The sequence below is a fragment of the Brachyistius frenatus genome, unplaced genomic scaffold (assembly GCF_029030835.1).
Source record: "Brachyistius frenatus isolate BFR_SWC_R1_liver_20210118 unplaced genomic scaffold, ASM2903083v1 Contig_187, whole genome shotgun sequence".
Classification (NCBI taxonomy): Eukaryota; Metazoa; Chordata; class Actinopteri; family Embiotocidae; genus Brachyistius; species Brachyistius frenatus.
In genome coordinates, this window is record NW_027210786.1 from 447,236 (window position 1) to 548,266 (window position 101,031).

Below are 101,031 nucleotides of genomic sequence, written 5' to 3' on the forward strand. Positions count from 1 at the left end.
AATAAGCTCAGTTCGCTTAAACTTCCTGAAAATCCCCCTCAGACAGATTCTAAAGATTCAGAAAGCGTCATGAATCGTGATCAGAGATCTTTGAAGAATGTGACACATTTAGAGTCTTGTTTGTTCTCGGGAGAGAAAATCTGGACTGTAATTGTCCCATCTCGCCAGGAAGAGATGCTGTTCGGACAGCTGTCACTCTCTCCTCTTTCTCTGCTCCAACTTTCCAAAGACTGAGACATGCGGGGACTTAAGTGGACTAAATTAATGTCACCGGGTCCTAATGCCATTAGGTGCTGTTCTAATTCACTGAAACTGATTATATTAGAGAGAAGACATGATGCTCTCACGATGTCCCATGAACAAAGCCTGCCTTCAGGCCACGGCTACTCCTGTGGCGAATAGAAAATCATGAAGACAGCAACAGAGGAATAGCAGAGGACACTGAATACAAATGTGACTTAACAAAGCAGAAAGCTTGTGTATGATAGCACTGGCGGGTAATTCATCAAAAGCTCAGTTTCAAAAGCTCAATTTGCATTTAATTGTGCAAATTGACAGGATTTATGAAAAATACAAAGCTTCACTGGATATAGCAAATATCAGTGTCTGCAAAAGAAAAAGAAGACATGAATATTTTTTTTTTTACTAATTCTGAGGAGGTGGTTTGTTCATTAGGATGTGAATGTATTACAAACTTCTAAAGGGCCAGTAGCCCGCTCTCCCTGGGTACATCCTTAAGAAAAAGCAGAAAGAAAGAGGACATAAGATTTCAATAAGTATATATGTCTATATTTATTCATGAAATTGTTTTCCCCCAAAATGTGACCACAGACACTCAAATTACATCATCTGCTGGTTTCCTGTTCAAAGCAGAACACAAACTCGCTGCTGTGTGTTTCCGTCAGGTTTGTGCATCTCATCTTGTTTTTGTCCACTGTTTCTCTCTTCATCTGTAGTTTGGTAAGTATTAAATATTTATCGTCCATCTAACGAAGGCCAGACTGAATCCCAGGGTGAAAAGGATAAAGAGTGGGGTTCACCAGTGTACTCTTTCAAGTGCCCCCTTGAGTGACGAGGAGCTCAGTTTGAAGGAGATTATTATAATTTTTTTGGGTTCTATTTTTAGCATGAAGCCACCTGGTAATTCTTCTGCTGTATGTGTGTGTCTTCAGATAAGTTGGTGTGGGGAAAGAAGCAGGAAGATGAGGAAGTACTAAGAGATGTAGAGGCATGGAGAAGAAAGGAGCATTTCACGGGAGAAACCTGAACTGAAGTCTGGGGTTATGTCGTTCCTCTTAGCATTTTCAACTGGGAAAAAATGTACAAAATGGGCAACACACTGTCACACATAACCTTCATGAATGAAATCAAGTCACTTTGAGGCACAAATAACCTTCAATCTGCAATTAGTTATTTTTGCAAGTGCAAAACTGCCTTTATCACTGTCCGACAGACACGTGAGGACGCATCAAATTAGTGTAATGATCATCTTAATGATCATCTTAATAACCATAAGGTGAAGCACAACTGCAATAGGCACCATTAGAGCTTTAGCAGTAGCACAAGCAAACATGTAGGCCGGCATATCTGCTTGAAATAGGAAAATGAACTGCGGCGTCCTCACAGCTTCCTGCAGGTTGATTGGTTGATTGATTGCTTGATTGATTGCTTGATTGATTGATTGCTTGCGCCTGACTAACTTAAATCTGACGGTAACGAATGGAAACAGGAGTTGGGGTCAGAAAAGACAAAATTAGAAGAAGCAGCGGGATCGTGATTGTGCGTCACTTGCAGGTTGCTTTAAAAGTGTTGATTGTAAGCTGCTGAATTTCCTTGGACCATTTATTCATCTATAACACGGATGGTAGGGAACATCTAGAGCCAGCTGTAGCTCATTTGCATAAACCAGAATGATCATGCAGAAAGCAGGATGCACACTTTAAAGTACAGGACTAAATTGATGAAACCCTCTGGACCACATGACAACATGATTGGTCCGCATGGCAACAGCAGGGCCAGCCTTATAGATGTCAGACTGTGACACCGCCAGTGGTATAAGTTACACATTTGGTCGGCAGACTGCCACAACTCTCAGTATTTGCGTCGAGTTAAAACCCTCCTTTTAAATTAGAAGCCCTCTTGTGTTTCACATATGGTCCAGCTACATACCAGCTTTAGACCTGGGCTTGCTTATAAGGTAAATTGTGAAATCAGGTCATAACGACCATTGGTTAGTTATTTAAAAGACAATTGAAGTGTTGTTTTCTAGATTTCAATGCTTTTTAAATTGATCAATCGTGGATTATAATGTTTTGTTTAGATAGGGAAAATTAAGGTTAGTTGCATTTCAATTGCCATGAATGTAAATGTAAAACAAAGTCTTGCTAATCATGTCAGTTTTGAATAACAATTATCGTACCTAATTGCTTGATAGATATATTTATACTGACATTTGTTCCTTTAAACCCTATTTCCTAACGGGTGGTTATTTTCGAGCATTTTGAAAACATTTAATTCTGCATGTATCTGCAATAATAATTTTCTTGTATTTCTAATTGAATGCAGGGCAAGTGCTGAAATTGGAGCATGGAGGAACCAACAGGAAGATATTGACCATCAACCATAGACCTGGGAACAGTCCCCAGCCCTGACAAACAACCTTCAACCAGCAGTTCAGGTAAACGCATGAACAGCACACAACCAGCAGTTCTGCAGTTGCAGCAACTGCAAATATTCAGCTCATTTTATTGAAGATTTTATTGTGCATTTGCACATATTTGTGCATGTGAGTTGTTTAGTCTGTCCTACAGTTAGTTCTGTAGTGTCGTCGTTTTACAGTGCACACAAAGTGCCAAATTCATGCTGAATAACATAACAAGGGGTAAACTGACTAATTATCACTATTTTCCCAAACTGCTCATAAATTCCCTGGATTGTGTCCTAACACTTTGCAGGCTGTGCTTTGCCACCCTTCCTTTTCCTTTGCCCTTTTCGGCTGCTCCGCCATCTTCTTCAGTGCCTGCTGCAGGCTCCATCCCTGGATTACAAGCTCCTGCAATAGTGCTGCGGAATTATATACTGTTGTTATTATAAAGTTCTGGTTTCCTTATTAGTAACATCGATGATTTCAGTTCATTTCTTCGGGTTTAAAGAAGATTGCACCTCTAAATATTTGTGCTTTTATTTCCCCGTCCATTGAACCCCCCCCCCCCCCGCCTCTTTCTCCCCTTCCAATCACGTAAAACAATCTGCAGTGGTGTTTGATTTTTAATGTGAGCTGCCATCCAGCAGACGTGGAGCAACATTAACATTCATTTGTCGTTGTGCTCCTGGCCTTTTGCTCTCAATTTACCTTTGATTTGAGTCCCGGAACCTGTCTAGGGAAATACTTGGCTCTTTATTAGCTGAATGTTTCCCTATGTTCACCAGCTAGTCTGTAACGAAGTCTGTCTGCTGTTTGGCTCTGAGTAGGTAGTGTACGGTGCGTTTGCAGAGGTTTTTCACTGAAAACAGCTGCCTGCTGTTGCCAGTTGCTTCGGTAGATGAGGAGAGAGGACCAAAACAAATCAACAAGCCGATCATAAAGTTCAGCAGAGTGTTTGTTATTACAAGGGACACCTTTCACATTAAACTGTCATTTGATTCATTATTAAAATAAAACAGTTGATTAGAACAAAATGGCTTTAATCAATAACAGTGTATGAATTAACGGTGTGTAACGTGAGAAGAGCTCGTTTGCAGTGACGCATCTACAAAGAATTGTTGTCGAGAGTTTGCGTTATAACGAGTTGCAGCTCGTTGTTTAGCTGTCCGGCCTGTAGCCTCACTGTTTCCCTCTCGCTGCTCTAATAGGGCTGCTTTCAGTTACATCGCCAGTCGTACATTAACCCCCTTGTACGCTACCTGCTCGGCCCCAAACAGCAGTTTGATGCTGCACTTACATCCACCAGCTGGCCAGAAGCACCACTTCGAATGAAACACAATGTGTTAGTGACCACTGGAACGTGTTCAGTCTGTAATGTTCACATGTTTTAGCGGTAATAAGATAATGCATGCCGAAATGGATCCTCCCGAGAGCTCATCAGGTTTTGTGCCATGTTATTATTACGTGGAGAGAGGACATGCTTGCAGATGGAGTCGCACTCTAAAAAGAGAAACCAAAGCGCCGTTACCTCAGTTAATTTGGACTTGATAATGGATGCGAGCAACTTTTGGATTCCTTCTCTGCAAACATCATTCATACCTGCGCCGTGTCCATGAGGGCGGTTTGACAGAGATGTATTTAGTTTCAATGCGCCCACATACACGAAGCTTCATGGAGCCTTTTAATGGCAGATCACGTGGATGATCTCAATGTGCGAGTATGCTCAGTCTTTCATCAACTTACACTTGACTGTTGAAATTCAGTGGCCCATAGCAAAGGGCAGTCTTATGCTTTCAGGTGTGTATATATATATATATATACATATATATATATAAATGATTAATTAATTCAAGACAAGGTTTAGAATTTTTCTGAGTTACTGAGAAACAATAAATTGTTGGCAATAGAACTAGATTCTAGTAAGTTCCTAAAGTGAGTGCAGAGTATTGAAATCCAAATGTACAAAATCACATTTTTAGAGCAACAGATGTCGGATATAATCACAAAGAAAATGTTACTTTTAATCTTATTTACATTTATAATGTAAAAAAATTAAACAGTTGTTGCCAAAAGCTTGGCCAGAGTTTCCACACACCTTGAACCAGAGATTGATGAAGGAAAGAAAACCCAGACCAGCTGGATATCCTACTTGATTTATGCACACTTTTTGTATAGAAGCTTGTGGAAAAAATACACATTTTGATGTGTTTTTGTTAAATAAATGAGGACAGTATCGTCGCCCAGACGGCAACAGTTTGAGAGATGAAGCAAGAGGTTGTCTCTCGTCCCCCAAAATGTTGTTTGCCTTATTAACAATAAGTGTCTGTAGATCCGTCCCACACTTGTTAACGGGAATCCTTGCAGCTTACTGACTGTGGATACCGATTTTCTGACCAACGTTTTTGTAACAGTTTATCATCAAGCATCTGAAGAGTATTATCACTTAGCAAATCCTTTTTAAGTTACCAATCATAACTAGTGACGCAAAGGAAATATGATATGATTAATATCATATTAACAAAGCGGCTTCCCGTTATGGTCACATAGCAGCGACGCGTCAAACATCCTAAATCTGTTATGATGACACCACAGACGACTATCCAGTGTTTACGCTGCCTATTAGAGACTTAAAAACACATTAACGTCCACCTAAATGGAAGCTGAAATGTAAATTAAGCTTTTCCATTACAGCCATTAACCTACAATAGTGTGTGTGTGTGTGTGTGTGTGTGTGTGTGTGTGTGTGTGTGTGTGTGTGTGTGTGTGTGTGTGTGTGTGTGGCAGTGAGTGGATGTGCTTATAGAGCCATTAAACCATCGATACTGAAGTGATCACTTTAAACAACAGCTTTGTTTTAATCACTATCTCCTAAACACCATCAAAACACACACACACACACACACACACACACACACACACACACACACACACACACACACACACACACACACACACACACACACACACACACACACACACACACACACACACACACACACACACACACACACACACACACACACACACACACACACACACACACACACACACACACACAGGCACTTTCAGTAGAGAGATATTGATCATGCGAGTAGGGGCAGGATGTGCAGAATGATCATACTTTAGGAGTTGACCCAGGTAATGATCCAACCGGGCCCTGAGGCGTGTGTGTGTGTGTGTGTGTGTGTGTGTGTGTGTGTGTGTGTGTGTGTGTGTGTGTGTGTGTGTGTGTGTGTGTGTGTGTGTGTGTGTGTGTGTGTGTGTGTGTGTGTGTGTGTGTGTGTGTGTGTGTGTGTGTGTGTGTGGTCACTTAGGCAGGAATCCAAAGCATCGAGTTGACAGAGCAAAGAGGGCTCATTCTTGCTTTTATTCTGGCCCCAACCTCCTCCATGATCAGACCCGTTAGGTTTTATTTAATCAGTTTGCCTCCACAGCAATAAAATGGATGTGAATGAATATTTGTCATAGCTTTGAAAAAAAATTATATTTAAAATGTCCTCTTCCAGAATCCCATCTCATTTTCTCTGTTTTCTCACGTAGCACCAGTTTAAAAAATATTGACCTGTCAACTGCACGGACACTTAAAGTGAAAAGACCGTCTTTGCCCTGGTGAAACAGGTCTTCAATTACACCTTAATAATGGACTCCTTTAAAACGTGGAACTACTCTTTATCTGAAATGATTTATTGGAATCTTTATCTATTTGTTGTGCACAAACAAACAAACAAACATCATGTCCCTGGTTCTTTGAGCAGCTGTGGATTACACACACACACACACACACACACACACACACACACACACACACACACACACACACACACACACACACACACACACACACACACACACACACACACACACACACACACACACACACACACACACACACACACACACAGAGCTGCTGCTTTCGAGCTCAGCTGCTGCAGGCATCTCATGCTGGTGCGACAGTGGGGAAATCTAATATTTAACTTTTATTTAACACTCATGTAGTTTAATGTGATTTGTTATAAAAAAAAAAAAAAAAGTGACCTGTTCTCAGCTGGGATCATCTCATACCAATCAGGCTGATGTATTTTATTCTGTACTCAAATGTTTTCAACAGACGATAGAGCAGTTGGGTGCTTTTCTTCCCCTGCTGTTTTGCCTCACTTTGAGTCGCTCGCATCAAGCTGGCAGGTCAAGGCACATTAGTTCTGGTGATTTTAGTGCATGTGTAGTGCTGTGTTGAAATTCCATATGTGCAGATATCCATGACATTCCTGTCTCTGCAGGGGCCACATCACTTCCACATGGGTTCACAGGTTTTCTCTGAAATACTCCTCACGTCAGTCAGAGCAGGTCAAATTTGGAGCCACGTGTTGGATTATATGTTGTGGATGAAAAGGTGGAATACTGTCGCTGAATATAAAAGTCTGTACCATTATAGGAAAATGTAAACAAACCAGAGATGTGGTGATATCGTCAGGAATATCTGCCAATGCGCTGTTTCTTCTCCGCTCACCAACCTCGTTGATGTGTAAACAAGTCGATGTATTTTTAATTATTTGTCACATAATATTTTATGTGCTATTTTTCCCACTTGCAGTTTTGCACCTCCAGGTGTATGATGAGAGAAATTTCTCCACTGAGGTCTCTTTTTTTTTTTTTTTTTTTCTATTTTGCCATTTAGATGTCATAATCGGCGGTTGGTCAGTTGATCAGGCAGCCGGTCCACCACTCTGCTCCAGACTGAAATAATCTCAACACCTCTAAATTGGATTGTCATGAATTTTTATAACGACGGTCTTCAAAGGGTGAATCCGAATGAATTCGGTGATCCTCTCCAGGGTTGGAAAATAACCTGATGGATAAATGTTCTGTAAATCATTTTTTTTGGGGTCTAAAATCTACTGGCCACTTTGATTTTTTTTATTTTTTATTTTATATCAGCAGTTGGCTGGAGGCGCTAATTTCCCACCCTGATGATTCATCTTCTTGCACCATCAGCTGGTCAGAGTTTTCTCAGATTTAGGGAAACATTTAAACATCTACTCGGTGGATTGGTACCACATTTTGTGCAGATATGTTTGGTATCTGGAGAATGAACCCCTGTTGCTTGAGTGATCCTCTGAACTTTCTTCTGGTGACATTAAGATCAAAATTACATTTTTCCAATACTTTGGTTTTTGATTATGTACCTGCTTTCAATTAGCATTGAGTAGCAGCGCTCTGCCAAAGTACAGATTTACACAGCTGCTGGCATGGCTGTAGACTCATCTTGTTTCATATTAGACAGAATATTTTAGATTCATTTTTTGAGTCCTTAAAATCGTTCTTGTACGTCTTTGATTTTATTCCCTTCTAACCTGGGATCTACTTTTTAGAGAGCTCGAGCTCCTTGCTGTTTGTCTTTAAAACCCACAGGGATTGGATATCAGTCAATAGACATACATTTACTTTAACAGACAAAGATAAGGTCAAGAGGAGGAAATGAAACGGTGACAAATTAATGGCTGTCATTGGTCAAAATGATGTCCAAGTATTTTTGGCTGGAGTTCCTCTCAGCAGGAGTGTCTCTGTATCACTTTCACATTTCTCTTTCTGATGATTTTGCCAGAAACAAAGACATCATAAATTATATGTGAACACGTGATGATCCCCAGACTCTGCATTTTGAGGAGCTTAGGGGGTATTGCACCACGCCTACATATCATTACCTACAGTATATCGTCATGTCAGCGATAACACCAGCTGTGACATTACTGTCACGCCAATGCATGAAATACAGCCCCAGATACTCTGTTAATAACTCCCTCTGAGCACAGATTCACTTTTCAAAGAAGCTTCACGAGAGTCTTTGTTTCCTCTTGGACCTTATCCACTTTTCCCTGCCTATACCTCCCGACATGAAGCTGAAACACAGCAGCTCATAGCCTCCCCATGCTGCCTGGTTTTAGAGTTTGTCCTGTCAGATTAAGCATCTACTGCAGAGGCAATATATATATTTTTGGGGATTTAAGGTGAAGCACATGCTGTAAATGAGGATCCAGAGTGACAATGGAAATTGAATACAGGCCTGATGTTGTTGATCTTTCAGATTTTTCCTCAAATCTGCTGCACGTGTTCAGCACATGGAGAACACCCTGAGAAAATAATTTTTGTTCACCTCTTTTTACGCTGCTGCTCAGATTTGTTGTGGAATTTCACCATTTCCTCCTGAGTCCGGTTTTTGAGCCTCCCAGTATGGTCTTTCAACCTGGAATCATTTTATTTCCGGGAGTACTTTTGCAGTAGCCAAGTTATAAATGCATTATAAAGCAGAACAAGTCAAAATGATGAAATAATTATATAGGAAAATATGGTTAGAGAAATAAGAAGAAATAGAAATAAGTGAATATGTCCCCACTTGTTTGCTATATGTCGGCTCTGTGAGAGAACTGAAACAAACAGGTTAAAAAAAATGCTCTTTGAAGGAACTTTTTTTTTGTTTTTGCATCACTGTTTTACATTTTTAATCACCGATTCTTTGTTTATTGTTACTCGTGGTAATTGTTAACACTCGCTGCCCGCGGCTGTTCTTGAGAAACCATTGATTTGGAATTCTGGAAAAATGCACAAACATTTGGGGATTAAGGCAAATAATCAACCTTCAAGTCTTCTGTTGCTGTGAAACTGAAATGAGGGAAAATGAGATTGAGGGTAAACAGAAAAGCAACAACAGATGAGCAGCTTTTGCTTTGGCGGAAAAGACCAGACCATCAAATCTATACAGTTTACATCATGGATGCACATGATGATGATAAAATGTAAAAGAGGAAGGCAGATGCTTCCTCAAGCTACCTGTGTAAGCTCTAACATGTGCTTGTTATACACAAGTATGTGAAGACTGATCCCAAATGTGAACAAAATGTGAAAAACAGTATTGTCTGCCTCCTGTCCCCAGCATCTGCTCTTCGGTAAAAGCATAAACAGACCACATAAAATACAATAGTTCAGCTGAACGCTCAAAACAAAACAAAACAAACGATTCACACGCTTCTGTCCTGTAGGACATGATTTATGGGTCACACGCAACTAATTTAAATTCGGGGGGACAAATTAATCCGACATGAGTTGAGGGAAGCTCAGTCCATGTGATTAAATGCAAACCTCTCTCTCTCTCTCTCTCTCTCTCTCTCTCTCTCTCTCTCTCTCTCTCTCTCTCTCTCTCTCTCTCTCTCTCTCTCTCTCTCTCTCTCTCTCTCTCTATATATATATATATATCTCAGATCTGTGATGTCTCGTATTTATTTAGTTTTTATTGAAATGTTGTTGTTTTTTTTTTAACTTAAAATTAGTTTTGCAAATTGTTTTTGTGCGTAATTAAGATGCAGCATCCGACTGCGTGTCACTCCTGAACACCGATCAATAATTTAACGATTGTTTTTAATAAATCAATAATGACCTGTATTTCTTTAATCCTGCAATGTCATTGTGCAAATAGTTAATTATATATATATATATATATATATATATATATATATATATATATATATATATATATATATATATATGTTATATATATATGTATATATATATAATAAAGTCATTGTACAACCCACTGAACATCCCAATCGTATACAACTGCACAAGTCGATAACCACCGACAGAGACAATCAAGGCAAAAAACAGTATTTTATCTTTGTATTAATATTATTTAATACTGTATATAAATAAAGCTGCTACTGGTTTTATTTTTATAAATATATATATATATTCAATAAGATCTAACCAACTTAGCATAGTAGCTGCTCTGTTGGTCTCGCTGCAGTTTGCACACACACACACACACACACACACACACACACACACACACACACACACACACACACACACACACACACACACACACACACACACACACACACACACACACACACACACACACACACACACACACACACACACACACACACACACACAGAGTAGAGATTATGTTGACTCAGGAGAATCAGCTGCAGCAGCGATGCCTTTGATCACTTAAATCTGATTTTTAAAATTTTTTTATTTGCTGCTTCTTTGTTCAAACACCAAATCCTGGAGAAGAGTGAGAGGTTGGTGAGGTGAAGGACGGACAGGTTCACTTCCTCAACCTGCAGTCAGTGCCGTCATTTCATTCCTTTTACCTCTGCACTCTGTTTAGTGGATAGAAAACAGACAGTCAACATGTCTGAAGTAGTTCCGCTGCACTTACGGTGGGACTCTATTCAATAAATGCACAACAAATAAGGAACACCTGGTCATTTTGCTGACTGTTCATTTGTTTTGTTTTTTGCCAAGAGTTAAATATCACGATTGATACCATCTTAAACATTAAGCCACACACAGAAGTTTAGGTTTGGTTTAGTTAAGCTGAAGTTACTTTAAGCCCCCCCTTTAAACTACCTCAAACTAAATTTTAGATTTTGCCCTTTGTACAAAGAATAATCTTTTTAAACATTTCAATTAAAAGGTTTTTAGGGTGCTTATTTGTGATATTATTACCATTAGGCAACTGCTTCCCTTTCTTTTCAATCCTTGTGCTAAGCTTAGCTGACCAGCTGCAGCGTCATAGCTGTTTACTGCTCAGACAAGATGATTTAAGTCTGAGCAAAAAAAAAAAATACTTTTGTGTATTTTCCAAATTAAGAAACTATTTCTTTTTAACTGACTGACTGAAGAAACACAAAAGTCTCACTGAAGAATTCAAGTGAGTTCATGTTTCCTGCTCGACTCAATAAACTGCTTTATGTTTAATTTGAGAATTACAGCCTGCAGTGACGTTTTTCACGGACAGGCTCGGCTGTTGTTACGTGTTTATGAACTTGATGTTAGTTTAAACAACAGTGGCCTAATTGATGACATATTTTAGCCTCTCAGCTGTTTGTTTTCAGTCGTTAAAACACATTGGGTGTCTGCAGCTGTAGCACTGCTAATACATCATCAGCGTCCCCTGTGAAGAAACATTAGCCTCACATGCAACCCTCTGAGACATTTTTTCTGACGTTTTTACAGTTCATGTTTGGGATATTAATGATGCACACATTTTGTGGGCAAAGTGTTTTTACTTAGAAGTCTGTTTTGTATCACATTATGACATTGCTACTAAACACACTGCAGCCTGTCTCCAAGCATATTTGTTTTGTATTTTTTTGTTCACTCTCTCTGCTTAACATTCTCTTAAAAACAAAGACGAGTCAAAGTGGTTACTGGAAAAAGGCAACTAATTCACACGAAACCACAGTCTCCATGTTTCCCTCGTTGGGTTGTTTTATTAGATTGTTCAGGACTAAACAAAGAAAGGATCAAGGGCGTTTTTCACTCTTGGACCAAGGTTTGAACAAGGTTCTGTTTGGTTTCACATTTCAACTTTTCATGACATACTTGCATCCCTATAATTAACACGGATTGGTTTGTAGTTGGTGTGTGTCTGACGTCGGCGTTAAACACAGCTGCCCATATGCAAGGTCGACCTGTGGGAAATAATGACAGTAGTTGTTGAGAAATGTCAGTGCGGGAGTGATGGACTGACCATCATTACCATCCGATGCTAGTCACATGGCATTAAATTTATATATATTCATATTTTTCATTTGCCATAAGTACCCGTCTTTATAACACTGCTTCTTATTTAATACATTATAGATCCTGCCTCTGCAGTAGGAAAGTATTTTGCCTTGCATTGTACAGCCAGAGCCACACAGATGTGGTTAAAGGAAGCACAATGAAGCGCCTGCATGGCTTTTTATTGATGTTTTAATGGAGTTGTTTGTTGCAAATGGCAGAGGCTCTTAACAGGTCAGCAACCTTATTTGACCTGTCTTTAATTATGTCAATTATGTTGAAAACTGACCCTGAACAACAGTGTGTTATTGATCATGGGGTACATTAACAGTTGGTGAGGAGGAGGAGGTCATCAGCCAAACAAAAGAGAAAAAAACCTCCCATATAAGCAGAGCAGTAAGTACTTATTTTCCCGGCCCCTTGCCATTGAACCGTAGATAAGACCCATGGTGAGGTTTTGTTGCTGCACCTTGTCTGGCATGATTTATTCATCTGCTGCATCTTCAGAGCACAAAGCATGTCCAGACGTATAAACCTTCCTATTAAGTTACTTATACACACACACATCCGTACGCATTTTATTTTGTTTTTTTGTCAAAGCCAAAAGTGTTCGAAATAGTCAACATTTGTTGAGACGTCCAGTTTCTGCACAATAGCTGCCATTTCAACAGCATTTCACCGCCTTGTTGTCTTCAATTCGAACAGCAGAGAAAACTCTATGTTGAATTAAACCTGCCTTCAACAGCTTTCAAATAATGTTACAGAAGCTGAATACCTCTGGGCTGAAGATCGTCTGTGGGTTTCATTTGTCCCAGCATTTATAAATGATTATTTCAAATAAAGTAAAAAAAAAAATAGCCATCAAACTGAGAGCAAAAGCCAACTCAATCTCGCCCGGGGTTTTTTTTTTTTTTTATTGACAGAGAGGTGACTTTGTTAGGCCGTAAACAGCAGTTTTACAAAGCAGTAACTCACTGCTTCTCAAACTCCTGTTTTGTCCTCTTTTGACTTATTTTAATGGGCATAACAGCTTAATTATCTGGTGGTGATGGTGGGAAAGATCTATGAATTATGAAAAACAAACATTTTTCACAGCAGAGTGAAAGACGTAAACGCATTCCTTACGCCCCGTAACGGCACCTTTAGCAGATCATACCGAAACAAAACTCTATAAGTTGAAAGCTTTAAATATAATCTTTTTCATTGCTTATTGCTACGTGATAGCGACGAGTTACAACTTTTGAAATCGGCACAGCTCAAAATGGAATCAATGTAGTGGTACATTTTGGTAAGTTCTCTGTCACAGATGATGGAAACTACTCTTCCTCCATTACACAGGAGACTCACAGATGAGTCCTTCAGGGAGTAACAAAACACTGAAGTTACGCAGCCGTCAGCAGTGTGTCTGCGTCACTCGGTCTCATTATTTCTCAGCTCCTTCGTTATCTCTCTGTCGTCTGCCAGCCTGCAGTCTGCTTTATGTGAGGCACGCTGTCTTCAATTGGGCCGGAGTTTGAGGTGAAGCTGGGCCCGGGATCAGTGAAGCTGCTGGTTTTCGCCGTTGCCAAAGTGCGTATGTCGCTGTCAGGGCCTCTTAGACGCGTAAGACGCGGAAACTCCGTCTGAGCAATTGGATCTCGCGTATCTCCTGCTGCTGGTGAGCGTCGGCAACGAACATGGAACAATGATCTTATACAGTCGGTCTGACACGATCACGCAGAAACAGAAAATGTTACTATTTAGCATCCTCTACGATCGAATATTTGTGTGACTCTCAGATTTTGGCACGGTGTTGACATATCATTCATAACAAGAGGAATGTTCATAAAGTAAAAAAAATAAAATGGTGAAAGGAAGCCTTGTTGTCAAAAATGGAGCCAGGATTTTTTTTTTTTTCCAGCATGCAAGTGCCAAAACAGTGTTTGTTATACTTGATTAAATCCTTCTGCTCAAATATAAGAACATTTTGATTTTTGGATGGACCTCTGGGACTCTTGCATTCATAATGTTATTATAAACACCCATCACACCTGGAACAGGCTAGAACCTGGTAGTGTTTGACAAACAACAGCCAATTAATTAACATTTCTTTTCAGCTTTAACCTAAAAACAGAAATTGAATTGCATCAGTGCCTTTTTAGCCCTGATTCCTTTGTTAGGTGTTACTTTGACTGTTCAATGCTTCAGTGCTCTTGGCTCCCATTGAGGAGAAGAAGCATAAACATGTGGATTTTACTTACTAAAAGACTGTATTTCACTGTTCATAGATACACTTGTATAGGTACCTATTAGATATTTTACAATCTGAGAGGTAGAAAGGTGATGGAGAATGTGATTATTATAATAATAAATGCAAAAGTCTAAGTATCAGTGACACACAACCTTGTAAATTTGACTGTTTTAGCATTTATTTACTTGTGATTAGATCTGGAGATTAAGGAAGTACATTTTATTATGAATTTTTAGACTAACTTCCACATTAATGTCACATTTTTAATCAATTATCTGTTAAGTTTTTTTGACACTCTTTCTGTGGACTTTTGAAATGAATTGCATTTGCCTATTTTTGTTTACTGTTCTACAGCTGACTGTGAAGCAGAGTGCCCTGCTGACAATGAAAATTCAAATGAAATTGACTTTTTTTTCATTTTTTTTTTTTTTTTAAACCATTATCTCAACAGACCTGCAAAACCACTCAAGTAAACAGACGCAGTAACCACACCAGTGTGTTTAATATGTTGTGGATGGAGAGTATCTGATGGAAAGATAAGCACATAATAACATAATAAGGGCGGCACGGTGGTGCAGTGGTTAGCATTGTCGCCTCACAGCAAAAAGGTTCCAGGTTCGAATCCGGTCCTGGGCCTTGCTGTGCGGAGTTTGCATGTTCTCCCTGTGCTTGCGTGGGTTCTCTCCGGGTTCTCCGGCTTCCTCCCATCATCCAAAAACATGCACCTCAGGTCAGGTTACCTGGCGCCGCGCTAGTGGCAGCCTGCTGCAGCATCTCCTCCCTGAGAGCCCCCCTGCTGTAGCAAAGAAATTTCCCCTCGGGGATTAATAAAGTGAAAATTAAATTTAAATTAAATTAACACACAAAGCACATGTGGGTATATTGTGTGTTATTATGTGGATTTCTACAGAGGAGGTCACAGTACAGGTCATAACAAAGCCACTCTTATGCTTTATATGCACTCCCTCATGCCTAGTGATAGATTACTTTACACAGCTCTCATCTGTGCCAAGACCTCCTCAGGTAATATCTAATAACAGTGGAGATATGAGCTGATATTAACGTTTGACAGGACAGCAGATGGGAACGTCCTCAAAATCAGGTGCTGCATCTGTCTTTGCCAATAAACAAACAGTGGATATGTCTTTTATCCGATCCACAAAAGAAGACCATTAGTTTCGCTCTGACAGGTGTATCATGATGTTTTCCTTCTACGGAAACTACATTTCTCACATTATTTGTTTTTTTTAACCAATCAGTCTTGTGGAAAAACTTGAGAAAATATTCCTCGCTGAGGTCAAATATCTCGATCTCATTCCTCAAGAGGCTGCGATTAGTGCGATTAGCAGCGCGGCGAGCAAGCAGCCAGAAGTAACATTAACAGAGATCTGATCGCTGTCTCGGACTTGGCCGTGAATAAACACTTACAACACGCCCTCAAACCATTTTCTGTCCATCTGGTTCATCCCAGCTCTCCTCAAAGAGAAGCTCATTTAAAGGAATACTTTAACTTAACGCGGAGTCTGCTTTCCTGCTGGGAATAAGATGAAAAGATCAATTACAAAAGTTGGTTAGCGAAGCTGAAGACTGTGGGGAAAGGGTAAGCATGGCTCCCTCCAAAAGTTTAAAAACATCCACCCACTGCCTGCTGGTTAAAGTGGCGTGATCTGATATGAAAACCTCAAATGACACTAATCACGGCTACTCCAAAGGAGAGTCATTTGAACAAATGCATTATAATGTGGTTGTTTTACTTCAAAGTTGGATGTAGCACAATTGCTATTAACTCCACTACTCCCATATGATGTGTGAAAGTCTGAAGCTAAGCTAACTAAGTGCTGCCTCTGGCTTCGTATTTAACACGGATATTAACACGATATCAAAGTCATACTGTATCTAACTCCCAGAAAGAAAAAAAAAAGGGAATAAGCATATTTCCCAAAATGTCTATTCTCCTTCAGGGCAAACTTCACAGAAACTTAAAAGGGCCAGCGGGCTTTCTGTCACTTTGATGCCTTCCCATCATTTCTCTGCTCAGACTGAACTCTCAGCTCTCTCTGAAAATGTCTCCAGGCTCCACACAAAATCTCTTTGTTTCTCTGCGCTCTCTTATCATCTCTAGATTTCCTTCCAGATGTCACCTCTTTTTCGATGGTATTTGGGTTTCCCCTTCTTTGTTCCGCTAATATTATCACAGTACAGCCCTTATGTATGTTTCAGTATAATATGCGCTTTCTGTATTTTAGAGTCAAGTTGAGGACAGTACTATTATTCTTTTAAAACCCTTTTCCTCATCACTTCTCTTCAACGGTTATTCCTCCTGTATTATCTTTCCTCCTACCTGCTCAGGAATTTTCCATTTGTGAGAGCATCACCTCACTTTGTTCTACACTAAAGCATTTGACATTGCCTCCAACAATCTAAAGTTTTTTTCCTCAAGAGTTTATTTTTTTGTTGTTGTTGTTGCCAGAAGCAAAGATTTAAAATCCAATCAGAGATTTTACCTCATGCTAAGACATCCTGCACAGTTTCATGTCTGATTTTTACTTAAAAATAAAAATAAATAAACTTCCTCAAAAACTTCCTCTCATCCTCTGTCTCTTTCTTACTCTCTCTCTCTCTCTCTCACACACACACACACACACACACACACACACACACACACACACACACACACACACACACACACACACACACACACACACACACACACACACACACACAGAGCAACAGAGAGAGAATTCAAATCAGTTTTTTTTTTACTTCTTGTGTGGTTACTGGATGATCATATATAAGGTGAATTTTGTTTTATAAACCGTTGTGTGAAATTTCTGCAAATGGCTATGTTGTTTGTTTACAGTAAAAAGGACACATAAAATGGGGAGACGCTTCCTGATTGGCTCTCATAAGACTGTCTTATATACACCAACCGACTAAAGATGGGGGAAAGGCATCCTGACAGACCCAGACAGCTTTGTATTTCACTTATATTAGATTAGACATCAAGAGCAAGTCGTTTCCTGCCAACCGTACGGGTAAACAACGAGTTCACCACTGCATGACAACATCTGTCAATACATCTGTCTCTTGGCTAAATCAAGTTATGGCGTGATGGATGCAGGGAGGCTTAACATACGGTAAACTTTTAATAGGATTGTGTGGAGAACACATGCATCAATAAATTGCAATTTACTGCAGTATTAAAAGTCATTCTGCTTAGTTTCACCCTCCAGATTGTGTCCCAAATTGTTTTATATTTATATATAAATATACTTCAAAGGAAATTCCAATCCCAGCCTCATAAAATTGACCAGATGGAGCAACAATTTATTTGGTCTGCTTTCAGCAGAGGATTGAGAGGTTGAAATTATTACACATGCCAGCATCCACTGTGTCTTAAATATCCTGGAACCAGACATTTCATCCCCCCATCAGCTCCACCAAAGGTGCAATTGACCCCCAGCTCTGACCTCCCTGCAGTGGATGGAAATTAAAATGAGGTCACACATCTCGAACAAGTTATTCGCATGTGGATTATTATACCTGTAACAATTCCAAAACAATCAACATCAGAACGTAAAGTCCTGTTTCTGGAAGTATGTTTCTTTCTTGGCAAGTGACGGCGTCCTTCAAATGATCACGAGGATTCAAAAATTTTTGCCCAGACAGTGTTTAATGGAAATAAAAACACAAATCCCTGGTCTTCGGGGCCAATCCCCTCTCACTCACACGAATGTTGGAAACCACATGCACGGAAGTGATGCTACTTTTGTCTCAAACAGACCCAGACACAAAATAACTGGGACTGTTTATACTGCAGTCTAATTCAGGAAGCTATACCTGTCAAAAAAAAGTTTAATCCACGCATCTTTTGGTCTCATCAAAGTTGAGTATAAGAAGCTTCAACAACATGATTTAAAGACAAAAACCTTTTAAAATTTCAGTTTTTGAATGATTAATGGAACACTTGGTGACGGCCAGATGAATCATACTGCTCTAATAAGAGGAAATATTTGAGGGCTTGATTTCTCAAAATGAAAACCCACGCCTTTTTACTTGTCTCTGCATTTTGTCCTCCATCACCCATCCGGCTGCCAGCAGAAAAGACTCGGACAAAAAGTTCATGGAAAAATAAATATCGAGCTCAGACACAAAGCCTTACTTCTGCAGCCGATTCAAAGTAATGAGGTTCTTTTAATTCAATTACTTGATTAGATTTGAGATCATACTGAGAGTTAGTATCCATAGTCAAACAAAGGTCAGGGGAATGTGGTGAGACAGAGACGACAGCTAGGTGCCTTAATGGAGGACGACTTTAGCTCGGTGCAGGACTGGCTGTGTAATGTTGGAAAAATATACTGTGAAATTCGAACAGCGCAGGCATAAAAGAACTAATACTAGTCGTCTGAGAGCCAAAACCCCAGAAGAGCCTCAGACTTGTAATGAATCCTGGAAAAAGATCTTAAGCACTCTGACGTACATAAAAAGTTCAAGACAATCATGCAATATGCCAAAAAGGTGATAGGAGATCCCAAAGAAACACTCCAGGATGTTGAAGGCAAGCTCTGGAAACATCTTAAACCTACAATAACTGATTCAGGCAGAGGGACTGAGATGAGTCACTGTAGAAGGTTTGTTGCTTTAGAGCTCGGGTTGTTTTGTTTTCTTGACTATCAGCATTACTTCAAGCTATAATGTTAGACTATATAGACACTACTTGACATATAAATGAATGTCCATTACGTTCATCCTGTTTGCAAATGAGTTCAAAAAAATGTTGATTACGTTTATCACCACCAGATAAATTTGTCTTTATTTCGCAGTATACAGAGTTTTTAAATCTGCTGTGCACACACGCGCACACACACACACACGCACGCACGCACGCACGCACGCACGCACGCACGCACGCACACACACACACACACACACACACACACACACACATATTCTAGTTTGTTGATAATATATGGTTGGGGGAAAAAAACAAGTAAATCAGGGAAGAAGCTTCTGCTCTTTGGTTGTGTCATGCTGCAGTCAGATTTAGGATGCAGTTTTAGTGGACAAATTCTGTCATCATTTAGGCTGCCAAAGAGGCTCTCCTGGACATATGGTGAGCTCTTCTCTCTCTATTCCAGGTTACAATGGAAATATGGGACATATGAACCATTATAACAAGTCAGTGTATTTTCAATTACAAAACAGCATGAAAGTGTAATCTGTAAATCTCAGAGGTTTTAAGGATGGTGGCCAGGGAACAGAGCTGGCTACAGCAATGAATTCACTTTTGTGGAATGTAGTTTGACATTCATATTTTTATTATTATAATTCTTATTAGCTGTCAACAACAGAGGTCAAGCCTAAATTCTGAGCTTGTACTCATATTTCTGTGTGCCATCATCTGTGTATCCCTTTAGAACAAATCTATATATATTTTAAAGAATGGTCCAAAACAGGATGAATGTTGAGGATAAAAATACTTGTGTATTGGTCATTTATTGACGTAAAGAGCCCTGGGCTCACAGTATCATCCAGAGGTTGCTGTTGCATTGTACGTACAGTATGATTACGACATGACTTCACTTCACATCAGAATGACCAAGCTGAATCATCTCTGAAAGGTGGACTTTCAGATTAATGCTGTAGATGAAATTCCTCTGTTTATGGTGACCATCCGTTAGATCCATCCCTTTAACAAAAACAGATGTCTGCAAACTATGAGCAAATGTCAACAACTTGGCAAATAGCCTGTCAAAGTGAGAGAGCTAAATGAAGGGATTACGATCAGGCACTTTGTTTTTAACTGGAGCTGTAACTGCTTCAGCATTTGGCTGAAAGTATTGTACATCAAATGTATTTTTCCTCTGTTGTGTCTTTTAAAACGGGGAGCTTTTGTGTTGCATGTATAGCTGTCATTGCTGCCTAATTAACAGCCTAAATCTTTTCCCATCTTTTTTTTTTTTTTTTTGTACCTGAAAATCTCAGCATCCTCTGTAGTTATAACTTGTTTACAAAGCAGGATTGCAGTGCCAGTAATGGCGAGTCTTTCTCCCCACTGAAAAACAGCTGTGAAATGGCATTTTAACAGCTGCAGAAACCACGTACTGGCCAAGACAGGCGTGCACAACCTATACAGTATGTGATTTTCCATGATTATACCATACTGACAAGCTCAGGGTGGCATCTTTTGTGTCTTTAGACTGTTTTTACTTGTTGAAATACTGTTGGAAAAATTACTCAGGGGCTTGGTTCAGAATCAAACATATCGGACATTTATTCTTGCAAGAAGGAGCAAATACATGCACCCTCAAAGAGAGGCGTGCAGCAGTGCTCCCAGATCTCCTCCGTAGGGCAGCTTTTATACAGTGTGACAAACAATTGACAGTCACCCCCAATTCCTTTGTATCTGCTTTCATATGGTAATACTGAGTTGGTTGTTGGTCACAAGATAAGGACACAGGGGAGTCGTCAATTAGATGCGGAAAGTAAAACAAAAGGAATCACTTGCAAATAAGACAGACAACAAAAGAGACTTTTCGGAGCCTGCTTGACAAAGAAACTTTCCGGAGCCACAATGCAAACAAGAGGAAGAGACAAATCTTTTTTTTTTCCTCATCAAATACAGTTCTATAAAAAAAAAACATAAAAAAAATAAACACTGTGCAGCCATGGCAAGACAACATGTCCAGTGGTGTTTACAATGAAAGAAGCCTTTAAGATAAAAAGATGTCTTGACACTGAATGCTGAAAGGCAGCCATGGCTTGTCTAATATTTATTTAATATACATGCTGTTGCAGAGGGGTGATTTGAGATGATTCATCGGTCAGGTTTTGGCTGAGGCTTTGACATCTGGTTCAATAGAAACCCCTCTGGTGAAGATGAAATGGACGTTTGCAATCAGTGGTTTGCACTGAATGAGCTCTTTGGAAACCACTGGGTGACTTAGCCATAGTGGTTTCCAAAGAGCCTTTTTCTTCCCAGCGAAGTAAAGATTACAGAAGGATCCCACAGAGCGTATGAGGGACTTGTTTACAATATGTATAATACCGTTTTATGCAGACTTATGGTGGAAACGAGACGCTTCCTACATTGTCCTTATGGAATTTCTTCCGACACGTAAGCCTTGAAATTGACTATGAACTTTATTCGTAGTCGTGTATCACAATGCGACGAGAGAGAGGAAAGATGCTGGTAATTTATCAGCTCCTTATGTTTGTCAGCCGAGTATGTAGAGCAAAGAGGAACGCCTTGGCAGTATGTCAGTTTGTTTGCGCAACACACAATACATCTATTTCCAGGGACTCCCAAAACAACATTATAGATCTGCCTGAAAGGACGAACACATCATTTGACAAAACAAATAACATAAATATATAACCAAGTACAAGTGACAGGCCATTGGTTACAATAAACACGTGGTTGAAGATGTGAAAGATCATGGTTTACAATGAAGTATGTAAGTTACGCTCAACTGGCAACTAACAGTGACGTCACCCACTGGTTTGTCACTATTGTGTTTTTTTGGAATCATAAATGACCATACTATGATGAGTTCGGGAGGAACTCCGCTTCTCAGTATTATGCTGGTGAAATGTTTGTGCCAACGCTGATAGCTGCTGCAGTTCACTCAGTCACTCTAACCTGCTCGTTCTGGCTCTGCTTTTGGCGTTGTTGGTTTCACTAAGATTTAATGTTATGTATGGTTAATAGGTGAGGCTTACTGTAGATTCTTTAGTAGAATCCTCGCTGCATCTCAGATACTTTAAGAGCTCCCGAGATAACTGTTGTCGTCGTTGTTGTTGTTGTTGTTGAAAGGATGCTGTTGATCTCCTCAACTTGTTTGCTACCTCTAATTCTGCGAAAAATACTGAATTTTTAAGCAATCTTTTAATCATGTTTCGCTGCATGCATGGGGCAGCTTACGAAGAAGAAACAAAGGCGAGGTGGGAGAGTGAAAATCATAGAACAAAGGTCTGTCAGTTCGAAACTCGGGTTGACTGCGGTCCCTGAAAGGAAGCAATCAGAGTTCAGCTTGGACTGGAGTGAGTCAATCTTTACAAAAGTGCCCTCTAAAGCCTTTTCATTCGCATAACGCCTAGCATTATTGTGGGCACTCTCTGCATTTCCTATGTTTCTTCCTATCTGTAGTTCAACAATACATTTCTGCAGTACGTCACCAGTTATTATTAGTTTTGTTATTATTCTCCTGCGTTTCGCTGTCCTCGAGCTATTTTTCCTATCTCTCCAGAACACCATTCACTTTTGCTTTTATAGCAAATGCCAAGTACTCTGAAAAGTGACAAACATTTTCCTCAGATTCCCGCTGATTCACAGCTTTATTGATGCACATAAAGGTACTCTTCAAAGGGTAGACGGAGTGAGCCTCGCATGACTGAGGCACCGCAGTCTGTTTGAAGAACCACCAGATTTAACTGTCTTCGCATTAAGTGAAACATACGAACGTTAAACACAGATAATTGCAATTCCTAGCACTTCCACATCGGCTTCACTTTTCAGAAGCTACGTCCACTTTTATGTAGTCTATGGCTATGACACACAAACTGCTCTCCAATTATAGTGGTAAGATAATCCATTAATCTAAAAGGAGCCTTGTAAATTAGATATTGTTTTCAATTTGATACGTATGTGCAATTTTACTTGTACTCTTTCCACAATATTTGAAAACACAAAATAATAATAATAATTGTAATAAAATACGTGAAACACACTAATAATTCTCTGTGTCCAGCAGCTGAGGCGCAGAGATAAAACTTTTTTTTATTTTTTTATTTTATTTTTTATACAGCCAAAAACTTTCGATAAAAGCTCATCTTGTTTTTACAGGGAAACCTGACAAAAACGAACCTCTGAAGGACTCAAGAGCCTTTTTTAAAAAAAATGTTTTTTATTACTGCTGGCTACTAAACAGCGAGATAGAGAGGAGAAGGGGGGGGGGGTGTAGGGTGTGAGGGGGTGAGGGGGGGGGGGGGTTGTCGTCACTGGGAGCCGCAGCAGCATCAGCATCAGCATCACCGGAATGAGTAACAGTGCGCAACTTGGAGACAAAAAAACCACACACACTAGTCTGTCCGGAGGAGCGAGCGACGGAGCGCGCCTGTATGTGTGTCCATTAACTGTGCGCTTCACGAGCCGGTTTGTTACGGTCTCTTCGGCGCATTCATGACGGCGTAAAGGTGCCAAAAACGACAGGGACTCTCTGTGGAGCCGCCGCATAAGGAAAGGGGCAACCATGGATTATATAAAAACCCACAACTCGCACCTTTCCATCGTCATTCTCATAAGTAAGTAGAGTACTTTGACTTCAATTAGTGTTTTTCTAAACCCGCAGAACTTTTTCCTCTTCTTTTTTTTTTTTTTTTTTTTTTCTTTTTCTTTTCTTTACTAATTGTTATGGTCTTAAAATGGTTGAATGAACGAATTTGCCAGCATTGTGCCACATGAAGTGTTTCTGTTCTTCAGTGCTGTGCCGCTCTCCGTTATCACAGGTTGAGTATTTGGTCCAGTGTTTAGACAGAGCCTGTTGCAGTTTGATTTCAACCCTTTGAACATGCATCTCTCTCTCTCTCTCTCTCACACACACACACACACACACACACACACACACACACACACACACACACACACACACACACACACACACACACACACACACACACACACACATATAGCCACGCACAAATCTAAAGGTGCTTTCACGTCCACTCTAGAAAACGACATCAGGCGAGGTGTCATATTCTCTTGAAGCACACTTGAGGGAATTTGACTTTTAATTTGCACTGCAGAAGGAGGACAAGACTTGGCAAGAAGTGAGATCTCGTTACAGTCAGTGAGATGACATGGCAGCAGTGTTTGTACAGTTTGTTGTGTTTGTTTATACAAAACGGAGGATGACGACATTTCTCTTCAGGTGAAGAAGGTTTATCCAAATCATTCGTTGTTGAGATTAACTTCAAATGGTAAAAATACAAGTAGAGACAATTGTCATATTTAAAAGGTGTATTTTTTTTCCTGTAATAACTTGGGGAGAAAATCATGTTTAATTGTGCGTCTTGCTGACCGGAGCTGATGGGGCTTAATGCCATATGAATGGAGTGAGTGTTTGCAGAGGGATGTCATGTGGGCATAGAAATTATGATGAGCTCACTTGCGTCCACTGGAGCTGGTTTATTAGCAGCACTGTGACTTAATTTGGCTTTGAATCTTCTCATGCGGCACATTAGTTCACATTTTACATGTTGAGGCCACATTTGGATCACATGCTTGTGTTGATTGGCAACCGAGTTTTGATTTGCTTTTGGGAAGTGCACCGCTAGATTCTCACGTTGTCCTGTTTCACACAGGCTTTTTTCCCCTCTAATGTGGCACCACATGCTTTTCTTGTATCTGCTGAATATTTGTATGTATGTGTTTAGCCAATCAGGATGAGCCTAAAGAGGGCAGTAGAAAGCTTGTTCCTTTTCTTTAGCAACACCACCTTTCATTTTTCATGTTTTTTTTTTCGTTTTGTTTTTTACAAGGAGGGGACACATGCAGCAGCCCCTCCCCTCAGCGCTGGCTGGATCAGTGTAAGTGGCTCTTACTGCAGTCAGTCTCACTGGCAGCAGAGTGCCCAGGGTGAGCTTTGCCAAAACTCTTAAGTATTATGTCAGATCCCCCTCCTACTCCAACCCTGAGGCATACTGCATGCAGCATGCAGCCTCGGACTGAGGGACAGGTTTTCCACATATAAGACCTGATAATGAACCCACAGTTCCCAGAAATTATGTTTATAATCTCCTAAATTGCAATATGAAATAACATTTTAGCGTAAAAGAAATGCCTGAATTCTGTTTTTAGCTGCAGTTTGATGAAAAAAATGCATCTGGGTGCATCAGTACAATCAGTACAATGTGCGCACTGAACATATTAAAGTACTTACTGATGATGTATGTTCTTAATATCCTCTCAAGATCCACACTAGCCGTTTCTTACTTGCTACAAGCAACTCAAACAAACTTACATTGTTTTATTTGGTAAAGTTTGGGAAAACAATACAATACAAACTCCTTCCTCTAACTGTAAAAATATTATTTATTTATTATATCTTTTACTCTATATGAGCTGAATTTTATTTGCACGGCATCTGATTAATACAGTGAAATTACACTGTAAATGGTGTGTACCCCACTCCAAACAAATGGATCTTAAGTAAAGGGAGGTGGAGTTCCCTTAAACATTTAGCATGCTGTAAATTGCAGTTTTATAAGTGTTGCGTTTATCTTTTACAAGCGAGACCAGGCCAAAACTGTAATTATTTATTTATTACAACTTTCATATATCGCGGAATTACATAAGACTTGAGAAGTGGATGAAGATGTTTGGAGTATCTGAAACAGCCACATTCCTGAAGAAACATGTTTTGAATAAGGTGTTTGAATGCCTGACATCAGTGACGCTGTCAGAGGAAGTGCAGTCTATCTTGTAAATTGTTTCCTCACTCAAAGTCAGTAACCTTTTTTTAAATTTGTTTGTGTGAAAGTGCTTGCATGTGCAAATACAAAAACATTGTCACTCTTAACAGCCTTTTGTAAAAATACATAACATGTTTCTCCTTCTGTGTTTTATCTCAGACTCTCAAAATGTTAATAAAAACAAAAGTGGCAGAAGTTCTGACACACTCTTTCTAGCGGCCAGTGGTTGCCCTTTGTCAGAAGAAAACATGAATGCAGCCCATTTACCTTAGTTACAGTGGAAACACTAGAGGTATTAATGTCTGTGTTTCAGACGCTTACATTAACTGCTTCTTCCTGTCTTCCTCTAAAATCTGTGCCAAACGCCAAGTGGCATCTTTTAAAGTGGCCCAGAGGGGAGCGCAGCCAAAATACAACCATCTCATTCGTCTGGAAGAGAAACTGTTTCTTTCCACATCGACTCACGCCATCGTTTCTACTAGTTACCAGACATTTCACAAACATTAGTATTGGAAAGAACATGTTTCTTATCATGAAAGAATCCATGAAAGAGTCCAAGAACACCCAGTGATTATGTGTTTTACCACTGTACCTTTTCACTTATTTTGTTTCTGCTTTTAACAACAGAAAACAGATTATTTACTTCCTCACGTCTCACTTTACGTTTCCATTTGGATCAGACATTTATAGTTATTGACACTAGCGGAATCAAACAGAGACAGACTAATTTGGGGTTCCTTCAATGAATATTCATACTGACACCAGGAGGGCTCTGAGATAATGACATCGGAGGTATGACTGTAATGAAAGTGGGAGCTATCACACGGATAATAACTATTGGGTCCGATTTTGTTTTGATTGTTGACTGAACAGCAGTTGACTCACAAACAGCATTGATGCTCTGTGTGCGCTCGCAGCTTTAATGAGCCCTCGCAAACTCATCATCTGGATTTATTTTGCGCCTCTCAGACCCCATGGGTTTCTGTGAATGTTAAAGCAGGATGTGTCTGATCTACACTTAATCAGCAGAGTTTGAATGTAATTAATGCACGCAGTATAGATCACATCGTAAGTTCAGTTCACCACTGGTGCGTTTCAATTGAACCCGCTTTGAATCTTTTTGAGTTCTTGCATTGTTTAATGTAATTCCAGTCAGATTAAATCCTGTTGGTTGATTTTTAGGTATAAAATGTACCCATACAGTGAGTGGCGTGAATGGGAGTGCGCAAAGGTTTTTTTTTGGAGATCAAACAAAACGTTAAAAGTTGACCCTACCTTGACCTGAGAGGAGCTCGGTTGAGGCGTAAATTGATTAGTCCTAGTCTAAAATAGGAAGTACAGTATATGCTCGTTCACTGAAGTATCTCAGGAGTCAGATGTCCCGCTGGTTTGTTGCACGATCGCTCTGTTTAGCCCTCTCTGCTCTCCACTCTGCATCTCTTACATTCAAGGGCGACTGTGGGTCGAGGCAGAGCAAGTCCGGTGTCGTTTGAGGGTTTTCTTCTTCTTTTTGTCATGACAAACAATCACGAAAAAAAGAGGGAAGGATAAAAAAAATAAATAAATAAAAAAAATAGGCACAAGACACAGTTAAATATTTGGCCTTTGGCAAGAAATTCAAAACGGGTGAGCTGTTACATTTGGCAAATAATGAAGGTGCACTTTGTTGCTTTTTTCCACAGCGGTGATAAGGAAATTTAAGGCCTTAAAAAAAGAATAATTATTTCATTCAGGGCTGCAACTAACTGTTCTTGTGATTTTTTTTTTTATTTATCTCATAATTGCTTCAGAAACTTCAGAAAAAAGTAGAAAGTGCCTAACACTTTCCTAAAAGCCTTTTTTTGACTGAAAGTCCAAAATTCAAAGCGATTTCAATTTCACATCACATAATATAGGCCAACACATTCACATTTGAAAAACTTAAACAATAAATTTTGGGGCTATTTCTCTTTCTAAATTACTTACTCTTCCATGGATCCATTACTTAATATGTTGACTTAACATGTATTAACTGTTTGTAAAGTTTTAAGAATATCACACTTCATACTTCACATACTTGACAATTATGTGTTCTTCCTGGTCTCTAGTGTTTTATGGTCATGACACTATTAAAAGTTTTTACACAGATGATCAATGAACAGGCATACATTCATGGATTTCTGTCAACATTTGCTTCGGGCTCATAAAGCACCAGAGCTCATAACAGACAAAGATCCTGTGGGTGTTTACTCTGGAAGGAGACATGGCTGCTTTTTTAAAATATAATCTTTATCACCTAAAGCCCCGAACAATACCGTAACGGCTAAACACTCCAAAGTCTGGTGGATCACAATTATCTGGATGAATACAAAGAACTCAAAAATGTGACAGTGAATGATGGATCTGTAGCAGACCGACTGCCAGTGGAACACTATTGATAAAACTGGAGTGCATTGCAAGACCATTTTGCGTCTGTCAGTTTATCGAAGCTGGGTTTCATCTGGTGAAATGAAACTCGTTAACCGCGTGTCTTAAGAAAAGAGCCGATGGCATGTCATTTTTTTCTGGGATTTATAAGTGCCAAAAGCCAAGTGTTTCTGAGGGTGAAGTTTGTGAGATAATCCTGCTGAATTGTGTGCTTATTAAATAAAAATGAGAGGTGGTCGTTACGCTTGATCACAATTATTGAGCTGACCACAATCATTTTGTCATTATAATCATTTCCATTCATCTGTATGAAAACAGCTGGATGAAATGAACATAAATGTCATATTTCCATTTCTACTTCCTTGTTGCTTTGCACCATATGAGGTTTATCTGGCGCTCTTTCCGATGTCGTCATCTCATGGCTTCTCCCGCTATGCTATAATGCCCCGTAGGTGAAGAGTTGTCGAGTTGCTTAACTTCTCATATTTGACCGACTGCTTTGATTAGGCTAAAACTATAATATTGGCATAAAATGAACAGAAAAAGACACATTAATCGTTAATTGCAATTATTTGTATGACAATTAACCATACAAAAAAACCCCATTATGGTCATGACAGTCCTATTGGTCATTATTATTAGACACTTTTTCATATCATAAAACCATCTCATTTTTAAATAAACACAGGGAAATACATTTATATTATGTATATAAATGAGTGTCCTGATTTATTTTTGTTGAGTTAATTTTCCAACATCTGGGCAACTGTTGTCACAGTTTTGTCTTCCGTCACTTACATTAATAAGCTTTATGACATTTGCTTGTAGACATGGAATATTTCACATTTTGTGGGTGTCGAAGTTGCACAGGGATAGTTTGGGAGTGCCTTGGCTAAAAACACTATCACACAGCTAATGTAAAGAATGTGGATATTTATCCAGACTAACAACACGTCAGAAGGGTTTTTGAATGCTGGGGTGAGAATGAAGAGGCACCAGTCGAGATCCCAGACAGCTTTTAATCTTTTTCTTTCTTCCTTCTCAGGAAATCATAAACAGAGAGACTTCTTGGATATTCTGTTGCTCATGTTGGAGCAAACAATAGACAAACAGCATTTTGTTACCAAGAAACATATTAACACATTTGGCCTTGTGTTTAAAATGTCTTCCACATTGAAGGAAACTTTGTAGACACTGTAAAAAAAAAAAAAAAAATCAGTTTGAGATCACTGGGCAGCAGATATTCATACTCACATTCACAAAGGCAGAGTGGTGAGTCATACAGGAGACGGTGCTGGCTCTGGTTTGGCCTAAATCATGCTGAACTGAAAGTGGTGCACGGTTCTTTGAGATAGCTGTTTGATGTCAGTGAAGGAAGGTCAGCTCTCACCAGTCCGTTCAGACTGAGTGGGAGTTTGACTTTGTGGTTTGAGATGAGAAGGGTTGTTTGACCTCCTCAGGATGTCATAAAGACAGAGGTCAGGGCGAATAGTACTGTAGTGTCAGCTGATGGAGTTAATGCCGGAAATTATGATGGAGTGCTCTCGAGCGTTATGCTAATTTGTACATTAGAAAATGCTTTGAATAAATATACTGTATCGATATGTCATTTAATTAATGCATTTACTTGCTGGGACACGTACATTCTAGGTTAGCAAATTTGTTTTCATCAAAGCCCTAATCAATATTTTTTGGACTATATAAATTGTAAACATTCACAATATTTAAATAATTCAAAGCCCTGAGGAACAAGTTTTTCTACCTAAGCAACAAAATATTTTGTTCCTCTTTGCCCAAAAATGACAAACAGAAATACTGTTGTCTCTGTCGGCAGGAAGGTATAATTTGCCAATGCCTTCCAAAGCCATTACACGCCAGAAAGCGTAGACTTCTGCCAAGGCCTATACTCTATTCGTCGACGGCATGGAAATCTATAACTGCAACCATTACATTACTGCTCTGGTTTTACTACTGTCTCCAAGTGCTCCACATTGATGTACTGGCCATCAGGAATGCAGGGACGAATCCCAGCGGGCTGCTGCATTGGTAGTATCCAAATAAAAAAACCACCAACTGTAATATATCACATAAAGATATTAACAACCTATACTAACATCTAGGAAACTTTATGCTGTCCAGACCTCGTCCTTGTATTAAATAACCTTTCAGTTGATGTTAGACTGATGTTACCACAAACAGCGTTTTGATTTTCGATTTTGACTGGAATTTTATGCCTCCCTCATTGGAGACGTTATGTTTTCGGTTTGTCCGACTGTACCGTTCATGAACACGATATCTCAGGGACGCCTTGTGGGAATAAACACTTCCTTAGTCCCGATGGAGGAACTGATTAGAATTTATATAACATTTCTTCAAAGCCATCACTACATATTACATGAATCTGGACTGATGGATGTAAAGGGTTAACTTGTTGCACTGTGCATTTAACCTAAACGAAAGCCACATTTCCACATGTAGATATACAGTACTCTTCAAAATCTAAATTGTGGGGAACAGTTTTTTTTTTTTTTATTTACCAAAGCCTGACATCCACAAACAATGCTTTCCTGTAGCACATACATATGAAAAAAAAAGTGTTGCAAAAACACATCACATTAACGGAGAGAAAGCTTCCATCACTCCCAGCTTTTAGCTCATAAAAATCACATGTTTTGCGTCCTTGTCAGTTAAGTTGTCCCAATTCTCCTTTAAATTTAAGGTTAGGTTAGGTTAGGTTAGGTTAGGTTAGGTTAGGTATTTACTTTATTAATCCCAGAGGGGAATTTTTTTTGCTACAGCAGCATACAGAAGCAATAAGATAGTAATAGATTAATAGAAAATCAATAAAATAGCAGTAAACGCTATCGTTAAATGCTTATTAAACTGTGCATCTGTTTATGCCTTTATGCTTCATATTCATCTGTGGTTTTCCGAGAACAGGGGAAAACAAAAATGATGTATGTTGCATGAAGAGCTCTTGTTTTTGATGAAAAAGGACTGTCTGACAAGAAAATCTCATATGGTATACCAGCTAAATGAAGCCAAGCTGCAGCCAATTACATCATAAATTAAGTTATGGGACTTAATTTGTTAAATACCAAAAGCCTGATTCTGTGCACATGAATGGGTCCTCAGATGTGTGTCTGGATTCAGGCAGACGTTCAAGTGTCTCAGAATAGGTGAGCGTATGCAGTTCTCAGGAAAAGTAGGATATAATGGAGCTTTTTCTTTAGAGAGGAATGATTCCTAGTCTACTTATTAGCTCAACTTCAGATCACTTAATGGATATCAGTGGAGTGTGAATTCATTGACTGGTGTTATAAACATTTATGAATCACAGAAGGAGGATATGTACATGCTGCTTCCTTACTTTAGGTTGATAATGGTGGTAATGGTGTGCTCGATATCCATGAGGCTATTATTGTATAGTTGCATTCATGTGACATTTTTGAGAAAACTCTAATGGAAGTAATTTTTCGGGGGCTGTTTTTCATTCTATATGCCCCTTTACTCTGAAATGTATTTGAACTCTTCACTGTCGAAGACCAACGGAGTATTTTGAGAGCAGCGTTTTGAATGAAATGTCCAGAATGAAAACATATTTTATTTTCAAGCAGGGAAAAGTGTGACTTCATTTTCTACCATGTTCCTTCGGGGAGCTGCTCCATTTATTACCAGTTGACTTTCATAACCTCTTTTTGTATTTAATTATTAAATTAGTTCCAGTGAACGCTGTGATTTAAAAAAAAAAATTTCCATATGATTTTTTTCCCGCTCAAAACTAGCTTTGAAGTGTTTAAAGTTTAAAAATGTTTGCAAGTCTTTACTTAAAGGACTTGTCACAGACAGACTTTACGTTTCAAGTAAAGTTGTGCACTTTGCTTAACAAGTGTGTCGGAGTGTGTGGGATGTAAATGTAGGAGTTGTGTAAGAGGGAAAATAAAACAAATCTCTGATGGTTCCAGATGTAAAGTTGTTGTCATGGGTTTAGTCATGTGACGCTTTCATTTTGTACCCTTTCTTAGTGCACGTGAACTGACATCACTTTCATAATGTCTTCATTCTCTCTACAGGGTGGATGATACTTGTGCCTTTACACTTTCTCTGACAGTTTGATATCTTTTCCACTTTTAACAGAACATAACACTACACGTCTTCTTTTTTTTAACCTTAGAACATGCGGCCTTTGTTAATTCCTTTCACCCTGGAGGTGTCTGTATCAGGAGCAGGCCTTATCTGTTATCAAAACGCAACCAGTACCCTTTTTCAAAGGTTGCTAAGTGTGCCACATTCAGTGAAGAGGTCTCCCCGTTCTACAATGACTAAATGGTTGTGGTATTGTAGAATTGTAGTATATAAGACAGCATCATATTTGGTACAGTTGCAGTTGAGAATTTTAAGGCGGAAGTAAAAAAAGATGTTGCTGACGTTTTACAAATATCACTGGCTGGGGGATGAGATGTATCCATAGAGACCAAGGATGTTCATTTTAACCTCACGGTTTTGCAGCTGTTACTGATTTGATTTAGTGACGGTTTCAGGTGGAATTAAAAAAAAAAGAAAAAGGAAATACCCCACGGCTTAAAGGGTTAAGCCTAATGGGATGTAAATCCAGGTCTGTGAGCTTTTTCTCAAAGAACACATGTCACAGGAATAAAATCACAGGTTTGAATAATACAATTATTGATAAGCTGCTATGTTTTCAGGGTTCTGATGTTGGGCTGACACCAACCAGTTTTGATGTAATGCAAATGAAAACCACATTTTCAGGAAATCTGCAGCAAATCAAAGGATTCACAGATTCTTTTTTTTTTCTTTAAACTAGGTGACCGCATGAACCTTGAACAGCCTTTCATTCTGCCACCTGTTCAAACATAAAAAGATGATTTCCTAATAAGCGTTCAGTGTAAGTGATAGTGTGAGACAGAATCCAAAGTCCTTGTCATGGGTAAATCCGGATTCCTAAATTCATCTGTAACTAACGTGATGTTTCAGAAATTTGCTTTAATCAGGTCAAGTGGATATTTTCCAAAGTTACATTCTGTTTTAAAATTAATATTCAGTATAAAGTAAAAGAAGTTAGATTATCTCTAAGCCTCTGATCATAGCATGTAAACTTAACTTTTGGTGCAAATTAGGAAGGTGGATTTTGCCCACATTAAATGAGCATTCAGATGGGACATTTTAATATTCAGTATTTTGGAGAGATAATACCGCTAAAATGCTGAAATGAGTATAAGTTTTGCCTGTGTACACTACTATGAAATGCAGACAACCAAAGCTTTAAAGGCCTGCTGTGCCTTGTTATGGTTGCTAAGCTGTGATTGGACAGTCACTGTTTGGGGGAGGAGTTCAGACGATGGACACAAAGTTGACACATCATCACTTGTTTACATTTATATGGCGAATTTATCAGCAAACAATTGCTTACGTATAAATCCAGCTGTTAAGGAACATCTTTCCTTTTAGCTGTGTTTTTGGTCTCTACCAATAGTTGAGGGAGGAATAGATGCTAAAAGAGTCCAGCATGAGCGCAGTGAGCCAAAGTAGTAAAATGACAGGCTCGATGGATTAAATGAGCTGAAACTGACTATAAAAGGCTTTACAAGTGGGTTTTTTTTTGTGTAAATCCTCAGCTGAAGTTGCGACATGTAACCTTATACTTTATTTATGGCTTAGAAACAGACAGCACTGTAGGTGGTCTGAAGTTTAGGAAATTGCTCGATGACGAAATAGATGTGAACGTCATCCCGAGCAAAGTATTTTGTTCCAAATTCCAGTAGTAATGAAGGCTGTCAGCAAATATTTCCAAGTTGTCTGTTTGTTGTTTTTCTTTTCCCACATTGTACCTCTGAAAACATTAAGAACCATTTTAGGGCCTTCTGGGTTTGCCTCTGCATGTCTAATACCTCTGTTTTCTAATAAACTTCAAGGTGACTGACATTAAATTAGAGTAGAGAAAAGAATTAGGGTTCAGGATCGTGCTGGTATGTACAAATGGTTTCCAAATATGTGCATGTTTGGAGGTTATTGAATGTGCTTTTGGAAGGCGATAGCAGTGTTTGCTTTTTTTTGGATCGGCCTTAAAGCAGTGACGAGACCACAAATGTGTGTTGGGGTGTGAGACAGTGACTAATATTTTTACAGTAATATTATGAATATTTTCCTACTAATAATCCGTCAAACGGCACAAACTGTTGCCTTCTTGTTCTGCCTTGAGCTGCTAGTTTTTCGTTTGCTTTAACCAGAGTTTAAAAATCCCAGCAAAACTGGACAAAGTCAGTTTCCTGATAAGCGTCGTGAAAAAGTCTGAAGGCACAGTTTCTCAAACTTTTTTGTTTGTTTGTAACCTTATTTTTACATCCCCAAAACAATTGGAGAGTTTTAATGCAAAAACGAGGATGTTTTACATTTCTACCATAAATTCTCATATAAAACATGATATATTAGCCACTATAACAGCTCACGTTTAAAAAAAACAAAAACAAAAACATAAATAATGTTCTTCTATCTTCTTTACCCCGTGTACAATGTTAGGCTGCCATCAACAGAATGTTCTGATGATTGTTTTAAAAATCAAACATATAAACGTTAAATTGCCAGAGTTTTAATGTGAAAATTCTTATGAAAAGGCAAAATCGAGACTCTCTTCTATTGAGACAAAAGTTAAAAATAAGTTTTGAGTTTGCTTTGGGGACATCAGGCCTTTCACTAAAATGGCCCTGTCAAAAATGAAGGGCCATGTTTTTTGCCGGTGTTGTTTATCAAATGTCATTATATTCGATATTATCTTCTTTTCAAGTGACCTATCGCGAAATTGAGTACAGTATTTTTCTGGAAATCTTTTCCCAAAAATCTATCTATCTATAAACCTACAGAAAAACATCATTCTCTCTCCTTGTTTTTGTTTTACTTTTTTTTTTAATAATCTGTTCACCTTCTGTATCTGCTAATTAGGATCACATGAATGCTCCAACATAACCCAGATATGACAGGACGAACACGTGCTCTGGTAATTTCATTCAGTTGAGCTGCTTGTTTCTGGGAGGAAAGTGGAGGAAGGAGAAGAAGAGGTAGTGACTCAGGACATGGATGGAGATGGCAACATTAACTACTGATGAACTTCAAAAGGTTAAGTAATGACATGGACATTTTTGTTTGATGTATTTAAAGATGTGATCTGTAAAATAATTTAGTAACAACTAGCTTCGCTATTAAAAACTTGGGAAATTACAATGTTTGAGTCAGCTAGATTTTGAGTTCTGACCTCACAATAGAACTAAAACGATTAGTCAATAAACTAATAAGTCAAGTGACAGAAATTTTACTAGATAATTTGATGATGGATTTGTCGTTGTAGTTATTTTCCAAGCAAATATCCCACATTTCTCCGATTGCAGCTTTTAATCTCATTGTATGAAAGTAAACTGCATATCTTTGGGTTATAGACTGATAATAAGATAAAGATGTCCCCTTGGGCTCTTTGAGCATTTCTCACTGTTTTTCAACATTTGATTCACAATATAATTTCAGAAAATTATCTGAAGATGAATAAATAATGAAAATAAGCATTAGTTTTAGCTCTAAATTGAAACACAGACAAGTGACAAATTGCAGAGAAATTAACGAGCTTATTTTGATGGTTTGGACTCTGTTTTCCTTTGTCGTCTTGAGTGTCGTCTAGGTTTTGTGTTTCCTGTTTTATTTTGAAATTACGTTCCTGTTGTGTATGTTTTGTTGAATTTGTATTTAGCTCTGCCTCTCCTCCAACTCTGTCAGTCGGTCGTGTCCAGCCCGTTTCTGTGGTTTTTCCTCATGATCCGCTCAGCTTTCTCGTAAGTTCTGGTGGTTTTTTTTGTGTGCGTTCAGACAGCTTTGCACGCTTTTTGTTGTTTTCCTGACGCAGCTCACAGTTTTTGTTATAAATAAAACCTTTTTACTTTACGAAGTTCCTGATGTTTAATGTGTTTGGGCCCAACCAGCTGTGGGGATTTCGTGCGTACTTTCAGGAGCCTCAAATGATAGTTTTTTTTAAATAAGAGCCTTTGTCTATGACCTGTATCTCAGCCTTTAATGGTGGGTCAGAGAAAAATGTAATGGCTGCACTGATTTAAAGGTGGGGAAAAAAAGAGCGAATATCTTTTACCTTTTTTTTTCCACTATCAGTATTTATTATGATCTATCTGAGACATGAATTTTAAATAGTTTTTCATGTGGAAGATGAAGTGAGCGTCTTCATTTTGTGTCTAGCAGTATCATTTCTCAAGTCTAGTTAACCAGACTGTCACTTTGAGAGTATTCTTTGAAGAGAGGTGAGTAATGGGCTTTCCATTTTTTATTTCTTCTCCTTGCCAAACCACATTTTAGAAATCATTCTTTAATATTAAACAAAATCCAAGTGCATTGCTGTATTACCCTGTAAAACATGCCACACTCGATAGATCACTGAAGGAAAGAGTTTGAATGAGCTCTGCTGTATGTCATTGCCCTGCTTTCTTTCCTAAATTCGATGGTCATCTCTACTGCAATAAAGGGCAAAATGCCAAAAAGATAATCCTAAAAATTGTGTTGGCATTTAAAAAGCTGAGATAATGCAGCACTGCCTCTCTCTATCACAGCACAGCCTTCTTCTTATCTCTTTATTGTCTCTGTGGTTTAGTCACACTTCCTTTTTCCTTTTCCCTGCAGCTGTCTTTCACTTTTTGTTGCAATCTCAGCTAAAACTCACTGTAGCTGTCTTTACTTGCTGTTGACTTTAACAAATACCTGTCACAGGGATTACACATCTTCTAGCCAAGCATCATCCAGAATTATAAATGACCATAATATAAGAACTGAATATAGATTTAGAGTCACTGATGGATTCCTTTTTACCTTATTTTTTATTTATAACTTTATATCAGGCCTCTTCATCTAGTCTAGACTCATTTATGATATTTTATTTTGGACTCCTTTCTGATCATTTACAACAGAGCAGCAGACAAATAACTTACTGACACAATTTCAACTACAGCGTGAGTCGTAATTAATTGGAAGTAACACACTGCACGAGCGTATTGTTAAAGCTACTGTAAGTATTCCACCTCTGGAGGAACAAGTCTACAATAACACATAACTGTGTAGTTGGTCATGTGCTATGCATTTAGCTGATGTTTCTTGAGAACACAAGCGGCCCAGACACAAGACATGGACAGCATTGTGTCGGCACAAGAAAATGTTCATTGGAGGAGAAAACGCAAGGAACCTGCTGGGTTAACAACCACACTACATGGCTCGTTTGACTAAATTAATGTTTTATGGCTTTGGGCAAACATAGCAGCGTCAGTGAACCTCTGGGGTGCTGTTTATGTCTCCAGCAGCTCGGTACTTTCTTTGTCTGAGTCTGTCTTTAGATCGTGTTCCAGTGAAAACAATTTGGAAATGATTCCCTGCACATAAAAGGATGATATCCACCTGTGTACGTCCTCCTTTTACCTCAGTAGCTTCTGTAAATGGCAGCAATAAATTGGAGCTGATGCTGTAATTTTACAGTCAGTTTTGCATCACTTTAGTGTCACTGTGTTGCACCATCTGTCTCCCAAGACAACACTGCCCTCGCCCTTTGTAACTGGTTGAAGAAGATGTTTCCCCCACCAATTGTCAGACCCCTCGTTGACTTTATGTCTCTGAAAGCCTTTGCACACTTCTGCTGAGGATTTGGTGGCGGGACAGTGATAACACTAAGAGCTGCCTTTTATTTTTAAGGCCGGGCTTTGATCACACCTTAATGTTTTATAGTGAGCAATTTGTGGGTTTTGCTTGTTTTTTTCCTTCCTTAAACACTCTCATGAATGACGTGGAGAGATGAGACACATTTGAATGTATTTATAAAGTCACAGTTGTAGGCAATTACAAAGGCTCCAACATGTTTAATAGCTATATTAACATCGACAAGGTCTACACTTTGCAATATACAAGCCAGTTCATACCTTTCTATGTGAATAAGCAACATATTGCTTTTTGAAGTCTCAGGCGTGCTTCTCTGTTTGTTTACATTGTCATTTAAGTAAATATTGTCTTCATTGCGTGTCCTGTACGTGCTTCAGCACTGTCTTTTCTTTTCACTCCTTGTCCATGGATCCTCCTCTAAGCCGCCATCTGTCTTCACTCTTGATGTACCAAAGTTGTACTTGGATGTTTTAGATCACAACTCTCCGTAGTCAGTTCAGCTGTCATGTGTATTCACTGTGGGAATAAGGGATGAGGCATGGAAGGGAAGGGAAGGAGAGTTTCAGGGGATCAGGACTTTATTAAGAAGGTGGGGAGAGATGAAGCTTCACTGTCTGCAGATGATAAGTCAACTTAAAGAGCACAGAAATAAACTGTGGGCCTTTTAGGGTTTGACACACCATTGTTTTATATTCTTTAGAAATGTTTCTTTTACAACTGTATTAAAACGATCGAAGACTCCAGATCTGAAAAGTGAAGCCAATACAGAAGGGCCTGAATGCGCAATACCAATGAGGGCCACTCGGGGCTGAGTACAAAAAACCTCAGGCTCCAATGTGTGTTAAAAAGTTAACTTCTTTCGTGAAATATCAAGTCAAGTTTTCAAAAGTCCTTATGGGGCCATTAGCTGAATTCACTCCTGATTATTGTTCTGGTGATCCTTCTGAAAATGATTTCATTATTGACTGAATATGAGACCTTTAATAGCGGTATGTTTGGGTCAGTGTCAGGTTTCTGGGATGGATCGGTGGGCAGGCGCTGTGTTCTCAGTCAGACCCACCCAATGCTCCTCCCCACCTCGTCCAGATATGGTCGCCTCTGGCTCCAAAACAACAAGATGGCGTCAGCCGAAATCCCAGACTGGAGGTATCATAATAGCAGTTCACAAACCAACGGGTGGGTTGACACTTTTTTGCAACCGGTTACACGGCTAAAGTCTCACCAGGTGCCAAAGCCATGCAGTGCTCAATATCTTGTTGCCACTGATGAGCTTCAGCGCTGTTTTTAAAGAAGCATGAATCAAAATCTGAAGGGTGTTTGACTGGTATACTCCCTCGTGATGTCAATTTTTTTTTTTTTTTTCGTTTTGAAAAGTGAAGGTGAATTAGGTGGTGGATCAATCTGACACTGAAACGACGGCTGACAGGAGCAGAGAAATGAACAGGTTTTAAAAATCCAGTTGGTTTAACAGAGGCGTTCTCAATAAGCTGATGTGATGAAAGACGGCGGTAGAGAGTGTGAAAATATAAAGTGTAAGCATGAGTTAGTCTTCTGATTGAACTTTCGCGAAGCTTCATTTAGCTTAACTATGTACATAGAGCCACTTTCATGAGCCCGTGAGGAGTAGATATGTGATGAAACATAGCATGCGTTCAGTACACACGGCCCATCAGATTAGAGTGTAAAATGCATGACCGTATCATCAGAGTGTCAGAGACCTGAAATAACCCTGAAATGGCAATTTGTAGGGTTGACCCGACAAGCCGCCAGTATTCACACAATGATTTTCCAAAAGGCTTTATAAACAAGCCCAGATGTCTGAACACATTTCCTGTTGGTGCAAACTAAATCCTCTGAGGCAGTAGTGAGAGAAGAGACAGTAGAATGTAGTTAGGAGATGGAGAGGAGATTAGTGGTGGGCACCTCTGTCAGTGCCAGGAAGTGGTCTCAGCTGGTTTGCTGCCTTTTCTGTTTGAGAACAACGTCAGATGAGATGACTTTCCTGAGCTGCAACTTCCACTACAGCCCCGAGCTCTGAATTTATTTAAACTACGACAAACAGCTGCTTTCAGCTTCCGCAGCGCTGCTTACCTCCGTCGAGTCTTTGTTCTTACAAAGCAACCAAAGTCAGCCTTTTGCTTTCAACACAACTGACAGCATTCAAAAGTGACACTTTGTTCAAAAAGCCTGAGGTGCAGAAACAGTGCAGCGGGCATCCTGGATTGTCATCAAAGAAACTCGCTGCTCTGCTGGCTGATGATGAAGCAAATCATTTTCGCCTTTTTTTTTTTTTCATTTGCTCTTTTTCGTAAAAGAACAGGTTTTTGTTTTTATCGGTTTGTTCTGTTTAATCATTTTTATGAACCAAACTGGATGCGTCAAAAATGAGGGCAATGAAAGGAAGTGTGAATTACATGGGGATTCCACAAAAAACTCGTCTTTTTTTAAAATTATTGCCTCTTAATGTTTTTTTTCTTCTTTTGGCCAAATCACCCTCTCTTTTGGACAATCACATTTTTCCAGTTTCTGCTTTGAGGAGTCTAACCATAGCAACTTTTATTACATAATGAATAGCAGGGCTGTTATTCCACTAGATGACCCCTCACCTCCTTATCATTGGTATCACTAACTGCTTTTAATAAACAGTCTCTTTTAAATGATTCAATTTGTCCCGCTCGACTAGTTTGACCTTGCCTTACAGGCATCAGAGCACAGTAAAGTCGCTGTTCACAGCCTTTTACTGGCTTTAAGTGACAATGACCCACTGAGAAATGAGCATGTCGCTCATTGTCTACCGGTCATGCCAGTTAGTATGTTGAATGTCATGCCACGTGTTAAGTGTCCCCCCTCCCTCCCACCTAACCCACATGTACACTCACACACATGCACGCACGCACGCACGCACACACACACACACACACACACACACACACACACACACACACACACACACACACACACACACTCCTTTAGCATGTTAGTGGGCAGCCATGTCCAGAGACTTTCTCCAAAATAAGACCGTGTCTGTCAGTTGTTTGTGCTGAATTAATGGACTATATCTATACATATATCTCTCTTTATTGGTCTGTTTATCTAAAAAAAAAAAAAAAAGGGGGGTGAAACTGGTGAATGCTGAAGCGGCCCTTGATTTGTAAAGGGTTAAAATGATCATAAATTAATATAAATTAGCCCTAACATGAGATAGAAGCTTTTATAAGGAATGACATCACATGGTTCACAATGCAGACATGGCAAATTACCTTCATATTGCCTCAAGTACAGCTACTCCACTGAGAGGCTGATCACACAAATGTGACACACTGAAAGAATTTCAATCGTGTCGAGTCTCTTGCACAACAGAAATAATTGGTGGTTTTCAAAGGATTCTAATTGTTTACAATTAAGCCAAATGAATCAAGATCTATGTATTCGAAGCATGCTGTAAATAAAAGTGTCGGCTTATATTTGAAGTTGCTCTCGTTGCAGTTTTGTCCCCCTTCCATGCACATCACTCGTAGTGCTGCCAGAATCCTACTTTGTTCAATTAAAGGTCTCAGACATCAGTGGCCAGAACAAAAATGAGGGAGGTGGAGGGTGGGCAACTATATATTTTTTTTCTGTAATATTTCATACATTAGAATTATGATTTCACTGTGAATGTGGCAGTTCAATACAGTTTTACAAAACTAGTCAGACAGTTGTGAAACTCGGTGTAACTATCCATCGTACTCCTTCAGTTTTTGAATTTTCACACATTCAATTTAGAGGACTTCTACAATGTTTTCTTCTTTCCATCTGCCCGTTTTCATTCACATATGTATTATTGTTCAGTGGTAAACCATTGAATACATTAATATGCTATGTTTGTGTATATTTATATTCTTTTCATCCCAATTTTGATTATCAAAGTAACCACGTCCTGTTTTGTCTCTCCTCGAATATATACAAATGAATCTGTTTATATTTCTTCTCCAGGCAGGTTTTTTTTTCTTTTAATCAAAACAAAAGGAGAAAGATAAATCTCACCACAACGTTTCATTTTTCAAAATAAATGGTCAGCTCGAGGATGGAACTGCACGGTTTGACAGAATGATTGTAGACAGTAAAATGCTTGAAATACCGTACGCATGACCTTTGTGAAAATAATAATAATAATAATAAGACTCTGTCTCTGTTTGTCTCTCTCCTCAGTGAGCAGTACCTGCCATGCACTTTTTGACAGATTTCTGGAGGAAAACTTCTCAGACCAGTTGTTTCCCCATCAGCTGGAAGATGACAGCCAAAGTAAGAGTTTTCTTACCGATGCCTTGACAGATAATCAGTATTCCCATGATCACCTGAGTTATGATTAAAATTGCATGCATCTGACTGGAAGGCCCAATAAAAAGAGGAACTGTTAGTAGTCTGTAGTGCACATACAGCACCTGAAAGACTGAAACCTGTTTAAAGGTCAAAAATGACTATATTGCCGATTATACACAGTGAGAAACTTGACCTTTGATGAACAGAAAAAGACCCATGATGCCTTTCAAGTGAGTTTTACATGAGGTGTACAGCACTACTCTGTTAGATTGGGAAATTAAAAGTCCAGAGAAGCAGACAGCAGCATGCTGACACCAGAAAAAACAAGTTTGACAGTGAAAAAACAACATTTTCACATCATTTGTGATCAAAGGAAGATTATTTTAAGTTTTCTTAAATTTAAAAAAAAAAAAAAAAAGGTTCAATAATGCGAAAGAGAGATTCCTATGGCTCTTTGCCATATTAGCTGTAGTGGCAATTTCCTCTGCAGTCATCACGAGGTCTTGAACGCCTCCCCCATTAACATCCTGTTCATCAACCCCCCTCCTACACACACACACACACACACACACACACACACACACACACACACACACACACACACACACACACACACACACACACACACACACACACACACACACACACACACACACACACACACACACACACACACACAGACAGACAGACAGACAGACAGACAGACTTCATATTTACAAAGGGTCTGTCTGTTTGGCTTTTAAACACATTTTGGATTTAAATTTAATTGATTGGAAATGTAAGCCTTGAGCCACAGAAATCATGAGTCTGTGGAGTTGATCAAGATCCAGGTTTAGGTCCACACATCTTGAACCAGGATTTTGTACCCTCGTGGTTAAAATGCACTTATTGTAAGTCGCTTTGGATAAAAGGGTCATCTAAATGAAATGTAATAATAATAATAACCACCATTTAACATGAGATTATGAGGTTTTTGAAATATATTGAAATTTTCATCAACTTTGGCACTTAATTGAAGGAAAATTATTTACATGCGTCCTACGTCTAACTTTTTACGATCAACATTTAGATTTTAAATAGTTTTTTATATTAATGTAAGACATCCAGAGTTTTATGCGGCCTTGCAGTTTCATCCTCTTGTGTTTACTTTTGCCAGGATTTTGTGTTCTCAACAAAATCGTGACAGACATTTCTCATAATTCAGCCACCACCACCAGCATCCCAGCCCTCCAAAATACAAACAAACCAAACAACATCCTCTTTAATCATCCCCACGCCAGTATTTCTGCACAACATGTGTGGCTATGCTATTCATTCTCTTCAAAGTTTTGTTGCGATGTTGCTTTGGAAAAATCTATCTGCAATTTGCTTGATAATGAAGACATCTTACATCCGGCATGTTTGGTGAAAATAGTATGTGGACTTAGTCAATATACTGTATGTTAAAGTTAAGTATATAAACATGTGGATGGAGGAATTAACAACACCACTTTGTAACAACATCCACCACTGTCCTTTTTTGTGGTTGACTCAAGTCTTTTAATGAAAATGTCCACATCTTTGTTATTTTATGTTGCAGTTACCTCCTGTGATTTTGAGTCGCTCTGCCTCTGGACGTTATCAAACAACAGCGCCCAAAGTGATTGGTCAGTGGTGTCACCACAGCAACCACGGAGCACAAAGGTTGGGATGATGCCTGCAACTGACCACTCAGTGGGAAGCTCTGATGGTAAGAATACAGAGACTCACTGAGGAGACACTCAATGAGTCGGGATACTGCTCATCCTTTTCTTTTTCTATGAAGCATCTCTAAAGGAAGCGTCTTTGAACTGTTTGACAGAGTTGCCTCTCACTTGACATTTACTTTAGATTTGTGTTTTATATATCCTAATGCAAAGTCTGAGATTCATCATAATGTTAAAGCATTTGTGGAATGATTTATGAGACAGCATTATGAGGCTGCTGTAAAACTGTCCAGCATCAAATTTCTACTTTGTTTTATTACCTCAGGGCACTTCCTCCTCCTCAACTCCTCACCGGCCGCTGAGGCCTCTGGGAGATGTGAATACCACTTAACCAGTCCGGTCTTGCCAGGAAGCAACAGGCACTGCATCCTGCAGGTGGCGCTATATGAGGCCGGTCCAGCCGCGGGGAACTTCACGCTCCTGATCAAGCCAGTTATATCAAGTTTAGCTGTTCACTCTGAAGTTCTCCACCACAGCAGACAAGACGACCGCAGGTCAGCAAACACGCTCGCCACAGCCTCCCCGTGCTTCTGCAGTGCTGTTTGTGAAGAATTATTTATGTGGCATATACATTCAAAAATCAAAACCCTGCATCTCTACTGACGGAAGAGCTTGTCAAGTTGAGGACTTGTAGAATAGATACAATGAAAGGTGACACAGGCCTTCAGACAGAGCAAGGGCACAGAAACTAATACATTTTACTCCTGTGGTACTAAAGTTAAATAAGAAAAATGTTTCTTACCTGCCACATAGGACAATCGGTAGAACCGTGTAGGGGACAGCAGTCCCCTGAGTATTGTTCAGAAAATGTGGGCAGGTATTTCCTATTGATCTCATGCTGAAGTACCGCCATCCTCAAAACAGCTAAAAGCATTCTTGTGTCTCGATGCAGAGTGGAAATGTATTTATATGTAATTGGTCAGGACAGAAGAAGGATGGATGGGCATGTGCAATAACTTTGTGCATTGGCTTTGTTAGTGTCTGAGCAGTAATGGACTGTGCAATCCCATTATGAGGCCCACACACAAACACACAAACACAAACACACACACACACACACACACACACACACACACACACACACACACACACACACACACACACACACACACACACACACACACACACACACACACACACACACACACACACACAAATTGTGGTTTCATTTTTATTAAGCTCACTATTCATCCCATACAAACCAGTAAATGTAACTTCCAGATGCACTCTTCATTTAAAGCAGTTACCCTTCAGCAGGACAAAACTTTAAGTTTAGTGCTGTGTGTCTTGTCAGAAAATGTTTGAATCATCAAACCTTTTTATTCTGCAAAACAGAGACTTACTGACCATCTATCCATTATCTATACACGCTTTATCCTGAACAGGGTCACGGGGGGAGCCTATCCCAGCACACTTTGGGGCGAAGGCAGGGTACACCCAGGACAGGTCGCTAGTCCATCACAGCTTAATGACCATGTAGTATCTTAATTTTAATGCGTGTTTGTTCAGTATGTTTGAAGGTATGGCACCAGGGTGTAGTTTTTAAAGTGCAGGCTTCTATAACAAAATGAACCACGATAGTGGCAATGATGCATTATATTTCAGGACTTATTAACTGCAGATTCAAGGATGTTAACTGTTGTGTGAAAACATAAATAACCAAAAACTTTTCACACTTTAACATTTTTTTTATTTTTTATTAAGTTTATGTATACTAGTCAAAATCAACCCGATTGATCTGTAAAGGAAGTGTAAATTCCTCCAGATGACATTAAAAGACATTTCTCTGTGATTGGCTATTGCAGGGCTGAGTGGGAGGTTTTTGAGGCTGCGATTGGCCAGGTTGACGAGCCCTTTCAGGTGACCCTGCTCTACACTTCCTTTGTGGCAGAGGATGGAGCTACTGTGGCTGTCGACTCTCTGGAGTTCATAGACTGTGACTCAGGTGAGTCCTTCGTGTCCTGCGGAGCTGTGACTTCCATTCAAATCAGATCCTGTGATTGGTTGTTTCTGCTGATAAGCATCTCAGACCAGATGGAGGGAACCTGCTGTGCATATTATTTAAACTGGAAACTTGTTGTTCACTATCCACAGTAGCACATTTAAAAACTTCATTATTTTATTATTATTATTATTATTGTTATTGTTTATTAAGTTTCCACAGCAGTAAAAGACCACTGAGTAGGTTTCTCTGTGAAGATTAGTTAACTACTAAGGTTTCCACTGCATGCTGTCCACTAGGTTATGGAGACTTGATTTGTTTGACTTGATGGGCAGCGAGACCCGCCGGTGACTATAGGGAATAGAAAAAGTCTGTTGTCAAGTCGGACACACCCTAAACTTCCCTTGACGCATGTTAGCTCACACCAACGGCCAACATGCCACTAGGGTGGTGAAAAGAAATCTAAAGGCAAACAACCACAAACTCCTAAAATGAACTGTTTTTACAGCTTTCTAGTTCACAATTAAAACTGTAGTGTGTCTGGCATATATTATAAATGAGCTGTCAGGAGAAGATCAGATAAACTGCGTCCCTTTCGGGACACACAACACAGAAGAAACCGGATCTGAAGTTCTTAAAATAAAAACAAACTACACAAAATGCGTGTCAGTGAAACTTGAAACCAATCAGGCAAAGTTGTTTTGTCACTGATTGAGAACCATCTCAATCAGTGCAGCCAGAGGAGAGCAACTGCAGCGCCTGACTCAGAAAACTGCAGCCATTGTGCTGCTGTTAGGTTTGAACGTCATGTGATGTTGGGACATTTTTCAGGACCGACTAAAATCAGACAATATTTTGAGCCGTCATGCATTGTTGTAAATCTATTGTGCATCACGTGAAGTCAGCGCTGCGCAGCGCCACATGAAGTTGAACGCACCCTTTCATTTGGCATCATAGGGAAAGCACAGATGTGTTATTGATGGCTGCGTTCCACATAGGTGAGGTCCTGCTTTTGGGCATGTTGCTTCACTGTCTTGATTTACTGGGACACTTTATAGAGCCGAGCCATCAATAATACACCTATGTTTTCCCTATAAGGTCAAGTCAAAATGTCTGCTGTGAAAAAGGTCGGTGGAATCGACCAGGATCCCAACCCGGTGGTTTGGACCCCCAAGTGCCTCTCAGATTTATATTTATCCAGGACATTTTCCAGGACAAAAGGTTTCATTTTCCAGACTTTTCTCTAAAAGTTGTACCTCACCAGGCCTCTGAAAATGAGTTAAATGACATACTCTCCGATGTGCAATTTACGATCAGACATATCTGCTCTGTATCAAGAAATTGCAAAGAATAACATTTGGGATCCACTGATGTCGACAATATGCAATTCTAGTATTGTATAATCATATAATTGTTTTGTATTTGCTGGGATGCAGAACAACAGATCGCAGCCTGTGAGGAATCTTTCCACTGTGAAAGCTCAAATGCCTGCATCGACCAGAGCCAAGTGTGTAACTTCCACACGGACTGTCCTTTAGGAGAGGACGAGGGCTTCATCTGTGGTGAGTTTTTGTTTTTTTCTTAATAAAATCACAGAATGCAGAACGATGATGAATGATTTTTAACGTGGTTTGATCTGCAATCTCATTTGCTGTATAAAATTTAAATCCAGGATAAATTGTTAATCTCTGACCAGAGGCACCAGATTATTTCATGCCAAGGGCCTTTACATAATTTATTTGAAGTGCAGACTGTTACTATTATATGGACATTTAAAGTGGGAAGCCTGAGTGCACTCTGTGTCCTTGAATAATTTCCATTTAAACACCAGTATGTTTTTTTTGTTTTTTTTCCATTAGCTGGAAATTGTGTCATGGTATTTGTTGTAATTTGATATGCTAAACTCATTTTACAAGCCCAAACGTAGGATATTCGAGAGTTTATTATATGATACTCCCCTTGTGGATTGTTAAATGTTTTAAAAAGTATGCTGCAGGAAAACAAGCGTTTTCAGATGGTCAACAGGACCTCATATTTTCTCCCCACTGCACAGTCTGAAATATTACACTTTAAAAACATCAATCATTCTGCATAAAGAAAAACACTTCCCCACACTGAAAGTCCAAAGGCCTTACCTCACACAGTAATAAAATCAGTGGAGTCATGGCTATTTAGAGTTCTTGATTTGTGGATCCCTGGGGAAAGCAGCTAGAGGCAGTGTAATTTTTTCAATGGGCCCACAAATAAAATCCATCTCATGTGAATGCTCTCTTCCCGCTAAATATATATTATGCTCTATTTGTGAAGTTGAATGCACACTCAGACATTTTATAAATCACTGTTTGTCATTTTACCAAGTATAAATTGATGTAAATCTCTGTGAGCCCAGTGGAGAGATGGCTGACAGGTTTAGCACAAAGACTGGAAACAGCAGGAAATAGAGCCTTTTAACATCTTTCTTATTTACATGCAAGTTTAGCGCTTAAATGAATAGTTAATTTTGGGAAATGTGCTAATTTGCTTTTTTCTTTTCGAGAAAACAACAATTCCCGAAATAAAGTTCAAAAATATGCCAATAAACTTCTCTAAAATTCCCTCTTTAATGTTATATTTTCTGGTTGTTTAATCCATACACAGTCAGAAATGAAGATACAACAGAAATGTGGTTTTACTTTAACTAAAAGTGTTGGTCTGTGTTTTCTCTGCGTGTATTGTGATGATGTAACTAAAGTTGTTAATGGACTACTGTATTAAAAGGCCAGTTTTCAAGTGTAATAAAAAAAAAGTGGAGTTGTTAAAAGGGTTTAAATTTAGAAGTTGGCTAACTTTGTCTCTTGCTTCTGGCCTAAAACTACAAGCTCTCTGAGCAGGATGCAAAAATTGGCTCGTGCGACTGTGGGTCGCAAAACAAGCACATTTCCATTAAAGGCTTGGAGTGGTCAGGACCTGTAGGTGTTCTGTATAGCAATTATATCAAGAGTACAGTGAAGTGTGGAGAGTAAAGGTGCACACAGACAAACAAACATTTGGATTCAGCTGATTTCTCTAAAATACAATTCTTGCCTTGGAAGAGGAGGCATCGGGGGTACACGATGGACATTTTAGCAGATTCAGTCTCCGTTGCAGCAAAATATGAAAACAATGTGCTTCCTCGCAGATTCTCTTCCATTTGGCTCCTACTGTTCGTTTGAAGGGGATTCATGTGGTTGGTCGGTGTCCAGCCCACACTCGGGCTGGAGGATGGTCGCTGGAGATGAGCTTCTGGAGAAAGAAGACATGCAGGGTGACACTCTGCAGCGTACCCCAGGTTGGCAGTGTTTGTGTGTCTGTGCAGTGTTTGTGAATTATATCCTAATTTTATTACTATTCCTCTGGTGAATATCTTGCCAGTATGATAAGTTATTGTGGTGTGGTGACATGGAAACTACCCAAATTTCACATGTTCACATTTCTAAGTGTCAACATTTTTTTATTTATTGACTTTCTATCTGTAGCCAATAATAGGAGTGCCTAGTGAGATTACTACCATATGAATTCGCACTGCATGAGTATTACGAGTTCATGTGGATACTTTAAAGCCAGCCACTATACACATTTAAGCTAATGGAGCATGAAATTGAATTGGTCTGAATTGTTGTTATTTTATATTCTGCAGTCTACACCTATAGATTAAAAAAAAAAAAAAAAAAAAAAAAAGGTTATAATTTACGGGTTAAGAATACTAAAAACAAACTATGACTCACTGGTAAATCTTCTGCTGTGTCACATTTATTGTGCACACCCAGGGCACTTCTTGTTTCTGCAGGTAAGAAAGAGTAATTCCCCTCATGACGCGTCCATTCAGAGCTCTTCTTTCCCCCGTCCGATCTCCACTGCTGCTTGTCAGGTCAGTTCGTATTAATCATAATGGTTCAGTTCTTATTATTATATAATTGAAGTATCTTTGTTTCTCCTCAGCTCTTTTGTTTAAATCATATCAAATGTGTCTCAAACGCTTGATATTGTCTGTTTGTGTAGATGCGTTTCTCCCTGTACCTGTTTGGAAACTTTAACGGTTCGTTGCTGGTGGCGATAGAGGAGAATGGGACCAGCAGCACGCCACTGGTCTGGGAGAGAAATGGTCACTGGATGGATGACTGGGAAGCTGTTGCCCTGCAGCTGACCGGCCTTGATCATGAGTACGTAACACTGGGCAACATTTTTTTTTTTTTCTCCCCCACAAACTGAAATAGCTGGACCTTAGAGGGTTTCTTCTGCAGAATTTTATTGTGTTGAATTTTGCTGCCAGGGATGGTCTTTAAGTGTCAGAAGGTAGAATACTTATTCATTAATAAGATTGGGGGGGGGGGGGGGGGGGGGGGGGGGGGGGGGGGGGGGGGGGGGGGGGGGGGGGGGGGGGGGGGGGGGGGGGGGGGGGGGGGGGGGGGGGGGGGGGGGGGGGGGGGGGGGGGGGGGGGGGGGGGGGGGGGGGGGGGGGGGGGGGGGGGGGCAATAGGTACAAATGTACCTCTAAAACATACAAGTGTTTGATTTTCACCTATATCTGGCCTCAGGAACAACCGTCTTTAGTGTTACTGCCTTTTCATGGTTATTTGAGTTTACTAAAACAAAAATACCACAGGTAAGAAATTCTGAAAACATATTTGGATTCAGCATGCATGAGACCATTGAAAGAGGAAAATGAAAGGGTCGAGGAGCTGCAACAAAAGAATCAGACATGATCTCCTGTGTTTAAAAGATCACTTATAATTTAACTTGAATTGCGCTATTACAAAGCGCTGTAATGTTTTTGCATTTGTTTGGTTTTCCGTGTCTGTGATGCTGAAGGTTGAGGATGTGTGCATACTCTAGATTGGTGATGAGAAGAGAAAACTTGCTGCTCTGAAGACTATTTTGACTTTGATTCTTTACTCTGAGCAGTTCAGTGAACATATCCAACCTGAAGTCCTGTAATTCTCTGATAGATACGGTATTTGCTTTGCTTCAGGTTCCACGTGAAGGTGACAGCTGTGTGGGAACACGGCTCCACTGCTGACATCGCACTCGATGATATTGCAATTGGAGCAGCCTGCTTCAGCACAGGTAATCCAACTTGCATCACACTATGCTTGAGGCTGTTAATCTGAAACACAGGTAGCCGCACGAATCTCTGCCTGCCTGACTGACATCTCTCAGTGGATGTCCAAACACCACCTGAAGATCAACCTCGACAAGACTGAACTGCTTTTCCTTCCAGGGAAAGACTCGCCCACCCTCGACCTGACTATTGCCTTTGACACCTCCGTGCTAGCCCCGACCCTGACTGCTAGGAACCTCGGTGTGACACTCGACAGTCAACTCTCCCTTACTGCCAACATTACTGCAACAACACGTTCCTGTAGATACATGCTGCACAACATCAGGGGAATACGTCCCCTTCTCACTCAGAAGGCGGCGCAGGTTCTGGTCCAGGCTCTGATCCAGGTTCTGGTCCAGGCTCTGGTCCAGGCTCTGGTCCAGGTTCTGGTCCAGGCTCTGGTCATCTCACGCCTCGACTGTTGTAACTCCCTCGTGGCAGGTCTACCTGTTAGTGCCATTCGACCTCTGCAGCTCATCCAGAATGCAGCAGCTCAGCTTGTCTTCAACCTCCTAAATTCACTCACACTCCTCCTCCTCCTCCTCCTCCTGCTCCCCCTCCTCCTCCTCCGCTCCCTTCACTGGTTAACAGTAGCCGCCCGCATCCGTTTCAAAACATTGGTACTTGCGTAGCGCGCTGCGAACAGGTCGGGTCCAGTCTACATCCAGGACATGGTCCAACCTTACACCCCAGCCCGCTCCCTCCGCTCTGCTTCTACCAATCGGCTTATCGCTCCCTCGCTGCGAGCTAAACACTCTACAAAATCACGACTGTTTGCTGTCCTGGCTCCTAAATGGTGAAATGAGCTCCCCAACGACATCAGGACAGCGGAAAGTCTGTACATCTTCCACCGTAAACTAAAAACACACCTCTTCCGACTTTACCTTGAACAGTAGAACTTTAGTAGCTTAAAATGTAACTTACTGATAGAACTTTGTAGTTTGGCTTTCTTGAAGAAATTGTATTTTCTTGATTCTTGTTGTTCTGGGTTTTGTACCCTCATGGTTGTAATGCACTTATTGTAAGTCGCTTTGGATAAAAGCGTCAGCTAAACGAAATGTAATGTTAATGGTTTACCATGAATTTTAGGCACTAGGCATGATGTAAAGCCAATAGCAAACAAAATGTTCTTGAAGGCTAACCATCTCTCTCATATTATCACATATCATTACTTTCAAAACTTCAACTGTGTCTGTGCACCTAATGAAATCAATCTGCCGTTAAATGAGATGGAGAGCAGGAGGAGTACATGGAGTCCTCCAGACAGCTGATTGCTGTCTTTTGCTCAGGGCTGCAGTGGTATTTAGTCATTCGTTTGATGACCCGTCTCAAAAATTGGGTGCGAACCAAAGTTTCATGATTTGCAGCCAATGCAGTACCGCAATATGACAATCGTGTGTGCCAACATTCCTGTGTCCGTGTCGTTGCACTTTGAATTTGAATTCTCACAGTCATGATGGAGGTTTTTTGTTTGTTTTTTTTACAAATATTTTTGGTACTGAGTGATAAACAGATGTGAAAGGTCTGTTTTTGCTTGTCCATGATTTAAGAGAAAGATGCTTTCAAACGAGGGACGCACAGCGGTATATATGGCTGTTGCACAGCTCCAGTTGGGAAAGACTGGAACATTTTCTGACTGCTATCAGGCATAATTTCAGGATGTCAAAGCAATTTAAAAAATCCCTAACTTAGAACGATCTCTCTCCCTATTTATGACCTCTCTCCCTGATGGGATCTTGTTTCACTGTTCAGTGTAGAGGCTTGTAATGTTGAGACTGTGAAGACCATTGTTGCTTAATCAAATTTAAAGACACCAGATTTGTTTGAGGGCTTGGCACAGGACAATGCACCAACTTTATCACCAATAAATGGACAAAGATGCCTGTGTGTCCGCATTGTGGACGAGGACCAAGAGGGAAACATATTCATGATTTTTTTTTCCCGCTCAAGAATTCATCTCAGAAAACCTCTCTTGTTCATCTATAAGACTCTTTCTTCTTGCTTTCAGTCTGGATATAATTTATGATCCAGTGGAGTGACTATAACTCCTTTTCTCTCTGCTCAGATCTCAACTCTCTGATTCCCATGGCAGACCTGGAGGATTTCTTAAGCCCCCTTCCGGAGCCGTCGGCTTCAGGTACCACATAGCTCCAGCAGTCACCTTGGATACCTTGTGAATTCCTGCACCATCCTTATGTTTACTGTGTCACACTCTTTAATCCATTTGTCGTGCAGAATTTGCATAGCAGGTGCTGGCTTGTACACTCACAATTTCTCTGATGCTCGAAGGTTTATCTGCCGTGTCCGATGACCAGAAGCTTTTAATCCATTTTCCGTTCACTCACATTGGCTAGCAGGTGGTCAATGGAATTTCCAGTGACTCTCGTAGATGCAGAGCCATGCACTTGTTTCTGTCCTCCAATGTTAAACAGCTTATCTCAGTCTCATGTAAATCCTTTCTTGTGTTTTTGTCCCTTTTTTTCCGACATAAATATACAGTGCATAAGTTTACCGACTCGCTCAATTATTGTAACGTGTTCTCACTGCTCTTGTTCTTCCTCTTTGTCGGGCTTTTTTGTAGAGGTTTCTCTCATGGCATGGTGGTTTAATTCATGCGGTGCCAGTGGACCCTACGGCCCGACCCAAGCCCAGTGTGACAGCACCTACAGGAACAAGAATGTCAGTGTGACCGTGAGGAAAGAAGGAGCCTTGAAAGGAGTCCAAATGTGGAGGGTTCCAGCTACTAACAGATACCTGTAAGTGACAGAGGAGACGGTGGTTATGCTCAAATTACAAGTTTAGTGATATTTTTTTTTTTTTGTCAATGAGAAGAAAATCATATCGCCTCGGCTGTAAAACAGCTGTGTTTATTGACAGAACTTGATCGAGGAGAGACAGAGTGACGAGTGTAAAGGTGTCTTGTCAATCTATCTTTAAGTTCCTAGCCTCCCAGGTCCAGGTAATATTGTCCCCCACAATCTTCTAGATTTGAATCTGGTTAACCTTGGAAAACACTTCACTGTCTCAGTCTGAAGCCGTAACCTTGGCTTATGGCAACACACAGTCCAGGAGGACATAGCCACCTCATGAGCTGGGAAACTGGATTAGATAGAGAGACCTGATTGTTGACACAGGAAGACCCAATGATGAATGAAAATTCCTTTTACTGTCAGAAAGTCCTATGAACTATCCTATCAGCAATTACTGAATTTAATCCTTCTAACGGATCAAATGGTCATTGTGTGAGTGTGTGTGGGAATGAAAGGCAAACATGCTGTGTGAACCTCTAAGCCAAAGAGGTGCTCTATAAGTGCCACATATTCCTCTGTGCTATCTTGATTGTAGTCCAGAAATGATTAAAAGCACATAACTGAGCCACGGTATTGTATCGAGACGTTTTTTTTTTCTTGGTTATGAATTTGACTGCACTATAGTTTATTGGAAATGGAAATGCAAAATGAGAACGGAAATTTCTCTTTTAAATGCCTGATTGAAATCTGTTTTCTTAATAACTTATATGAATCCAGTTCATATGAATTCCTCTTTTTAAACTGTATTTTCAAAAATATTTTGTATTTCCTTTATTTGTTTGTGAATTAATAAATACATTTTTAAATGATGTACTTATGATGTCAGATCGAGACTTCAGGTATTTCATTGTCTTTGCACAGCCAGCCAAGGGACCTCATTATCGACTTACGACATAAGATGAGGCAACACAAAAGTGCTGAATTACTCGGCTAACTCACACTCATCTGTACTTCCCTGTGAAGATCAACTTCATGTGTGTTTGTGAAAGTAACTCTTTTGATCCGTGTCTTGTGACAGATATCCATAAGCAAAGGAGATGTTTGCTTTAAAGTATTGACGTCCCCCTGTATATACTGTGGAGGCTGAGCCAGGAGCAATTTCTTTCAGTCACAGAATTCAATTGAATTTTTTTTGTAATGATCTCCCTCAGGATCTCTGCTTATGGGGCTGCGGGAGGAAAAGGAGCCAAAAACCATAACAAACGCAACCACGGTGTCTTTATATCTGCCATATTTCCTCTTGAGAAAGGAGATGTACTTTACATCTTGGTGGGCCACCAGGGAGAGGACGCGTGCCCCGGGGTGAGTAGGGTGAGCGTGAGGACAGGCTGGAAGGATTCATTGACATGTGTGCGATGTCCCAGTGGGATCTTCTTTCTTTTTTTTTTTTTTGCCATAAAAAGGAGAGATGTGAGTGACCTAGATACAATTTTCTTGCCTGCTGGATTCATGTTTTTGTGAAGTCATGCTTTTTTTTTTTTTTTTTTTTATTTCCCTCTGGAACGTCTCCTTTTCCCCACATGGTGTAGAGAAATCTGCACACCCGGAAGATCTGCCTGGGAGAGTCGTCTGTGATTGAAGACAACCTGAGGGTGGAGGCTGGTGCAGAGTGGGCTGGGGGAGGAGGCGGAGGAGGAGGGGCCACTTACATCTTTAAGGTGACACAACATAGTTTGTGTTGTCCCAAATGTGTGTGTCCCTTCTGCGGGTTTGTGTGTATGTGTGGATAAACATCAAATATTTCTGCAGGCATATTGAAATGATTCAGTTCTGTCTTGCACTCTAATCCATGGGCTTAAGTATAGATTGGGAATAAAGTATGCGAGCTACTCTGCACATTTTCTCACTTTTAATATGATCTCCATCAGCTAACCTCCGGAGTATCAACGGCCCAAATTCAGCTCTCTTCTTTTCTGCTCTTTCATGTAGCTACTCTCCACCCAATATTGGGAACAGGATTTTCGAGTAGCTGAATCCCACAGGATGTGTTTTTCAACTCTCCTGGGTGTCTGCCTAGAGTACCAGTGGCAACCTGGAGGCCTTCCAAAAAAGCTTTTCTCACTTTCATTATGATCATCTCTCATCTGTAGTAACATTGGGATTTTTCATTTTGCTTTAGTGTTTAGACTGATGATTTGTCAAGGCTCTAACCCCTCTTACATTTTCAGTAAAACGTTGAGTGCACTCAACATACACCGTCAGAAACGAGTGAGTTACTCTGATGTGGCCTTGTCAGATGGAGGGTGGCGAGCTGGTTCCTTTGCTGATTGCAGCGGGTGGAGGAGGAAATGCCTACCTGGAGGATCCCGAGTCCAGTCTGGACCAGATACCACTGGAGCAGTACGAAAACAGCACTCTAGTTCCCAGCACCAACGGTCAAACTGCCACAGCAGGTACCACCAACACTTTAAATGCTATGTTCCCCCAAATCATAAAATGCAAATGATCTCATTTATATTTTTATGTATTTTATGTTTTTTGTCATTAAAAAGATTAAAGTATTCCTGACATTTTCCATGGGGACTTTTTTTTTTTTTTAAAGCAGAAAGTAGTTTCAACTCTTTGACAGAGAGATCTAAGAGAAACAGGGGCAGAGTTTTGGTGGATTTTTTTTTTCCAATTATTTTATTGGACGACTGGTAACGTGCAATCCAACAGGCCTGACTCAAACCTGGGAAGTTGGGTTGGTTGGCACCTGAAACATCTTGCTTTTAGATTTTTATGTTCTTCAAAATGTGTAAAGGCAATTCATAAATTTCAGTTCACATCTTCATGGGCGCACAAGAAAAAACTTCTGTCTTTTCAGAACATTTAGGACATTCAGGCTTTGTAATAGAATTTGATGCAACACAGTATGTGCAAACTAATTTATATAGAAAAGTAGCAATCGTAGTTGTTGTTCTTGGGCACTGATGGCTGGCTCCAGACTCCCACTTTATGATCAGAGAGAAGTATGCAATGGGCTTTGAGCCTCGGATGACAACAGGATTTGCTCATTGAAAATGAGTGAACTCGCAACGTTGTGTGATATTGTGATAAGACATTAAAACCTGGGCATAGAGACGTGTTGGTTGAAGGACATGAGAGGATTTGATTGTTCTGTTTTCACACGCTCAGAGCAGCGCAGGTTGGCATGCACATGTGGGCTCTCTCTCACACAGCAGCCTGTGTTTGGCCTGTGGATAATGGGATGTATCTGGATGTTATATTTTAGTTTCCTGACCGGTCTTGCCCTTTGAAGCAGGACATATATGGCTGAGAGGTCTCTCTTTTTGCTCCTGGAATCGCCTGCCGGAACATTCTTAGTAAATCTCCTCTGTCCAACAGAGTCTCAACAACATCTAGCAGCTCATCTTATTGAAACTTCAGCGCGACTGTCTGGATAAAGATCTGAGTGTCAGGGGAGGTATGTAGCTCTGAGTGCGGAGCAGAGGAGATCTGAACTGTGCAAACTGAGTGTTTGTGAAATGTGACTGCCGATGTTAAAAGTGGTCATCCTTCCGTCACGAGACTCGAGCTGGAGGACAGATATTTGATCTTGGATCGCAGTGTGAAATTTAAAGAATTTTATAAATTTGCTAAGGCTTAGGAACTCCTGCTAGACATGAGTTATTCATTTAATGCTTTTGTCTGCCCTTCAGTGTGGATTAGAGGCTTTGATCATTTGGTGATTGAAAATGTATATTTTTCATTGCAAGGGGTCTCTGTCTTTATGCAGCACTTGATGAATTCAGAAATTAAATTCAAGCTTTATATATCGACAAAGCCACAGAGAAACTACATTGAAGCTGTCCTTGACATCAGTGTCTTAAGTGGATGTTAAACCAAAAAAAAAAAAAAAAAAAAGGCTTTTTTTTTTTTTTCTGCCTTTTGTTTCACGCTTTTTGGCAGACTGAATGGCTGAAGCTTCACTGTTGACCCTCTCATGTCTGCCCACCAGCTGCCTACAAACAGAAACAAAGAAGCAGCTCAACAAAACAAAAGCTGTTGAACAAATCAAAAGCTCTGCGTTGACATTCCCCACTCACTTCAGTGCTGTCTATCTGTGCTTTTTACACTCAAATCTCCAGCTAGATGTGCTGACATCTTGTCAATCATAGTCTCAACATGACTGAGCTTCTTTTGAAAATCTTGCCTTTTACGAGACGTATCATTAGGTTCCAGCACAGTGAGCAGAGTCTGATTTCCAGCTCTCGCTCACTGATTGCATCTGACTCAGAAATGTGCAGTTACCAGTAGTGACTGACCAGTGCCAGTGGAGCCAGACACACAGCCAACACTACAAGCACCGATACTCAATGGAAGCTCAACAACTGGCTATTGGCTTGGTTTGGGGATGACATCACTTTTATCACTTTATCCCAGACTGCAAAGAAACTTAATGTAACTTGACAGGAAAACTTTTCACATCAAGATTAGTTTACTAGTCACGAGCGTTATACGCCTGTGAAAATAGTTCTTGAGGGATCTTTATCTGAGCTGAGAAAATTTCTTATTCATTTATTTAAATATGAATTAGTTGATAAAGCTAATTTTAACCCATGATACTGTTGAAGCATCTAATCTATGTATATTAATGCATATATAGCAACGGATATATTTTAGGTATAAACTATAGATCTGAAAAGCAACAAGTGACTAAAGCTACCAGATAAATGCTAGGGAGCAAAATGTACTATGTTTCACTCTGAAATGTAAAAGTTAACTGAAATGGAAAGTAAGTCTAAATTGTGTTTAAGTACAGTACTTGAGTAAACGTACGTATTAACTTTCCACCATTACCTGCAGGCTAGTTTTGTGAACAACAATCCCCTTGCTGCATCTATCAAACAAAGGAGCCAGTCATGTCTCTGATTTCCCTGTACATCCAAGGTAATACCTCTGGACGTAAATCATGTTTGTTTAACTAAAGGTGGAGGTGGCGGCTGGAATGACACCCCCAGTCCTCACCTGAGGGCTGGCAAGTCTCTGGTGGAAGGTGCAGAGGGGGGGTCCTCGTGTCCCCTGGCACTGTCCAAGCTCAGCTGGTCAACTTTTGGGGGTTTTGGAGGTGGAGGTGGAGCCTGCACGGCCGGAGGTGGTGGAGGAGGATACAGAGGTAACAATGCTGTCTCTTTTTTCTTCTTTTTTTTTCGAGCTGTTTATATATCACCTGCTATGAAAAGTCCAGTCTTTTCTTTGATCTGTGGATTTTACTTCTTCTCTCTCGCGGCCTCGTTTCATTTCAACCACATCTAAACTTCTTAAAAAAACTAATTATTTTAGTGCCATCTCTGTATTTCTTTAAATATTTAGCTGTGTGTAGAGTCATCTGTCAGAAGTTTTGCAAGTGATATCAAGAACTACTATCCAGTGCAAATGGATAGTTTGTCAGTTTGTTGCCATGGTAATCATACACAGTAATTGTACATTTTGTCACCGTTTATCGCCATGCTAAAAACCTGGGTTGTTTATTGGAAAAGAAGCTGTGGTGACAACTGATAAACTCACTTATAAACATTCTGATAATCATTAATTATCATAATGGGATCAGAAAAGTATTGATATTATTTGTAAAACTGAGTAATGGTAGAATTTACAACATTATTATTATTTTTTTTTTGACAGGAGGCGACGCTGCGCTGACGGATGAGATCACAGCCGACGGTCAGAACGGAGTTTCATTCATCCATCCAATGGGAGAGATATTCTTGCAGCCTCTGGCAGGTCAGACTCACATTATAATGACATGTTTATATGTTTGAAAGATAATCACTAAATCAAAGGAGAGTAGAGAAGAGCAGAGGATACGAGAGAGCAGGAAGCACATAGCACCTTTTGTTGAAGACCATGAAAGGCTGTTGAGCCTTTTTTAAAAGCTTGTAAATAGACCTTTAGCTGATGTTTTTTTGTTTTGTTTTGTAAAATTAGATTGGAATACAATAAAGTACAGCAGACCAGAGTAGACTGTCAGCTTTGGCAAAACGGATCTTCTGAGCTTTGTCCGGGTTGAGAGATAACTGGATTTAAACTTACTAGATTACTAAAAACACTTTTTATAAGCAAAGCTGAGAGAAAGAATAAAACAACGGCATTGTCAGTTGCATGCGATAATTAAACTCAATTAATCGCCTTCTTGACTTGGCTTGAAGTTTATTTGGGGTTAATGAGAAATATAAAGCGTGGTAACTGTGAAACGATCGGAAAGGGTGAGATTAACTTAAACAGAGAGAGACTAATGATAAATATTAAGGTTAATCAGAAGAGAAAAAGCCCGCTTCAGTCTGAGGTTTACAGTTTTTATGACTGGCCAGGTTGGAGGCGGGGTCAAGTGTCCGATGACCAATCACCGAGCCTGCTCTGAAAAGAAGGAGAGCGCTTCCATTATGAAAAGGGCTAATTATTAATTTTGGTATGGCTAAGAATAAAGTTCATTATTCATCCACCATGACTAAAGGTAAACACTTGTTGATATCAGTTACACAAACACTTAATACAAGTTCATATTGTCAGCCAATATGAGTAACAAAAGACAGGCAGAGAGTCTGCAGATGAACTATATAAACATTACTTCTAAACATCAATAATATTTGCAAGCGTTATTAATTTGCATGAGAAACAAACAGAGAATAAAACCTTAAATGTGCATTATAGTTTCAGCTGAAATACTGAGTTTATCATTGTGGAGTTGTAACAATGTTCAACCGTAGAGCAGCAGACATTAGTTGTCTGGATAGTTTCACCTTGTGAGGCTGACAGAAGGGTCAGAGGTCAGCTGGTTCAAACCACGAGAGGGAGTCACACCCGAGCCGAAACGGGATAAAATGTTTATTTGACCTGGTGAGTTTTATGGCGTGAAAGCTTTTGGGAGTTTATCTGTAGATCAGTGGTGTCCTGCGTCATAAGTTATTGTGACTTCAGGATGACCTGATGCTCTATGTGCTGAAGAGGATGTCTTGCTACCAAATCATTTTGACCAAAAAAGTTCAATTCGAGTAGATTCAAGTGAAGAAGAATACAAAACAATGAAGACCAAACTCAGACCAAACCAAAGAAGCAAGTAAAGTTACGATCCGTTTTGTCCAAACCAGATTGAAATAGAATCCGGTTGAAAAAGGTTGATGGTGATGGACGTGAGATGCAGAAGAAAGTCCCAGAGAAGGTTTGTAAATGGAAACTGGGTGAAGATTATTTGATCAAACTAGAAGAGAGTAGACTAGAGCAGAGAGCAAACTCGATCTGCATTTGGATGCAGTTGAAATGTCCAGAAAAAACAAGCAAACTTAGTTTAGTTTTTTTTTTTTGGCAAACTAGAAAAGAATACAGCTGAATAGAATGGACTGCAAAAACATACCGGATGAATAAAGCAGCTAACTGGCGACAAGTAGTACTGGTTCAAGTTTTCTTGAAAAAACACAGATGTTAAATGATAAACAGACGTCACTTAGAAAATGAAGGTTCAAACTGATGACAAAAATGACGAATTGTATTAAAGAAGTTATGACAAAAAATGTCATACAAAGAAATTAAGTGGGAAATTGGTGTGATCGGTGTGTAATATTTACATGATCAATCAATGAAAACTGCAGGCTCAACCCAAACTGAGACCCGAACTATCTAGCTGAACATTTAGGCCTACCTGTGATGCACGAATATATGGACTGTTTTTGTTTTTGTCATTTGTGATGACACTAACGACCATCTGATTCTCATTATTCATCGAGAGGAAGAGGAAGGCGGTCAGCTAATTCGCTGCCTCATGCAGCATGTTGCCTTCGGCACCAACAAACAGACCTCCATGCTCATGTGAAAGACGTTGCTGTTGTTGTGCAGATTCAGTCATTGTGTTTGAAAGTGACGACGAAGCAGCACTTTCAAACACAATGACTGAATCTGCAACATAAAACACATACGTGAAAATAGAGGCATGATGCAGGATGTGAAAATAGAGATATTAACAAAATAATAAGGTTTCAAGGCAAATATGTTATCTGTAATTAAATTATATTCTCGTCTTTGCCTAAAGCCTGCATTGCCTGTCAATCTTTGTCAAGAAACAATTGAGCTCTGTTTGGGTCCGAATTTAGAGTTTAGAGTTTTTCTGAAGACTTGAAACTTAAATGAAAGGTAATGAATATTCTTTCTTTTTCTTTTTTTAAAGAAAGTATTTTCCCTTTTCTTGTTCTTTTTTTTTTTTTTTTAAAGGTAAATAGTTCAAACAGCAATCCACGGTATTTTAAGGAAAACATCATGAAGTGTAATAGGAATATAAAACAAATACAAAAATAAATAAAAACAAACAGAATATCACCCGACCGTAGAGTATTCTGCCTGATGATCTAACAAACACTTTTCCTTCTGGTGTTTGTGTTTCTTTATTTGTGTGTGTGTGTGCATTGTTCCTTGTAGCCATGGAGAGTCACGGCGAGTGTGAGATCAAGGTGCAGCTGAACTGCAGCCACTGTCAGACACAGAGCTGCAAGCGAGAGGAAGATACTCACCTCGTCCTCTGCCTCTGTGACGACGATGAAGTCCTGGCCAGTGATAACGTTACATGTATCGGTGCCGTAGGTGCGTTCTTACCCTCCAGCAAACACTACCTTTTCTTTTTGACAACATCCATGAGGTGTTAGAAGTTCATTTTAATGATCAATCCTACAAAATTATTTTTCAACCTAAACGGGTCAAAGGTTTTGTTGTAGCCTGACCTTCTCTCCTCTCTCCTCTCTCGTCTCTCCCAGCCGTCCCTCGAGGCTTCGATCCGCAGGGCCAGATGTCGACGTCACTGATCCTGGCTGTCGTGGTCTCCACCATCGCGAGCGGCATCGCGCTGGTCTGCACCGGCGTCATCCTCAGTAAGAGACTCCTCCAGTTCTGTGCGCAGCCTGTGCCCTCGACCTTCCACCGGCTGTGAGCACAGCTGCGCATACGCAGGCTTCCAGATGTTACCAACAACAGAAACGTGAACAGCTTTGTTAAGTGTCGGTCTAAGTGCCCTTTGCCGGCTGCGCAGCGAATGGTGGTTGCGATTTATTGGAAGCGAACAGCGAGCGCAACAGGAACACTTTTGTTTCAACCTTGTTTCAGGCGATGCTCTCTTATCTCTGATTGTTTGTAAATGCAGTATAGATAAGTCTAAAGAGTGTGAAACAAGATTGCAGATAAGAGGTCATATAATGAAGGTCATTTTTAGATATAATTTTGTTTATATGCTGTATTTAGTGCCTGCAGGGGAACGATTGCGCTCACAGAAGCATGAATCGGTCGAGATGTGCTGTAAGCATCTCACTCTATGATTTTAACCTGAAAACACATCGCTGGCCAAAAAAAGCACAAGCAGAGAACTGCTTTAATTACAAAGTTTCTCATGTGTACGGATGTGCACATGTAACTGAGGCAGTAATTGTCAGCTGTTATGATTCAGTGGCTGAAAGAAAAATCGGATTATATGATGATTCTACAGACATGAAGATTGCGACCATTTGAGAAAATGAAGGACTGTGATAATAGATTTCAGTCATTTTGAAATGTGCACAGAGACAATCACAAGTTAAGCTGAACCCACGGGCATTGACTCTTTATGATATGAGTATTAGGATATAACAGGAAGAATTCAGCTATGATACAGCAAAATGCTCTTCATACAAAACACTGTGATTTGCAGTATTTTAGAAGGTGGAGTCTGTTTCTGAATGAAGGAATAAAAACGTCCCTCTGTTGGTTGTAAGGTTTTAGTCGATCTGAGCAGACTGGACAGCCAGGTATGCTGTAAAATACTTTACTGATGATTCTTGTGTAAATCTGTGCCTTAAAATAGGAATAATTAGGGAATTAACAATTAACCATTTTGTATCGCTTTGATTTTCCTACTCTGTGGCAACAGCAGGAAAGACAAAAAAAGAATGATGATTATAACATTACCTAATGACACTAATGTTACATTAGTATTTATGTCAAAAGCTGCTAAGCAAATATCGACTTGTATACTAACTCTTGGTTTATGAACTGCAGACACTTTGTATGAATACAGTTGGTGTGCAGTATTAACAGCAACATGTGCCGTGATTTTGCAATAATATAGGACAGTGAGGGATTTAACAGCTAATAACAGTTTTTTTGCACCTTTGTCGCCGTTCTGACAAGCGCATGCTGCAGATAATTGAGAAGGGAATCCTGAATCTAGCAGTCAACCCACTAATCTTCCAACAAGTGCTTTTGAAGGTGTTCAGACTCAGCAGCTTCTCTCTCACTGCTGTCCTTTCCATAACCTCGCTGAGAGTGCTGAGTATTAAGTGTAGCTTAGCTGTAGAAGACTTTCTTTCCCACAGTGAAGTTTTGGTGAATCTAAACTTTGTGTCTGGGCCTCTGGAGAAATCTGCACTGCACTGACTTCCTGTGAAATATCAGTTCCACTCTCTGCTCTCTGGACTCAAATGCCGTCTGACAATGAAACCAAGCAGAACAAAAGCTGTTTGGGTTTTTGACTGAAATAATTCATACAATAAACCAATATGACAGTTTCAAGGCCTCAGCAAGGTCATTTCTATTTTTCAGCCAAGACTAAAGCAAAATATTTGAGAAACTTCAGGGTCAGTAAGAAACACATTTATTGCTCTGCTATTTGTGGACCTTAGAAGAAGATTTCAGATTATCTGGTCATTCAGTTTTGGGATTTTCAGTGTAGCTGTTGGATTACATTTATCAGCAAATTAGACAGAAATTTTGAAGCCTTATCTCCTGATATCTAATTTAATAGATTAGCTGGGCATATTAAAATGAGAGCTCAGGACAAACTGTACACAAACAGGACACATAAAGAACTGTTAAATCACCAGTATGTTGTTTGCTCTGATAAATTAAACTATATTAAAATTGGCAGTTGACCATTATATCTTGATATTGGTTGTGTTTGCTAATGCATGTATGAGCTCCAAACCGGGAAATTGCTGGTGTATTTTCATCAGTTGAAATAAGAGAATTTTTTTAAATAAATGGGTTGTTCCTTCAAATGCAAAAGCAAGCAACAGGAGAGCAATGTGCTTTCAGGAGATGAGAGATTTCAGTGCTGATATGACAATCATATATATATATTTTTTTAAACTGGGAAATGACTTAGAAAAAAAGGATAAGGCGTTTGGGTCAGCCAGGCTGGCAGATAATAGGCATCACATGAATGTCCTTTTTAGATGAAAGACACCATTCTGTGTTTCTGCTCTGACGTTTGGAACAGAAAAAAAAAAAAAAAAAAAAAAGGACAACAAATGAAAATATAAAAAGATATTTAAAAAAATGTTTGAGGTTTTGTGTAATCAAACATAAATGGACTCTTTGGAATCAGAGTAATCAGACATTTATCCAGATGAGATGGTACTTGTATAATTACTGGGCAAAGCCTCTTTTTTTTTTTAATGGAAAATGGAAAAGCTATTTAGTGTGACTTCTTCACTAACTTCCTTGTGTGTAAATGTGTGCACTTGCAAGTAAATAAATCAATTGCTTAACAAAGGCTGATCACATCTGTGTAATAACATTTACATTCCTTTTTTAAAAAACATGAAGGAGGATGTATTGATGAAGAGCTGATATATCAATGGCTGTTAAAAAGGTTGCAAAACACACACACACACACACACACACACACACACACACACACACACACACACACACACACACACACACACACACACACACACACACACACACACACACACACACACACACACACACACTCTTCAGGTTTAATGGTGTCTCTTCACCTGAGCTCTCCCCCATGCAGGAAGGTAGTCTGTTCCCTGGGTGCCCCATCTCCTCCACCCTTCCCTGCCTCCGTACTCCCCACCTCCTCCGTCCTCCTCCTCCTCCTCCTCCTCCTCCTCCTCCTCCTCATCCTCCTCATCCTCCTTCTCCTCCTCAACGCTCCCCTCATCCCACCCCCCTGAGGCCCTAGCATCTGCACTGGGCGATGGCTCGACGGCACCTCTTACCTGCACGCAACGCCCCCCCTCCCTCCCTGGCAGACTACCAACCTGCATCGGGGACGTGGGCTGCCTCCATGGCGGGTGAGTCCAAAACTCACTGGCATCAAGACAGACAAGGAGCAGTAACCCAAGGAGAGCCCATCCCACACGCATCCCGCAAAACACTGTGTTTGTGTGCGTCGGCACTTAAAGGGAAGCTCCACCGATTTACACTCAAGGAGGCCTGTTTACTGGTCGGTCTTGGGGGATGCCACCTCATTTGTGGCTCCAGTTGGAGCTGTGCAAAGTGATGACACTTGCGTAAGTCGGGGCTCAAGACGACAAGCTAAGAAGGCAGCTCAAGTCTACATTGGTTGCTACTAACAAGGCTCATCTGTATCTCTGGACCAAACTGATGGCGTTCAGGGTTTTGATTGGGGAGAATAAAAAGGATAAATGTTCTTCTGCTGCTTCAATTTTAATTCCTTTTTTTTTTTTTAACATTCATTGTGGGTCCACCAGTGTTGCAGCAGTGCAATGTTAAATCAGTGGGATATTCTTTTAAGAATATAATGAACCAGTTTATTTGCTTCATGTTCCCACTAGCTGTAAGAAGTTTGTTTGGACATTGAAAAGCTACTGAAATGTGGCTTGGTCCCTTCTTGTGTTACTGCTCCTCCACTTAGCAGATAGTTGGGAAGGTGTTTTTCCTACATACATGCAAGTGAGGGATCCTGGTTACAGTTAGGGTTATGATTCACAGAGCCTGAAATAAAACTATCTTTATTTGTTCTTCTGTCTTGTCTTTGTCGGTAGTGTGGTACCGCAGGAAGAACGAGCTGCACGCAGTCAGGGGGCGTCTGCAGAGTCCAGAGTACAAGCTGAGCAAGATCCGCTCCTCCACCATCATGACGGACTACAACCCCAACTACTGCTTTGCCGGCAAGGCTGCCGCACTCAGTGAACTGAAGGAAGTGCCGCGAAAGAACATCACGCTTCTCAGGTGTGACACAAGATCAAAATGCCAGTTTGAGTTTGTGCTGGCTGTCTGTGCTGATGTCCGTTCTTCGTGTGACCGTGTGCTACTGCTTTCATTTCATCTGTTGTATTTTCCACTTCATTTCTTCAGGGCTCTCGGCCACGGTGCATTTGGGGAAGTCTATGAAGGACAGGTTCTGGGGATGAGTGGAGATGGCAGTCCTATGCAGGTGGCCATAAAGGTCAGTACACCCTCTGTGAAGCACACGAGGACAAGTTACACTTAAATGTTGGGTGATGGCTCCTCACCAGGAGTCTTCATTACATATAATCCACTCAACAACATCCCACTGTGGTGCTACTGCCTGTCACATCTAAAGGTCACACACTAGTAACAGAAGTGAAGACGGGTTTTCGTGACGCATTTATTTAAAGAACAGTTATTTGCTTTTTTTTTCATGCCGTGGCTGGAGGCCTTCATGCTATTTTACAATGACATAAAGTCCTGCTGTCTGTACATCCGTTTGTCCCCTTCTTGTGAATGAGATATCTCAGGAATACCTTGAGGAAATTTCTTCAAATGTAGCAAGAATGTTTACTTGGACTCAAGAATGCATTGATAAGTTTCTGGTCGTCAGAAGTCAATGTGACTTCATGTTATTCCCATTTTTGTGAATGCGGTGACATCATGGGTGCCCAACTTAAAACTGTGGTGACTGTATGGATATTCTGTGTTGACAGGTTGAGGATGTGTGTGAAGCATCCAGGTTTTAAGATTGGTAGCTGCTTCATAGCAACATCTATATTTGAAGTATTATCTGCTGTCTTGGCTCCAACTTTTTGTTCTGTCACAATCAGCTTTAGTGGACAAATTCTTTCAAAGATTTCACGACATATTTGAGTCTGGACAGACAAGGATGTGAACTGGTTGGTGGGAACAGACAACCTTAAGGTGGTAATTCTAGTTAACTACGTAATATGAAAATGTAATAAGTTGTCTCATGCAAAAATGAAATCACTGAGTGCAGAAAATGTCTAATGACTGAGAAAAATGAGAATGCACATTTGTTCTGTCAGATGACTTGGCTTCAAGCTACACGAAAGAGGGAAAGCTGAGTGAGCTCCACTTGGTGTTGCCTGCTTCTCAGTGCTCTACTGATTAGGTATAATGAAAATGTCGACGGCACACATGTCTCAAACTGCTACTCTGATTCTCTCTGCTCTACAGACTCTTCCAGAAATCTGCTCCGAACAGGATGAAATGGATTTCCTGATGGAGGCGCTGATTATGAGGTGCACCAGACTGCAACCCTACCCTTCGTGGACATTACACAACATCGTGCTGGCCGCCTTGTTCTTTTGTGCACGCACTGAGCCGCCCAGTGCATCTTTCTTATAGACCACCTGATATGTGGAACAGCAGCCACACGAAATAAGACATCTGACTTAGAGAGGATAACAGCTGGAAGCAAGTTATGCAACTTTACTTATTGGCAATCAAACCACAACTGCAATGTAGTGCACATGTTGTTCTCTAATATAATTATCCAAATCTATCATCTTATTATGTAAAAGTCCAATTAGTGAAAAACAAAGAACAATCATGTCTCTAGGGGTATGTTTTGATATCAGGAAAATACACTATTATTCAATTAAGTTAATTAAAGTTTATGACCTGCGGGTTTTGAATTGGTAGGCATAAGTCATCCTAAACATATGTTGGGGATTTTTGTCTGATTAGAGATATGGTTTGAGAACGACCAGAGTAAATCCAAATAAAAGAAGCTTTCTAAATTTAGATAAGGACACCGTTTCACCCCCATGTCCATACTTGGTATAATCCAGTTAGAAAAAAAACAGGTTTAAATAACAAAGCTGAGATCACACACAGACAGAGTTGCTCAGGTACAGTATGGAAGTTAGTCTATGACAAAAAAAAATACAGATTAAGCACAAAAACTTGACCAGCAATACATTTTTTGTGCACAAGCAAAGCAAGTTTTGAGAGCAGTCACAGAAGAACGACCTGTTTTAACAGTGTGCCGGAGCTTCATCACGTAGACACACAGAGTGACAAATGAAACATCATCCTGTTGAGTATGTTCGCTTTTTCATGTGTCCAAAAGCTTCAAAGATATGACCACGACAGCTAAGATACAGATGAAGACTGCCAGCAAATGTCACAGTGCTCAGAAGCACTGTGACATTTGCAGTGCTCAGAAGCTATTAACACATGTGGGGAGAATACTTTTAACAGAGCAGGCACCAAATCAGGATTTTTTTATTTTGTTTTATACTCATACAGTCCTGTTCACTTTCTAATCATCACTTGCAGACTGGTTAAAGATTGAAATGGTTTTATGGTGGTATTACAAATTTATTTAGAATAGATTTGTGTTGAGGAGACTACTGACAAAAGGTGCAAGATGTGTTCATTTTATTGTTTATTTAATGCGAATTTTGACTAATTTCAGCTCCATTTAGCAATAGACAATATAAAACCTAAATTAACTACATTTCACTGTTTTCAAATATTAAAACTGAAAACATATGCATTACATATAAAATAAAAAGCATTAAAAACCCTGTGAAATATTCATTCATTCCCCATCCAATGGGATGACAGCGGAGGGTTCACCTACACCTAGTTTATACATGTGTTGCATTTAGGGGCTGTAAAGTCAACTTTGCTGCATAATAAAACTGTCAAACACATGTTTTTTTCTCTCTCCTTTTTATTTTATTCCATTTTATATGAGAAGCACAGTCAAGTGCAGACTCACTAAACCAAAATCCATGTCATGTACTGTTTGTCCACGCAGCAAGTTCAGCCACGAGAACATTGTGCGCTGCATCGGCGTCAGTCTGAACATCCTGCCACGCTTCATCCTGCTGGAGCTGATGACAGGAGCAGACATGAAGAGCTTTCTGAGACAGAACAGGCCACGAGCTGTAAGTCTCTAATACAACTTTGTGTGTGTGTGTGTGTGTGTGTGTGTGTGTGTGTGTGTGTGTGTGTGTGTGTGTGTGTGTGTGTGTGTGTGTGTGTGTGTGTGTCACACTAAATTGAGCTGTGTTGTATCCAGGGCCAGACCTCTTCACTCACCATGCGGGAGCTGCTGCGAATGGCCAGAGACATCGCCTGTGGCTGTCGCTACCTGGAGGAGAACCACTTCATACACAGGTTCTGATCCACATACAGTTCTTACAGCGAAAACCTCAATTAAAATACAAGCTGAACACGGGAAGCATAAAAAGAAAATTTGATATCAGAGCTGTTGCTGTGGTCTGTGAGAGCTGCATGTAAAAATGGTTCATCAGCACTGGCTGAGAAGATATTTTGCTTTGAATGAAGATCCCTTCTACTGCAACCAGTTTTGGGAAGGCTACTTTTGTAATGTAGATCCCTAGTTTCCCTGTAATGAGTAATTATTTCAATTCATGATTGTAATATATAGGTATTATGAACAGTAATATAATGTTATATTATATTTGATTACTTAAGTTTTAAACAAAGCTGAAAAGTCCTAAAATTGAAAGTAGGTGGTGTAAGCCTCACAACATAACTCAACACTAATTACTGTCAAACTTTAATTAGATGTTCTTCAATATAAAATGAATTAATTTGGAATGTTTTTCAGTACAGATCACAACTGACTGCAGTGAAGGAAAAAAGTTCCCATAACTATTTCTTTCTTTCTAATTACATAACTGCAACTAATCAGAATTACATTTCTTTTTTAATTTAGTTACACGTAGTTACTTTCCAACACTGGCTGCAATGAAAGCACATAAACTGGTATTAGATTATTAGGACTTTCACAAACACAATGATGTTAACTTATCATAGGAATTTGGAGAGCTTTGGAGTTCAGTGTCATTATAAAGCTACATTTTGTAAAAGATGTCATGTTTTTCAGAGACATTGCTGCCAGAAATTGCCTGCTCACCTGCCCCGGACCGGACAGAGTTGCTAAGATTGGAGACTTTGGCATGGCGCGAGATATTTACAGGTTTGTATGGTGAATGGAGCACTATCACACATAGCAGAGCACACATGATAATTCATAATGATGCGTCTAATGGGAGGAACACTGGGCTGATGTGGTAATTTGAGGAACAGTTGATTCCCTACCTAATTTTCCTCCATATTATTATATCCATAGATATTTGCTCTGATCTTAACAGAACATAAATGGAGATTTGTAAATCTCAGAGTGCTGCCTTTCTTTCACAGGGCCAGCTATTACAGGAAAGGTGGTCGTGCCATGCTGCCTGTCAAATGGATGCCACCGGAGGCCTTCATGGAGGGAATCTTCACCTGCAAGACTGATACTTGGTATAAATATCAGATAAATACTTAATAAACACACCATGGCTCTACAAATATCCACAAAAGAACTGTTTTCAATTTTAAACTGGGTACAATTTAATTTTGTGTCCGTTTCAGACATCTTATTGTCATTCTGCTGATTATCATGTGTTTCTGCTAATTGTTGCCACCACATATATTTTTCAAACCTCATGATGTTCTTTTGGACAGTAAACAACTAATAGCAGATGTTGTTCTTGAAAATTTATAAAAACAGACTTGCTTTGAAAACTTGTTTTCTGTTTGCAGCCATGTTTAAAAGCCAAATAATTCTCTTGAGTGATGCACAGTATCTCAACACAAAATTGCACCTAATTTAAAAGGCTTTATGTGGTCAGTCGCAAGCACTACAAACTCAATATTCTTGACACCCAAACAGAACCAGACAGAGAACTCAACATATGAAGAGCTGTTCATCAAGAGAACATCTTTGCAAAGACGGAACGGCGTCTGTATTCACAACACTGAGCCAATGGAGTAAAAACCGCCCTATTCCCGTTGGCAACGCACAATGGCTGTAATGGCAGAGTCCAAACCGCTTCACCGGTGACAAAACAAGTCAAATATTTAGCACGGAGCAAACTGTTTCAAAATGTCACTTTTATAGACAGAAAGAAGGGTTTGTTTACGGAACAAAAAGTCTGAACTATACTGTTTAGTTGCAGTTTGAAGTCAAATGGGGAAACCACAACATAATAGATTTAAACAGTAGTTCATTAACAACTCATAGTCAAACATGTTGGTGGAAATCAGGTACAGTTTGACCCCAGACGCACACACGGAAACTAAAGTCCGAAGAGCTGCGGTTTTCCGTCATGCTTAAAGTTGTTTAAAAGAGGAATCTTTTTTCAGCAGGATGTCACCCTGAACAAAACAAAAACAAGAGCGCTGCCTTGTGTGGCTTTCAATTCAGTTAGCAGAACTCAGCAGCAGTAAACAACTATGGGAAAATGTGTAAAGAGCAAATGCATCAGCACACAGTCAAGGAGCAGAGAGCTGGAACTATCTGAATCATCATCCCAACAGAACACGGCGCTCTCACAGTTCAGGCTTGCTTACAGAGTTTCCAGGAGTACAATGGGAGCCGGGGCGTTTAGTTATCAGGCTCCTCGACTGTGGAGCTCACAGTCTGGGTTCAGGAGGCTGGCACGTTCTCTACTATCAAGACTAACCTTAAATAATACCTTTTTCATAAAGCTTACAGTTAGTGCGGGCTAAAACGACCTCAATCTATCCCCCAGCAATGCTTGTGTTGTGTTGCACTCTGAAGAACATTAGAGCAGGAAAAGTTTGGTATGCAAAGCGACACAATCCACTCAGTTGTTGATCTGTGCTTCCCCCTGCAGGTCATTTGGAGTGCTGCTCTGGGAGATCCTCTCTCTGGGTTACATGCCGTACCCTTGTAAAACTAACCAGGAGGTCTTGGAGTTTGTCACCAGCGGAGGCAGGATGGATCCTCCCAAGGCCTGCCCAGGGCCTGTGTGAGTACAAAGAAAATGAGCCTAGTCCTGGTCTTAGCTCGACTTTAGTTGCCTTCTTTGATATTTCCTCTCAGTGTCGGGCAGGTTTTCAGGGTGTTTGTTTTAAATTATTCCCGACCAAGACAGCAATAATGTAAAATGAACCTTGAGTTTGTAGAGTACACTTAGAAAAGTTTGCTGACATTATAGCTAAGTTTATAAAAGGTTGTTTTTCTTTGTGTGGCGCTATTCTTAAGAAGGGATGGTACCTCCACTTTGGATCGTACCTTTTACAAAAACAACTTTACACATAAGACTTTTAAAAACCAAAATGCGCATAGATGATGCCCCTGATGCCACACGATCAGCTTTGTCTTCTGCTTTTATTTTGGTATTGCTTTTATTTGCTGTAAGTTATGTTTGCTTCTTTCCCTTCCTAAAAGTGATCAAAAGAGCCAGACCCAGCTTCCCAGCATGAATGTATGGGTCTGACCACGCTCCACTGCAGAATGTTTCCAGTCGTTGCACCCTAATGGGCATAGACCTCGGGTTGATTTTAAACCCAGTGAAGCAGACTGTAACCAATCAGCATCGGCCAACATATGACACATGTTGTAGGCTAAAGGTCCTCCAACGCCGCCGATCCATTTGGAAATAAACACTTGACTTCAGCGTCATCGTACTTAGCCACCTGGTCTGCTTAATGGTCCACGCTTGGCTGAGACAACCTTCGTTTAAACAGAGTTTCCGGACTATAATTACAAGCAAAGACTTGAACCTGTGAGGATAAATTCAGATTTTCCAATACAGTTATGTTCACAGTCTAGTTTATAAGTTTGTGTCTGTAACTATTTTTAGCTATCGGATCATGACCCAGTGTTGGCAGCACTGTCCCGAGCACCGGCCCAACTTCTCAACTATCTTGGAGAGAATCAACTACTGTACTCAGGTATACTTCATCTAGTTATGTATGAATTTATTTTTTATTTTTGCACAGATTCAATCAAATTCAAATATTTTTTTTTTACTATTCTTTCCCAATCGTATATTTTCCTCCACGTTTTCCGGTCTGGTAAAGCTGCAATTATTGTTTGGTTAATTATCAGCCTCATTTCTCTTTTTCAGGACCCAGATGTGATCAACACACCTCTACCGGTAGAATATGGCCCCAACACAGAGGATGATGGAGGCATAGTAATCCGTCCCACTGACCCCACCTCCTCCAGCCTCACTCCACTCCTGGTGTCACACCCTGTTCCCCAGGATTCGCCCTCCCAGCTGGGTCTCGGCTCCATGGGCCTGGGCACCGCTCCACTTCCCCCACAGCCCACCAAACCCCGTCTGCTCCTGCAGAGAACCCAACCTGTCCACCACGAAGTCACATCATGCCGCGAGATGCTGGAGCCGTCCTGGGCAGAGCCCGTTCCCGCCCCTGTTGTGTCAGCTGGAAGCAACTGGCTCCACCCTGAGCCTCCTCATCATCGACCATGCTCCAGAAACAGCTCCTCCTCAGGGAGTCAGAGGCTGAAGAACAAAACGAAGAACCTGTGGAACCCCACGTACGGCTCCTGGGTCTTGGAGAACTTCCGGGGGAAGAAAACACTGGCTCACACACAGTCCATGCCGCTTTCGAGCTCCACCTCCAACACACAAACTTGCAGCCCAACTTCAGAGAGCAGCGAGGCTGGGTGTGACAGCACCAGCAGCACCTACCTCAGCCCTCCCAGCCTCTGCATTTCCTCAACTCCATCTCCTTCCTGCCAAGCTCAAGCCGCCCCAAGCATGTCCTCCCAGAAGGCACCAGCAGGTGGCGGTACAAAAGCTGGTATGGACCTGGCAAAGCTCCAGAGTTTCCCCTGTGGCAACGTCAACTACGCCTACGATGAGCAAAGCTACGAGGCGGAGAGCCTCCCTTTGGTTATGCCCAAAGCCCGAGAAGCCATCCTGAGCGTCTCCTCAGGAACTAGCCTGGCGTTCGGCCTCCACACCTCCTCATCCTGTATGCCCAAGCTGCTGCTGAAGCGTCACGCCAGCTACGGACACGAGGACGTGAGGAGACACACCAAAGCCGAGAAACCCACACGCGACCGAGACTCTGGCTTCTCACTGTCTGAAGACCTCAGCGTTACCCCCATCTAAGAAACAGCTCGTTATAACAGAGATTATGAATCATCAATCATTAAAATGTCACCCGAGTTCCTTCCTCTCACAAACTGAGATATCTGGAACAGAAAGCATGACTGTGAGGCCTCCGCCGCGGTCTAAGAGCCACAAAATCAAATTATTACAGCTCCTGGTATGCTGGAAAACATCCTCGAACACTCGCATTCACACGAACACTCCTCTGCACTGATACAGAGGGCCAACACTGGACTCAGAGCTCTGTCCTGGGCCTCTGGTACACTGGTAGCTGAACACTGATGCTGAAACACTGGGCATTAAGTAGCCCTGCACGTTCTCAATGTCCACACTGTTGGTGATGGCTGCCAATAATAACTGCTGTAGATGGACTCCTTTTTTTTTTTTCCCCCCACTTTTTGGGGTTTGTTTTTTTTGCTGTATTTGTTTTATGAAGGATTTGGCAGTCGTTTATTTTGTAGTATTCATTGTAGAGCATGACCATAACAGGCCAGAAATATTGAGTCATTCAGAAGAGAATCTCCAAGAAGCTTTAATTTCAGTAGTTTACAATCACTATAAGCTTTAAAAATAAGTAATTACACCTTCTTTTGATAGGCAGGAGTGTGTTTCATTTACATACTCTCAGACCTTGTAGTACTGGTTGGTTCTCTTGTTTGATTTTGATTTGCTTTCACCTCATAAAGTGAAAACACATCCCCACAATTACTGCACTAACGTGATTTTTCTGAACGTCTGTTGTTCTGCAGCTATAAAGGTCCGGATGCCTCTGTATGGACATGAGAGTGGTATCGATCATCTCATCTAACGCTCAGCAAGAAAGCAAATATTTGAACCGTTACACTAAGTCGTCGCCTCTTCTTGACTTAAAAATCTCGGGCTGAATATTTTTTGGACGTCGGCATGAAGAAATAGCGATGAGAATAATTTATCGAGCTTGATTTGGCTTTACGTATTTTGGATTGTCTCTTCCCCCTTGTCTTAGTATTTACTTGGCCTGCCAGCAGTCTTATACATGTTTAAACGTATAGAATTTGATGATGACCTTGCAGCTGGGAAAGTATTTGCTATTTTTGTACTAACTTCCTTACACTGGACTAACCCGTTGCATTTGTAGCTGTTTTGTTGTCCTTGGGTTTTGTTTAAACATTATTATTTGTATTAATTTGTGATGATGATGATGAATCTGTATTTGTAGTTGATCACTGCCAAATTTAGATACTGCTTCACTGCATCTATGGAAGTAGTGCTGGTTGTACCTATGTTTACTCAGCAGGGAGAAGTATTCAGCTTTGAAATACCAAACAAGCTGCTGCAGGTATCTCAGTCTGATATATTCAATAGTTTTAGTTAAAGATTTAAAATGTGGAAATCTTTATTCTGTATTTATGTTTTCAGATTATTCGTATTAATCAGTTTAGTAGTTGTAGCTGGTGTGACTTTATTTTGAATCTAAACATGTCAATAGTATATTTTTTAATATGTTGAATGAAGTTACATTCATCTAAAAGTTTTCAAGGCTTACTTTATGTTTTATGCTCAGGCCTCCAGATATTAGTCTCTTTATCTTAGTTGCTCAACAGTCCTTGAAACAAACATCTTAAAGAGTTTTCTAAAGATTTGTGACATTTAGAAATACAGAATATTGTGGAATATTTTTACAGAGGAAAAATAAATGACCCTTGTCACTGTATATTTTTCCCATTCTGATTCATTTAATTTCACACTCAAATATTTGTCTGTGTTTTTCATGTAGCTGAGGGTGCCTCAAACAAAAGATATTCTATGCAATACACTGTTTATACACACTTTCATCTAAGTTAACTGTGCCCCAAATAAATCAGCATATATTCAGCTAATTTGTGTGTGTTTGATCAGTTACACAGTTTTGTCCCACCGACCGGAAATGTGAAGGAGTGAACTCAGTCCTGACTAATCGAGGTGTGGCGCATTTTATTGTTCTCGATAATATTGGTGTAATTAATTCTCCTTACGTGAAGTGATTTGCCTTTTTGGAGGCTTTATCATATTCAAAAACTCATGAAAGTGGATACACGTATGTCTCCTGGCAAAAAATGTCGTATTCTAGTGGAGTCGTGAGTGGGCGCGGCCAAACTGCTCGAGAGCGCCCCCTAAAGAGATGCCCCGGCGACACTTTTCATACTTTCACATTCTACGTCGAGCTGGTTGATCACGTGAACGTAAAGTCGGGTCACAATAACCTAAACATGTAGTTGATAATATTTTTATCATCAAGAATATTGTTTTTGCAGAAACAACCAGACATGCTGTCATATTATTATGGCCACCCTGACTATAACATTCCAAACATATAACATACATGTTTTACTGTTGAAAATAAAAGACAGTATTTCCCCCATTTTAATTTCATATACATGTTCATTCATTTCATTTGCATGCTTTTTTTCAGATCTTTTCTAATGACCCACTACAAAACATGTACTGTAACAAACAAGTCTTGCAACATCATAAGAAATTCTGTTATTTATAAGTTTGATTACAGGAATAAAATCATTGAAAGACGGATAAGCTTTCCAAGAAGACACTTTGCCGGAATAGTGACACACATAATACAGTCTAATCTCCAGGCAGTGTGCGGTGCTATACTGAGGATGTGTTTAATATTGTAGTTATGTGATTGAGGTCTGTGACCAAGTCAGAGATTCAGACTGAACTAAATTTCCTTCTTAATATTAGATTCAGGGCTGATGGTTACAGTAGACGGTGTGAAGTGAGACCTGAGTTTGTAACCTGTGCCTGCTCATTCTCTCCTTGATTTAATTAGGATTTTACGAGCATTTCCATCAGATGTAACAACATACTTTCCCCGAAACTGAAATGCAGAATCCCTACACTTTCACTTCTGTTCATTTTATAGGAAGTTGAATTAGTGTCAGTGCATTTGCTCAATCATTCAGTCCCTAGTGGCAAATTCTCAGCTTCTCTCTTCAGTGTCCATGATGTCTTTTCTGTCAGTGTCATTACTAAATATGATCATTTTTTGTGGTGAAAAGCACAGCCAGGGAGTACTGAGGGTTCTTGACATGTAGATCACCCAAAGCAAGTCAACATGTATCAAACCCACAAAAGCTCTCTGTGGCATCCATTGAAATAGTTGGATTTCTTTACACCCTTCTAAGTCAAAAAAATCACTGGTTATATGTTTTTGTAGTTTGATTATTTTCTTTGGTAACTGAGAAACAAGTTTCTTCGCTGGTCCCTTCATTGCTTACAGACTCCAGTGTGTGGATGAGGTTTTCCAGCCCCCACAGGTAACCATCCTCCCGGTTGCCCTCCTGCCAGGGAATGTCATGTTGTAACGTCTGGCCCTCGGGTAACCTGGTGGTCTTGCCAAAGTCAATAATCCAGACTTGTGCATTACCCGTGTGGTCATGGATAAAGAGGAGCGAGCTGCCAATCACCTGAAAAAAAACAAGAAAGGTTAAATGTTTGCTTTTGATTTCTTCTGTTGTTATTAATCCATAAATCCATATATATGTCCAGATGGAAGAAGAAGACCTGAATAATGAGCAAGATGCTACAGCAGTGATTCACAAACAGGCACTTGCACACAAATGGCACCACCGTGACATCACCCTTTGGTTTGTAAATGTCTGTTTTCAAGCCTCGATTTCAGTATTTTGGCTGTCGCCTTCTTGTTTTTTGGAACTAGAAGTGATTATATTTGGACAAGCTGGGGAAGAGTGAGTGGTGGATCTGACTGGGAACCCGAGGACACTGCGCCTACTCACCTATACCAGCAACCTGACTGCACCCCAGGCCTGTCAATCAAATCATGCACTCCCCCAAACATACCTCTCTTTCAGTATCTCATTAATTATGGAATTATTTTCAGAAGGACCACCACAACACTGATCATAAGGAGGTAATTTAACTAATGACACCATGATGACTTGTGGAAAACATTTTTTGACTTTGTATTTTATGAAAGAAGTTGATGCTTTTTGAATAGGAGTGTATTGGAGCCAGCCCATAGTGGCCCTTAGTTGATTTGCACTTCAAGGCACTTGAGCATTGACTTAACTATTCAGGCCTACAGTCAACGTCCATTTTTATAGGCAGTCTATGCCTGCATCCCAGTAACTTCTAAAAATAACGGATATGTGGTTAAAGTATTGTGATGTTCAGCTTGTAGTAGCACAAACACACGCTCGACAATTCGCTTAAACTTTAACAGTTCGGTTGTATGAAAACATTAACAATAAACTTCTAATATAATTAATAGTTTGAAAAAACATTCAGTTAAAACTCATATGAGCGACGTAGATGTCGATGACGGACAACAGTGTAGACAGAGCTCTCAACCACATCATCAAAACATGAAAGTAAAACAATTTCTTTTGGAGAAATAGTGTTCAAAGTGTGGAGGTTTCAGGTGCAAAACTTTACTCAGGCGCTTTGTTTTCCTTTCAACTTTCAATCCTCTTTACTGTAGACCAGTCCTCACCTCGTGTCGCTTGAAGAACTCTGATGTCTTCAGGGCATGCTGGATCTCTGTCAGTCTGCTCAAGTAAGACTTCTGTGTTTGAAGAAAAAACAGTGAAGGGCGTAACACAAATTCAATCTACATCCGATCCATAATAGCAAAGTCAAACAGTATTACAGTGTGCATATTTGCTTTGTTCCTTACAGTTAGGATCAACAAACCTTTTTTTAAATATGAGTCTACAAAACAGTTTCTTCAAACACTGAAGACGGATGTGAACGCTGACTCGGCTGCCGTGTTTGTAGTCGACGAAGTCTTTCAGGTAACGCCTGCACCATTGCTTTGTGTGTATGCACTTCACGTGTGTTTTATGTAACTGAATGTTCTGTATGTGTGCAGAAGCTGGCCGACGGCCACCTACTATGATGTTGACGCTCCCTCCGACAAAGTCCTTGAACACCTGGATGACATCCTGCTTCGATCTGGTTTTCTTGAAGTCAGTTCGACATGTACCGTCATATTTCTGAGAGAGGAGAGAAGAATGGAGGTGAATGAGAATTTAACACAATGAAATGACTTCAATACAAGTCTTTACATGGATTTTGAAATTCTAAAGCAAAGGTCCAAACATAAGCAGGTGATGTACCAGACTGCATTCTTTAAACCTGCAATAAATTATTAGATTGTCACCTTATGAAAATGATATGGGGTCTGTGTTAGCACACAGTTGGCGATTTAAACATACAGGAAAGATGGAGTGATATTATGATTAATTGGAAGTCCTGCTTTTAGCCACCTGACAAAATTTCAGTTCAATATTCACTCTCTTCTGCTCTGTTTTAATCTCCACCGATTCCTTAAGGAAAAATTTGGCTCTTTTTCCGCTGACTGTCTCACTAACATTCACAGACTTGTCACAAGCTTTGTTTCTCTGTTGTTGCTCGATGGTTGCAGTGAGCTTTCTCACAAAAAAAAGATACTCGCTGCAACCAGTGAGGACCTTGTTCAACTTTATGATATCATCCAAGAAACAATCGAGACATAAGCAGACGTTCCTTAGTTTCACACTCCAAGCACCTGTTCGTGGAGTGCATGCAGCACATTACTACCTTGATCCCCTCTATCCTGAAGCCCAGGGTGTTGGTGGAGCTCATGGTCTCCCTCCACTGCATGTATCGAGGCTTGGTGACGGCCTGTTGGGAATGCTCCTGGGCTGTCGGCCCTTCACTGTCCACCTCCACCATTTTCTTGTACAGATCCTCTCGGGGCTTGGGTCGTTCCCTCGCTCGCACAAGCTCCTCCTCCAAGTACGTCCTTTGAGAGCAGGAGGGAAAATTGAGAATCAGGTGCAGGAATATATTATCCTCTGAATATAAATATACAGTGGTGCTGTGACTTTTCAGGGTTTATCTTGTTGTAGCAACCTAAGGTATTAAGATGTAAGATATACATAGTTAACATACTCCTAATGATATTGTTATGATATTCAACTTTACACAGAATCTTTCTTTTGCTGCTCTAAAAGCCAGAGAGATATGCTCCTCTCTAATGGTTTTAGTGTCAGTACTGACCTGCACAGCTGAGAGCAAATTTCTGTTGGTGAACAGTACAGCAGCACACTCACACTTCACATATTCATACCAGACAGTTAATGTGCAAACAGATGTGAATTTCAGTTTCAGTTTATGAGCCACACTTCCTCTGTGCAGAAGAGGGAAGCTGAGAGGAGACTCCAGTGTGAAGTGTTTAACTGTATGAAGTGTTTGTGCAAGTTAGCGGTTTTGCAGTTTTGTGGTTTTTGACTAAGGGGAGTCTCCAGGGACACCCTGAGTGTGTCAATATGTCTGTGTGTGTTTGAGTAGCCTCAGAAATACAGGCACACACAAACAGAGTAGACGACAAAACAATTTGTTCATTTATGTCTGTAAGTTATGTGCGTGCGTGTGTGTATGTGCGTATGTCTGTGCCTGCCTGCCTGCCTGCACGCATGCATCTGTGTCTGAAAGTGTGTGGATGTGCTCGTACATTTTCTTGTTCAACCTAAAATGAAGATCTCGGAGGGGTGAAGATCCGTAGCTGCAGGCCTGTGCTTGCACAAACATATGCATGTATACATTCATGTGTGCATTGATGCGTGTTTGCATGTGTGTGCCGAGGTTCGTGAACGTGTGTGTGTGTACTTGTGCACATGATGCTGTGAAAAACCCCTCCCGCTGTGGCAGGAAGCCAAGCATACAGCCTGCAGTTACAACAGGTGTTCCCTTGTAGAGCAAAACTGCTTTAGGCAGCACGTATTGTCACTTTCTCATTAATCCATTTCAGAAACGCTCACATAGACATCAAATAAATAAACAAAAAAAATATTTGACACTTTCATTTTAAAATGGCAACTTCGTGTAGCAGAATTTCACAAAATTACATGTGCTAAAAAACGTGTTACAAAATACATGAATAGATCTTACTTCCTTACCTCACACCCATCTTGCAGTCCATAACATTAGGAAGGTCAAAGTTTACCAGCAGGTCAGTCATATGGAGGAAAGACTCTCCATCTTTTTCCACAACGCCATGGTAACCAGGAACAAATGTGAGCAGTGTGTCATTGCTCAGCTTTTCGAAACACTGCATCTCGTTCTCTGAGAACTTTTTCAGGATGGTGCCCTCGTCGGCTGCTTTGAAGTTGCCTGAGATGAGATGGAGATGGAGTTCAGACATGCACAATGTGGGAATTTTGGAGCTTGGTCAAGACAAATCTTTTGACTGGTTCGTTTGTGTCTGTTGCAGTGCATAGCTGTAAAAAGAAAACAACATCAGTCCTCCATTAGAGAGTATCTTGCTTGGCTAAGTGTTTTAATCCCTGTCAGTGCTTTGATTGTGCCTGACATCTGACAACTCTGTTTCGTATTCCATGAAGCTGCCAAACAAGCAGTATGTGAATTGTCCAAACTGTCAGTGATACTGTCTGAACAGGTCACACCTTTATGCCCGGCCAGCTGAACCCAGTTTAATCTTCTTCTCTGGGTGGCACTGAAGGGCCAGTGGACGATCGTCTTTAGCTTCCACCACGATTTGCTCTGAGGAAGACATGCAAGGAAACAAACAGAAATGAAAAAAATACATTCATCATTAGAATCATGGAAAAAGGCTACAGTCCAGCATTGATTCAAGTCTATCTGTGTGTTTTTGATCACATGAATGATCTGATAACAGGATGAAGGACTGTAAACAGGCCCTGGGTCCACTCTGTAATATCTGAGGAGAAATCTGATCACATCAGCAATTCTGCCCACTAAATCTGATGCCAGGCTTTTGGTTTTCTACTGCTTGAAACTTTCAATGTAGGTCAGTTAAATGCCATTTCTGTGGAAACTCCTATCTGACTTCAACATCTCTATTCAGCATCTCCAGCTTGGTGTGAAGGGGGGTTTGAAACGTTGATTCACACCAAGAAAGAAAGTTCTCCAAAACCTCCTAGTTTACACCAGGAGCATGAATTTACAGAGAAATACATTTTAGGATTATACAGGAAAATCTGGATTTTACATCTTACATCTAAGATGTATGATCCATGCATGGTTTGTCATCTTTGGTCAAATCAGCGTAACTTAAGCAAAAATAAGAAGGTTTAACACCAAAAAAATCCAGGCTGACACCGCTCTTGTTTTGTGAGTGGGAATCTAAAGGCTCCCACTCGCTTGTTTGCAATGTCTGATGTTTTTGATGTCCCGTGACTCTTTGCAACGAATCGAAGTCTGCACAAAATCATGAACAAATAAAAAGATGTGACGGGGATGAATTCTCTTTTCTTGGCAGATATGTTTGGTTTTCATGGTTGTTTGTGTTGTTCCATCGCTCTGACTTTCTCTCCTTCTTCACCACACACACACACACACACACACACACACACACACACACACACACACACACACACACACACACACACACACACACACACACACACACACACACACACACAGACAGAGAAAAAATTACAGCAACAGCTTGCATATTTTCACAGTGCTTCACACCTATGGGGAACTGTCTGTTTTATTCCATGCAGAAAATGAATCAAATTTCACATACCACACATATATTATTATATTTCTATACGATCATATCACATATATGTAATATCAAACCACACAAACTAATTTCCTAGTGTTCAGAAGGAAAACTAGTATTTGTTCTGAGATTGCACCATTACATGTCGGTCAGGTCATTTTGGTGTGTGTGTTCTGAAGTAAACAGGAAATGAAACAGGGACTCTTGTGTTAACACCCGGCTCCTGCTCAAGTGTCTCAGTTCACTGTCCTAACTAACAGCAGAACTTTTCAGGGCTCTCTTAAATGTCGGGTGATTTGCTTCACTGAGTGCTACTTGTGTTCTAATTATATCGCAGTGTGAAGTCAGCAATCTTCCACAAAAAGCAAGTTTTACCCTTTTTTGGGGTTTATGAGTTAACGAAGGCAGACGAGATTCTGGCGGCTTGATGGTGACTTTGGATTGAAATACAGCGGATTTGGTGGGAAACTTGGTTCTGAACTCTGAGTTTTGCTATAAACATAATAACCGTGTAGCTCTCTGACCAATATTTATATTCTACACATAGTCTGACTGTGAAACTTCACGCTATTCACCCCTCGCTGTGCTGGCCTTGATAACAGAAACCACAAACGTTTGTACTGATAACACTTGGAATAATACTGGTTTCACTCACGTGTGGGAACTTGAAATGGCTTGTCTGCTTACAGGCTTGTGTTCAAAAAAGCATAGCGCATTAAGCTGCCCTAATACCGACAGTGGAAGAAGGACAAAAACACAGCTTCTACTAAACTAACTTGGATTTAGTTGTTGGGATTTTCTGTGATTATATTTCCTTTTTGTAAAATATTGAATACTTTCTCCTCTTTGGGCCTTGAACCACTAACAGGTAATTGACATGACAAAGAGGACAAAAAGGTTGGGGAACTCTTAACAATGTGTTGTACTTGTTTTTAGGTTGTTTTTTTGTTTGTTTTATTTCATTTTTTACAAGTGAAATCTCAAAGAATTTTAAACTTTAGTTGTCAAATAGATTTAGGGGACTAAGAAGTACAACATTTCTCTTGGAAATGTGGTGAAGAAGTCAAAAGTAAAAGAAAATATACTTACTTGAGTGTACAAGTACATTATTGTTGACAAAACTATATGATAAAGTTTGTTTACTCTTTCAAATTCAAAGGAACCTAATTGTAGGACTAGCTTAATGTTTGTTTTCTGGTCGGTTTCTTCCACATTAAATGTTCTGCTCGGTCAGGCGCAGCTTTACTTTGTAATACTAGACCAGTTGTGTGTGTGTGTGTGTGTGTGTGTGTGTGTGTGTGTGTGTGTGTGTGTGTGTGTGTGTGTGTGTGTGTGTGTGTGTGTGTGTGTGTGTGTGTGTGTGTGTGTGTGTGTGTGTGTGTGTGTGCGTGCGTGTGTGAGACACTGATTCAACACCATACTGATCTGAACACAGTAGTCAATAGCAACACTGCAAAGAGACAACACAGCTGAAACTAAGCTTCATGTGAGACTGAGCCAGGTTTTACTGGCAAACCTTTCCACATGAAGGAAGGTCGCGCTGCCATCTTGAAGTGGTAACTGAATGTGAACCACTGCAAAATTAGCAATGAAGAGCCTGTATGGGCTCTGTATCTTCATCTGTTTGGTCCATTCAGAACATCCTTACGATCCTCCGTCATCTGTTTTATACAGCACCAGCATTAAAGTGTGAACTTTAAAGTGTTTTTGATTTCCTGAAGTGGTTTTCTGTTAAATGTCAAAGGCCAAGATTAAAACCGCATACTGATATAAATAAATTAAAAACAGCATGTGTGGGTGTCTTTGTGTGGTCTGAAGGGGCAGAAAGCATAACAGTGGCTGTTTTCAGAGGGAACATTTCCAACGTATCTATTTTAACTTAGAAGGCCTTAATCAGTCAATAAAAAGCTAGAATTGCCTTTTTTTTTTTCACGGGAGAAAGCTTTCATGCTGAGCGTCAGTGGATTGGACAGTGTGATATTCAGCAAAACTCTCTTTGACACACACGCACTTGAACACACAGGCTTAACGAAGGTGGCAGCTCCAGGCCTTGTACGGAGACGGCAAACAGAAAATGTTCGGACCAAAAAACATCCACATGCAAGCCCAATGAAAGTCTGACGTGGTGACAGTGAGGACAAAAAGCAGATTCTGATGTTAACTCGAGTGCAGAAACACGGAGGTGACTCACTGTGATCACACTCAACTTCCCTACAACTCACATGAGCAGAACAACAATTGAGCTCCACAGCTGCTGTTCAAATCTAAACGCACAGTGTCAGAATATAGTGATTGATTGACAGCATTGCTTTAATGCTCATGCTGGGTAGGACTGAGACTACAGCCGTAAGTAAAGCTTCATCAGCCAAGTATGTCAAAGGCCAATAAATTTCCACCCACAGCATTGAGGTAAAGGCCCTTCAACAGTCTGTGTGCTGAAGGAGGAACACACCGAGTTAAAGGTCAGTTCCAAAATAACAAATGCAATGACTTGCTCACGTTTGACATGCAAGAGATTCGTTGTTGTTGGTTTTTTGGGGGGAGGGGGATGGGAGGGTGGGGAGGGGGTTCCATTATTAATATAAATTGTTCATGAATGTGCAAAAAAATATGGACAGAAAATGACTGTTGGTATAAAAGATGCCACTCAGAAAAGGGCTTTACTTTCTGGTCAAGATGTGGCCTTGAAGATCAAGAGCAATAAACAAACAAAAACAACCTCAGACAACATGGTCCAAAACTTACCACACAAAAACGTTTATGTCGTTTTCAGCAGCTTCTTCATGTTGGCTTCATGCAGCGCTTGTGATCATTAAGTTGACGTGAAACGCTTCAATAACCCATGAAACATAAGGAACATCATTTCAATGACGACAATCAGATTTCCTGAAGATTACCCTACACTCTGGAAAGGTTCTCCAAAGTTGTCAAAGCATTTTTTTTTTTTTTTTTTTTTTTTTACATTTACCTTTAACAAAAAGAGTTGACTGATCGGTAAATGTCGTAATTGAAATTTCCCAGAGCTCACATCTGGAATTCCAGAAAAGATACAATGATAATTTCTGAAATTGAACAGACTGTCTTCTGATTAGAAGTAGTTTGCTAACAACTGTTTATGTGCTGCTGTGCTTCACTGTTTCTTCTTTTCTACATATCAGCTCTTCGCTGCAGCTGTACAGCAGGTTTACAAGGACAGAGGTCAAGGATTGGAATTTGAAACCCCATGTTTGCAGTGTTGTTGATTTAGTTGTGCATGATATAATAGATCATTTATGCAGTGAGGGAAGTGTGAGAGTGTTCTTGAATTTTTTTTTTCACATTCTGTAAATGGAAAATACTAAACTAGAGAGAACCTGCCACTAAACATTAAAACGTCATTGTCTCTTTGTAGTTTACTCACTTCTCCAGTGTCCACCAGATGCTCTAATGTTATGATGCCTTTGCTTTTGCTCTCGTTGTCACTGAGTATGTCATCCTCGGAATCCACAGCAGAGGACCCTGTAGAGGAGATGGAGGAGTTGGACAGCTTCCTGCGCAGGGTGCCGTCCACCACATCATCCCAATCGTCCTGCTGCATCTCCCGCGAGGTGCCGCCGCCCTCCGGGGTGATGGTGACCTGTGGTACCCGGGGCGCATCCATCACAGCTGGCGCACCAGACGACGGGGCGATTTGAGAGGCTTTCTGAATGAGCTCATCGCAAATCTGGGACGACTTCTCGCCTGCTCTTTGCTCTAAACGAGATCCCTCGTTACGTCCAGTCCCAGGGAGACCGCAGTCCTTGGAGGTCTTTCTCCTGCACTCTTTGGGCATCGGGGATCTGCTTCACCGCCGTGAGAGCGCACGACGAGAGGCGCAGCCGCTTCGCTTTAACCTCCAAATCCGATCATTTCACTTTCCGAGAGTTCAAACGCAGCCCGGTTTGACTTTAAGGATCCGGCCGATCCTGTGCTGCTCCTCCTTGTCGTTTGTTGTCCGTGCTTGAACGCGTAAAAAGCCTGCGTTGGTCTGTGTGCTCTTTGCGTACTGTCGGTAAGGGGAACCCCTCTCTGGTCGTGGCGTGGCTCGCGCCTCTATACGCGGTTTACACGCGCGCCGGCGCACTCACTCTAACAACTGGGTTTATTATCTTCCGCATTGTCTTTCTCGCTTCCTGACTGACAAGATAAACGAGCTGACGCGTTAAGTTTCTTAATGCTGCAGACTTTCTTCTGTATCACTTCTCCACACAAACTTAAACTACGCGAGCACCTTCAAGATAATCTTTCATACACATGCCGAAAGAGTTAATGTCCTATATTTCTGCACACACACACACACACACACACACACACACACACACACACACACACACACACACACACACACACACACACACACACACACACACACACACACACACACACACACACACACACACACACACACACACACACGCACGAGCACACACACAGTTGAATCATATTTTCACATAAACCTGAACATTTTCAGAAAGTTTGAGAATTTTAAACATTTAAGTACATAAGCGCTCATAACATGTAAATGAAAACATTATTTTTGACTCTGCTCTATTTAGCCTGTATGCCATCAATCAAGCATTAACGTTAAATCCATTGTGCAAAACGTCCGTTTGTTTCTTTGAGTTGTATCCTTTTATTGTGTTCAGATGAAATCTACTTCCCAGTGGCTTGTTTAAGTAAATCTACTCGCAGCCATTGTTGGCCTGTTATAAACATAACTGTGCCCCCAAGTTTCCAGCAGGATTGCTGAAGGCTTCTAATGGGGGGGGCGGTGGATCTAAAATGATTTGTGGAAACTGCATCAGTTGTATCCGAAGTAGGATCAGGCAGAGCAAAAGTGACCCCACCATCAGAAGGTCAGGAGCTTTGCTGACTGAGAGGTTGACTGAGACGCAGTTCTGTCTGCTTGATTTTATGACAATAAAACAGCACCAAGAGCAGCATTATAAATCACCCGTTATACTCAGCTAAAGTTATTGTACGGGGACGGAGACATTTTGAATGACTACAAATAAAATGGAATATGTTTCTTTTCAAGTTCTTTTCATGACCCAGCAGCCAAATTAAATGCAGTATCAGCATTATGCTTACAGGTATGTAGTTTCTCTGCAGAGGAATGGCTAAGCGGATGTATTTCTATCTTTTTGACCAAACTACACTCATAGTTAAATTCACGAATACGCCCGAGTACAAAAGGCAATTTTGTTGTTTTACTCCCCGCAGCATCCTGTATGCAATCCTTCTGCCAATCATTCAGTGTGACTGAAGGTGGTGTCATTTAAAGTCTGTGAGATTTCATTGTTTATAGGATTTATAAAGTGTGAATACTGAAGTTGAACTGTGCTACAGGACACAGCGACGATGACTGAAAAGGAAAGAGAGGACGAAGTGTCGGCCGTGGCAGCTTGCAACCAGGGTTTTGACTTATCTGCAGCGTAACTGCACTGCTTTCGACAAAACAGGACAGCGTTGTTCCCGAGAAACAACCACAGATCAAAAGAGCTTCATTCAGATATATAATTTAAACCAGTTTAACAGCAAGAATATAACTTGTAAACACCACTCCGGTACAGTAGGTGGCGCCCATGCACTTTACACGTTGATTTATAGCCCGCCAGTAAAACAAACGAAGTACAGCCGAGTGGTTTACAGTGCTGGGAAATAGTGTTAGAGTGACACCTCTTGTTTTTTCTGTGCCAACCAGCCCGGTGTCGGACAGTCACACGCCGTCTCAGCTCCTGGTTTGTACCCGCCAAGCAAGCACCATGTTTGCCGTCAGAAATGCTCTCCGCCTCGGCTTCAGGTTGTCCAAACCCGCGGTGGCGCAGAGAGGATGCGCCGGAGCCTCCATCCCGGTGGACGACGCGGTGAACGGACTCACCGACGACCAGATACAGGTTATAAAAAAATAATAATAATTAAAAAAAAAGCAGCTGAAAACAGTCCCGAGTGTAACGTCTAAACATATCTGCGATGACGTAACATTAACTAACAACACAGGAAGACCTTGATGTTAGCACATGTGGCTATCCAGCCACTTGGCTTGCAGTTTATTCGCAATAAAGAGCTTTTAAATAACGTTATTCCCAATAAAAAAATTAAAAAAAAAAACGTATCTAATTACGAAATCTCACGGGACTGACAATTCCCTCCCGACCAGAGTTAACCAGCGTTATTTATTCACCCTCGACACATGTGACGTTGGGTAGTTTATCGTCATGGAAACGTGACGTAAACTCACGTTTTCTATTCAAGATCGGTGAAGTTAAAGGTGACAGCGGGTCGATAGTGTTGAAGGAGGCCCGGGGCTGAGCGGAGAGCAGTGGGTGGGCTGCATATGAAGGATTTGATTGGCTGGAAAGCGGTTGTGTGTAAAAAAAAAAAAAAAAAAAAAGCTCCATCTACAGGTGCTGGATGACCAACACATCAGCACATCCATTTGTATCATGTAAACAACACTTCCTTTGGTTTAAAAAATAAATAAATAAAAAGCTGCTGAGGATATCGGTGCACCTCGAAGTCAAGGAGACACTTGAACGCATCCTAATCGGTTGCTTTCTCATTTTTTTTTTCAGCCTCTCACTGACTTGTTTTCTGTCCTTTCCACAGCTGAGACAGACCGTTCGTAAATTCCTGTCGGAAAAGCTCGCGCCTCACGCCGACGAGATCGACAAGAGCAATGAGTTTCCAGGAATGCGGGTGAGTTGAAGGCACGCCGGTCGTCTGCTGATTTTGAGTGACGATACACCAGAAAGGTTCAGCAACGCGACGAGCGTCGCCCGTTCCTCGCCCCGACCGAGCTGTATCTGTTATTAATGCGAGTACGTTGGATCGGGATTTCTGTCTTTGATGCGTTGTCTCTTCAAACAGAATTTTTGGACCGACATGGGGGAGATGGGACTCCTTGGCATCACCGCTCCAGGTGATCACTTTGCCAAACGAAAACTTTGTGCCGAGGCAGGAACTGAGCCCTGTTCTCGTTTTGTTTTTTTATAAAGTGAATATAGACTGAACTGGCGCTGTCTATTCCTTTCAGTGGAATTGGGGGGCACAGGACTGGGCTACCTCGATCACATCATCGTGATGGAGGAGATGTCACGAGTGTCGGCAGCCGTCGCTCTCAGTTACGGCGCCCACTCCAACCTTTGTGTCAACCAGATGGTCCGCCACGCCAACGAGAAACAGAAGGAGAAGTACATGCCGAAGGTCAGGACCGAACTCTTCTTCTGTCACGCCCCTTTTGAAAATGCTTGAATCAAAACGGAACGCGGGTTTGATTGTTTGACGGTTTGATCGGTCTCTCGTCTCGCCAGTTAATGACTGGAGAGCACGTCGGAGCCCTGGCCATGAGCGAGGCCAACGCCGGCTCTGATGTCGTGTCCATGAAACTCAAAGCCAAGAAGGAAGGTAAGGACACCAACACGGTTAAATCTCTCCTCTGCGTCGGGGACACATGCTTTGGATTTGAAGCACGTGTGCTGCTCACGATCACATCTATATTTCTAAAGGTATGGCAGCAAGTGACGTATATTTGTTTGAGAATTGAAAAAAAAAGTAAATTAGGCGCCGTAACTTTTTAATTGATGACAGAAATGAACCGTAATTGTGGCAGGTGTAAAAGTTTGAGCACCCTACCGAGTCTTCGGCAGATATCACAGCTTGTAAACACTTTTTACAGACTTTCTGATTCAGATTTAGGAGTTTTCAGCCGTGCTTGGAGATCAATTCAAGTTCGGAGATATTTTGAGGCCGTCTTGCACACACAGCATGTTTTAGATGTACCCACAGCTTTTCAGTGATTCGGGAGGGGCGGGGGGGGGGGATCTGTGAGGTCCACTTCAACAGCCTGCGCTTTTTGAAGTAGTTCATGGTGGATTTTGAGGTTTGCTTTGGATCGGTGGAGTGTTTTCAGATGATTTTTTTTTTTTTTAATCTTTCAGCAGCAGGGCTGTTGTGCGCCTGAAGAGTACACGATGCCTGGATCTCTTATTTGCACACACCGACAGTGGACTTGTTTAAAAGTACTTGACAGCTACTTTGCATACATCCCAAAGGCCTCAACACAGTCGGGGGAGTTATGTGGTTCTTCCTGCTTAATGATATTTGTCAAGAATTGTGCATTTTTACATAATTTTGGACTAATATTGTTCCATCATTGTGAAAGACAACATGGGTTGTAGTTTTTCGCAGCACACTCAGACAAGCAGAAAAGTGAAACGACTACACTCACTGATGAAGTGTGCGCTGTGCCCTGAAGTAATCCTAATTCAGGACGAGGTTAGAAATATACAACATTTTATACACAAGTGACTATTAAAACATGAACTTTTGACTCCAGTGGTTCTCTGTCTCCACTGTGGCTTCTCTGTTGTCTGCGGTCAGACGAGGACAGACGCTGCAGCAAAGTTTTTTTTTTTTTTTTTTTTTTTTGGTCTTCCAGATCTCTTCCACAGTTCCCCTTTACTGCCATCTTTTCACGACATTCCAGACAAAGGAAATTGCAAGCTTTGATATCTTTTTATAGCCTTCCCCTGGTTTATAGGTGACACTCGGCTTCATTTTCACATCCTCGGTCCATGGGCGTTGAGTGCTTCGACAAAGAGTCAGAAAGTTGATCAGGCCGTGAAATCATCTTCAGCTGACGAGTGAAACCGACTTTAAGTCCTTGCAAGTCGAGGAAGGCCGAAGGAGTTTTTTTTTTTAGGTTCTTTGCATAAAAGACAACATTTGAATCCAGTCGCACTTTAATGTCTTTTTTGCTACAAGGGTTGTTTTTACTTCCTGTCACTTCAGAAATCAACAAAATGTGTAAATTACTCACAGGTGACCAAACATTTGCTGCACGAGAATGACATCTGAAATCTATTAGCTCACCAATAAATATTGATAGATAATCTCTGATTACTCTGTTGCTGTTAAATAATAATAATAATACATGTTTCAATCCTTTCAGGCTGCACTGACTCAGTGTTTAACTATCAGCATTTATCACACTGAATACAGATGAAGCTGATTGAGCAAAGTGGCATGAGCACTGTAGTGAAGCCTAAAGTTCAAATAATGCATTGTAGCAAAGACAAAAGTTAGAGTTTAATATGAGGCCACAGATTGTATTGTGAGCATATTAAGTGTACTGAGTTATCACCATCTTGTGTCGTGTAATGTCACTGAGGAGCCATGTGGCCTGATGAGGGAAGTATGCAAGCCGGGCATTTAGCAGCCTGGTGCAGGCTTCAGAGACAGAGAACATACTCATCTCATGTACTGTAACACTTTTTCACAAAGGGGTGGTTTATGTGGTTTTATGTTTGGAGCCTCACCAGGGGAGGTTCTCCAACGACACTTAAGGTCTCACATCTTGATAACTTTGCCATCCCGAGGTGGCTGATTTGAATCGGATGAGTCCATCAGTTGTGCGATTCCCTCGTACTGCTGTGTGAAGTCAAGAGAGACGGCGAAGTACCAAAAAATGGCATGAGGCCTGTAGCCATCACCTTGCGAGGCAGCTGGCTCGACATCCCATCTTGTTTTCCGCTTCAAATTATGAGCAGAACCAGCGGTGTTTGGACCAGTCAGCATCTGGTCAGAATCTACTGGGAGTAGTAGACTTTGTTTAGCTGTGATGATAGCGAGAAGCGACTGATACGTTTGTTAACAGCAATGATGTGATTGGTTGAAGTTAGCCTGTGACAGACAGATTGCTCATCCAATCACCTGCCAGGTGTCTTCTTTTTTTTTTTTTTTAATTTTTTAAGTGCTGGCCCTTTTCCAAACAGATTCCAGGTACGACTTGTCAGATGGTTTCGTGTAAAAAGAATAATCTGGCCTGCCTGTCAGGTTCACCGCAGCCGGTTATAATAATGACAACCCAATGAATGCATATATATACAAACATGAATGTCGGAGAGGAAAAGGTGAACCCCCTGAAGACGAAAAGGCACACAAAATCTAACAATAGGCCACAAAGCTCTTGTCAGTGCCCTTTTATGCTTCTGAAATAAGTGACAGTATCAAAGCTGAACATTTTAAAGTCACGTGTTCACAGAAACGCTGCTGCCACAGACAGACGACTCGGTGAGGGAGTGAAACATCTCGCTGCCTTCAGCTTCCCGCCTGCCTCTTATTTCACGCTGTGTAAATACTGATGTTGAAGCTGTTGTTGATTGTAAGGGGGAACATGGAGCGGTGCTGTTTGTTTTGATCTGTGCTGCTTCAACCAGAGACTGACAGGTTTCCAGGATGAGAAACTTTATTGTAACCACTGAAATAGCCTCTCTCTCTCTCTCTCTCTCTCTCTCTCTCGCGCAATTTATGAGTCAGATTTTAAAGTATGTTTTCATGCAAGATTATGGTGAATGAGATCTTACTCTGGATCCAGACACGTACTTTTAAAATGTTAATTCTGCTCTTTATGTCCTCTTTTTTTTTTTTTTTTTTTTTTTTTTTACAGGCGACTACTATGTTCTGAATGGCAACAAGTTCTGGATCACCAATGGGCCAGATGCTGATGTCCTTATTGTCTATGCCAAGACGGATCCTGAGGCAAATCAAAGAGGCATCACGGCTTTCATTGTTGAAAAGGTAAATCCAGTCAAGCGAAGGCGTCCTCTTTCTCCACCTCGTGACTCACTTGTGGCTCACGGGATGCGATGGGTCTTCATGTTCAGCTCTGTTCTGGGGATCAGTCTTGCATTTAGTTGGAACAACATTACGAGAAAGGCAAAAAGGGTTTACAGCAGTTCAAATCCGTGGCTGCTTGTGCTTCCTGCAGGGAATGCCGGGATTCTCGACAGCGCAGAAGCTCGACAAACTGGGCATGAGAGGCTCCAACACCTGCGAGCTGGTCTTTGAAGACTGCAAAATCCCGGGTTTGTGTTGAAGTTCAACCTTCGGCTCATTTCTTGCACGCGTGTCATTTGATCTTTGTGCAACCTGATTCTGTCCTGTTTGTCGTAGATGAGAACATTCTGGGTCCGCTGAACAAAGGCGTGTATGTGATGATGAGCGGCTTGGATCTGGAGAGGCTGGTGCTTGCATCCGGACCCATTGGGTAAACTTCGCCAGAATGAAATACGAGATGTTCAATTAAAAAAAAAAAAAAAAAAGAATCCAAATATTCTTCATTCGCGTACGTGTTTGTAAATATTACTTTTCAGCATTATGCAGGCAGTTTTGGACTCTGCTGTTCCCTACCTCCACGTCAGAGAAGCCTTCGGAGAGAAGATTGGACACTTTCAGGTTTGTCCTGCAGTGATCTCTTTACTTACAGTTTCAAAATGTAAAAGTTAAACTTACTTTAATTCAAACTGATCTCGTGTTCATCTTCTTGGCAGCTGATGCAAGGCAAGATGGCCGACATGTACACCAGGCTGAGCGCCTGTCGGCAGTATTTGTACAACGTTGCCCGGGCGTGTGACAGAGGACACTTCAGTGCAATGGTGAGAAGATTTCTAGTTCTTCATCATTACCGCAGCAGCGCGTAGCTCTGAAACATTAATTACATATTGCTAGAAGTTGATATAGCAATATATCGGGGATGAGAGTTGGCGCCGCCAAATCTGAGGCCGGTGGATTGCTCCCCTCGGGTGGGGACGGAGCGCCTGCAACCAGCGAAGGAGTTTAAGTATCTCGGGGTCTGCAGCAGTAAAACAGGCGCCGCATCGGACCGTGTTGGTGAAAAGGGGAGTTGTGCCGGAAGACGAAGCTCTCCGTTTACCGGTCGATCTACGTTCCGACCGTCACGAGCTCTCGGCCGAGAACGAAAGAACGAGCTCGCGGCTGCGGATCGCTGAAAGTAGTTTCCTCGGCAGGGCGGCCGGGCTCAGCCCGAGAGATCGGGTAAGGAGCTCGGACATCAGGAGGGAGCTACCTGGTTGAGCCTGCCAGTAGCACATGCTTGTCTCAAAGATTAAGCCCATGCAAGTCATGAGTACACGCGGCCGGTACAGGGAAACTGCGAATGGCTCATTTTTAAATCAGTTATGGTTCCTTCGCGTCTAAAGAAATCAGCTGAGGTGGTTCGGGCATCCTGGGCGCCTCCCGCTGGAGGTTTTCCGGGCACGCCCAACTGGCAGGAGGCCCCGGGGAAGACCCAGAACACGCTGGAGGGATTATGTCTCCCATCTGGCCGTGCAGCGCCTCGGGATCCCCCAGGATGAGCTGGAAAATGTTGCAGAGCCAACTCGCTTGGCCTGCTGCCACCGCGACCCGATCCCGGATAAACGGAAGAGAACGGATGGATGTTTGATTTTGTAAAGCTGTGACTCTGGTTTGATGTGTTTTACTTTTCATTCTCCGTCAAAAACAATCTTTAAATTTAGTCCATCAGGCATAGAAAGTACCTTCAATTCTTACTTCATGAAACTAGTATCCATGTTTTAATTTATTTTTATTGTAGCGCCCTGTAGACAGACAACTCCCAAAGTCAGTATCCTGTTTCTCTTTTGCTTGTTATGTTTTTTTTCCACCTCCTGCAAACAGTTGACTGATGGTTTGTGTTGCTGTTGCAGGATTGTGCCGGAGTGATCCTGTACTGTGCTGAGAATGCCACTCAGGTTGCTTTGGATGGCATTCAGTGTTTGGGTAAGTTCCAAGAATCTCAGTGTTTGAAATGTGACTTAAATCTGAAGGGACTTAACTGGTTCAATCGGTAAAGGAAGCTTGTAGTACCCCGGGTGTTAATGAACTCACGACTGTGAGAAAGGTTTAGTTAATGGAACAAAACATCGAGTCACAAATTGGGTTCATTCATAAAGTTTGTGTCGCTTGGCAACAGGTGGGAATGGCTACATCAACGACTACCCCATGGGTCGATATCTGCGAGATTCGAAGCTGTACGAAATCGGCGCCGGAACGAGTGAAGTTCGCCGCCTCATCATCGGCCGAGCCTTCAACTCCATGTTCAAATAGAGAGAGCTGAGGAAAGTGGTTACGGTTTCTCACACCCCAGGCCTTACTGTGTTTTAATTCATGTATTATACACATGAAATCAGTGACGTGACAACCTGACTGACGACAGGCAAAACAAATGAAACGTTGATCGACTGTTGGAGGATGCTCCCTTCCTCGGCGCGACGGGTCCTTCAGAGCCTCTGAGAACTGTTCTCGTGTACCTCCTTCTCCTGCTGTGTTAGGGACTCCTTTTTCTGTTAGAAAAACTTTCGGTACTTTTCTTTAAGAAACGCAGATGTTACACTTTGGCATCTTTTGAAAATTCTCCGAACAAAGAACTCAGTTGTTGGTAGAATTTGAAGGATCTCAGACATCCGAATCACCCTTTCAGCGGGCTTTGATGACGCAGCATCCTAGAAATGTAGCCGTCAAGGATCTTTCCTTGAATTTGAGAAACACCCTGTGTTAAGTGACCTTGATGTAATTTATTAGGCTAGCTGTAGTCTCGCAGTTACTTCATAACCGCTGCAATGCAATAAATTCTTATTATAACCTTCTAAATGGGCAGCGTGTTGGGTGTTAAACACTCCTACCAGAGCTCCTATACAGCTGCTGCTGCTGAGAACCAGTTCTTCTGCAAATAAATGGGTTTAAGGTCGATGATTGAGCTTAATCAGTGCTGTTCCCGCCGTTATCACTACAGTTAATGGAGAAAAGTCATGATACTCTCATCACCATCTCCAAGTGTGACTTTTTACATATCATGAAACTGCAGTTCAAATCTTCACAAACCTCCTCTCGTGATTACAATGCAAACTGAAATGATCCATAAGCAGAAACAGCAGATGTCTGCGAGTCTTCTGTTGGTAGAATTACAACAAATACCGTGTTAGTTTATTTTTTGGGAACAAAAGTCGTTGTTTTAAACCGTAAGGATCCATCTGAGCGGAGAAATCCTTTGAGATTTGTTTGTCTTCTCTGCACAGGACTTTGACTTTACCATCAGTATGTAGATGTACAGTATGGAAATGTATTAAATATGTTAGTTTTGTTTGCAATAAATCAAAATCAAAATAAATTTTTTTTTATTTCTGTCCTTTTTTGTGTGTGTAATGCTTCTTAGTGGTTCTGTGAGTTTTATATAAATAATAAATACTTCAAGTTCAAGAGGTTTTTCTTTACAATAAGTTCTTAAAGAAATGTTCAGATTATTTTCTCTAGTTAAGAAAGAACTGTACGAAAAACTCAAAGATGATGGTTCAATTTAAGATTATACAAACAGTATGTTATTTTTATTTTTGCTACCTAAACGGTATTTTAATGGGCGGAGCTCCGCCAGAAGACGAGCTTTGTGTCAAATATATTTATGGTCAGATTTTATCAACAGATCTCAAGTTTGTATGTTAAGTTTTCATGTGCAGCAGTAGACAAAAAATAATTTCCATTTTTGCACTTTGTGCTGTGATTCTACTTTGTACATTACTTTGGAAAGTTGCACTTTGTACAATTTCTAATCTCTTTATGATTTTACCCTTATTAGCATTAGTAGTAGTTGTCATTTTTGACCCTGTTGTGTGTTGAGCAACTGTATAAGTTCATTAGTATAGTTTTCTGATTAACTATTGCTGTTAAATAAATGTAGTTGAGTAAGATGAGTAATGTTTGCTTCTGAAATTTAGTGGACTGTAAAGTCGCATACAGTAATCAAGTAAACACCTCCAAATGATTTATTTATTTACTCTTCATCTCCCTCTGAGTGACCTGCTGTGGGAACTTCTCTGTCCGTCACCTGTTATGATGATGCATCATCACATTACGGCCTCCGATCCATTTACTGTCGTTTCATCTCCGTCAGCCGGCTGATCGATGCGCAGCAGATTGTTTGATAGAGCTCGGCGTGGCTCCGCTGTGTCACACTCGTCTCCGTGATGAAAACACTGCTGATCGATTAACCGTGTTCACAATTTGTTGATATGTTTCTTAACCCTCCAGTGACGATGAAAGAGCTGACGATGTGCAAGACTGAGTCTGTGTTTGTCTTGAAATACAGGAGCCTTTGTGCTTCAGATATATCCTGTGATTGTCGGCCAGCAAAGGCTTGTCAACAAAAGATACATGTTTCTGTAGTCGCTCTGTTTCCAGTGAACATCGAGCTCCTTGTTTCCAGTGAAGCCAGAGGGGAGACGATGCTCAAACTATCCCAGTGCATTTGAATAATAGATGGGAGTTGTGTTTCACGGTTGGATTTTCTCCGTACAGGAAATGAGTGAGTTCAAACATCATTATTGCCGACACTTACCGGACTGGACTGAGATCATATGAGCAAGAAATCCCACGAGAGTGCATCCCCTTAAAAATTCAACCTAAAAGCTTCACATTATTTTTTTTTATAATAAAATACACCTACAGTACAGTTTGAACACATTGTAACGTTCTTGTTTTTTCAACTGTAGAACAATACTGACAACAAAACGACGAAATAACACATGGAATTATGCAGTAAACAAAAAAAGTGCTACTCAAACTGAAATGGGTTTTGTAACCACTGTTTGCCTTGAAATCAGTTTCACACACTGTTGACAATATCGGACAAATCCTTGAATGAGTAGATGTTCAAAGTCAGACTAAATATCCTTGACTATAAACGGTAACAAAAAATGAGCACTGAAAGAAACAAGCAATCATTTAATCACCTCTGACCTCCGACGCCACACTTTGTGACACTGTCGTGCTTCTGTATTTTTCTCCTGGGCCTTTCAACTTCATCTCGTGGTCTTCTTCGGCCAACAGGTTTTGCTGAGCTGTCAGGAAGGCGGCTCCATTCCAGTCATACACCGCTCCGGTTTTAACCTCCAACTGTGTGCAAACTCCTTCTGCTGATGAAGACCATGGCATGTGGTTGAAACCTCCAGCTGGACCGGTACGCAAACAAGTGTCGTTAATCTTAAATATAATACATGTTAAAGTATGGTTTGTTTGTTTATTTGTTTGTTTTAGATCAGAAAATGTTTTAATCCTGTAAATTTAGTTTAATAGTTTTGCAGGTGAGGAACCAGGAAGTGTGAAGTTAATGTTAGAGACTACAAGATCGAAGATCTAAAAAAATAAGTAAAGCTAGAAACTGATCATTTAATGTTACCTGGACAAGATCATCACTTTTGAGCAGATTAAATATTAATATTGTCTCTTATTGGAGACTGAACCCAAGTCAAACACTTAATCTAGTTTTTTTAGACTGAAGTCCTCATTTATTTTCTATAATTAGGCCTGAGAAAAAGTCTATGTTGTGAGGAAGATCAAATGATGTGATCAAAATCTCCAGAACAGTTATGGACCTTTGTCAAATGTTTCAGTTAATCGTAAAAGTGATCAGATTACACACAGTAAAGCAGATGAAGAAAGAATTTTAAAGTTGTCACCAACTAATTTCTATAAATAGTTAATCAATCAGTTAATTCCTTATATATAAGTGATAACGGTAAACTTGATACAGCTTCTGTTGCGGGCCGACATGTTTCTAAAGGAAGCTGCTGCGTAACCTCTGTCTGCACTGCAGGCTTTGTCTTCTCAGCTGCGGAGCTCTTTATAAAGCAGGAAGGACTCCTCCCTTCAACAGAAAAGTGCAAAATGAATGCCTTATTGTCAAGTGAAGGTTTTCCAATTTGGAAATAGAAAAGTCTGAAGTTAATGTAGATCGATAGCAAATGAATCAATGAATCAGGCTACTCTGACAGAGGCATACCTGTGATGCAGGTAGGACAACTCGGAGGTTCTTTTTCCTGCATTGTATGAATTGTTGGAAATATCATCATTGATATGTCATCTTCTGTAATGGGTTTTTAAGTTAGCTAATGCCTTGATGGCTTCATGGTTGAATGGCTTTTTTGGGCGGCAGTGGTTCAGACGCTGGGTTGCCCATTAATTATAAGGGTGGTGGTGCGATCCCAGGTTCCTCCTGCCCTGTCCTGTTCAGGCAAGATACTGAACTCTGAGTTGCTCCTGATGGCATGCGAGCATCTTGCATGACGGTTTGTGTGAATGGGAAACAGTGCTTCGAGACTGCCAAGGTGATAAAGTGCTGTATTTACCACACCATTTACCACTCTGACATTTAATAAAGCATTCAACTTTTTTATTATTGACATATTAGCATTTCTAAATACAGACACCGTGAGAGTCCCACATGCATTTATTAGTTTATCACGGCATTATTGCCAATTAAAAACGGATAATCATTGGACATTTTTCTAAACTAATCCATAGTGCTGTAGAAAGTTATTTTGATAAAACATTTATTTTCCACTTTAAGCTCTTTTGAAAGACTGCCTTATCAGAATGTGATATTGTGATTATCCTTTTGTAGGTTACCAGAAGAAGGGTGCTCATGTTCAATGTTAATGTGTGTTTTACACCAGCACTTGTTCGAGATAAGCGTAGGTTTCAGTCATGTAAAATCTCTCTCAGGTGACTATTTATAATGCAGTGGTATAGTTAAATAAATCAAGTGGTGTCCTGTAATGTTTTCTTGAGTTAGTTTCCTTCATGGTACACAAAAGCTTGTAATTAATTATTTGCTTGTATTTTTTTTAATTTTTTTTTTATTCAGTTTTAGTTTTTATGAAACTACATTTCAGGAAAATTGGGAAAATCAGGTTCCATTACGTCAAGTGAAAATTAAAACGCAAAGCCACATGAAAGAGGCACCAAAGTCTTCTTCACGAGAACTCTGGGAGGCACTATGTAGTCGGAGCTGTTCCTGTCATGA

The 101,031-nt window shown here is 40.6% G+C and overlaps 3 protein-coding genes across 3 annotated transcripts; 2 read left to right on the plus strand and 1 right to left on the minus strand.

The window, feature by feature from the left end:
• The first annotated feature begins 23,560 nt into the window (after positions 1 to 23,560).
• On the plus strand, positions 23,561 to 75,650 carry ltk (leukocyte receptor tyrosine kinase). The gene is made up of 29 exons (XM_069718167.1): positions 23,561 to 23,744; positions 42,219 to 42,311; positions 43,909 to 44,058; positions 44,340 to 44,568; positions 45,880 to 46,019; positions 47,453 to 47,578; positions 49,174 to 49,323; positions 49,802 to 49,902; positions 50,034 to 50,194; positions 51,004 to 51,098; positions 53,198 to 53,269; positions 53,714 to 53,888; positions 55,094 to 55,244; positions 55,472 to 55,600; positions 56,179 to 56,335; positions 58,855 to 59,040; positions 59,550 to 59,648; positions 62,331 to 62,492; positions 62,663 to 62,776; positions 66,695 to 66,881; positions 67,008 to 67,098; positions 68,085 to 68,149; positions 69,679 to 69,808; positions 69,943 to 70,040; positions 70,777 to 70,869; positions 71,094 to 71,195; positions 72,575 to 72,709; positions 73,547 to 73,637; positions 73,814 to 75,650. The coding sequence occupies exons 1-29, from the start codon at positions 23,693 to 23,695 to the stop codon at positions 74,825 to 74,827; spliced, it is 4,548 nt and encodes a 1,515-aa protein (XP_069574268.1). The 5' UTR covers positions 23,561 to 23,692; the 3' UTR covers positions 74,828 to 75,650.
• A 6-nt stretch (positions 75,651 to 75,656) lies between these two features.
• Positions 75,657 to 87,488, minus strand: itpka (inositol-trisphosphate 3-kinase A). The gene is made up of 7 exons (XM_069718161.1): positions 86,758 to 87,488; positions 82,273 to 82,369; positions 81,766 to 81,979; positions 80,405 to 80,609; positions 79,717 to 79,818; positions 79,317 to 79,388; positions 75,657 to 78,270 (listed from the first exon to the last, which is right to left on the minus strand). Exons 1-7 carry the CDS (start codon positions 87,166 to 87,168, stop codon positions 77,998 to 78,000), a joined length of 1,374 nt encoding a protein of 457 aa, XP_069574262.1. The 5' UTR covers positions 87,169 to 87,488; the 3' UTR covers positions 75,657 to 77,997.
• A 1,511-nt stretch (positions 87,489 to 88,999) lies between these two features.
• On the plus strand, positions 89,000 to 97,359 carry ivd (isovaleryl-CoA dehydrogenase). The gene is made up of 12 exons (XM_069718163.1): positions 89,000 to 89,272; positions 89,985 to 90,074; positions 90,246 to 90,297; positions 90,412 to 90,581; positions 90,689 to 90,782; positions 93,826 to 93,956; positions 94,147 to 94,243; positions 94,332 to 94,425; positions 94,532 to 94,613; positions 94,709 to 94,813; positions 95,885 to 95,957; positions 96,151 to 97,359. The coding sequence occupies exons 1-12, from the start codon at positions 89,141 to 89,143 to the stop codon at positions 96,282 to 96,284; spliced, it is 1,254 nt and encodes a 417-aa protein (XP_069574264.1). The 5' UTR covers positions 89,000 to 89,140; the 3' UTR covers positions 96,285 to 97,359.
• The last annotated feature ends 3,672 nt before the right edge of the window (positions 97,360 to 101,031 follow it).

Bases quoted from the DNA above. Each gene is read 5' to 3' on its own strand.
- ltk (XM_069718167.1), top strand. From the start codon at position 23,693: ATGGATTATATAAAAACCCACAACTCGCACCTTTCCATCGTCATTCTC. The intron at 23,745-42,218 runs GTAAGTAGAGTA...CTCTCTCCTCAG, and splicing joins TTCCATCGTCATTCTCATAA to TGAGCAGTACCTGCCATGCA. The intron at 49,903-50,033 runs GTCAGTTCGTAT...CTGTTTGTGTAG, and splicing joins TCTCCACTGCTGCTTGTCAG to ATGCGTTTCTCCCTGTACCT.
- itpka (XM_069718161.1), bottom strand. From the start codon at position 87,168: ATGCCCAAAGAGTGCAGGAGAAAGACCTCCAAGGACTGCGGTCTCCCT. The intron at 80,610-81,765 runs GTAAGGAAGTAA...CTGCTCTCAAAG, and splicing joins GACTGCAAGATGGGTGTGAG to GACGTACTTGGAGGAGGAGC. The intron at 79,819-80,404 runs GTAGTAATGTGC...CTCCTCTCTCAG, and splicing joins TCAGGATAGAGGGGATCAAG to AAATATGACGGTACATGTCG.
- ivd (XM_069718163.1), top strand. From the start codon at position 89,141: ATGTTTGCCGTCAGAAATGCTCTCCGCCTCGGCTTCAGGTTGTCCAAA. The intron at 90,298-90,411 runs GTGATCACTTTG...TATTCCTTTCAG, and splicing joins CCTTGGCATCACCGCTCCAG to TGGAATTGGGGGGCACAGGA. The intron at 95,958-96,150 runs GTAAGTTCCAAG...GCTTGGCAACAG, and splicing joins GGATGGCATTCAGTGTTTGG to GTGGGAATGGCTACATCAAC.